The sequence below is a fragment of the Nyctibius grandis genome, chromosome Z (assembly GCF_013368605.1).
Source record: "Nyctibius grandis isolate bNycGra1 chromosome Z, bNycGra1.pri, whole genome shotgun sequence".
NCBI classification, from domain to species: domain Eukaryota; kingdom Metazoa; phylum Chordata; class Aves; order Nyctibiiformes; family Nyctibiidae; genus Nyctibius; species Nyctibius grandis.
In genome coordinates this window covers 67,794,460-67,916,355 of record NC_090695.1, presented here as the reverse complement: position 1 = coordinate 67,916,355, position 121,896 = coordinate 67,794,460, and the positions used below count along the sequence as shown (strand labels likewise).

Sequence of the window (121,896 nt, the reverse complement as noted above, 5' to 3'; positions counted from 1 at the left end):
TAAAACCATATCTTTGGAGCAAGTGAAAGTTTACTTGCTTGTCAAACAGGCTCTGCTTGGGGGGTGCAAATTCTGCATTTTCTAATGCAGGTAAGGTATGGGTGATTAGAAGTATTTGAGTTGGTCAATATTTTTTGCTCTTGTGTTTGGATTTTTTTTAAAAAGACTACACTTAACCACTATCAACTCTCATGCAAAAAAGAAGTGTTCCTGAAAATTTAGTTTTTACTTTTGAGAAACCTTCACCTTCATGGTAAGTATCAAAGTGTATAGTATTTAATACAATGCCTGTTTCCAAAAATGAGTACTATATGATCATAGAGGAAGGAAACATTAACTAGAGCCCCATCCATGTTTTTTACTGTTACTAGGTATCAGTATCCCAACAATTCAAATACAATTACTATTGTTTTCCAAGTGAGTCCTCTGAAATGTAGAGCCAGAAGTTCTCTATTTTTGAAATTAGAGTATATGTTCTACGGATTTGTGCTTTAATTAAAGGTTTTCAGGCAACTGAGATTCTTGCATTATTTTTCAGAGCACATATGAGTCAGTGTGGTACAGATACGATGGTTTTGTGCTGAATTCTTTTAGAATGCTGGAAATAAAAGTGAGAAAAACTGATTGTTATTTTTAATTTTACACAATTCATGTTTACAATTCTCACTATTCAGTATTTTGTATAAAATCAAATACAATATGCAGCATTTTCAAATGAGACACAAATGCATACTGAACTACTTAATATTACAAGATAATATGAAGCTTTATCTTAAAAATACCTTCAGCAAAATAAACTCCCATTCTGTCAATCCAAGTTAAAAAAATATGATTAGAAATATACAATTTAAAAATCATCAGGATGAACAGTACTGATTAGTCAAGAACTTTTAGATCTTGATAGTCTGTACATGAGTTTATGCAAGACAAACAGTCTGCAAACCATTAATATAAAAACAGTGCAACAAACTGGTGAACATCACATTTTTCTTTTTTTTTCCCCATTTTAATGCATGAGTCTCTACAAATCTTATTTTTCTGTTTTAAATCAGCAGCACTTCCTCTGTTGTCATACTGGGGGGCAAGAAGACAAGGTCTGGGTTAACATCTGAGTTAAGCTGCTGATGCTGTAATGGAAGCTAGCAATTTGACCCAAGATGCTACAGCTTTTGAGTATGTTGCATATTTTTGAGTAAGAGATCAAGAGAGAATCCATCTGTCATGTATTTGAAAGAGGGGAAAGAATTTCTAAGGAAAAACTCCTGACTGATGACAGCAGAAATAACTTTCTTCAGTTGCTCTGTGGTGCAACAGTGATGCAGCTGCTGCTGCACATTCCATTTTGGCACACAATAGTTTACAATTCAAACAATATTTAGAAACCAGGGAGTCCCTCACCCATGCCCACTCTTCATTCTTGTACTTAAGACAGCTTTGGTATGGTATAATAAAAATGCTAGACAAAGTGCTAAAAATTCAGAACAACAAACTAAGCAATACAATTAGATGGGACACAATGAGGTAATGAGTTAATTCTCTGTATAAGGCTGTTCAGAGTGTTCAACTGTAAAATCCCTTTGACATTTATGTGTTTCTCACTAAGATGCTGGATGGTGAAAGGGGTATCATGAAACACATTCAAGCCAAACATGCAGTTTTGGTATCGCTAGAGTTGCTATTGTGTATGTTTGTGCACTTGTTTTATGCAAATTTAATTCTGATGAACCTGAAAGTGCTAATGGCTCTACTGGTTACTTTAAAAAAGGCAAATTCCAATTTGAAATTTGGAAGGAGTTTCAAATAGACTGATTGTTTTTAGGTTAAAAACAAAGCTGCTAAGAGAGGAAGCTCGGCTGAGAGAAGGGCAAAGCCAAACACAGTAAATATTACTAAACCTTTCTTGTTTTGACTCTCACCCTCTTGGCTTCATTAGTTTCATCCCTTCTGCCTTCTTCCAAGATAAGAATTTTCTTCAAAAATAAACACAGATTAATATTTGCACAATATACCTACTATTGTGCTTACCTGTACTTCAGCTTTTGGGCAAGTGTCTTACTTAAAAAAAAAAAGAGAAGAAATTTTAATCACTGTATCAGGGTGAATTCTGTCCCTCTCTTTTAGGTGCTTTTCATCTAGAAGAAAATGATGGTGAGGGTGAAGGTTAAGACAAGAGCAAAAAATATTTGGAGTCTAAGCCTCAATGGTCCTTTATTTTGCAACATACAAGCCTCTTTGTTTTCTCTGTATTCCTTACTGCAAATTTTGCCTATCCAAACTCACGGATGCTACCTGTAAGCTTACTTACACTTCACATCCTGCTTCCCCTCCAACTCATGATGCTCTTGCCACCAAGTGTTTTCAAGCCAATATGTGGTCATTCATATTAGCACTGAAAAATCACCAGCCAAACAGAAAGCTTAATTTTAATTTAAAGGATGTAGATTGAAACTAGTCACTGAACTTGCCTGTTTACATTCATGAAAAGAAAATTCTTCCCCTTGCAGAGGTAATCAGTGTCTTTAAAAACTTCAGTTATTCCATTGCTTACATTTCAGATTTCTCCATTTCTTCTGCTTTCTACTGTAAAGAGTCACTAAATCAACAGATAAGTGTATCACATTTAAGGCTATGTGGTAACAGTCCTCATCTGAGGGATATGCAGCTATAAACTTCAGTTGGCAGACAAGGGTACATCACTGCAAAGCCAGCTTTGAGATTTCATAATGTGAAAAGTGGTAGGGAAAAAACGCTGCCGGTGTTTGAAGACAGTCTTGTAGTGGATGAAAGTTTCAGTCTCAGATTACTCTAAAAATTACACTGCTTTTTAACAGAGGTAAGCTGTAGTGTCTCAAAGCTAAAAAACAGTGACATCCACATGTTATCAAGTGTACCAATAAAACTCAGGAAAAATTCTTACCTTTTAGATATGGTAATCTAAAGTTTCACCTAGAAAGACTTGAAGGTAAGAAAAGAAACAGTAATGACACTTTAATATGACAGCACTGCTTTAAATGGTAAGCTGGTTTTCCTCCCCCTTAAAATCATACCAGATTTAAAGGAATTACAACTAGTGAAAAGAGCCATCGGTTGTGAACAACTAAAAATCTATTACTATTAAAAACAAGTTAATTGCTTATAGTTAGTTTTTTCAAAATAAGCCACACAAGCTTTGAAAATAAAGCACTCTTTGGTGGACAATAGTTACTTTGTGTACTCAATACTGTGGCTTCATAAAAAACTTCATACAAAATAAGAAAGAATAGCCAATTAACACAGAAGAGTACCAATACTGTAAGAAAAAAGCTTTTGTGGTTTATATTCACTCTCAAGTGGAGAACCAAGCCCAGTGTGAATGGACAACACAGATTTATATATGTAAAAGCTCCCACCATCTGTTCATTGCTGGTGGTCAGCAGCTAAGTGATTGCCATCACAATTTATACACATGCATCATACATACTAGCAAGCCCTCTTTATAATAGAGAGCTGAAGTATTTACACCTGAGTCTAAATGTACACAGATTTTGTTGGTTTTGTTTGAGGAAGCGTTAATACATTAGGAAAGTGTCTACTGAGCATGTTGACAGTTCATTTTATTCTACAAGTATGGAAGAGATTCTTCTGTTTCACTTTTGCTGAAAAAATGGAGCCAAGGTAATTTTCCTTGAATTGCATAAAGTCCCCTCTAGTCGCATCCCCTTCATTCCTGAATATCCTCTTAAACACTCGTTGCTTATTTGAAATTTAACGTAATACTGTTCTAGTCCTTGGGACGGATTGGCCGCTAAAATAAAACATATTTGAGGAAAAAAGTTAAATATGTACTCAATATGTATTTCAAGCAAACATTTCTGGCAAGGTAAAATGAGCAAACAATACTTCAAAGAAAGAAACAGAAGATAAAAATATTGGTTGTAAAGAAAGCATGGACTGGTCTGATCACAGACAATATGAAGAAAGGTTCCGTTCCATACAGAAACACAACAGAGGATTCAGAGTACCACAATTTCATTAAGCACATTTGCTGTAAAGCATTCCTTTTCTTTCTCTCCCTCTGAAGCATCAGACTGTAGGAAAAGTAGAAAGAATAGTAAAGAAACATTAATTTTTTTAAAGCTAGATTTAGATTACATATGGACAAGCTCTGAAATGCTGCAGGTAGTTCTCAGTGTTTTAACAAGGGTGCAGAAGGCTGCTTTACAATTCCCAGCAAAGCAAATGCATATGAGATTTTAAAAGCATATTAATCTTTGTTAGTTTTTGTGATATATCTCTCTGGTTAAAAGAAGTAAAGGAATCTATATGATTCATTTCTCATACATTTTCCCCCATACTCCCACTGATTTTTTCATAGTAATTTAACGTGCATTTCCTTAAGCACCTCTACCTACTAAAATTCCTTCACCACTCAAGATTTCATATCTACTCAACTATTTACTATATACAGAATCCTAATTCTGTTATGTGTGGTAACATGGAAAAGATGGTTTCATTTGCGTCTTACTATGATTCAGTTGGTTTGGATCCGATGTATGCACCTTGTTAAAATACAAACACAAACTTCTCCGTAATTGGCAGGTTTACAAGGAAGACGTCTTAACTGGAGAAACAAGGGCATCCACAGAAAAAGACTGTGGATAACACTCTAGTAATGCGATTTCTTGCAGTTCAACAGTGTTATTTAATCACAAGATATAATGTGCTACATCCACCAGTACTGGTCTTCTGTAGATGGCAGCTGGCATCTAGAGATGTTCCACAAAGGAAATGCAGTGACTGTTAGGAATAGGACTGAAATTCCCTAAATTATCTTTGCAAAGCCAGAATAGAGTGTTTTAGTTGTAAATGGCTGTTTTGGCTGAAAAATCATTCTGGGGGCATTCTATGATAGTGTCTCCAACAGTTTGAAGGATGAAATGGTAAATGAATTACTCCGCTCTGCAGATTATACTGCGTTGGGATGGGTCACAAATGTGATTTATCTACAGCAAGAATTAACTAAAATGACCTAGAGCATGAACAAATAAGATTAATGTAAAAAATACTGCAAGATGTTTCCACTGGAACATATCAGACAAGAAAATGAACGCATAAAAGTACACAGTAATGTTGGAAGTTCAGAGAAGGCAACAAGCTCTTGACAAAGACAGATGTTGGTTAGGGCATGATCTCAATTTTGTAATAATAATTATTCTCCTTTACCCTGCAATCCATTTGATCTGGAATAGGTCAATCAATTTGAGCACTATGAGGTAATGCAAACTGCACAGACTTCAAGAAATTAAAATCAACTTAAAAGAGATTAAAAACCAAAGGGATGCTTAAAAAAATGAGTGAGGTTTTGCCAAATGCTACCAGAAAAATAAAAAGACACCTACAAGATTAACAACAAGGTACTACATTCTAAAGTCCATGAAATTTTACAGTCCTACTGAAATACCCTTTAGAGGGACCAGCACCCAATCAGCCCCTCAGATGACAAGATAATTAAGAATTCCAGAACTGTGACATAACTATTTAGAACAAATTTGATTCTTGGATCCAAACATAAAGTGAAGGAAATTCTTTGACCTCAAAAGTTACAAGAAAAGAAACTGTATATGGAATGAAATATTTGGAGTAGAAGTTTTAGAAAATCCCTTAAAAAATGAAGTAGTTTATGAAGTTTGAGATCAACCTGATCCTTGGTCCTCAGAGTCGTGTATCTGGCAACACACCTAAAGGATTTCTTTAAAAATAACTGAAATCTTCTATGAACTCTATTTTAGGGATGTCGTTTCCTCCTAAGGATAGGTATTCTCATCTCACACAACACAAAGGTCAACTTGAAGGTGTGTGTTTTCCAGGAACTGAAAATCTCTGTTCAATTACCCACGTGGATGTACACAGCTACCAAGAGTTGCAAGGAACTTAAAACTGGGAGAAGCACGAAGAATAAAAACAGCAGGAAGAATCCCATCAATCTGTTTGGACCAAAACTGACATGGTGAAAAAGATGCACAATGGAGGAAAAAAACAACCAATCAAACAGGAAAACCCTGATAAATAGTTCAAATTTTTAGTAAAACATGCATTTCAGGAAAAAGATATTATTTTTAACATATTTTTAAACGAATCAACATGTAATTCATATAGCCACTGCTAAAAATTCTCTGACTAGAATTTACTGCAGTCTACTATTAAAGACTATTTTCATTGCCTGGTAGAGTGAATTTTTCATAACTCTTGATACCTTCAAGGTAGGATGAGAAAGGGGAGAGAAAAGGTCTGTGAGGAAAAAACTGCACAAGAACTTGGAATTTTCAGCAATTTTTATAAACCAAGCTATGTAATTTTTATGTTATTTGCCACCTTTTACTCTTCCCAACAAAAGTAAGTCTCCTCAGCACCTGACAGATCCATTCAAAAGTTTTTCACTATAAGCACAAGACAAATTATTTTCAATTGTAACCACTGGAAATTGCTTTGAAATTGTTTTAAGCTACACTGGCAGGCTCATCTTTGAATGACCTGGAGAGCTGCTGTAGAGGGGCATGAACACATGCACACACAAAGAAACATAGCAGTAGTGTGGCCATATGCTTCTGGGCCGAAAGGCACTTTTGGTCTTGCATGAATCCATCAGAATTTAAAATTTCATTAAGCTTTACCAAACAGGTTCAGGTCACACTCTCAGTACAAAATCTCATACCAGTATACACATGCATTTTATACACTTCACCTCTCCACTGCTACTGCATTTCAGTTGTCCATCAAATTCCTCTTAGTTTTCACTTCATATACTAATAATTGACTTAATGATATGAACAACTTTTCCACCTCTTACTCCAGGCAGAGGTTAGGTAAAGAAAGGCTTTTTTTGGTTCCTGAAATCCCTCACCTTCAGTAATTCTGACTGACATTAGGAATTACATAAATAAATAAAAATAATATTATTTATTATATAAATAAAATTCTCAAAGTTGAAAGACTGAGCAACATAAAAAAAATGACATAAGATTTAAGGTTCCAGATATTCTCAGTACATGACATAAACCATAAAATTGTTTCTCATTTCCCATTGCTAGGAGGAGGAGTTGAACTGTGGCAAAAGCTCCTGTCAGCAATGGATATGCCAGCTCAAAGTATTTGCCTAGAGAACAGTTACTGGATCCATAAAGAGGTTAAATCTCACCTTTTTAAACTGTTTTTTCTTGCAGCAGACCTGGTAGTTCTTTTAGTAATGTCTGTACTGTCAGAAATGCTAGGTTCAGAGGTTTTATTTTTCTGAACACTGGACTGCAGAATTACTCTGAAAAGAGTAGGAAAAAAGAAAGATTATAAAACCTGAAAGTTTCTAGAAAAACACTGAAAAGAGGATATTTCCGTTGCAGCAGAGCTAACAAGTATCAGCTGGCTTTTCACAAATCATTCTGAAAAGCAAATTGTTCTGTCTGAAAGACATCCTTCTCTTTGTAACATCCTTGTTATAATTATGGTAGTACAAGTTGTTTCATTAGGAGCATAGCAGTTTGTTTTGTTGGTTTGTTTTTTGTTTGGTTTTTTTTTTTCGCTTTCAAGGAATGGATTAAATTAGTGGTTTTGAATTCCCTGTTAGGTTTTTGGAAGACAAAAAGCTAAGAAATTGTATTTTAAATTACTGCAAAAAAAACAAAAAGAGGAGAAAATCTGAAGTATGCAACAAAAACATACATTATTTTCCAGACTGACACAGAAAAGAAATCAGAAAAAAACCCAAGTAATTCAATTTGTGAAGATCAAAGTCTAAATCTCCGGCAATTAACCAAGAGAAAGACCCTTCAAATACAGTAGACTAGGAAAATCATTGCATATGTTGGCATTTTGTGCTTACAGGGAATTACTACACCATACTCAAAACTCAGCTTTACATGCTGGTTGTGCTCAACTGCTTCTCTGGAAGACTCTAGAACAATAAGCTCAACATGAGCAGGCAGTGTGAACTTGCAGCCCAGAAGGCCAACTGTATCCTGGGCTGCATCAAAAGAAGTGTGGCCAGCAGGTCAAGGGAGGTGATTCTCCCCGCTCTACTCTGCTCTTGTGATACCCCACCTGGAGTACTGCATCCAGCTCTTGGGACCCCAACATAAGAAGGACATGGAGCTGTTGGAACGAGTCCAGAGGAGGGCCACAAAGATGATCAGAGGGCTGGAGCACACCTCTCCTGTGAAGACAGGCTGAGAGAGTTGGGGCTGTTCAGCCTGGAGAAGAGAAGGCTCTGGGGAGACTTTCTAGCAGCCTTCCAGTACCTGAAGGGGGCCTACAGGAAAGCAGGAGAAGGGCTTTTTACAAGGGCATGTAGTGATAGGATGAGGGGGAATGGTTTAAAACTGAAAGAGAGCAGATTTAAATTAGATACTAGGAAGAAATTCTTTCGTGTGAGGGTAGTGAGACACTGGCACAGGTTTCCCAGAGAAGTTGTGGCTGCCCCTCCCTGGCAGTGTTTAAGGCCAGGTTGGATGAGGCTTTGAGCAACCTCGTCTAGTGGAAAGGTGTCCCTGCCTGTGACAGGGGGGTTGGAACTAGATGATCTTTAAGGTTCCTTCCAACCCAAATCATTCCATGATTCTATGATTCTATTAATATATTGACTATTTCCTAAACAGGCAGATAAATCCTGGTGTTGCTTACATCTGTAACAAAAGAACTCCAGACTGTTAAATGCAAACAACTATTTTTAGCCACCAGCCAACTGGTTCACAGGGAGACCATGTCTTGTGTATTCCTAAATACTTGTAGTGAATTTATGATACTACAGAGACAAAAAGTGACAACTGTCAATGGAGTCCACAGATATCTGTTTAGTGCAACATTTTATACATCTATTCCCTAGTCATACCATCTGTGGAAGTTTCCAACTATAACACTATGCATCAGTTTAGAGATTCAGAGCTAAGAGTAACTTAGCTATTACTGTTTATTCCCCTGCTGTTATTGGACTCTAATTTTCAGTGGCTTCACTGAGTTCATCTGTATCAGCAGATTATATTAGACCAGAAATCAAAAACTTCATTATTATATAAACTGCAGTCTAGTTGATTAATACCCTGAAGAAACCATTTTCAAGGAATCCTAGATATGAACATAAAACGTAGCTTATGGAGCAAAAGTGGACAGACATGCATGGGAGAAAATACGAGTATTTTCATACTCACATAACATATTCACCAAAAACAGAAATGGAAAAAAAAACCCCTTGCTTTCACTGTTTTATACAGGTTTAAGACCAGAATTAGAATATGCATTGGAGAGAACACAGTTTAATCTAAAATAAATTCTTTACAGCAATAAAACAGATCAGCAGCCTTATTTACCACATACTTCTAGACTGTTTAGCAAATACATGACTACAGAACCACAAAGCTCAAGAATTTTAAATTTCTACTTGAACAAATCTCTCTTAATATTTCAGACTTCGAAGATCTTGTCACTTGATTTGCAAAAGTCCAAACCAAACCATCTTCCATTCCTCTGAGATAAGAGACAAGATTGTAATGGCAAGTACTATCAAAATGCAAAGCAAATTCTACTGTAAATACAATACATTCAAAGTCGGAGGAATCGGTTATTTGAGAGGTTCAAAACAAAAACCAGATACCTTCAACATCATATCATACTTCTGTAGAGAACACAAATTCTTCTAACAAAAATCTGTCTTACTTGCATGCTCAAGGTGAAAAGGTTCAAAACCCAGGAAGTTCACTTTATAATTTCTATTGTGCTTGTAAACCAGTTCTAACAAGTTCTAATACTAAAACTTAAAATTCTCTTTTCAGTGCCACAGTTGTCATACAATATGAACAAATTTGGGCTACTGCACTTTCAACTAAGCTTTAAAAATTACACCAGTGGTGAAAAAAAGACTTTCATTGTACCTTTTATTTGTGCCACTAGCAACTTCCAGGACTGAATGGACAGAAACAGAGCTGGCTTAACTGTATAACACGTAGTCACTAAAATATAAGCATGACCAAATCATGGAACATGCTGATTTATTAGTGCTCATGCAGACAGAAATATGGAAAAATCGTGTTTTCTCCTTAAATATATACTGTCTCTCTGTATAAAATGCATGTAATGTACATATAAAAGAAAGCAAGAATTATTGCAACATGATCTAACGGCTATAATCTTTCTCTTACAGGTGTCCATTCTTTCTGGATACCAGAAGTTCAGAAAACAGGTCAGTATACATGGCTTAAACCCATATATTTATATAATATGAACTGAAACACTATGAAGTGTTAAAGATATCATCTTGCACAAAGATTTAAATATTTGTCTTTTCAACATATCATAGGTAAATCATTACTTCCCACAGAATTTCATTTTATCTGTTCAAAACAAAGAAAGAGAAGAAGAGAGTTTCTACATGGTAATGTTTTTATAAAAACAGTCAACATATATAACTGCACCTTAAAAGCAAACCAACCACAACATTATCCTCTTAAGGTTTCTGTATCTACCAAAGGGTAGGGAGCGAAGGAGCTGGCTTACGGGATCAGCTCAGAGCCAGCTGTGAGCATGGTAGAACCTTTAACAACATCTGCTCTTCAGTAGATATGTCATTTTTACATCTCAGCAATACACAACTTCACACGGCTCCCCAAGAGTAAAGATTAGTGGAAATCCCTGTGAACTGAACATTTGCTGAATGATCAGACATGTTTAAATCTGACTAAAATTGTGGACTTCTAAGGCTGATAGCACCTCAAGGAAGACAGACGAGGTCCCATTTACACCATCGTCTGACATGGTGTTACAACTAAACACCCAGAGCTGCCTTTGGGCCCAACAACTGTCAGCTTAGGAGCAGTAACAGTGCTACCAGAGCTTTTATTAGAATGCTACTGCATACATGTTTAAGGTAAGAGAAGAAACTACCTTTAATGCATGGAATTTTGATTTAACACAATTAGACTAGCAGCCTCACTTGACAGTGGGTTTGATAGGTTTTATAATGGACATGACATGAGGCCACAGTAGAGGAAGTCCTCCCAAAATCTCAGCACAAAACCAATCCTAAACTATATTAGAGAAGGGTAAGATCCTCAGGACACCTACCTCACTGCTTTGTAACTGTTCATGTAAAATAGCATGTCATGCTGTACATGACAACAACCAACTTCCAGAAACATCAGCAGAAAGTGCATCTGATCTACACAAAGTTTTTCTAACTCAATGAAATATGATTTTTTAAAAAAAAAAAAAGAAAAAGCAGAACATTTCCTAAACACAGGCTACAGGATGCTGTAATAGCCACGCTACTAAAATAGGTAACACATATATTGTAAGAATTTTTCATCTCCAGTTAATCTGTAATGGAAGCATCACTTGGTAGTTCTGAACCTAATACACTCCCCAAACACCACACCATTTTATACACTACTTTCTTATTCAAGCTAATATATTGGCCTTTAAACAAAACCAAACCTGCTTAAATGGAACACTGTTTGGGTCAGTAGCATCAGCTTTTAAATAGCTCACAACTTTTTTTCACTATTTAACTCCGAGTGGGGTGGGGGGACAGGTACACCACCAGGACACAAAAGCCCAAACCCCACAACCGAAGACAAAATCCACAAAACTTGAAATGCCAGCAAGGTAATACATCTTGGTAATATATCTTGGAGAGAAATCAATCCACACAACAAGCTTTTTTAAAAGAAAAATGATTACAGTATCCTAGGGAGGGATGAAGGGAAGAGAGATTACACAGAAGCATGTCTTCTCTGACCTGTGATGGGCATTTTACTCTTGCCAAGGCTACCTGTTTTATGAGGTCTGTCAAATGCAATATTGCTTTCTCCTTCATGACCTCATGGCTTTTAGGAAAATAGGCCTGAGACCTCTACCACTGTTCCAAGTCATCGATAGGCAACAAGTGATGGGTACTCTTCAGTCTACAGTGCTCCAGCCAACAGGAATGCCAGGCTAGCCTGGAGAGATTCACGATCCTGACTGATCTTAAAACACAAAGGACACTAGCTGCATAATGGAGAGAACGTTAATCTAGCTTTTAAGAAAAGCTTAAGCATTTTCTCCTCCCAGATATAAACCAACATTGTATGATTGTCAATCCTGGATATGAGGCAGCCAGCACCAGTAACCCAGTTGCTTGCATTGTGACACATTTACCAACATGAAACAGTCTTTTCTTTTTCCCTCTAGCAAGGGAGTTTTTAGACAGAACACAGAAACCGTAAGAGAAAGAAAGGATGATAGTTGAGTGAAACTGATCTTACAGTACAGGAAAACAAAGGACAGATTGTTTCAGTTTAGCTTTTTAGTCTGTGTTTAGAAATCTGAGGTCTGACTTCTGAAAAAACACTGAGACAAGAAATACTGCTACATTCAGCGTAAAACTTTGAAAACAAGCCTCTCACTTAAGTATGTTCTTTGGCAAAGTTAGGTACCAATGGAAAAAAAAACCAGCTAAAGAGATCTTTAGGGGTTTTTTTTCTCCAAAAGAATAGATTAAGATGACTTCAGCTAAGGCTAACAGGATAACTAGGTTGTCCACAGTCTCCCAGTTCTCATTCTTTAGTTATTAGGTCATTTACTGTAGCTGAAGGAGTCCCAGGCCTTTTAAACGTGTGGACAAAAAGTTGCAAGGCCAACGGTAAGAAGGATGGAAACTCTTAACCTTAATGTTTTGCCAGGAGAGAATGCCTCTTCTTACTTAGTACTCTGGCGTAAAACACTTTTTCTGACCTATTCTTTCTCTGAGAGCACCAAAGTTTCAAGCATTCACCCAAAGTAACCATTTCGCTTTGAGGGTGGTGGTGGTGGCACAGCTCCAGGGAGACACAGTAGCAAGCAAAAAGTTCCTGTTTGGGTTTCCTGGCAGTATGGTGTGCTGCCAAAGTTTTGTTTGGCCAAAAGATGGATGTTGTCATTTGATGAAAACATTGTACCTTTTAAGTGGAAGAAAGGCACAGCAATCATTGCAACCACTCTCACAAAAGCAGAGTGGAGAAAGAGTGAAAACTGTACTCAATGAACTAATATGTTTTTAATGCTTTACTCAGCTCCTGAATCCAAGTAACACAAAGAAGTGATTTACCTAGTCTCATAAAGCTCTAAAAAAAAATAATTGAGAACAAAAGAAGATGAAACTAGATTGGCTGGGTAAACAAGTGAGTCTTTACCTAATACTGCAACCTGCCTCATCTTCTGTTATGTTAAAAAGGAAAAAAGAAGTCCCATTTTACTGCCTCTTATGGCATATAATACTATAATCTCTTAGTAAAATCAAAGACCTGTGGATGTTTCTAACATATTCTAATTCTTGGCATTTCACGTGAGTAAAGCCATCCTGTAGGAAACTAAGCTCCTTTGAAAGTTCACGAATTTCAAAGTAAAACTGGAGTTAACATCTTCATTTGCAATATGCAAAAGACAGGATTGTATTTTAAAGCAGTACTTTTTACTTTTTACAAATATAGTTTTGCTTATTTGCAGGAGCATGCAGAGAAGAAAGGCTTCAAAATTATAAATTATCTAATTATAAAAGCTTTGCACCTTTTTGTATTGCAAGCCAGCCATAAAAATCACTCAGTTATTCCAAATAATACATACAAAAATACAACAAAGCCAGAGCAGTGAAATTGACTCTTGCAACAAAGCCAGTAAGAAACATGATATGAAAACATGCATTTATGAGACATACTAGACAGAAAGCGTGAGCTATTGTAGAGAAATGGAATGGGACACTTACACAGTGGCTCTCTCTCAGGGGGTCCTGATGGTTACTATGTTCTTAAACCATCTAGACAGAATAGCAGGCTGGGCAGAAGGGAGCCACATACAATCCACCAGATGACAATGCTACACAGTGTAGACACCAGCATAGCTAGGAGCCATCTAAAAAAGGGGTTGGAGGGGGAGGAAAAGATGAACAAAAATTCAAAAGCAAAAGCTATTGGTGCATTTTAGCTTGTTTCAAGTTCTACAACAGCACAGTGCTCTATAACCTTTGCGAAGCATCTTTTACTTTCTATGATTGTAACAATCCATGCAACCATAAACTGCCAAATGTAGTATCCACATGTTGCTGGAATCAAAGCAAATTTTCTGAAATCCTCACTAAAGTCATCTATTCTAAAGAAAGTCTGTATCACTCTTCTGAAAATAAGTGCATGCTGGAGCAGTACAACTCTGACCACTTGCTGCCATCTCTTACACAGTTTGATCAGGCTGTATTCATACATCCTACTTCAAAATCACATGTTTTAATACCAAAATATCAGATCAGAGACAGATCAGTTTGTAGGAACAAACAATTTATGTGAACACCAAGATGATGGGGTATATTACCTTCCTGTGTTCAAAGTAGCAAAAGCTAATTCATAATCCTTTGCCAAAGGTGCAGAATACTGCTAATTAGAACATATACAAAGTATCCATTCATCAAAGCATATAGAGTTTATACAACCAACTTCAATAAACATTAACAAACATTATACGCAAATCCCTTGCAACTTAAAATGTAAGCAATGCCTCTAGCTCTCAAAGGCACTAACTGTTCCAGCCTCTGGTGCTTTTGTTTTGCCTTTTTTTTTTCCCCTTCTCTGTGAAATAAAACTACATAGAGGATTTAGAAGCTTTTTTTTGTTTGCTTAGGTAAAATTAATCAATTTCACTGCAAGATTAATTATTTTTAACAGTCTGAACTAAAAGGGAAAAAGACTGGCACCTCTTCTAGTAGGGAAGACTTCTGACTCAGGTAGGGTGCCTAAATATTCCTAGTGATATTTTGGTTTGATAATAGTAACACGAAGAATGTAAGAAGTCATACCTTCATTTTTCACTACATTATTTCAGTACAAGATGCAAACCATACAAATAAGTCAGGGGAACAGAAGGAGGGAAATTCCAACTCCCTGTGCCACAATGCACACTAGAAAAAACAACTATAAGCTCTAGATCAATTATTTTAACTCTACAGAAGTACAAGCTAACTCGTTTTAATTAGAGCAGCCACGTTGCAGAATGCTTCATGAATGGCATAATATATTAATAGTTGATAGGCTTTCCGCATATTAAGACAATGGCTCTGAATAGATTATCATACAGCCTACAATCATTCTATGGAACATACGATAAATAACACAACCTTTATTACATGACTTAAAAGTACCTTTCATGAAAAAATATTACAAAGTGGAAACTAAGGCACTATGTGTCTTAGAAACTAATGTGCAAGGTAGCTGTTTTTTACTGTGCTATTTGAAGTAACTGAGGTGATGTGTTTTGGGGTTTTTTTAATGTCGGTTGGGTACAGGCTTTGTTCTGAATCTGTTGTTTCTTATATGATTGCCTGTGTAAATGTGATCATGAACAAAAGAGAATATTTTAAAACAGAAGCCCAATTCATACATAGCAATGTGTGAGGGTTTCCAAAGACACATTCCTTTACCTTCAGCACATTCTTACTACATACCTCCCACTTTTTCTAGAAGTCTGATGACACTGTTTGGTCTTGAAAAAAAAAACGAAAAAGGAAAAAAAAAAGGCCAGCAGCTAGCAGCATCATCCCCTACAGAAAGACAGCACAACAAAAGCCAAGTTGCCTTTGGTCTGTGACTCTGATGCTGTGTTATTTGGAAAAATCTGACAGCCAGGGGTCACCATTCCTTTCCTTAGCAATCAAATGAGATCCAGATACACCTTGTAAGTCTTGCATTCTCTCGTAGTTTATGTAAGGGCAGACAGAAGGTTTTTCTACCTACAGTTGCCACAAGCTACAACAGATGTAAAGGTGACTACGGACTTCCTTTTACAGGTGGTGTTCCGTAGCTGTCTAAAACAAAGAGACTACCATACCAGCTTCCCTGACAGAAATGCACTCTTTTGAATTTATTTACTGAAATAGTGCTACTCCCTGCCTTCCAGATCTACCAGCCATTATCCCAAAGCCCACAAGATTTAGTGGAAGTTCCTCTTCAAGGAAGAGGAGATGAAAGGAAGCTAAAGATTATTCTTTAAACTCTTCTCCTTAGGTAGCTGACTTTACTTCAAAAAACAGCGCGTAACTTAATTCAGCCGATCAAACACCACCACATGGAGCCATATTCTTCCATTTTTATACTACCACAGGGAAGACAAGGGAATGTTTGTGATAAAACTAAAAGCATTCAGAAATACTATGAGAGCTTGTAAAGCACAGACTACTGGAATCAAAAACAATGCAGAAAACTAGAAACTGAGTAATGCAGTTCTTCAACCAAGTTCTCCTGCCTCTTTAGTGCTCACCAAGCCTTCAAAGAAACAGTGAAATCTCATGCTTGTTTTAAAAGAGTAAAAGCAGCCTTGGCAACAAACTTTTGGGGGCAAAGGGAAGTATGCATAAAGAAGAGGATAAAAGTATTTCTGGCATTTATACGTTCAGAAACTGACTTACGTTAGCGGAGATGCAGCTGGAGCTTTTGCCTGCCTTCTACTTTTCAGAGCACGAAGCTTATCACCTTGTGTTACGCAGTTTGTTTCATCTTCATCACTGTACTGGATAAGCGAAGGCGGAGAAGGGATAGAACAAGATTAAAATATAGACACTTAGACTAAGAATTAACTTCATCTTAGAAGTTAGAATTTTCCCAACAGGAAAGTTTGCCAGCATAAAATCAAGGGAAATTCACTTGCATAACCACAATTCTGTTCTTTCCAGTTTGTTTGCTGCTTTTAAACCTGTAAACTGTTAAGTGGTGTTATGAATTACATGCATCAGAATGTTGTCTACCTTTAAAACAGTGGAAACATCAAATCTTTGCTTAGGTACAGCACAATCTTCACTCAAGTATTTCCCTCCTTCACTTGCCTTTTTAAGACAGCAGTACCGTTTTTTTTAAAAGGCAGCATCAAAAGGCATTATAGAAGTTGCAATTACTTAGAAACTAAAAAGAGCAAAAAACCTTTCATCCCTTCCCTTTAAACAAACACAGTGAAGTAAGAGACAACCCAAAGCAAAATCACAATGGTTTTGATTGTATATCATGAGTACTTTCTTTGTTCTACAATATTTACCTAATTACTAAATTATGATAAGGATGCTCCTAGTTCACCTGTGTACTGCCCTTCATTTTTCATACTTGCTGTCCCCCCATATCCCTTGACACAAAAAGGGCAAACAGAAAAAGAATCTCATTAACATAGTTTTACTGTACCCACAGGTCTGTTCAGAACCTGAGAGATTCTCAACAGCAGTTACAACTTTTACAAGACCACAATATTCGGATGGTTACCAGTTCAATGTCCTTTCGGATAGTTCTCCTGTTTCTCATGTCATTAATTGAAATATCATCTACTCCTGACAGAATTCTTGTTACAGCAATTTTACGGTTTCCTTTCAACTTTGCACGGAAAATATCTCCTTCTGTCCAAAGTTCTGCCTGTTTGCTATCATAACATGGAAAAAAAAAGCCCAAAGCACAACAAATTAACACCAAAGATTATTAAGTGTACAATAAAAGAAGAAAAAAAAGACATCTAGATCTATTTTTTAAATCATTTATAGTCAATCTACTTACTCCATAAGGAAGTGTTGTTGTGGTCCAATCACTGAACCAGGTCTATTTATTCTAATCCAGGCAATAGTTTCAGCAGCTGTCATCCGATAATGCTTCATAATATAACAGGCAATAAGTGTGCCAGTTCGTCCAAGACCAGCTGTGTAAGAAAAAGAATGGCTTCTTTTATATACCCATCTTCATCTGGAATCTGCTGCAGCTACACACATTGTTACTTGGACAAATAGTTACTTGCCTAGTTTATTAAACAAACCTGTTACTGGTCAAACTTGGTAAGTGCAACTCACCTTTTGAATGTTTTTCCCATATAGAAGGTTACTAACATATTGTTCGTATGTTGTTTGAGTGAGGTAATCTTCCAAAGCCAGCGACTTTACAAACATACGTAAGTCTATCTATCTTTATTTACCTATCTTATAAAAATGTATATGGGAACAGGAATGTTTTTATGCATGGGATAAAAGAGCTGGCTTTTTTCCAAAATTCTCAAAGCACCTTCTTGCAAATTGATTATACATTGCACTGAAACCAGTTGATCTTCCAATCCCTCCTCTAACTAATCTCTTACTTTAGTTGCCAAGGAAAAAGAGTTATGGTCAATGGCTCGATGTCCAAGTGGACACCAGTGATGAGTGGCGTTCCTCAGGGGTCGGTATTGGGACTGGTCCCATTTAACATCTTTGTCAGCGACATGGGACAGTGGGATTGAGTGCGCCCTCAGCAAGTTTGCTGACACCACCAAGCTGCGCAGTGTGGTTGACACGCTGGAGGGAAGGGATGCGATCCAGAGGGACCTTCACAGACTTGAGAAGTGGGCCCGTGAGAACCGCATGAAGGTCAATAAGGCCAAGTGCAAGGTCCTGCATGTGGGTCGGGGCAATCCCAAGCACAAATACAGGCTGATTGGAGAATGGATTGAGTGCAGCCCTGAGGAGAAGGACTTGGCAGTGATGGTTGACGAGAAGCTCAACATGAGCCGCAGTGTGCGCTTGCAGCCCAGAAGGCCAGCTGTATCCTGGGCTGCATCAAAAGCAGCGTGGCCAGCAGGTCGAGGGAGGTGATTCTGCCCCTTTGCTCTGCTCTCGTGAGACCCCACCTGGAGTACTGCATCCAGCTCTGGGGCCCCCAACATAAGAAGGACATGGAGCTGTTGGAGCGAGTCCAGAGGAGGAGGGCCACGAAGATGATCAGAGGGCTGGAGCACCTCTCCTATGAAAACAGGCAAGTAGTGACAGGACGAGGGGGAACGGTTTTAAACTGAAAGAGGGTAGATTTAGATTAGGTATTAGGAAGAAATTCTTTACTGTGAGGGTAGTGAGACACTCGAACAGGTTGCCCAGAAAAGTTGTGGCTGCCCCCTCCCTGGCAGTGTTCAAGGCCAGATTGGACGAGGCTTTGAGCAACCTGGTCCAGTGGAAAGGTGTCCCTGCCTGTGGCAGGGGGGTTGGAACTAGGTGATCTTTAAGGTCCCTTCCAACCCAAACCATTCTATGATTCTATGAAAAGACAAATTTTGCAACAAGCAAGTCTGCGTACTAGCCAACACAGGCAAAAAGTACTCCAGAATGAGGAACATTCTTTGCCCTCAAAACAGCTCTATTTACCTTGGGAAACATGAGAAGGAAAGGAGGACAGCTCCAGCTAAGTGTCTCCTCTCCTCTATCACCTGCTGTAAATGTCAAACCACACATCACCTTCTCTCATTTAACAAGCAACTGATCAACACCAGTGCAAAATCTTCAGTATAGCCCAACAGCCAAGACAACCACACATCACTTTCCATGCCTTGCCCAGCTTTAAGAACTGGCTATAGCATTCTACTCTTTCTCAAGAGTAAGAGCAGGCTGAGGAACATAAGGTAGCCAAGACAGCATTCGTATAATGAATATCAAAGAACATCTTAATTTCAATGAAAACAAAGCACTTGTATCACTGATGTTCAATAATCAGGCATAATTGATTAAACAATATGCCCAAATTTATCAACTTAGTGGAGAGTAAGAGTATGCACTTGCCTCCCAACAGTCAAGATGATGTTTTTACTAATTCTCCCACTTCACAGTACAATCCTGTTAAACATGCAGCAAATGGATGGCAGATCGAGCAAGAAAAATGCAGTCTGCAGGTCCCAAGCAAATGGTTTAAGAAAAGGCCTTTCTCCTTCAATCACAGCATTATCAGGTACTCTAGTGAGGCAAAGCTTGTGGAGAACAAATGTCTGATAGAGTATTAAAGGTGGTGTGGAAAGGGAAACATAGTTCCTCTAGGAACACAGAAAACTGCATCTTTATACCAGCTGCATTGGGCATGCTCTGAATATCTTTTCCTTAGCAAGTCTAACTGGAGGAACAGATATTCAGAGCATGCCCAGTGTAACTAGGATAAAGGGTTTCTGAGGCATGAACATTTCTGTGGTTCTGGAAGAACACTCATACTTTATGAGGAATCTCCTCAAAAAGCTGCATTGATATTTTCAAAAGTTCATGACTTGGTATATTTAAATGTGTATTTTCAGAAAGACCTATAAACCTTGCCAGGACTTCAAATTCCTCCTCAAAAGCATCCTGTGAAAGTACTAACACTTTCTAGCAGAAAGAGCTGTTAATATTGGCAAGCTCACTTTCCCCAACCTCATTCTTGGAAACAGCTGGGAAGATTTTTCTGGAACTTAAAAAAAATTAGAAGATGAAGTGCAGAACAGAAGCACAGAAAGAATTTGTATGAAAAAGTTGCAGTTTGGCAGAGATGTTAATAACTAGATATAATGGAATTCTAGTGCAAAATACCTCAGGAACTGTAACTATAAGCATCACTTGTAATATAAATTGTTTTTACACTATACCTTTGCAATGAACAGCTATAACACCTTCAGCATTTTCACAAATATTTAGAAATGTTTTAACTATAGTATCACTAGGTGTGCTTCCATCAACAAAGAAGAGGTCAAAATGCTCAAATCCAGCATCTGTAAATCGTTTGGCATCATACAGTTTTTTGTTGAGGCGTATTATAGTGGTGACCTTATGTTTCCTGAAGTATGGGAAATAAGCCTCTGGAGCATGATGGGGGTAGCCTATTCAAAAAAAGAAGGGGAAAAAAAAAGCAGAGAGTAAGACTCAAATTACAGAAATAAACAGACTCAAAAACAAGAGATGAAAACACTTTCAAAATAGAACTCATGTTCAACATAAAGAAACAGACTAACTGAAAATGGAATTTTAACATAATCACCTAGGTCAGATACAATTAAACCAAGCATTAAAATTTTACTGCCAGGGTTCTTATAAAAGAAAAAGAGCCAAGGAAAAAACACACTGTTTGAGGAACAATTTTTAAAGCTTGTTCTTACTGATAACAATCAACTAAGAAAGCAGTGGGCTTGTGTCCCCCACCTCCTTTTTTAAGCATACCATTTTCAATTTTACTTCTTGAATGAGGTCCACTGAAGGCAATGAATTTGTTTGGTATTATCCAGTTAAAATCTCCATTTTCTGCTCTCTGTCAAGAGAAAATGCTTGGTTTATCATTATCCCTGTATTTTCAGGCTTTTCCTTATTGTTTCAATATACATGCTAGATAGAAGTGATGTACAATTTTTGCCAAAGGAAGTTATGTTATTTGCCTGCTTTCTGTTCCATTGTGAGGATGCCAGATGCTCTCAACCTCACTTTTCTTGCCTGTGTTCTCCTCTTTCTAAATTAGAGTTTTAGAACAACACAAGTGATGCCGTTCAGATAAAGGGCAACTTCCACTTTTTAAATTTTTATAGGTTTCTAAACTATGACCTTGGCCTTATCTCTGTTCACAATTTAAATAATGATTTTTTAGATTCTAAGAACACTTAATTTTCTCTTTACAGATAACTGGCAGCTTTGCATTTCTGAGACTGCATAAAGTCAAGAGTTGCACTCTTTCATCGTCACATTCGTTTCCCATGCCCCAAAGTGAATTTTATAGGCTTGGAGTTTCCCAGCCCTGTTTCCTTCTTTACCTCAAAGGGTGTTATTATACCTTTGCCATGTGTTCATAGATACATACTTTAATCGTTCTCCAGAATTCAGTTAGACTTGGACTTGTATGCCCTCAAGTTTCTCAAGACTGCTCAAGCATATGCATGACCTCTAAAAGGTGGCCAAATTCCCACTCCCTGATCATCTTCCAGGGCTTTAGTAATAATGGAAAAATGTATTTATTTCCATTTTGTTTTCTGCTTTCTCCCCCACGTTTGAGACTGACTATGCTTAAATCTGAATTTTAATATTCTCTTTCTGACCACACACCTTTATTTAACAATTAAAGTTTAAAGAGACAAAACAGAAATGGAACCTAATACTATAAAAAAATAGCACATATTATAAACAATCATCTTAGCATTAATAAGAGCAAACAAATCAGAAGATTGATACTGAACACTTACTTCATAATGCTCATATTCATTCACATCAAATGTATTGAAATCAACGAAACCGTATTGCAAAGCCTAAAATTCAGAATACAGCTTTTAATAAAGACAACACCTTTTCAATGAGGACAGTTTACCACTCTTTTAGGTTACGGTTACTGAAAGCCCCTTAATACCTGTTCTACTCTTTCAGAGAGATTTCTTCATATATTTGAAAAAATACAGATCAACTCAGTCTTGGTTCAAAACAGATTTGTAAATTTTAATATAACTGAAGTTAGACAAGCAAATCTACTCTTTTCTGTTTTCATCGAATCACTACAAAATTCCACAGTATAGAAGCATTCAGTCCTTTTATTACTGCTACGAGTACAAAATAAAAAAAGAGAAAAATAACTGGCAAAAAATTTCTATTGAAATTGTAAGTACATTCTAAAGTCTGCATTCAAGGACTGCAAATATTTTTGTGCATGAATGCTATTTGCTCTCATTACGATGCTAACATCTACATTAATTTTAAATTGCTTGCAGACACACAGTCCTAAGCAGACATTAGTGTGGCCCATGATGTCCCATTATTGCCCACAATGTTTATATTTAATATTGTATAAAAAGTGTAAACATTTGAGTGACTGGCAGTTTACCCACTTTTTGAGTTGGGAAGCACAAACACAGATAATCCCGTATCTCCAGATATTTAAAATACTACATTCTAATCTCCTTTTTCACTGCATAATATTCTCTAGTTTTCCTTGCTGTTCACTGGCACTAAGAAGAGCAATTCACCACTCTTGGCATACAAGCAGTCGATGCCAAAACATCGCAAAAGCTGAAAATCTGCAAGAAGCTGGCTTAATCAGTAAAAACACCAGTATCTGGCAGAGATACCCATAATACGAAAGACAGTAGTAGGGTGGAGAGCTGCAGAATTCCCCATTTCACTACTCAGACAAAAAAGAATGCATATAAATTCCCCTGTCCTTCAATGCCAGCTACTTCACCACTGTATTGCTATAAAACACTAGATTATTGATAATTTGTAATTAAAAAAAAAGCACTTGCCTCCTAACATTTGTTCTATTTGTATTACTAAGCAAAACTTGAAGCCATTAGCATATGCTGCAAATGCCTAAGAAGTACCACTAACCAATTCAAAGCCACTTTCGAAGGCTATATTCATCCTAAAATGCAACACCAGGAGGACATATACTAAACCTATCACACAACTCTTACGGATTAGAGGAGTGAATGACTGTCCTGAAAGATTACATAAATAAAGCCCAAAACTCCCTCTTTAAAATCCTCACTAGCTGATTATGTAAGATATTGGTGGACTTCGATGGATGCTGTATCTAGAAGTTTTGTTACAATGCATAATAGATAATAAGACAGGCAACAATCAGAAAATCTGCTACTGCACAGCTCTAACTGGATCCTAGCTTCCTAAGCATTCTCTTTCTGCTGGGTAATATTTAGCTGAACTTTTGCAATATGAAAAATACTGTTTTACTGACCTTGTTTATTGCATGAAAACAGTCCAGTAACGTCAGATGAAAACTGCAAGTACCGAAGGAAGCATCCCTATAACATATGATGACCAAAACAGTAAAATTATCCCATTTTAATCCAAGTTAAAGCAATTGAAGATATTTCTCTAAAACACCTTTAAAAAATTGCTCCAGGATAATTACTATCACAATGAAATAATTACGTCAAATGATTACTTCATTTCCCCCACTTTGCATCTTAAAATAATAACTAAACATAAAATAAATGATGTTAACAGATGATCCAAGAGTAAGATTACTCCAGTTATAGTTTTGGTAAAGCTGATGTGTTCAACTTCTGACATGAACATTGAAACTGGGATGTTTCAGTGTTCAGGTCAACAAAGAACAGACAACACAAACACCTTGTGGCAAAAACTAATGCCTAAATTAGTATCATATTCTAACATACACTCTTAGAACATTTTCTTCTGAAGTACAGTTTCAAAAGTGTCGAATTGTAGTACACTGCAATTTTTTTCTTCAAACTCCACTTGAAAGAAAAAAAGATGCTACACACATGCATTCTATGTATTTGTAAACAGCATCTTCTTAATAAAACTGTCAAGATACACATTTGTGTAGATACATTAAAAGACTTTCCTTAAGATGCATAAAACAGTTTATGCTTAAACATGAGGAAAAACTAGTGTTCATTAAAACCCTTTCTTTCAACTACAATTTTCAAAAGTCTGTTGATCCAAGAACGGCGTGTTCTCAGTACATGACCATTATTAGATTCCATAAGCACTGCAGAATAAGCATTCTACAGGAATACTATAGTCAAGACAAAAAATAATTTTAAACTGAATCTACACCGAAGAATATTATGTCTTGGCAGAACACCTTGTTTTGAGACCATGAGGCCCTCACCAGCAGAAAATCATTAATGTTTCAAAAAGGTAAAAAATATATCATGTTCAAATGTCAAATGAGAGGAGGAAGAACTTCTCAAGAACCTGGATGGCTGCCTCTACAATTTGTTTGTATCCTTTTCCTCCCTAATGAATCAGTGTGAAAGGTGGAGAACAAAAATCAGCAGGAGAAGGAAATAATAGAACCTCATTCGGGTAAAAGAGAGGACAGGTAAAGGTGGCATTGTAGCAGGTATGTTAGGCCACCTGACCAGGAAGAACAAGTGTATCAGGCTCTCTACAGAGAGATCGAAGCAGCCTCACATTTGCAGGCTCTGGTCCTCATGGGGAACTTCAACCACTCTGATATGTGTTGCAGGGACAACACAGCAGGACATACGCAATCCAGGAGGTTCCCGCAGTGAACTGGTGACAACCTTCTCCTCCAAGTGATACAGAAGCCAATAAGGAACAGTGCTCTGCTGGACCTCATACTCACCAACAAGGAGGTGCTCACTGAGGATGTGAAAGTCAAAGGCAGCCTTGGCTGTAGCGACTATGAGATGGTGGAGTTCAGGATCCCAAGGGCAGGGAGTAGGGTGAAAAGCAAGCTGACAACCCTGGACTTCAGGAGAGCAGACTTTGGCCTTTTCAAAGATCTGCTTGGAAGAGTCTCATGGGATAAGGCCCTGGGGGGAAAGAGGGGCCCAGGAAAGCTGGTTAATATTCAAAGATCATCCCTCTTCAAGCTTAAGAGCCATTCATCCCAATGAATATGAAGCAGGCAAAAATGCCAGTAGGCCTGCATGGATAAACAAGGAACTCCTGGCCAAACTCAAACACAAAAAGGAAGCATACAGAGGGTGGAAGCAAGGACAGTTAACCTGGGAGGAATATAGAGACATTGTCTGAGCAGCCAGGGATGAAGCTAAGAAAGTTAAAGCCCAAATGGAATTGAATATGGCCAGGGATGTCAAAGAAAACATGAAGGGCTTCTCTAAGTACACAGGTGACTGACAAAAGGAAGACTAGGGAAGATGTGGGCCCATTGCTCAATGAGATAGCGGACCTGGTTACACAGGACATGGAAAAGGCTGAGGTTCTGAATGCCTTCTTTGCCTCCGTCTTTACTAGCAAGACTAGCCTTCAGGAATACCACGTCCCAGAAACCAGGAGGAAAGGCTGGAGTAAGGAAGATGTGCTCTTGGTGGAAGACGACCAGGGAATACTTCTGCAAACTGGACATATATCTAGGTCCATGGGCCCTGATGGGATGCACACACGGGTGCTGAGGGAGCTGGTTGATGTCATTGCAAGGCCACCCTCAATAATCTCTGGTCAATCATGGCAGCTGGGAGAAATGCCTGAAGACTGGAAGAAAGCAAATGTCACCCTCAACTTCAAGTAAGGGCAAGAAGGAATCCCCAGGCAACTACAGGTCAGTCAGCATCATCTCAATCCTCAGAGAGGTGATGGAGCAGCTAATCCTGGAAACCATTTCCAGGCATATTAAGGACAAGAACATCATAAGGAGTAGTCAGCATGGATTCACCAAGGCAATGTCATGCTTGACCAATTTGATAAACTTCTACAACAGAATAACTGGCCTGGTAGATGAGGGGGGAGCACTGGATATTGTCTACGTGAATTTCAGTAAGGCCTTTCATATTGTCTCCATAAGATCCTCATAAACAAGCTAGTGTAAGCTGGTCGAGAAGACAGGTGGATTGAAAACTGGCTGAACGGCCAGGCCCAAAAGGTAGTAGTCAGTGGCACAAAGTCTAGGTGGAGGCCAGGAACTAGCAGTGTACTCAGGGGGTCAATATTGCGTTTGATCCTGTTGAACATCTTCATTAATGGTCTAGATGAAGGGGCAGAGAGTTCCCTCAGCAAGTTTGCTGATGACACAAAACTGGTTTTGCCAGTCGGCAACAGCAGCAGCAGCGGCAGCAGCGGCAGCGACTGAGGTTAGTGTGGGGCGAGATCGGGCTGTAACGGGCGAGCGGTTTCCGTGCTCTGGGCCCCCCCGAGCAGCAGCCCGAGACCTGCCTGGACCCGGAAGTTCCCAGCAACGAATCAGGAGAGGAGGGGGCATAGCACCACTCCCTGTGATCGGGTGATAAAGAGCCTCCTGGAGGGCAGGGACTAGTCCCTGGCCAGAGGGGAGAGGGGGAGTCAGCAGTGACTGGGTGTGTCCCAGGGCGGGGGAGGCCACAGCTGTTTGCAGCTCATTGGGGAGAGCGCTGACTCCCTCCCAGTGCACAAGGAGAGGAAGGTGCCAAGGAGCTGTGAACCTTCTGCTGTCAGTCGGCAGCAGCGGCGGCAGCGATAGCGACTGAGGTGAGTGTGGGCGAGGGTGAGATCGGGCTGTACCGTGTGGGTTCCGTACTCAGGGCCACCCGAGCAGCAGCCCCTCGAGTCCCGTCCCAAGAGAGGAGGGGGCGTAGCCGGAGGCACTGTGGGAGATTTGAAGGGCCCCCTGGGGAGTGAGAGCGACCCGGAGTGTGGTGAACAGGAGCACGCAAACAGGGGCGTGGCAGTGTGCACAGCAGTTCACGCAGGCAGGGCCAGCAGGGTAGGCGGGCAGGCAGGTATGGTTTCCACTCGGCGGGGCCCTAAGTCCCTTGCGGGTGCCAGAAAAGACATGGCAACCCAAACGGACCTGCCGCGGAAGCACGCGGAGGTGCAGGTGTCAGGCTGCAGGGAGTGCCAGAGCCTGGCCCTGGCACTCGAGGGTAACAGAGACCTGACCTGTGTGAGGTGCGAACAGGTCGACGACCTGATCTCCTTGGTGGCCCTGCTCAAGGAGGAGGTGGAAAGGTTAAGGAGTACAAGAGTATCCCAGGAAGAGGATGGCGGGCAGTGCTGTTCCCTGCCTGTCCTGGGGAAAACAGACGGGCCTAATGCTCCCCAGGTAGTGGAGGATCCTCTTCCTCCTCCACATGGAGCAGGAGGAGACCTAGGGGATGGGGGGGAATAGAGGCAGGTCCCTGCTCGGGGTGGCAGGTGAATCTCATCCCGACCTTCCTCCCCTCCCTGCGTCCCCCTGCAGAATAGGTATGAGGCGCTGGAGCCTGAGCATCTTCCTGAGTGTCAGGAAGATACAAATCTAGGTGAAAGACCTTCTACGGGGCTACGTAAACAGAAGCAACCAAGTAAGAGGGTTGCAACCAGCTCCAAAAAGGAGAAAAGAAAAGTAATTGTTATAGGCAACTCCCTGCTAAGGGGAACGGAGGGCCCCATATGCAGGCCAGACCCGACTCACAGGGAAGTCTGCTGCCTCCCTGGGGCACGGGTAAGGGATGTTGCCAGGAGGATTCCTCAACTGGTGAGGCCCTCTGACTACTACCCACTATTAGTATTCCAGGTGGGTAGGGATGAGATTGAAGAGAGAAGTCCCAGGGCAATCAAAAGGGACTTCAGGGCCCTGGGGCGTTTGGTAAAGGGGGTAGGTGCGCAGGTGATATACTCTTCAATTCCTTTGGTATTTGGTGAAAATAGGGAAAAGACTATGAAAGAACAACAGATTAATATGTGGCTAAGAGACTGGTGCCGGAGGTGGGATTTTGGGTTTGTTGACCACGGGGCGGCTTTCATGACACTGGGCCTGCTTATGCCGGATGGAGTACAGCTGAGTCAGAAGGGGAAAAGGGTTATGGCCCAGAAGTTGGCAGGGCTGATCAAGAGGTCTTTAAACTAGGTTCGATGGGGGAGGGGGATAAGACCAGGGCAACTGCAAATGAACCTAGGGGTGACGGGCCTGCATCGGGGGCAAGGCCACTAGCCCAGCTGAAGTGCGTTTACACCAATGCACGCAGTATGGGCAACAAACAGGAAGAGCTAGAAGCCACTGTACAGCAGGAAGGTTATGATGTGGTTGCCATCACAGAAATGTGGTGGGATGACTCTCATGACTGGAGTGCAACTATGGATGGCTATAAGCTCTTTAAGAGGGACAGGCGAAGCAGGAGAGGCGGTCGGGTAGCGCTGTATGTTAGGGAGTGCTTGGACTGTGTTGAAATTGAGGAAGATGGTGAGGATGACAAGGTTGAATGTTTATGGGTGAAGATCAGGGGGAAGGTCGGCAGGGCAGACATTACGGTGGGAGTCTGTTATAGACCACCCAACCAGGATGAGCAGGCAGACGAGGCGTTTTACAAGCGGCTGTCAGACGCCGCCCAGTCGCTGGCCCTTGTACTCATGGGTGACTTCAACTTGCCGGATGTCTGCTGGAAATACAACATGGCAGAGAGGAAGCAATCTAGGAGGTTCCTCGAATGTGTGGAGGACAACTTCCTCATGCAAGTGGTAAATGAGCCCACTAGAGGAGGGGCCCTGCTTGACCTGTTGTTTGTGAACAGAGAAGGACTAGTGGGAGATGTGAGGGTTGGTGGCCGTCTTCGGAGTAGCGACCATGAAATGTTAGAGTTTTCGATAGTGGGGGAAGTAAGGAGGGGCAAGAGTAGAACTTCTGCCTTAGATTTCCGGCGGGCAGACTTTAGCCTGTTTAAGAGGTTGGTGGACCGAGTCCCTTGGGAGTCGGTCCTGGAGGGCAAAGGAGTCCAGGAAGGCTGGACATGCTTCAAAAGGGAATTGCTAAATATTCAGGAGCAGGCTGTCCCAGTCTGTAGGAAGGCAAGCCGTCGGGGAAAAAGACCGGCCTGGTTAAACAGGGAACTTAGACTAGAACTTAAGGAAAAAAAGAGAGCCTACTTGCTCTGGAAGAAGGGTCGGGTAACTTGGGAGGTCTATAGGGACGTTGCCAGGTCGTGTAGGGAGAAGATTAGAAGGGCCAAAGCTCAATTAGAGCTTGATTTTGCTGCTACGATCAAAGATAACAAAAAAAGTTTCTACAAATACATTAACAGCAAAAGGAGGGTCAAGGAGAGCCTCCACCACTTGCTGAATGAGGAGGGTAGTGTAGTGTCAGGGGATGAGGAAAAGGCAGAGATGCTCAATGCCTTCTTTGCCTTGGTCTTTAATGTCAAGACTGGTTGTCCTCAGGAGACTTGGCCCTCAGAGCCTGAAGTTTGGGACGGGGGGCTGTGTGAACCCCCCGTAATCCAGGAGGAGACAGTTAGTGACCTGCTGTGCCAACTGGACACCCATAAGGCTATGGGCCCGGATGGGATTCACCCCAGAGTAATGAAGGAACTGGCAAATGAACTTGCCAAACCACTCTCGATTATCTACCGTCAGTCCTGGTTAACTGGAGAAGTTCCAGCTGACTGGAAATTAGCAAATGTAACGCCCATCTACAAGAAGGGTCGGAAGGATGATCCAGGGAACTATAGGCCTGTCAGCCTGACCTCGGTGCCAGGCAAGGTGATGGAACAGATCATCCTGAGTGCCATTACATGGCACATGCAGGACAATCAGGGCATCGGGGCCAGCCAACATGGATTCATGAAAGGCAGGTCCTGCTTGACCAACCTGATCTCCTTCTATGACAAAGTGACTCGCTTAGTAGATGAGGGCAGGGCTGTGGATGTAGTCTATCTAGACTTCAGTAAAGCATTCGACACTGTCTCCCACAGCATCCTCCTAGACAAACTGGCTGCCTGGGGCTTGGACGGGTGGTCTCTTCAATGGGTTAAAAACTGGCTGGATGGCCGAGCCCAGAGAGTGGTGGTGAATGGGGCAAAGTCCAACTGGCGGCCGGTCACTAGCGGTGTTCCCCAGGGCTCAGTTCTGGGGCCGGTGCTGTTCAAGATCTTTATAGATGATCTAGACGTAGGGATTGAGTGCACCCTCAGTAAATTTGCAGATGACACCAAGCTGGGTGGGAGTGTTGATCTGCTGGAGGGTAGGAAGGCCCTACAGAGGGATCTGGACAGGTTAGATAGATGGGCCGAGACCAAGGGCATGAGGTTCAACAAGAACAAGTGCCGGGTCTTATGCTTCGGCCACAACAACCCCATGCAGCGCTACAGGCTGGGGGAAGAGTGGTTAGAAAGCATCCCAGTGAAAGAGACCTGGGGGTGCTGATCGACAGCCGGCTAAACATGAGCCAGCAGTGTGCCCAGGTGGCCAAGAAGGCCAATGGCATCCCGGCCTCTATTAGGAATAGTGTAGCCAGCAGGTCTAGGGAAGTGATTGTCCCTCTGTACTCGGCACTGGTGAGGCCGCACCTTGAATATGTGTCCAGTTCTGGGCCCCACACTTCAAGAAAGATGTTGAGGTGTTGGAGAGAGTCCAGAGGAGGGCAATCAAGGTGGTGAAGGGTCTGGAGGATATGACCTATGAGGAATGGCTGAGGGAGCTGGGGTTGTTTAGCCTGGAGAAGAGGAGGCTCAGAGGTGACCTTATTGCAGTCTACAACTACCTGAAGGGAGGTTGTAGTGGAGTGGGAGTCAGCCTCTTCTCCCAGGCAACTAGCGATAGGACAAGAGGACATAGCCTCAAGCTTCGCCAGGGGGGGCTCAGGTTGGACATTAGGAAGAATTTCTTCACAGAAAGGGTCATTAGACATTGGAATGGGCTGCCCAGGGAGGTGGTGGAGTCACCATCTCTGGATGTGTTTAAGAAAAGACTGGACATGGCACTTAGTGCCATGGTCTAGTTGACATGGTGTTGTCAGGGCAATGGTTGGACTCGATGATCCCAGAGGTCTCTTCCAACCTGATTGATTCTGTGATTCTATGTGAAGAGTGGCTGATATGACAGAGGGTCGTGCTGCCATGCAGAGGGACCTTGACAGGCTGGAGAAACAGGCTGACAGGAGCCTCATGAAGTTCAACAAGGAGAAATGCAAATTTCTGCACCTGGGGAGGAACAATTCCAGGCACCAGTACAGGCTGGGAGCTGCCCAGCTGGAAAACAGCTTTGCAGAAAAGGACCTGGGGCTCCTGGTGGACATCAGGTTGAACATGAGTCAGCATTGTGCCCTGCGACAAAGAAGGCTAATGGTATCCTGGACCACATTAGGCAAAGTATCGCCAGCAGGTCAAGGGCGGTGATCCTTCCCCTGTCCTCAGCACTAGTGAGGCCACACGTGGAGTACTGTGCCCAGTTCTAGGCTCCCCAGTGCAGAAGAGATATGGACATACTGTAGAGAGTCCAGCAAAGGGCTGCAAAGATGATTAAGGGACTGGAGCATCTCATATAGAAGGAAAGGCTGAGGGAGGTGGGACAGTTTAGTCTGGAGAAGAGAAGGCTCAGGTGGGAACTTATCAATGTATATAAATACATGAAGGGAAGATGAAAAGAAGACAGAGACAGGCTCTTTTTAGTGTTGCCCAGTGACAGGACCAGAGACAATGGGCACAAACTGAAACACAGGATGTTGCCTCTGAACATCAGGAACTATTTTTTCACTCTGAGTGTGACTGAGCACTGGAACAGACTGCCCTGAGAGCCTGTGGAGTCTCCATCCTTGGAGACATCCAAAAGCCATCTGCACGTGGACCTGGGCAACAGGCTCTAGGTGGACCTGCTTGAGCAGGGATGTCGGACCAGATGACCTCAAGGGGTCCCTTCCAACTTCACAGTGATTCTGTAAGTGAAAAAAACAAATTCCTTGCATCCTGCTAACAGAAGTTTTTGTGTTGATAATAACCCTAAGTAGCAACTACCTGAATGACTTTATTATTCTATGGGCAGGTACTGTTGAAGTGATAATCTGGGAATTTGCGCAGGGTATATGACCTGGTGAAAAGCTACTATCTCCGTCACCCACATACACCTTTATGATATTTAGAAACAAACCTTATAGTCTTCCTAAAGAGGACTTCTGTTCTTCTGGGAATATAAAAATGGACTTTAAAAGTGAGAAATAGGATGATGGAAGTATGCAAATAGAGGTGTTACTACACCATTATACTGTGGTGGTGACAGGGAGGGAAGTAATAGAAATTCAATTCATCAAAAGCCCATCTATTGGCAAGAGAGGTAGAAAAGACAAACAAGCAAGGACTGAATTAATCACCCCATAACAACATATTTGGACAGTAAACTTGCCTCCTAAAAAGTTTTCTGGCCATTCTTTTCTGCATATTGTGGCAGCCAATGGATGTTAGTTTAATCCAACTTTTAGAAACTCTTATTTGCAAGAAATTAAGAAGTTGTTCTTCTGCATGACAGATCAACTTCATTTGCTATATTAAGCAGCACAGCATATACCACAAAGAGAAATCTGTGGTCTGAAACAGCTGAGATTATATTCCCTCAGGGTCAAACAACCATGAACCAATGGCTTTACACATTTCCTCACTGATAAAAATAAATACTTTAAACTTACACTAAATCATATGAGGTTAGCTAGCATTCTTTATGCACAGAAGAGTATCTGCGGGTTGCTGCATACATTCGACCAGTGGGAAAAATGGAGTGCTAGAAGTATTGCAAGTCATTTGTGATGAATGACAGATATTTTGATACGTTTAACTATCAACTACTGGCACAAAACCAGACTGCTAAGTGAGAAGCAATGTAGATCAAAAAGTTCAACATGAGTGCATACAAACCAGCGTGGTGGCTCCTTCACCTTCTGTCAGTATGCTTCAGTACCAGCTGCTAACACCCCTGTTCAGCAGTCTGCACTGAAAGCTCAGGCAATGCATGTGTCACATGTTAAAACTTCAGCAAAAAAAGCGCCCCAAATTAGTCCTGCTCAATGCTACATTCTTCTTCAGAATATCAAGGTACAGAAAGTTCTAACAACTTGTTATTTACCTGAAAGGAAGATATGAAACATTTCCAGCCAATATAAGCCTGTACACTTCTTCTGGGGATTCTTTCAGGTATATTATCTATTTTTGTGGAAAAAGACAGAAAATAAAATAAAAATAGTATTTTGACGTTGATATTAATAATGTCAAGTCACTTGTTTACTACAGAAGGCATAATTAATTATCACAGAGCTCAAATGTTCTGGGAAAGAGCGGCATCAAGAACAAATGTATGCAAGTTTGCAATGATAAAACTAACATAAACAATATAAAATACTGGCCAGCCTAGGGGAATATATATTTTTAAACAAAATGTATAGGTTTGTGCAGGAGTTGTTCAGCTATAGGCTACAGTGAAAAAGCTCCTGTCCCTCGGGATTCTTCCATGTTTCTACTGCAACTCTGCTGGACCAGTTTGTAGAATTATTTTTTTTTAATTAAGCTTTTAAGATGTAAATCAAAACACAAAAACCTACAGAGAAATCTGCAAAACTATGAATCATCTGGTCTACAAAACAGTGTGTACCCTCAGCAGACAAGATTAAAATAGTAATTTGTGTATGTTTTGATTTTCCTACAACAGTACATTTGCATTATTCCAAATCCTGTACTTCCTCCTTTGCACTGGTGAGGCAGTATCCAGTAACTAAATCCAGATGTCATAAAGGGAAAAAAAACCCTGTAGCTTCAGAAGCAAAATCTTAAGAACAGAATAAAGTAACATACTTGAAGCACTATGTGTCAAACTTTCTACTATCAAAAACACTCAGAAAAGAATTCATGAAGGACCAACTCACCACAAATACCACACGGGTCTACCATCACGACATGCCCGATCCCTCTTGGACAGCCTCTAACACTAAGGCCTCCTTAACAAATACCATAAAACTCCTCTTTTATGCAAATAATGTCTTCCAATACCGTCAAACACCATCCCCAGCATGGCCACCAGATAACAACTGTTAATAACAAGCTGTCATTAACAGGTCAACATTCAGTAATTTCAGGTTGATACTTTTTCTTTAAAACTGCATTAACTAAGCTTTAACACATTACAGAAAGTTATTTTTTTAATTAATGTTCAGTAAAATTATTTACATCTCTTATATTAATGATCTTTTTCCTTAGAGGTTTTTTGAAAGTAAGAATCCTAATGAGCATTAATTAAACATCCCCCAAAAATCCAGGTGTGGCATTTTTGCTTACTGTTGCTTTTGACATTTTTTTCTTTTAAAAGCTGGCATTGCCTTTCAAATTTCTTTGATGCTGCTGCAAAGCGAGTTTGAACAAATGGCTTAACATACCTTCAACATTCTCTCTACACACACACATGCACTCTTATGAGGCGAGAATGGGAGGTGGAACAGGTATCACTAAAAAAAACCCAGCCAAACCCAGCTTGAAACACATCCTAAACAGACGGCTAAATCATACATGGCAACAGGTGACCACTTTCATTTTTCCTCTGATTCAATTACCGTGTTAAGTATTTTCTGAGCGTTCTTCCTGGGCAATTAGCGAAACCAAAGAAAAAAACATCTGTCCTGTTTAAGTATTTTAGTTAAGTAATGAAAACTGCATGTTTTGTGTGTGTGTGTGTGCGCTTTCGCTGCGAAGGGTTAAGTGACTTTTGCATTTATATTTGCAAATATACACCTGGAATAGAAAAGAGACTTTAAAAGCCCCCAAAATATCATTGAATTGGCTCCTCAGATGCCAGAGTTCATTTTCTATTCTGCAGGCATATTCATTGCCTGAACTGGATATAAAGGTTATCTTCCAAGAAATTTCAAGTTGTGTGCTTTGATACAGTCACACTTTGCATCTTGCAGCACAGTGAACACATATTGCTAGCAACCATATGAACCTAGCACTGCTTGCTTATGAGAAAAAGAGCCCTGCCCCGGAAAAACTTACAAACCGGAGACATGAAATGGCATTAGCAAACAGAAGGTAATTAAACAGCAGAAACACAGTTTGTAGCCAGAAATGAGTCACCTGGAAAAAGCTTGGGATTCAGTACTGCAAGGCTGGGTAATATACAGAGTACTACTTGTACAACAGGTAAATACAAATGCGGCTAATACTAGCTAACCCTGTAAGTGCATGTAGCTCAGAAAGGCCAAGGATTTCTCCCATATCTCAGCTGAGCTTTTACCAGCTTCTTAAAAACAACAAGCTTCAATGCAGAAGCATTTGTTTGCAAGTGTACGAGCTGCAAGAGGCAAGTTTTTTCCATATGTTAAGTGTTGTATTAAAATAAGTCTAAATAATGTTACAGTATACTGAAACACCTTAGTTCCTAAGCACAGATCCACCTTCTGAAATTACATTTCCAGTGAAGTTGCTAGAAACACCATTTTAACATACATGCATGTGTGTCTGGACTTCGCTATATATGAACATTCGCTATATACAAGGACACCTAAAAAAGCCAACCTGATTTTGACACAAAAATCCAATGTCCACCATCGTTTAGCACATACAAAAAGCACACTGCAAGAAGAGGGCATTTTTCAATATGGACAAACTACTAAGCGATAATACACAGTACTTTCTGTACAACTGAAGCAATATACAGTCTATTCACCAAAGAAGGAAGCTCTTCGAGTTGGATTTCTCAGAATTTTCTGAAATAGAGATCATGCTATGCTTCAGCTACGACACTACTACACAGACAAGATATAACATGAACAGTTGGAAAGACAGCAGTTGATGAAATGGTCAGATGGTGTTCTCAGTGAAAAGTGGCTTACAAAAATAATTAGGTTAGTATGAGGATATCTGGACAGGCGCAATGGTGTGGAGTGCTTCAAAAGGGAAGAATGGCATTCAGCCTCTACATAGAACGGGTAAGACCATAAACAGATACTTACTTCACAAGGAAAGCATCCTGGCAGTAACACAACACAAGAAGCTGTGACAGTCAAAACAGAGACAGGATCAGCTTCTGTCACAGCTTAAGACCGTAAGAGAGCACCCAGCTGGAAATCTTGGATGCAAGCAAGGCTGGACATAGGTGACCCTGGGTTCAGGTTGTGGGTGAACCAAATTCCAGATGTGGAAACTGGTAAGACTGAAGGAGTGAGGGAAGGAGCAGCAAAGCCCAGGGAAGCAACCGACGCCAAGGCAGCAGAGGCCACATCTGCATTAGGAAGTAGTGTGCCCCAGCAGAAACGCATCTGTAGATTGAGAGCCAGCACTGAAGATCTGACATCTGCACTATACACTTCCAGCAGCTTTTAACCTTAAGAACTAGTCCTAGTCTGGTCTTGTGGACTGAACACCCATTTCCTGTTGTGATTGCTCCTAGACTGCTACACGAAGTGAACCAAAACTCAGTGAGCAGGGTTTAAGGAAAGATTCACTTCAAAAGCACACTCCTGACACAAACCAAAACTGTAATATAGGGGTATATATATATAAAACTATATATATAACTGTACATAATACTGTTTCTGACCAGGAGGAGGCCACTAAAGCCTGAAAGATGATCAATTTCATTGGAATGATGTGGGTGAACAAAGGACTAAAGAAAGCCAGTAAATTAGAACAAGAAAGTAAAAGTGATCAGAGAGACCTGTAGCAGACAGAAGTGCTGAAAGACAGACAGATGTTCTAAGGCAGTAAGCAGAACTGAAGTTTTAGAAAAGAAGACAACGGAAATGTTGATCTGATGAACAGCAAAACAAAGACATATTTGTAAATTCATGAGGTATGTATTGGGGGAAGGAGGGGAAATGGGAAAAGACGTATCCGCCAGGAATCAAAATATACAACAGCTGAAACCAGTTTGTCCAGATGCTGATTATAATTTATGTTTCTGCTGTGCTTTCTAAGATGACAGAAACTTTCACAAATAAAGTTGTTTTCTTAAGTTTAAAAAGTTTAAAAGACGAGTAGATGTGGCACTTAGGGACATGGTTTAGTGGTGGACTTGAGAGTGTTAGGTTTACAGTTGGACTCGATGATACTAAACGTCTTTTTCAACCTAAATCATTCTACGATTCTAAGTTAATGCCAGTAAAGAAACCAAGAACTACTATTAAAAAAATGAAAAATACTAAAATAAATTTCAAGCAATGATATCAACTATTATTTAGTAGAAGCAGGCATTTTCTGGGATAGTTTTTGTCCATTCTTGTATATACAATGGAGAAAAGTCTGTTAGAATTTTATACTGATTTCCCAAGGGGCTCCTTTCCTGTAGGTCAAGCAAATATTAAAAAAAAGCAGCTTTTTAAAAAAACTTAGAAAATTCAGCAGACCTGAAATAAATCATCCACAAGTACAGTTTCATTGGTTTTAGAATATTCCTACAATCATATGCAAGTGCAGATGGGTGCACATACACATCTACATACACACACACACACACACACACAAATACACACAGAAAAACTCTTAAAATCCTTTACAAATCTTTTACTTAAGTACATTCGAGGAAAATTGTTACTATAAGGAACTGCCCTCTTTCAAGCCAAAATAACATACTGTTTTATCACATTGTGTAATCACTTGTGTACCAACAATTTAGAAATTTGCTTTCTTTATGCATACAAAAAAAATCCTGCTGAACTTCAAAATACAGCCAGAAATTTGCGATTAGCAGTTGAACCATTAACATTGCCCTGATCATCCTTTTCATTTAGGACATCTGTTTCTAATTAAGGGACTGCAGGCAGCTCTGTGAATGGTCAAGAACCATCCAAGCGCTGAGTACTGGGAAAGGTGCACTCAAGCACTGCTCCTGCCAACATCACTGTGTAGTCCAACAGCTGCTATAATGTTCACTAAATGAAACAGAAGGGCTTGCAGGACTACGCAACCCAGTTTTTATTTATGAGCATTTGAAATCAACCATAGAATGAGAGTTCTTTTAGCAAGCCATGTTATTTTTTGATTCATGTTAGTGTTTTCAAACCAGCCTATTTTTTAAACAAAGGTTTCCTAGATTAGCATTACAACCATGAAAATGGTATTCACAATAGGATGAAAAGTATTCCTGGTAGAAAGGGAAAGGAGGCTCTGGTTGAAAAAAGCATCTTAATCTTCAACACATGGGATTGCCAAGTGAAACAGTAATGCTGCACACAAGACAAAACATGTTCGATAATAATAATCTATGACATAACTTGTTGCTTTTTCAGGAAAACTAAATCAGATATTTAAATAGGCTGTACTGTTAGAAACTATACAACTCAAGTCTGTAAATAGCACTTTAAATTCACGTCTATGATGTGCTTAGTGTAATCAAGTTTATACAGCTGCTTATCCTTAACTGCAAAATCTACTTAAGGTTGCTACCTAAATCACACATTTTACCAACCATACTGACCTAAAAGCAAGAAAATAATGAGATGATTCATTTTAAACTGCTTACAAGCAAATTTCACATGATACAACCATGTTCCAAAAATGTCACTCACCCAAAATAGCCTGAACTGCTATAAACTGCAAATAATCATAACCCACCCATTCTGAACAAATACAAGTAACTACTGTGTGTGACCAGACTCAAACACAAGCTCACACACATGTGTAATTTTACTATTACTTAAAAGTATTAAATATTTTATTTCATTAAAACCTCCATTGGATATACTAGTCAGTTAATACATTACATTTTCTAGCAATATTCCTTAGAAGAAAAGGTTTAATACAGCTGAATTAAAATAGAAATATATTAGAATAAAAAGCTTCCTGTATGGATTTGTGGTGTACTTAAGAAATGCACGTGGCCAGCAGTCCTTTCATCAGCAGAAACACAGTCATTAAATGGATAAAAGTGGCAGAGAGGGAATAACCGCCTGTCTCTGGCAACTCTCCTTGTTCACCATAAACAAAAGCAAGAAACCTTCAATTACCTTTTAAACAGCAGAGGAGAGGTACAGAAAACTCTATTAGCTGGGAATTGACTGGGCTGGCCACACCAGTACTTCAAGACAGCTAAGAAAGCAAGCTAGTACTACAGCGAGGGATCCTCAAAGAGCAACCCTTCTTCTCCTATGGAGACAAGCAGTCTGGTAAGAGTGTTGTGAGGAAGAACCTAGAACAAACAGCAGGAAAAGCTGCCGTCATGAAGGCTAATCACGATGTCCCAAATACAACTGAGAGAAGGTAGCTTTTTAGAGGACACGAGCATGGAGAAAGCCAAAAAGACTCAACACAACTTTTGCTTAAATGAAAGGCCGGTACTTTGTCCAACCCATCTCTGCCACTCGCTTGTCAAGCACAAGCACCTCTCATAAAAACATAGCTGAGGGTAAACACGGTTTACCCACCTGTAATTTGAGTGCTGCCACAGTTACCCACTTACCACCACTCAGCCTGGACCACTAAACAAACAGGTTTGCCTCCTTTCCCACAGCTTAGCCAGAGATAATTCTGCAAATGCCACGGTAAGAACAGAGCAGTTCAGCATCACACAGATGGGTGCTAATTGCTTCTGAAACCTCCAGCTTCTACTAAGCATTAGGCCCACAGCTAGGAAAGACACTAACAAATTGAAAAGGCAAAAAAACAGTGCTACGGATCAGAATGGATGAAGGAAACGCTGCTTACCCTGAAGAAAGAAGATGAGAAAATAGACAAAGTACAGAGATGAGTCCTGGAGAAGATGACCTGAATTACAGCAGTTCATGGGGCGGTACCCTCGGAGGGTCACCCTCCAAGTACATAATTAGTGCCAGGCCTGAGAAAAAAAACACTGTTACTAAGTTAATGCAGCCAAGGGGAGAGGGGGGAACTTGGGAATTGGGTGGACAGGGCACAGAGGGTACATTCTCTTTCTTAATATGGAAGGAATAATGATGGAAGAAGCAGACTTTCCTCACCCACAGCCAAGTCCTGGTGAAAATCAAGAGAAGCCACGGTAGAGATCAACTCAGAAGATCACTGCTGCTTTGGTAGAGTGGAAAGGCCTGAACAGTGCAGACAGCTTCCAAGGAAAAGTAGTTTTTCTTTAAAAGGTGAAGAACAAAGGCTTTTTTCCCCCCCTCCCTTCTTTCCCCTCACCCACTCCACCCATATAAAGTGTAAACATTCAACCCCAACACACCCAATTCTGGCTGTCCTTTGTGTGGCTGAACATGCCACATTTATGCTAATCTACACACAAGTGTATTATTCCCATTATGCAGTATATCATCTGTAAAAATGAAACAAAATACAGGATAAAAATAGATGGAAGATGAACAATAAAGGGACTAAGATCTAAATTGTTAAGATTTACTCTGAAAATTCATATTTTATTCTAAAACTACATGTATAACAATGTATTCGAAAACTTTGTTCTTCACTTCTAAGGCCATGTTACACTGAAGAGCCCTGTAGCTTGAGTTAGGCTGTGCTGTCACATCAAAGTACACCTGGAAGGAAACAGCAGATGTGGGAGAGGGGAGAAAGAAGGGTGTAGCCTGGAGAGCTCAGAAACTATCTCCACTGAAGAGGAAAGAGAGACAAGTTAGATGAAGGAGAGGGGTGGAACATTAAAACACACCAACTGTGAAGAAAAGAATAGGAACAGACTTTGCTTGTAAACCACAATACTAACAGCTGCCCTTACACTTCACCACAGTTAATGAAGACTTTCATAATTGCCTCAGTAGTCAAAATGACATATCCCCACATGATATATATACACATACATATACATTTAAAGAAAAGATGTCAAATGATAAATCATGCTAATACATCTCAATTCCTTCAAACAGAAGTTAAATAATATTCTGTTTAAGAATACAAATTTAAGGTAAACAAGCTATTAAAATAGCTTCCAGGCTGGTAAGCTGCTAGCATAAAAACATTGAATGTTTATGAGGGCATACAAGTTCTAGAGGAGAACTAGTTATATACAGTTCGTTATAGTTTAATGTAGTTATGTGTTAAAATGTGACTGTCTTTAAAAAAAACAAAAGAGAACAAAACCAGAAAGCACACACACTTATTGTGTCTGTGCTATTCCTGAAAACCTCACAGCCTGTTATTCCTAACAAGTAACTTAAAGCACCTGCATTTACAGAGCATCTTGCACCCAAAACTATGCTGAACTTATCAAAAGTCTTACAACACCCACAGACAAACACTATTTTCATTAGTAACTCTGCAAAGGCTACTTTCACTTTCTACTGCCTTGCTTTTCCCAGCTGAACTCCTCCAACCTGATGCACTGCCACACAGTCCCTCAACCTAAGGTAAACTACTGAAATGGGAACGCATCATAAACTAAAAAAACCAAAATCAAACAAGAAAACACATTCAACCCACAGAAAACAAAATACAGTAGCAACCTACCTCTTACACTGTAAGGGATCTGAAATTAAATGATAGTTCAAGCAGCAAAGAGCATTACCAACAGGACATGGTCTGATTAAAATCACAGAAAAGCTTCTTAAAGTTTTGACCAACAGCTGTATGGATCCTTCTTCATCAAAACACAAAGCATTCTGAACTGAAGAAGTGGGTGGATGATTAAGCCTACATATATTTAAAATAAAGGTGGCCTCAATGTATTTCCTTTCAATCAGGAAATATGCTTATAGACATATATTTATCATGCATTCTAAACAGATCCTATACCACTGCTCACCCCATAGAGAACAATACAATTCTCCCTGCAGAAAGCAGAAATGGGGGATGTGCGTGTCTGAACACTTCAGCAGTGAGTGCTGTAATTAAGCCTGCCTCTTCATGAAAGATCATCAAAGGGCACCAGGCAAAAAAGTAAGCCCCAGGGACACAGTCTTTCTTCTGTGATCTTCCTTCACTGGAATTCCTCCCACATCAGTCTGGGAAGAATCTGGAACTGTACCCTACTTTATAGAAAAAGCAGTACCAAAGGCGAAGTCTGTTGCACTGGAAAGAAAATCAGCCTTTAGCTAGAGCTACCTCACCATTTAGGACTTGCAATTATGCAAGACAGAAAACCCCCCCATTCAAGGAGGAGACTGATACTCACATAGTGCTTCACTTTGCCATGGGTCTTTAAGGGAAACTGCCAAAATATTCAACCTGTACAATGCAATAACCTAAGCATAAGTCTCTGAACTCTGAAAATTACCAATGGTTTCGACTAGCCTCTTTCTGCCTTATGCCAGCTGTCTGCAACTAGCCCTCTCACATGCATTGGCTAGTCAGTGATGAACTTGTGTCATACTTCAGCTGTATCTGTGTTAGCATCCCTTCTGTACTCTGCAACTCCCTCCTCTCACTGTGGTTCTCTGAAGCAAAAACTGTGTACTCCTCTGTCCAACAGCCTCCATTTTTAATTACCCTGCTTTGGACTGTCATAGTCTGCACATATTAATCTTAGCGCTTTATTCAAGTCTGTCCAAGCATGCCCTTCCAACTGCATATTGTTAATGCAACATGGCAGGACTACTGGATGACCAGAAATAAGATTTATGTTAGGTTTTTTGCATACTTTTACACAGTCAACCACAGTATTTTCATATCAGATTGTTTTACCATTAGTTAATTTTCCACACCGTGGATTCTACTCAAAATGTCAGGTGCTGTGGTGGACAATACTACTACAAATAGTCAGAACAAAAGCTTAGGGAAAAGCAAAACCCACCTCCTTCCAAATAATCCCTAATAACTGAAGCCGGTCCCTTCTCATTTTCTGGGCCTGCATTATCATCAAGTCACTAGAAAAAAGCAGTTTTCCTAAAAGCTGCAGCTATTTTGTCAACATAATGCCTTAACTGCAAACAAGTTTAGTAACTCATGTTGCCAGTATCCATGTGGTTTAAGAATGCAAAGGTCAACAGCAACATTCCTAAGCATCTGTGTTTCAAATACCAAGAGTGACACATTTCAAAATCTCGTTCTTAATTTGTAACAAGTACTGTAGAAAATAGACAACAGAGAAACCCTGGGGAGCAGGAAATGGACCTCCTGCATGATGTAGAGAGGCAGCAAGGAAACTGCCAGCATCATCACAGCAAGTACTGTACAGCCTTGCAGCTAATAAATAGGAATGACCTAAGGCTACATGAACTCTGACCCCTCAAATCTCCAACATCAAAGAACGCATAGGTTCTCAGTTGATTTTATTACTCAGTAAACAAGAGAGATGGTTACAATCAAGGTGCGTTACAAGTCAGAGCAGGATATGAATATGGCACATCACATCTTTCATTCTGAAGCATTCAGCATTTTACTCCTTGTCTACACTTTTGTGTACCAAACGCTGATTCTTTAGATGCAGTTGTGATGTAAAGCCAGTCATCTTCCCCTCTGCAGCCAGGGACCTGGCTCAGTACATTTTCAGGCACCTCATACATTCCCAGGCTTTATATCAGCTCTAAGCCAACTACATGATCTCACTCCTTACCCTAGGTTAACTGAAGAGATAACCCTACATTAGAAAAGAAGCAGCTGGGAAAGAAAGGTATATTTAAACGTGCATGCAATGCAAAATTATATACTGTACTTCGTGCAAGATATTTCTCTATTTTAAAAAAGAAAAAAAGAGAGTATGTGTGGGTGGGGGAAAGGAAAAACATCAAGAAGCAGTCATTTTCTCTAAATGAAAATTTTCATAAAGAGTTTTTTTTCAGAGGTGCTCTTATTTCTTAGGAACACAGATTGCAGTAGAGAGGAAAAAAATCAAAACCATACAACTTCATTCACACACTTGCTAGACTTTAAAAACTGTCTTAGTCTGTGGCTCCTTACTATAAAATACATTAGTAGGAAGATTATTCAAGAGAAAAGAATTGTTTTTATCTTGCTGTTTTAAAAATCAAGTCTGAAAAAAATGAACACATTTAGCAAGCTGATGTAATGTAAAAATTTAAATACTTACTGCGTAGGAGCCTATGAGGAATGCCGCATTTGCTTGTTTTTTCTGATCAAAGCCAGTATAATGAATTATTTTCTTCCTTATCAATGAAAATGACTGTATCAAGAAATAAACAAGATTATGATTTTGCATTTTAGACTTTCCATGCCTTCTTTTATAAAATTAGAGGAATGCAAGGGTCTGTTCACCTACTTTCAGCCACCTGTGTTCAGAATACCAAGTATACTGTAGACTAGTCCCTCAAAAGCTTTGGAAGACTCTATTGCATCCCTACCTAGATTGTTCCAGTATTTTTCCCACTATCCAGCCTAAATAACTTTTTTATACAAATTACAGCAATCTTTCTTTTTCTCCTTGAATGCATTTACTATTTCTGACTTCGAGCCCTATGTAACAGATATGAGTTTATGAGAAGGACATACAAAGTGGCATTCTCAAAAACATCACAGCCATGTTAAAGTCGCAATAGTTTTGAAGAAAAAATTTAGACTTTTTTATTCTTAAAGAAAACCTGACTCTAGATAGCAACTAGTAGTTGTTTCTAAGGATCAGAATCACTGGAAAATATATGCTTAGATTAACATATTTTGAAAGTATTTCTAAACTTTATCATAAATAACATTTTAAAATTTCATCTCGGCTTCGCATGTAGTTTCTCCAGTTATCTTAGAAAGGGGGTGGAATGGCATTGCCAATAGAAAGGACACTTACATCTGTGGTGGCAGCAAAATCTGTCCCCTAACTGGCCCTTGAAACGAATTTTGATGCACTTGAAACTGTACACTTGGATCGACTGCTAAACTATCATAAAATGCCACTATTTAAACAGCAATGCTGCTTGCTCAGATACTATTCAATGCACTCAAGACAAATAAATGCCAGATCATTAGCAGTAGTATATTCTCAGCACTCCTAACGCTCCTCTCCAATACCAAACCAAAGATATTCAAAGGGATTATAATAGAGACTTGTGTTGCTTCAGAGCATCTCGTAAACAAAAATCAGAGAATCTTGTCTCCGGCAAACCTGTTCATAGTGCCACAGGCACAAAGCAAGTTTGAATTATGCAAACTAACACCAGTGACAGACATCAAGGAATGAAAAAAAAAAATCTCTGTTAAACTATAATGTTCTGCATACTTCCCAGTTTTCACAGTTCAGTGGCAGTTTCAAGATCTAAGCAGTTTCGAAGAGGCAAACTGTGATTCACATTAATGCTAATAAGCTTTTTTATCTGCCGAACAGGTTTTATACTCCCAACATCTGTTAGAGGTCAACTAACTTGAAGTCATTCATGTTAATTAACATAGGAACTCTCTGTTTTAAAGACAGTATGCTCTATCAAGAGCCCAATCCCAAAAATTACTGAACACCCCTCAAAGAAGATAATCTGCAGTAGAAGCATGGCAGTCTCCTTCACGACAATGCCATAAATGCTATCAAAGATCAAATGTTGCTTCTTACCAAAGAGACGTCAGGACCAGAAGAGAAGCCCAAGTCAAACAAAACCCATCTCAAATAAAAATGTGTTGCACTGCACCCCCATGCTCAATCAATGCTGGCAGATTGCCAAGAAGACTGAATTCCAAGAGGGGACTTTTCATTTAAAGAAGTGTCTACTCACTTAGCAACAGATCTTTAACGAGCTTAACATTAGTTACTGCCACAGTGGTGCATCTTCTGCATCTTAAAAGTAAGTGGTTGCTCCCTCCTGATCCTCCTCCTCTCCAAATTCACCTTGATAAAATTTAGCATTTATATTCAAAATTCAGCTGGATTAGGAACCCAGGAAAGCACCTGAACAAAAAAAGCCTTTTCGCCCATTTGGTTTTGTTGTTTAAAAAGTCAAGGATATTGAATAAAAAAACAAGTGTTACCTTTAATTTCTTATTTAGCTTGCAGCAGTATCTGTAGACCATTGCCAGATTTAGTGGTCCAAAGTCTGCAAAGAAGCTGGTAGGAGAAAGGAGAAAAAATGTACATGACCTCTGTAAAAGCCTTTTTTTTTCAATCATCAGATGCACAAAGCAAGGAGTAATAATATATGTATGTGCATCATTCTAAAAAGAAGAATGCCTTCTTACATACGTACTAATTTGGTGGAGGAAACGGTTTTGTCATCTTTAAACAGAGACTAAAAACTTTTTTCTTTGTTTCCCACACACCACCACTGAAAAACAAACTGGAATACTCAAGGTTTGAAAAATTCTCACTACTGGATCACTCTGTGACACTAGTTTAGAAATTCTATTTTAAGAGCAACCCAAAAGCTTTACTTTAAAAGGTGGCAATTAATATTGCTAGAGAAAAGTGAACAGAGAGAATAAAGATTGATTAGTACTTTCAGAAACTGTAAGCACACCCTTGGTCAAAAATATTTAAAGAATCAGCAACATTCCAGATTACATACAAAGGCATACACTGTTCACTGCACGGGAAATAATATATCCATTGTCAGCTCATAAAGGCTTGAACTGATTTTGCCAGTTTTTTCTCTTGTTCTAGAAAGTTTAGACATTCCACTTAATACTTGAGCAACCAAACACATCCCCTTCAGCTCAGCAGTCCAGCATGCACTTCTGAATATATATTGTTGTATCATGTTCCTGTGTCTTCTAACAAGAATGGGTATAATGAAAGCTTCTGCTTTCAAAAGATTTTTAAGAAATCCTCATGGGATGCCAAGAAACCATTCTAAGACACATAAATCATCATGGCAGATAAGTCTGAGAGGACCAAACTCGTGTAATTAGTTCTATAATGGGAATGGTATGTTTCCCTCAGCTACATTTAAAAACTGTGTCAATTAGACTGGTTGCTCATTGCTGTCGTTCTAATTTATTTCTGTAAAAAACAGGAAAAAGTAAGTCTGTACTTACTTCTCATATACAAATTCATCATCTATGCAGAAATAATGGGTATTTGCAGCTCCACTCTTTGGTTTTTGGCAGAGAATTGCAAAATAAAGGCGATCTGAAATGCAAAATGTGAAGCTTTTATAAATATCACACTTTCCTGCTGAAAATCTGAAGCATCACCTGTCAACAGAACAACTTTAAATGGTTTAAAATGAACCAAATTTTCTTTTACGTATTACCGAATGAGATTATTATTATTATTTTTCCAGTGTTAAGCAACAAGGCACACAAAGATTGAGGCTTTTTGCTCAGCAGCGTTCCTGTAATCTGCAGCTTTTTAGTGTTCTTTCCCAAACACAAGTGTTCCCAGGAAAGCTGCCTATTTGACGACTTTGCAGTATAGCAGGAGCCCGACTTGCAACCACGCACACAGGACAGACCCACCTCCTTCTGGCAACAGATCCCACCTGTTGCACTCCAAACACCAACACACGCACTCCCCCTCGACTAAGCTACAAATCCCTCAGCACCTCATAGCACCTACGTTAAACTAAACGGTGCAGCGCGATCGCGCCGAAACACAAGCACTTCCCATCTTTCCGTAAAACGATGATTTCGTCAGTCGTGGCATGCAATTAAAGCTCGCAGGCGACAGACGCGGGAGCGATGCGAGGGGGCGAGGCGGCAGCGAACTGCGCCCGCGGGAGCACCAGCGGAGCTGCCACCTGGACACCCCACCCGCATACCCATCCCCACCCCAGCTACCCCTTCAAAGCCTGCCTGCACATTGTGCTTGCCCTGGCTTCCTTTGTTAAACTGAGGAGAAAAAAATGACAGCGGTATTCATGTAGAAATAAATTTTTTTTATGGCCGGGGGAGCTGTGGCTCCAATGAACTTTAAACACCGACAGTGCTGCTGCTGTAAATTGCTGTGTTTGCGGTAACTGGTCAATAAAAATTGAGGCCTTGCAGCACCACAGAAATACCTTTCTTCCTCCTGCTGAAAAAAATATCATTATAAAATACATGGATTAAAATCCAAACCTAAAAGGAAAGATTTTATTTTTTGCAACCTAGTCGCCTGGAACAGATATATTACTTAAATATTGAAACAGATCACCTGCACATAAATGTATAAAAGCATAATTTCTGATAAAGAAAAACTGTATCTCCTTTTCCAGAGAGCAGGAAAAGAAATAACTTTATGCTTCAAAATAAAATCCTCCATGACTAGCACTTAGAAATCATTACTTGTATCTTGATAACACACGGTAAAGTATGGCATGAAAGGAGTCCCCACATCTCTATTTCAACGCTCACAGGCTCAGTGCTCACCTAGGTACAGCAATGTCTCGGAGGGTGGAGGCAGACACCACCACCAAAAAGTGTACATTTGCTAAATGCACATTTCAGTAGCACAGCAGCCTGATGTGAATAGTTTGGCTTAAATATTTACAGGTCAGGTGCAACCAGTGGGGTGGCTGCAACTCCTGAGCAAGTCAGGCACCTACTTCCTTTCTCTCTCAGCAGAAGCAAGGCACCAAACTTGCTTATTCAATTTCTAATAGTCCCATCTTGTAGGCACAGCAGCTGCAGTGATAGCTGGGAAGTGCATTAGTTGCTTAGGAACTTCTGTACCTCCCAGCATTTACCAAAGCATCTCCTGAAAACAAGACAAAGGATAAAATTTAGAGTAATGCTGTGCATTTTTAAGTAGTGACTAAACTGGCCCACAAAGGGAAATGCCTGTGTAGAAACAAGTGCACTGACACCCCGACTGGATGCAAAATACACTATGGGGAAAACTGCCTCACAGAAAGGCAGTCCTGGGAAAGTGTTGAGGCCAATACTTCGGGGGTGGAAGGAGCCCCAGCTTCCCACAATTCCCCTGCATCTGTCCCCACCACTGTGTTACTCCCTGTGCTGTGTCAAGGTACATTTGTGTGTATCAGAAACTTTCACAGGTATCCTAGCACAATATTAAAAAAAAAAAGGCAAAAAAGAAAAAGAAAAAAAAGCTGCTTTACTGGTTTAGTTCCCTCTGCCCTGAGACTGAGAGCTAACACTGGGTGGGGATGGGTAGAGGACTGAGGGCAAAGGAGAAAGCAAAAAGGAGAACAGAGAGGATATGATATCTAGGGATTGTGTTTAAACTGGCATTGCTAGATTAAACACGTCACACTACAGCCCCAAGCTATAATTTCACACCACTTCTAAACTGATTTAATGGCTAGCTGCTACCAGGTTCCTTACAAGGAAAAGTCTTCTTTGGAGTCACTTCAATGAACCAGACCACTGGGGGTTAACAGTGGGAATACACTTGACAGCATATTTCCCTCGATGGCATCTGTCCTTTAGATCCAGTCTAATTATTGACTTAGACTGAGCTCTCGGTGTACACAAACAACATCGGCATCGAAGTCTGGGCAGAATGGCTGTAGTACTCAAACTGACATGCTACCTTTTTGCACACCAGCTTCTTCACATAAACTTTACATCACTTCTGAAAATATAAAAGCACTACACAAAGAGTAATCCAAAATCCTCAAATACAAAAGGAGGATCAAAATGAAAAGAAATATATTTGCACAGGTCAAAGACCTAAAATAATTCAGCGTTTTGCTCCTAAACAGGATTTGGAATACTAGAATCACTTGCTTCCACAGCGCTCCTACTTTTCCTGAAAATCTTCTGCAGCTTTTGTAAACATATTCAACAAAAATAAGAATTCCTATCTTGAGTGAACAGTGTGTACACGGCCTTTTGAATTACTGTTGGCGTTCTATTCTGCACTGGTATCTCTGGATCATGTTAATTGTTGCTATTCTTAAAACACCTGAAAGAAACTCGAGTTTAATGAATTTACAGAACTACCTCACAATAAGAGCAGTGTGTGCCAAATGCCAACATCCTGACAAGCACGTCTGTTCCCGTGCTCTGCTAACAATTGCTCCCTATTATGTAAACAGCAGGCTCCATCTTTTTAACATTTTTCCTATAAGGAGATTCTATAAATGAGCTACACAGAGAAGTCCTTTCCCAGAAGTGTATTTATCTTTCTACTGTCTTACTAGTCCGATATCAGATGCTGTATTACTCATCATGTCTGTTTTTACCTGGTTTTTTTGCAACCACTTTCCCAGTTCTGTTTACAGTAGCCAAGGATTAGTGCGCTGATTTTTGAATAGGAGTACTACACGCTGAGAAAGGAGAATTCCCTCATTAAGGACCTGATTGCAGGATGAGGGCTTATACATAAAATACACCAGAGCACTGATGAATTGATGTCACCAGGACTCCACAAGGTTTGGACTGCAGGAGCAAGGCTTCCATTTTATTATTTTTAGGCTTCCTTTGCTAATTTTAGCTTTTTAGTATTTCATTTACATATACTGTGCTTGAGCACTTCCCGATTCCTGCAAATTTCTGATAAAAGGTCATCCTAAAACTATCAAACTAGAGCAGACCTTTCTAATTGTTTCTCAGAAGAAGAAAGAGTAGGGCTCCCTGCCTTACAGGCTGCATCTGCACTGCAATTACGAGATGCGACTGCAGTATGTTAGATATACTTCAACTACACTTAATTTTGTTAGCCTCATATAACAAAACAGTTAAAATACAGAAACATGGACGTCACTGTAGGCAATTAATTTGAGTAAGCATCCAATATACAACAAAATGAGCCTGCATACCCCTAACCGAGGACTATGTTACCATAGCTTTGCTACTGCTGGTACATGAACTAGTGAGATTAAAGCTAGCACAAGCATGTCTACACAAGCTATAATAATCATGAATTTGATTGCAGTGTGCATACGTGAGTAAACGCATTTTGCTTGTTTTTCAGATCTACAGTGTTCTGTGGAAATAGACATATAGAAAACTGAGAGCTACCACTTCAAAATCATGTTAATGTGAATATAGAGATGACAAAATAATCTCCTTTCCTTTACTCTCAATAAGCCTGGTGCTTCTCAGGATCTGCTGCACAGGCCTTGGAGGAAGAAATTTCAGTAATTCAAGAAACAACTAAATACCAAATAGGCACTCGCTGCAGGACATGTCTGCATATGATCAGCAATGATTATTTCATAAAAAGAGAAATTCTACAGTACTATTGTTAAACAGATGCCATAGATGAGAAATTCAGAGGAGGCTGACAGTACAACAAAAAACGACGTTAGTCTGGTTTGAATTATCAGGAATGTAACCAGAGAGTTATTTACTATTGTAAGAGGAGTGTATTTCTAAGTTCAGAGTCGGTACATAATATTTTGTTGTGTTTGATTTAAAAGACTCCAAAATATCAGGAAGACACATGAGAAAACATAAAAGACAAACTCTGTTGCAATGTCAAGACGAAAAGCAAAATTGTATGAGATTTTCTTTTAGTCATTCTATTCTTGAAAAGATTCATTCTGTCATCACTATGATATTTCAAATTTAAGTTACGATAGAGCTGGCAATTAGAGCAACAGCCTGGCCTCTAAAAGAAAAGGAAAGCACACTAAAAAGCTAAAGGAACTTTTATTTAACAGAAAACTATGAAAAAAATTATTCTCAGGGCCATGTCATGACTGATCAACAACACTGTGTTACTGTATTCAAATGGAGTCCTTGCAGCCTGCTGCTCTTCTGGTACACAAGACTACTTTACATATGTTCATGCACTTTCAGTGCTGGATTAGATACTAGAAGTCTTAAACTCGTATTTAAAATCTTAACTTTGAGAAAGACCGGTAAGTCTTTCTCAAGGTCATATTTGATAAAAGAGTAAATACAACTTTTGTACTGAGAGAGTTGTATAATGAAAACTAATCGAAAGTGTTGATAGTTAAAATGTTGGAAAGCTGAATGATACTTGGTAGAAGTGTCCTTAGCATTCAAAAAAAAAATTTTCTACATAACACACAAGCTTTATAATGACAAGCCAGCAATACTGGAAAAACAAAAGACAACTCCATGGTTTGAAAAAAACTCAGCATAAAACCAAAAAAAGAACCCACTTATCAATGAATATATTAAACTGAATTCTATTTCATAAAAACTTCAAGTGACAGTGTAAGTAAAATGATTCTCAATAAAGAAAAAAAGGCATCTACCGTACATCTTAGAGCAACCTTTAAGATGTTGCTTCCTCACTGTAAACAAACTGTATATACATTCAGCAGGATAACAAACAAATGTCAAGAAATGCCCCACAGTGTTATAACACTTAAAATTTAATTCCACGTATAGTTATTGTAGCTATGTCATTTTAGAATTAACTACTGAAAAGAGGTGAGAGAGAAACACACACCTTTTGCCTGAGGTTTATGCATTGTAATTCCACATCTTCTTTAAAACATTATTTATAAAATCAGAGCAATGATAAAGAAAAGCAGCCAAGGAAAGGAAATCAACAGCTTTCAAGCATCTCATACAGAATTGTTACGTTGTCCGTAGATCACATAAATTACTTCTTTCAGAGATCAGAAGGATATGGGAATATGCTTCTAATAAACAGAAGAAATGCATTCAGTTCCAGCAAATTGAATTCATACCAGCAAGCCTCACACATTAGCTGACAAAGAGAAAATGGTAAGGCTTACCACGCAGCTTAACAGACCAAAACAAACAATTTTTTACAAGAACAGCTTTCCTGAACTAGTCCTAATAGTGAATAAAAATATTTAGCTGACTCTGATTAAAAATTATTCTGACATCTGGCTGATGTATACAATTCACTAGGAAATAAAGAAATGTAATAATTGCTGTAAGCATTCTGAGTATCAAATCCATGCAAATAATGGATTACAAACTTCGCTGTTTATGAATGTAACATCATGCAAGAAAAGATCCATAAATCTTTACAGCTACTCGGGTTTGTTTGCTGCCTCTCTCTTCTAGCAAAGATGAAAATGAGGGTAGCCTGCAATGATCTTAATGAGTTTGGCACTGTTTGTGTAAGCAGATAAGCTAACGCAGATCTCTCAGCCTTTACAGAGGCTAAAATATTTACCAGTATGTCCATTTGCAAGAATAAGGCCTTATGCTTTAATCTATCTCCAGTCCAGAACTATTAATTCATTTCTCAGAACTGCATTATGAGAAGGCAGAACTGACAGTTCAAAACTTGAAATAACTTTTAAAACAGCTGAATAAAAAGGTAAGCCTGTGGGCTTATTCTTTTAAGGTTTCTCTTTAGAAAAATACATATGACATACCAGCATAATAACAATTAGACCATAACTGTTCCAGTTATCAGAAGCTTGTAAACAGCAGCCACTGTGTGCAGTAAGAAGATCAAGAAAAAAAGAAATATTGTTAAATATAATAATCTACTGCATTTTAATCAAGTTTGTTACACTGTATACTGATGTGTACGGTGAACTCCCACTGAAAAAACACAAGTTAAAGTCTAGGTGCTCTACTGTATATTTAAATGGGTGAATATTTCTTTGGAGGAAAAAACAGTAATTCAAGGGGCCTACTGATGCCAGATGTGTATCATCAGATCCAAGCAACTGCTGTGTGAGAATGGTTAGACAGACCCATTTGCTGGAGATCTGAGCTGGACAGGGCTGCATGGTATTCTAGGCAGTGAAATTACTTCAACATCAAAAAGTCATCACCTGCCAAATGAGAGGTTTCTAAATTTAACCTTAAAACTATACCATCATCATTTCCTACATAAATCGTTGCAGTTATAGAAAAATACACATACAGAGTTATTGTAGCATTACAGTTCTGCATGTATGTACACTATTATGTTTCCCTGCGTAAATTAGGCCTAAAATGCTGTATTTTAGTCTGGAGTATTTAGGATTTTATTCCCTGACAGTACTAGAGCTTTTTAAAAAGAGGAATCTGGTATGCTTTGGGAGTTTACATTCTTCCTACATCGCTATGCCCCATTTTCGAAACAAAATCTTATGGTTTTCTAAACATATTGTTAGCTAGGAAACACACTAGTTAATTTAAGGAATCCTGTTTCTTGGCACAGGTAAGACTGGTGCCTCTTGTCCACGTTTGCTCTTTGTATTTTTGCTTGCTCTGCCTACAATTTCCCATGTCCTCCACAAAAAAGTGGTGAGGTTTATTTCTTGTTTTTTAAGAGAAGTTGTACATACTACCACTCTCAGATTCTGACACAGGGCATAAAAAGTAATTTTTTTTTCTTCTAGGCAAACTAAACTCAAGCATGTCTTTTAGCTGGGGAACTCAAACCTAAATCCAGAATTATTTCAGCTGTGACCCAATATGCTTCTCCACAGAGGCAGGTTCCTGTGCCAAAGCAAAGCACGGCTCAAATCACAGGGCCACAGAAAGGACGGAGAGCACTGAGCAAACCTGCCTGCAGAAGCCATGGGCACTCGGGTGTCAAGAAGAGGTGTGATGCTTGTCCATTATTTCACCCTAAGCAAGCACAACATTAGGAGAAAGATGTATATCCCCGATGCAGAGAGAAACGCGTTATTTTTCTTTCCTCCCAGCATAATGTTTCACTGGTTCAAATACATTTTCCCTTTACTCTCTTAAAAGCAGAAACAGAGAGCACAAGGCAATCGCTCGGTACAGACAGAGTTATTAAAAACCCACGGTATTTATTCTGGAAGAACGGTGGACTAGCGATGCATTTTTGAGTAACACTTCGCTGCGTGAAACGCCAGAGAGACAAGAACTGACCCATCGCACGGATGGCACAGGCGGCCGCCGCCGGCCGAGAGCCCCCGGGTCCCGGCGGGGACCGCGGCGACCCAGCGCTGAGGAGAAGTTTTCCTTCCCCGCCGCCGCGCTCCCACCCGGGGGCCGCCGCGGCGCCCACCGCCGGGGCGGCGGGGCGGGACGGGACGGGATGGGGACGTTACACGACGGGACGCGACACGACACGACGGGACACCCGCGCGCCCCAGGGGCCCCCGCCCCGTCCCGTTGCCAGCAGCCCGGCCCCGCCTCTGGCCTCAACTCTCCCGCCGCGCCGCCACCCCGGCACGCCCCCCTCACCGGCGATCCTCACGCAAGTCTCCGGCCCGACCGGGGGCGGCAGCCGCCGCTCCGCCTCGCCCACCGCCGCCCGCGACGCCGCGCCCCGAGTTCTCTTCAGAGCCGGCGGCGCCGGAGCTGCGCGGCGCCGGGCCTCGGCCCAGCTCTTCCGCTTCATGGCGGAGGCGGCCGCGCCGTTACGGTGGGTGCGAGGCGGTCCGCCTCATCCCCGCTGCGCCGCTCCCCGCGGGGCTCGGGCCGCCGGAGGGGAGGGACCCCGCGACGACGGCGGCGGCGGCTGACGCGTCTCCCCGGACACCGGCCCCTCCCACCGCCCCATACACCTACGGCCCCCCCTGCCCCGAGCCGGCGGCAGCTCCCGGCACTCCCGCCGCCTCTGATTGGGTCAGCGCGGTGTGGCGTCACCACCGCGGAGCGGTGGGAACGGTGATGTCATACTGGCCGCTGTAACAGGTGGGCAGGGGGCAGGCGGCCGGGCGCGGCCCGCCCATCGCCGCCGCTTCACGGCTGCTGGCGGGGCTCTCGGCACCTCGCCCCTGCCTCGCGCGCCGCGGTGCGGGCTGCTGACGTGGCGCCGGGCTTCTCCCGGGGATGGGGGGGTGGCGGTGACGGCGTGACCGAAACGCAGCTCTTGGGGGTGCGAGAGCCCCGGCTGCGGGGCGGGTGGGCTCCCACGGGCGGGCCGGCAACGCCTGCGCTGTCATGAAGCCGCTGCCCTTGGAAATCGGTTCAGTTGTGTTTCTTGGGAGGCCGGAGTCTTCCAGGTGCCCCTCGCGACACACGCCGCAAGAGGGTCCCAAGGGGACGTGACATTGTGTAAGGCCAACTGAAACCGGACCAGTATGCGCAGCCGCCTTCCAGTCTGAGCGTTAAATGGATTTCTCTGGAAAGTTTGAGCAGCTGGGTTTGAGTTTGCTTCTCAGCACAGTGATACTTAAAAATGCACAGTCATTTTAAGTAGGTGTTGAAATAAATCAAGCTGCTAGTTAAAACAACTTAAGAAAACTTCTCCCTCCCCATCTCTGTCTAATTGGCCATGACAAAAGCTGTTGCTGAAGTATTCTACTGTCTGGTGAGTAGGAGGTCAGTGATCATCTCCCACAGGTTTCCACCTTTCACTGCATAACTTCTTTAGAATACTTTTTCTGAATAACACTAGAGACCTAATATTCTGCTGACACTTCAGAAGACATTTCTCCCATGGATGACTGTGGTCATTGTTGTTCCAATTCATTATGTACTTGGGAATCATTGTCTTGCAGGGCGCCAGTGAACTCGGTGAAGCTGGATGCAACAGTCCATCTCCATGCAACAAATGCAGGGCCAATGCCCTAATTAGGATTGTTCTTCTACTGAATCCTCCTCTCTGCCTTCGTTTTTTTGTCTGCATCTTGCAAATCTTTCCGAAGAAGTGGTTTTGCTGGGATGACACAGAGGTTGTGGTATGGTTCCTGTCACTATTGTCATGGTGAGGGTGGATGACTTCAAGCTACAGAGTTGTCAAACTACAACTTAATTCAGTCCAATCCCTTTTAAAAGTCCACAATTCTTTTAGCTATGGTTAGTTGTATTTAATGTATTTAAAATGCAGGAACAGACCTATTCCTATTGTATTATTTTAATTCTACTGAAAGCAAAACAAGCAGAAAAACAGCTAGCCAAACACTTCCTTTAAAATCAAAAGCAGCAAGAACACGAAAGTGAAATGATTGCAAAACAAAAGTGAAACTAGAGCCAGTGTCCTTGGGAGTGATGATCAGGTGAATGAAGCAGAGTGGGAGCACTACAAATAAACTGAATATTATCATTTTTTCTCTTTGAAAAGAATTTGTTTTCTATGTTTCTTGTCTTTATTTTACAAACATAAGATCAGTTTTCTAGCTTGCTTTCTGCTGTGGGTTAAGTAACATAACCTGCATTCCAGAGTTTCCGACGTACTCAAAAATACTGGTGAGCTGGGGAAGCCCTGGAGGGAGGGAGCAGCTCCTTATTTATGAATGTAGGGGCAGTGGTCATGAAAAGCAGACTTCACTACCCTGTGAGCCCCAGCTGCCAGTCCCAGTCCGTTATGCCAAGTTCTGAGGAAGCCTCTGGCCAGCCCTGGAATCACACGGGTTCAGAGTCTGCACATGACTACTCTCAGCCCTGTGCCGAGTGCTGTTTAGTCCAAGCAGGGAACTGAACGCAGCATTTTTACATTAATAATATCCTCCTTCTAAACACACTGTATCAAAAGGTGTACGTAATTAATAAGGTGCTAAGGCATAGTACATTTAATGGAATTGTGTTGCTCAGTATCATTATGTTTCTTAAGCAAGCCTTTTGGGTTTTTTTGTCAGGAAACACTGCATTTAATTTTACATGCTCTTAATGGTGTAGAGCTCTCTGGAGCTTGCTCTGGGTCTGCCAGTGACCATAATGGATTCAGGGACAAACCTCTTCACAGAATGCCATTTTAAAATTGCATTAGTGTTAAGGCTTAAAAGGGGAGAGAATTTGCAGGTGAGATATGTATGAATAGTAGCATTTTACAGTGAAGGCCAAAGATCAGAAACTGCAGAGGAGGATACGCTCCTCCATAAATCTCGGACAATCTTATTTTAAAATTGCTCAAAAGAAGTGGCTCATGCATGAAAGAGGGCACATCTACTTTAATGAAATCAATAGATTCTGAACATAAACATTTATAGAAAAATGGATAATATGAAATCTGACAGAACTGCAAACCAAAATGCTGTTGTCCTTAGCTCAGTTTTCTAGGACAGAAGTAACTAAGGACATTTTTTCAGAGACCTCTTACTCTGAAAGTACACACATACAAGGGAGAATATTCTGCTGCAAATCTTCACGGGAAGATTTGACAAGTAATTGACTGTGGCCTACTCCAAAACTGACCATCTGATTAGAAATACGTTTAAGACAGACCCCTCCCCGGTCTTACAGACCCACCTTTCCATATGACGCAAAAGAATTGCAGACAATGGATGACATATTTAAAATATTTATTTAAAACTATAAAATGTATTCCATAATGTCTGCCAGTGCCAGATACAAAAGTAGGCATAGGCTTAAGTCCAAGTGTTCAAAACTGTGATTTTTCAAGGTATATTTTAATACAAGGTTGTCACACGGTGCTAGAAGCTTTAACACATTGCTGACAAGTATTGGATTGAAAGCTAGTGTGATCTGCTGAAGGCAAGAACCCCAAGTTCTTCCTGAGCAAAACCAGATTATTTAGTTCAGTGCATCCTGAACAAAGATTTTTAAATATATTAGCAAGATGATGAGAAAATAATAAGATACAGGATTTTTTGCAATAAGCCTCAGTTGTGTTTTAGTTTTTGTTATCGTATACACAATGAAAATAAATAGCACTTCTGTGCCCATCTTCAGTGCCAGGTAATGTATTCTGTGCTCTGTTTTTTTAGATAGGGTTTCAGATGTCCCATAAAGACACAACAGTACCGATGCTTGCGGGAATTCGCTGCAGAATTGTTCTTGTAGAGCGCAAATTAAAAAATTTATATACTGTATTGGTGTCATATGTCAATAATCTGGGGTTTGTTTGTGAAATTTACTGTTTTAACTCCTGCCAGCTGCAAAACTGTGTTAATGGGAACATGATCCAGCCTGTTTTTATCAAGGTGCAAAAAATGAACTTCATTACCTGGAATGGAATGAGAAAAAACATGTAAATGGTTGAATAAAATATTTATTTATTCAAAGACATAAATGAATCAAAGAAGCATTCTGATTTCCTGCTCGTTCTTGTACGAATGTGTACTAGCTCTATAGGTTGCACAATATACTATATTTTAAACAATTACAGATTTTATTTTAAATTAAGTTATAGAAGCAAGGAACATTGAGGCATCTAACTGAATTAAATCTGCTGTAGCATGATGTTTCCTAATGATCTGATGAGATTACTTTGTCGTGCTGTAGCCCCCCTTTCATGCATTATTCCTCTACTAAAACCACATTAAATGCCTAGAATCAAATGTGAAAGTGGAATGTAGGTGAACACCATGATGTCAAAAAAAACCCTCCAGACTTTGAGGCAGTTGTTCCATCAGCACTCCTATCGATTTCTGCAGGACTGTGATGGGCTTTGTGCCATCTCTGTGGGAGACAGGGCTACCCAGTGACACTTCCACAGGTTCCTTCAGCCGGCAAAATCACACAGTTCAACACAAGGCTGCCTCCTTGGGACCCACAGGGACAGCACCCGAGATGGAAGTGTTAAAGCAAACAGCTACAGGAGGAGACTAACTTTCACAGAAAACCAAGAAGCTCACCTGGGCCTAAAATCAAAGCTCCTCCCTGCTGAGTGGGGTCTCCTTGAAAATCAAAAGCTGGGCCTGTCATTGCTCTCCACATACTCCTAATGCTTCCCAGGAGTGTGTTTGATTTCACATGAGGGCTCCGCACTAAACAAAATGGCAAAATACTTGTTATCTAGAAATGCAGAAGTGTGTAAGGAGAACAACAAAATCGAACAGCTGCTGTGAATAGGTTAGAGTTTCCTGATTGCAAATGTTTTGACAAAATATAGCCTACAAGAGATGGTCTGGTGGGCAACTCCCTTCCTATTTACATTGTGATCATACTGTTTTATCAGAGCGTTCTTGTTTTGTTCTGTGTAAGTCCAAACAAGGTGAGAAAATTATTCTTACCTGATACGTTATTACCTTCACCTCTTCTCATGCCAAACGCTTTATAAATTTCCCTTTGTGGATCTACATACATTTCATGTGTATACCCAGTTAAACTGCAAAAGGGCTGCAAAATATATGCATAGAAAAAAAGTAGTATTTTTAAGGTTAAGACAGTAATTAGTTAAGATCTATGGACAGTGGAAAAAATACTGACAACCTAACACCCAGACGCCCCAAACCCTGATTTGGAAACCTGTGGATTTGTCATATTAAAGGCCAAACATTTTTAGCCCCGAAGCTTTTACTAAAACAAAGCTTCCAGAGAAACCAAGAAAAGATGTTTTCTTAGTAAGCCCCAGGGGTTTTTAAACTGAAAGTTTTAGTTATTTGCTTTATTCATGTACCACTATTAGAATTGCTTCATGAAAAAGAATACCATCATCTTTTTCTGTGGTTGCAAATGCTCATCTTTTCACTCAGAGTGAAATCCCTCAATGCAGACCATTAAGACACAATAGAAGATACAATGTATTTAATGACTATTTTATTTACCTTGATATGATGATAAGATGACTGTCCAATAACTACAAGCCTCACATTTGCTTCCTAGAACAGAACACGGTATTGAAAACGTGAAGAGGAACTCGCTGTTTCTGCATGGCTGCAAAGCATTAGCAGAATCTGGTGTCCTGAGTTAATGATCACAGTGCACCGAGTTAAAATTATTTGAAATTAACATCAGTTGCATGTTTAGAGCCTGCACCTTTGCCTACCACCCACAGTTAGCAGCTACATTAATTTATTAAGTGAAAGATTATTTTTAAAGATAACTTCTAAGTTACAGATGTGTAAAATTTAATTTTTCTGTAGCATTAGTAGCGTCACCTTTTCAATTGATTGCAACCTACTATGATTTTGGAAATTCAAAATTTCCACTCAGTTGCACCTACATCTAAAGAAGTAGCATGCAAATATTGGTGCACATTCATCTGTGATTTACATATACCGATGCTCATGAGTAGATATAACTTGAATCTGCATGTACTGCTGTCTTTTGCAGGTGCAACGTTAGGCCTGAGTCTAAAATAGAGGCCAAAATTTAAGTTCATTTAGATACCAGTAAAACAGTTAGTAACATATAATGTTGTTTTAATATTAGGGTATAATACTTGCCTTTCCCATATAGAATCATTTTGCTTGTTATGAAAAGAAGCCCTCCTAAAACCAGAATAATCACGCTAAGAAAAGCATGGATGGTTTTGATTCTCTGTATACATTTAATTGAGCAGCCAAATCAAGAAAATGTCATTCTGAGTAATACTGATCAGGCAGTTTAGAAAAATCTGTCCTGAGAAGGGGAGCCGCCAAAGAAATTGCCCCTTTTCATCCCCAAGTTCCTAGTCCATCTAAGGCCTGCTGTCAGCAAGGAGCTGCGTCTCTGTGATTGGCTATTGGGAATAAAAAAATGACAGAATTTCAATCAGCAGCCTAGAAGAGACAGGTTGACCTTCCCCATTTAGCAGGGGATCATTGTCTTTCTCTGGCATCTCCTATCACCGAACAAATACCTGTCCATAGCAACCCCTGCCCACTCCATTTGTCCTTTCTGTCACTATGTCACTCCTGTTTGTGCAGCTGCCTGGAGAACAGGTCACACAACTGATGCAGCTTACAAATAACCATAGAAAAAGATTTAATCCAGATCAATTTTCTGATTTTGTTCCATACACAACCATCAGCCAGCTGTACCAGCATAATGGAAAGGGTAGTAGTTAGTGGTCAAGAGAAGACAGCTGCCCAGGGCACTACTCATACCAAAAGACATGGCTGTCACGATGTTGTCTTAACTGTTCAGAGCACAGCAGAAAAAACAGCACCAACCTAACAGGGCAGGGAGAAATAATGCTGCTGCAACAGAGCATATAGTGCAATAAATCCTCTCCTGTGTCTCCTAGGCAGATACATTATGGCTATTGTAGCAAACAATGAAAGCGCTAACTTTCTTCTGAGCCTTTTTTTGTTTCCTAGAAAGTTTAAGCTGCACGCAAGCCTGCAGCAGGACATAACAGATCTGCTCGGCTACAGGAACCCCATGTACACATTAAGGGCAGAGTACTTACTTGTAAAAACGATTTAGGGACTTTTGCCAGGTCTTCTACATACTCCTTACAAGTGTAACATAAAAAATGCTGCAACATAGCCAGTTGGACATGTCAGAAACAGACGTAATTGCATAGCAATGAAGCATCAGATTCTGACTTCGGGCACGAACAGTTTTGGAGGTCATGAGGAACTGGGAATGGGAAAGATTTAAGTTCTTTGCAGTCACCAAATTTGGATTAGGATCCTGATTTAATCCCAGCCTGAACAAGCACACTGGGCTTGAGGCCTTGCTAATATTTTTATCTCTGGATATTTTAGGAATGTGAGGGCTGGCTTGCCAGCTGGGAAATCAGGGAACACAATACTTGTTTCCCTAAACACACGCCTGAAGAATTATTTCCTTTCACGTAAACACTGTGTCGTTTCACCAAAGAGCGGGCGTTCTTAGAAGCAGAACTGATCTGCGTTACGTCTTCTTTTCTCTCCGCTCCAGCCCAGCTGGTGCAGGTTCCCCACTCCCCCGCCCCGGGCACAGCCGAGGGGAGACTCCCCCCAGGAGCCTGCCTGGGGTCCCGCCGGCCTGCCAACCCTCCCGGGCAGCCGCTCCCTCCTCACCCGCACGAACACCACGATCGCTTTTTGCTCCCCGTACAGGGCCCTGAAGGGGATGCTCCTCCCGTCCGCGTCCACCACCAGGCAGCGGGCGGCCTCCCGCAGCTCCCCCGCCTCCGGCCATTGCTCGCAGCCCCGCGCCCTGCCGACCTGCTGCCTGACGGGGGGCGCCGGCGGCCCGGCCATGGCCCGCTCCGGCTCCGCCTCCTCTGCCCGGCCAGGGAAGGGGCAGGAAGAGAAAGGCGGAGCTGGAGAGGAAAGCTCGGGGGTTGTGTGGCTGCGAGGGAGCGCCGGGGCCGGCTGGGAGGGCAGCGGCTCTTTGCCGCTCCGGGAAGAGAGGCAGGGCCGGCAGCGCAGTGCCCCGCGCCCTCGGCCGAGCGGGAGCGGGGGAGTTCAGGGCCGTGGGGTAACAAGGCGAGAAGCCCGCGGCCGAAATCGCTGATCGCCGGTGGCAGCCGGAATGCGATTTGTGCCTGGAAAACGGAACGAAATCAAACCCAGCCTCCCAGAAACCGTGTGCAAACAGAAGCAGTGGCATTATTGCAGAGTCTCAAGGTCAGGGTTTGCTTTGCAGGGCACCACAGCATTTCAGAGGACTGCGAGAGAGCCAGAAAATTCTGTTTTCGAGGCACTGTAGAGCTGTTGTATTAGAAAAAACAGACCCAGTTTCCTCGTCGAAGTAAAAGCAGAATTTCAAGGGACTTTGGCAGGTGAATAGCAAAGGATGCTGAGCAGTGCAAACACCCGTGTGAGTGTATCGAGTGCACACAGAAATGAGTGAATGGAGCAGATCTTCTTAAGAATAACACTAGACAGTTGAAGAGTATCTTGGTCTCTTGGATTGTTGTGTTAGCTGAAAGCTTATGAGGAGGAGAGCACTTTCCTTTTCTTAATGGACAAAGAAGTACCAGAGGGAACAGGGCTGAGGTGATCTCCTGAAGTTATTCTCCTTTATAAAGCTCTTGGTGATATTAGTTCCAGAGTGTCTCCTGGCAGACTGTCCCGGTGTCTATAATGTTAATGTTATTCAAACTTATATCCCCTGTACTTTGGGTTAAGACCATTGCTTTTATATTACCAGGAGTGAGCACATAGAACAGATTAATCCCCTTACTGCATCGACTTTTCAACTATACACAGACTATTGCTATGTTGCCCTCGATCTTCTGTTTTCTAAACTAAATAACTACCCCCCCTTCTTTTTTATAGTTCTTTCTTCTCATAGGTCATGTTTTCTAGAATTTTTAGAATGCGGAGTGTGCAGTTTCCTCTGGACTTTCTAGATGGTGTCTGTCATTCCTGAACTTCAGTGCTTAAAGCTAGACACAGTATTTTAGAGAAGTGTTAGGTTTTCTTCATGTCTTGGGTCTGCATACCGACTTAAACATGCTGGCATTGTGGTTGTGCTTTTTGCAACAGCACAGTTCTATTGCCTCCCGTTCAGCCTGAGAGCCACTATCCCTCCCAGCTGCTCTGCTCCAGACCTTCCCTGGAAGGGAGTGCATTACCTCTTACAATACTCAGTGAAACAAATTCTAACGTCACAATGTCTGAAAAGTCAAATTAGGTCTGTATAAGACATTTACCCAGGATGATACAACATAGTTGGCCCTCCAGTTGGGATATCTCCCAGCTCTGTTTCAAAACTCTTGCCAAAAAAGACCTTCAGGGCATGTAAGTTGCTTTGTACTATGTCAACAGCAAAGACAAGTCAGCTCTGCATTATAAATAACAACATAAGGGAAAGTGATCCTTGGCTGATAGCTCTTTACAAGTTTCCGACACATACACACAGGTGAAATTGTTCAGCCACTAGTATAGCCCTGTTGTTTCAGTAATGAAAGTTTATTTCATGATATGGATCCAGCTTGTGGCTTTGCCAGGGTAACTGTGATCATCATAATAATACCTTGCTGAGCTAGAAAATCAGTGTTTGAATGTTAGCAAAGCAGTTCTTGTGTATTTGCCTATAGCTGTATACTTCAAGGACTAATCTTGCAGTCCAGTATGCCCTCACAATGACTTTGATTTAAAAGGCAAAGAGCTCGAATTGGTAAAGAATTTCTGAAAATTGTGAAACTTACATTCTGTTAGATAAGAATTTGGGCAGTATTAATTCCCCGTTGTTGTTGTCATCAGTCTTCTTTGTTCCCTTAACAATTACTTATATATTATGCTGTCAGACAGATTTCTTCAACTAGCAGCCTGTGAACCAAACGTGGGCTGTGCAGCACTGCTCTGCGGCCCCTCAGCAGTGTTGATGGGAATGGCCTGCCTGCCTGGACTACTGCAGGACATAGCAAAGCAGGGAGAACTGGCCACTTTTGACATGCTTTGCTGTTCGTCTTGAGGCTGAAGTGAGCAGCCTGGGCACAGAACCTTGCTGTGCTATGGCTGCAGTAAAACTGCCGGGTAGAGTTGGGCAGGGCCCAGGGGCACAGCTCAGCACTTGGTCATCAGTACAGCTTGGACCACAGCCCTTGCCATTGCAGATGGAAATCAGAGCCTGCAGAAGAGGCAGTTGTACCACTACAGGGGATCTGCTGCCACGGCCTCTTAACAGGAGCACAGGTAGGGATGAGCCTGCTGATGAAAACTGTTAGGCAGAGTGGTGTCACTAACTCCAAGGACACTGTCCTGGCTCAGTCTGCACATGCAGCTGACCTTGTGCCTAGAGTCCGGAGAGCTCATTCTCACTTGATTTGAAATGAAATCTCTGAGGAGCCCAGCCTGTCTGGGAGAGACGGTAAACATTCCTGCTAAGCCAGTCAAGACTGCCTGCAGACCTTGCTCTTTTATGCTCTTTGGCCTCCTTAAACTAGCTGAAGAGACATAAATCCTTAACACCTGGTTTCAGCACTATACAATTGAGGAATAGCAACTTTCTTCCGACGATATTTGCCAAAGCATTGTCTAAAGCCTCTCAAACAGCATGGTTCTAATTTTTGATGGAGATTCTTAAGTGTTGCTAAAATACAAGTATAAATTGCTGTCACCCCTGGTTTTTCACAGAAAGAACAGAGGCGCAGGCAGTTGAACACTGACATATCCTTTGAATGAGGTATCACTCAAAATTAGGAGTCACTTTTGAAAGCTGAAGTTCAAAGCCTTTCATTTATGTATGCTTAACAAAAAAAAGCACATGTAAGTTCCACCAATGGAAGGAAAGACTCTATCTGCTGATATTCTGGGCAGTACTGACTGTCCCAGAATGCAGTCTACTAAAACCATGAAATTCTTCGATGTGAGCTGTGGTTAGGGGAACCTCCCCTCCTTTCCCTTCTCTTCTTTATAGCTCTTAAATATAAAGATGTTGGTAACTTAAAAACCATAGTCATCAGTGATGTCTTTTTCAGTGTCCTGAATTAGTACATTGACGTTATTAATCACGATGTAACATTCAAGATGCAAGTCACTTTCTTCCCTGCAGTGCAATTTACAGTTGTAAAGAGAAACTTAGCTAATATTTAATTAACCAAGGGTTGGGTTACTTTGTACTGTGGGTAGGAAATTCGGATTCCTACCGTTTCAAGAGGAAGAAAAATAATTACAGGCAGATGTGGAATAATTTATTTGTTCTGTATTGCATAGTGAAACAAAATACTAGCTGTAATTATGCAACCTGACTTCCTTCATTTACAACAGCTGAACAAAATATCTGACAAGAGAGGAGTGGCCTATATCAGTAGCATAAACACTGTCTAGAGTATGTGGTGTGTGTTTGTAAAGCAACATGTTATTAGCAATTTACTGCAAGATGTAGTGTTCATTTAACACAAGTATATTTGTTGTTCTTGTTTATCTAGCTATTATTTAGCTAGAGATAACATGGTTATTACTTCTCAGCTAAAAATAAATTAGCCTTTACAATTCCAGAGTAAAAACGTCATGCCAAGTGCTAGCTAAAAGTTAGTTGTTTTTAAACTGTTGATGTAATTAAAAAGCAGTAGAATGTGTACCATCCTGCAGATAAGAGGCTTTTCCCTTTGCGGCTGCCATTCATTGTTACCTTAGTGTCATAATATACTGGGGGTACACTGTACTTCTTGGCATAGGGTCATGGGACTGACTCTTCTGATTAGCAAGGGGAATCATTTGCAGCCTTGAAAGTCACATTGCAAATGCTGGCTTCATCTCAATTTTTTCTACCGGGTGTGTGCTGTTTATCTCCTGATGTGGTTTCTCTTTAGTTTTAGTGTCTATTTTTTTGCTGAGGGAGGAGACACTACAGTTTCAAAACTTGGCAGTGTTTCGCATTTAGTTTTTTCACTCCTTTTAAAAATTATTCAAGATTATTTACAAGACTAAGGGCTTTGTATGTCTGGTTGCAGCGTCAGTATGTATTACATACTGATTAACTGTTGTTTCACAACACAAATAATGTAAATGTAATTAAAAATCTACTCTAATAGATTAGTGCTCATAGTGACATATGGAGATAAAAATTTTCTACTGTTGTGTTTGGTATATTTAGTTCTGCAATACAAACTCTACAGACAGACCAGTAACTACAAACTTTACTACACAACAAAGTGTAACAATATTGAAGTGAAATGCCTACACTTTGGTTAATATAGCCTTGAGGCATATAGAGAGCCTTTAATGCATTTAGTAACAAAGAGCTCTCTGTATTTCATCTGTTCCTGTTTTGCAGCTACCTAATCTGTGTGCTGCAAATGAAAAACAGAAATTACCATCTATATGTCAACAACAGTAAATTACATGTGAAGACACTGTTTAGTTGCACTTAAGCGCCACTGGTTTGAATCTTTCTTTAAAGAACTAAGAGGCAGCAAGTCTCTCACCTGAAGAAATCACTACTTAAATAGATGAGGCACAGTCAAAAAGCAAATAAAAGATGTGCTGCAATCCAAACTGGCCAAACAGACTTGTTTTATATCTTGTTAGCAACATGGCTCTTAGAAAGTAAGCTAATTATCTTTAGTGTTTACAGTGTAAACTAGATCAGAGGATTAAGAGATGAAGAATGTGAAGAAAAGCGGAGGTGATCTCATGGGGTGTTCATGCCAAATTAAGCCTTGTTATTTAAGACTCTTGCAGTGGTGTCTTACAAGGTAAACAAAAACTTTCTTGAAATCTTTAGATACTGTTCCTTTTTTTTACTTCCAGTAGAACAATCTAAAACTTTTTCTTTTTTTTTTTTCCCCACAGCATTCTACTGTTTTTTGCCTATGCAGAAAAAAGCATAATATAAGAAGGTTGTAGTTCCCAGCTGCTGTTTCTATTTTCTGTGTTCATAGAGAGCTGGGTGTGTACTTAGCAGTGGATTCAGTTCAAATGGCTCTTTTACATATGGCAATGCTGACATTTAGCTACAGTTAGGAATTCCCTTCTTGAGGCCAGTGGATGGTATAATATATTTGGTGGAGGCTAATAACTTGACCTAATTTTAGCACACACTTGAAACATTTTATTTCCTGGTATATAATTAAAAGTAGCATCACTTTAACATCAGACATATCTCTTGTGCCTGTTAGCTAGAGGGATCAATTAGGAACACAGGCCAGTTCCCAAATAAAGGTGGATTTGATTTTTTTTGCAAGCACTTAAGCTTGACTGACTGCTCATATCCTGAGGACTAGAAATCCATGGCCCGTGTCCACGCTCTTCCCTTTCAAAACGGCTAAAATGTGTTGCCTAATTATTTCTTATTACTGTGTGTCTGACTGAGATGATGTACGTGCCAAACTTGGACGAAGTAAGCCACAGGTTTCATTTAGTAATGCCTTCCTGAAGAAATTACTTAAATAAGAAAAAGGAGTCCAAAGGTAAAGTGTCATCATGTGAATCCTCTGTCAGGAACTTCAGAGATCACTGCTTTCCAGCTGGCTCTCCTAAGAGGGCCTTCAAATTCCTCTCCAGTGGAAATAATGTGTTTGGTTTGTTAATGATGAGAACTTCCACCACAGCCAGTAAAATTCATGCCAGAGCTGAGGCGGAGGGCCCAGCCTTGAAAGACTTTTGGGTCTGTAGTTTGTGTGGATGTCGGCGTGAATCCCAGACTCAGTGCTTTAAGAGTTGATCCTTGGCTTAAGGCTCAAGAATCTGGCCCCTGCTGTATCTTCCAATGATTAAACAAGCAAGCTGTTTTTCTTCCTGCTGTTCCCATCAAAATTATGTTATTTCCTTCAACAAAGATGTCAATCATCTGCTTCAGAAGGTTTTTACTTCTTAATGAAGCTATTTATTCTTTCCTTATTTTTCAATTGCTATTTTCAATTCTCCTTATACATACAGTTCTAATGCAGTCATTTGTTTATGCACAAAGCTAGCAGTAAAAGTGAAGAATGGGATAAAAGAGAGGAATACAAATACGTTAAATGGTAAAGGAATGAAAAATGGCTGATTACATTCTCCTCAAAACACTAGTAATTTTTTTTCATTTTTCTCATTGTTCCTATATAAAATGTTTGCAACAATTTTAACTTAGTTTCCTTGATACTGATTTTCATGCATCAACAATTTGTTAAGAGTAGCTTCTGCCATTTCTTCATAGTACATGAGTCAGATTATTTTTTTCAGACTGAATTGACTTGCTCTCATGCTCTCTCCAGAAAGAGTGATCAACATCCACTGTTCAAAAATTCTCATTAGGGACTTTAACATTCAAGCTGTGGCCCTGCTATGGTTTCTCAGGTCCTGACATAGAACTCTAGTGACTTCGATATAGGTTTGATCACACAAGTAAATTAGCCAGGTATCATAACTGTTAATCTGTAAACCGTATTTGTTTCTATGCTGCTGCTACCATTAATTCTACAAGGAGAAATTCTTTAAAGAAGAAATAGTTGTTGTTTGAAAACATCAGATGAGTGAAGAAATCTGGCTGACAGTCCAAGTGGGATCAGCACAGTGCCTGCAATACACATGCTAGCAGGAATCACTTCTTGCTTATCTAATTTGCGTGTCCCTTTCTGAGTGGTTATAACCACTGTTGATTCTCTGAAACTGAAAGCACAGAAGACAGAAAAAAAAATGAATCAGAATTGTTTGGGTGAACTTTGTGGATCCCATCCTACTTCCTTCCTACTGCTTGGTAGGCTGCTAATAGCTAAGGCAGATGAGCCTAAGCAAGGATGACGTATGTATGTATGTATGTATTTATTTAAACAAATGTATGAAACGGCTTGTGATCAGCTTAGTCTGTTGGCATATTTATTCTACACTAAAAATGTCTTCTTCAGGAAGTGTGATCCACTTGAGAGATTCATGTGTAATTATTCTTTTTCTCCATAATTCATTTTTCACATGGGCGGGGTGTGTGTGTAGCTACTTTGGAATGCTGCTTCTGCGGCCTGTGCCTCTGTGTCCTTTTGGCAGTGACTTTTGAATAAAAGCTTTAATTAGATATTTTTTAAAATCGTACTTTTAATTATTTTTCCTCGTGTATCTGTGTAGCTATATTCTAATTAGATCATTGTAATTCAGACTCTGTTTCCAACAATGTAATAAGGAGCTTGTTCACACTTGAAAGTTAATTCTGATTAAAGTAGATGTAAATTTAGTTTCTGTAGCTGTTGCTGAGTAACTCCACTTGTGGATGTGCTTATTTGAACTCTGCTTATCTAAAATAACTTTCAAGTAATGAGACTAAATCAGAATAAGGGATAATTCTGCAGGAGAAGGCTCGTAAAAACATGAAGTTGTTCAGCATATCTATACCTCATATTGTGGACAAGCTGTGAGAAGTCTCTTAGTGTGGTACTGTTTTAGCTTTCTATGGGAATTTCAGGCAATAAAAATTTCTGAAGTCTCTTTGTTGTTATTTCTGATGTCACTTAGATAAGAGAGCTTTTATTTCATTTGAAATTGAACTAAGAGGACTCCTTGCTTTTAAGAAAATTGATGGTAATCTTCTAGAGTAAGTTATTTACTGGATTCCTGTTCCAGAAAAAAAGCATGAAGAACAGGGAGTCAACAGCTGGCTTGCTGGGCCAAATGATGGATAGACAAATCTTTGCATGATGGATAGACAAATCTTTGCATGAAGAGGGTAATACTGTTTGTCTGTAGTTTATGCAAATTTAAGTATTATAATCCAAAAAAAAAGAGGTCGCAGTTCTAAAGAGTTAGAGTCCCAGAAAGAGTTTTCCCACGTAAAAGGGGGAAGCTGTCTGTTGTGGGCATAAAAATTCCATTTTCCTGGGTGCACCTTCTCCTTCTGCACATAGTTGAGGCATTCATGGGAACTAGATAGTGGTTTGCTTCTAAGTGTAGTGTGCCACAGAATTTGGTCCTGCATTTTGGCAGGATATACTAGAACTTGCACTGAAAGGCTTGTAAAAGATGGAGGGAATTGGGAAGTAGTATGTCCTGACTGCAGAAGTCTCTGTTATTAGCTCCCCTGACTATTTGAATGACAAGTGTCAATCTGAAATCACAAACTTTCACTAAAAAGTGAAACAGAAGCTTGAAAATAGTACTCATGTACCTAAAAATTCACATTCAGCTTAAAAAGGTCCGCAAATGTGCCACCCTTGAAAGGATATAGGGGAACCTGCTTTGGCAGGGGGTTGGACTAGATGATCTCCAGAGGTCCCTTCCAACCCCAACTGTTCTGTGATTCTGTGATTCTGTGATTCTGTGATTCTGGGTCAAGAGCTACCTTTATTTGAAGTTGGCAATATTGAAATTACCACTGGCCACCTCTTTCTAATGCTTCCTGTAAATATTGCAATGTTTAGCCTGTCCCCCTTCAAATTAACTGCGTATGGCCTGTACTTGAAGGTGGGAATGTGCTTGTACTACTCTTCTCAAGTCCGAGTAAAATAAAAGCACTTTTCCCGTTGAAGCTGCCGCATGACCTTGTGTTTTCCTCTCCAAGCACTTATCGACATGCGGGCTTCTAAAAGTATGCACAAATACTGCGGAGCAGTTTAAGACAAGAGGCAAAGGAGTGTGCAGTATCTAAACAAAAATACAGTGGAAATTTAGGTTGGCAATGCAATTGTGAATATGTGATTAATTCGGAACTCCAGGGATAACCTTGTTCACAGTGCAATGGAGATCTCTGAGGACTGTGAATACTTCATATATACGTTTAATACTGCATCTTAAAGACAGTGCTTCCAACAGTTCAGCCTGACATTGTGCTGACATATTATTTAATACCGTCTCAGTGGTAAGGATACTACCTATGGATACTTAATGCCTGCTATCTACCTAGAAACAGGTGCTATTTGGCAGTTGTTTGTTACCTTCAGAAGAAGAAACCACACAGCATACATTTTATGTAACTTACATTTAGCAGTCTTTGAGATTTAATAGTCTTTTCAGAGGATTAGCATATACAGCAGCACGTAGAGGAAACAAGAATTTGTGGAAATCTAATGCCAGGAATGAGACAAATCCATCATCTCTAGGCGTGCAGGAAGAGCTGGCAGGGGATCCACCTCTCATGTACCTCTGCACAGGGCAGCTAATGGATTCCTCCCTGCAGGGCACCCTTGCAGCCTCTGGCTACAGAAAACCTGACATTTATAACCAATAACAGCTGGGTACAGTCTCTCAGCATAGCATGCTGCACCCCTGCAAGAGAAACTCTTACTAAGTGGGCTCCCAAAATGCCCCAAACTAGTTCAGAGTCTACCTAAATAGCAAACTCCGTTTTGCTGTATTTTGGCATGTTTATCCTGTGGTTGTGTGTTCTTACTTGGTATCTATGAAACACTTAAAACTGAAATAGAAATCAATTGCACTTCTTGTTTGTTAGTAGCAAAGTCTCTTTTGAAAACGGCTTCTCCTCAAGGATGTCAGAGTGTCCACTGGACATAACCGTTGAAAACAGAGGAGCGAAAAATCAAAGCAAATGGAATTGAAAGTGAGGCTGTTCAGAAATTAAAGGTGTTAAAGATTTGTCACAACACTGACTTTCTTTGAAGGTATCTGCCTTCAATTACCAAAGATGAGTCTTGCAAATCTCTTGAGTTAGCATGAAGGCTGAGCAGATGCTTTCTTTCATGTCTAGCTAGGCAAAAATTGTTATACTTTATCACAAGAAACTACTGACAACAATCCATCCCTGTGGTCGTCACCTCAGCAAAGAATGCTGTGATGATTCATATCCAATTCTTGTAGGCACCAGCTTTACCTGGTGTAAATGCTGCAGTTAATTTTCTTTGTATAAAAAATACACTACCAGCAGGTTGCTATAGTTCCCAGTTTCCTCCACAATCTCTTATGTGACTTCTAGTATCCGTTCAAGAGCCCTTAATCTATTTTTCTTCATTTGCAGCTTGATGCAAAAGCTATGCTCTCAGGAGCCATGTAGTTAGAAAGCTCTGGACAGATGAGGAAGGTTCTTGCAGGACGTCACGTGACTGCGGAGGGAGCTGATGGATGAAATAAAAATGAATTTAAAGTGCAATTTGCAATGCTTACCTGCTAAAAAATTTTTTTCTGTGTTACTGCAGACAGAATTATATTAATAGAAAGGTCAGGAATGAAAGAAATCAGCAAGCAAATGAGAATTTGGACATATTTGGCTTACAGGTCCACAGGGACACACAGAGAGCAGGGTCCACTCTGCGTGGAAGCATTTGTTGAATGTCCTAAAGACTTTGAAAGTGTGTAGGGATTGTGGTGATGACTGCCTTACAGGAAGCAGAAATAAACATAATTGTACTCATTTTAATTGTTAATTAGCCATAGAAATTTAAAAGGAAAATGAGATTTTTTTTCCTTAACACTGATCACAGTCAGTAGGAGCAGATTTTTTATGCTGAGAGAGTCTGAAGACATCTGGATCCCAATAATCATTAACTTTGAGAAACAATTGGTCTCAACAAAATGACAGTCACGCTGATGCATTTGTTTTTCTGTTCTTCTTGACTGGTACGTTTTGTTTTCTGACTTGCTTCTGTAATAGCAGGGGAGGGTCAAGTCTGTTCCATGTCAGGCTTAGTTTTAACTCCTGTTGAGGCTCTTTTATTGTTCGTGAGTTCCTTTTAAAATATATTTTATAAGTATTTAGTAGTCTCTACAGAATGTGGGTATGGTTTCTCTTATATGGGATCTTTTAAAATACTTAATCTGACTTCTGAATTGAACACTATTTTGAATATGAATAAATGAAAATTCATTTGAAAGCTAAAGGGACTGTAGTGAAATAAAAAAAAAAAAGTTTAATTGACATTGTGTGGCATTCTTATGAAAGACCATCTTAGGACCTGTAAGCTAACCAAGGGTGGACTGAGAAGGATAGTTTTTATAAGCACCTTTGAGTACAATTTCCTTTTAACAGCCTTTTGAATACGGAGGAACATGTTCAAGAGATCAGCAGAATGCACCTTTACAGATTAACCACTTGGTGTCACGAAAGCATAGCCCAGCATTGCTCAGATGTTGTAATGCTAATCAGGCTGACTGTGGCTAACATCACCTATGCTTATTTTTAAGATCTGGCTTCAGCAAAAGGCTGGCTCTTCTGTTTCTTTAATCTTAATTTTCTTTTCTCTTTTCCAGTCTTTAGGTTTTAATGATTAATTTCCCCCTCCCTTGCCCTTTAGCTGCATATTTTGGTTTACTAAAATGTTGGCAAGACCAAATCCTGCAGGAATGTGTTTGGCAGGAGTTGTGTGCAACAAACACAAGCTTTTCCTGCGATATTTTCTATGCTCAGAATTTGCCCCTAGAATGACAGCTTGAAATAGTGACTCTTTAATTGAAGCTCTCTGACCTTAAAATGATTTATAGAGGGGAGTAAAGTAGGTTATGGATCTACTAAAAAATTATCAAAACTCCCCACTGTCCTAATTACGGAAAAGGAGACTATAAACCAAGTGAAGAACATAAAGGACAGCTAGATAACAGCTTGATGTTCCTTTTAAGGATTTAAATGAGTTTACCTTTTTTCCCCCCGCCTGTATTACTTGTTTCTAACCTTTGCGCGACCATTCAGCAAGATACTGAGCAGTCTGTCTCCATCCCTCCCACCTTATGAACATTTTGCAAAGCCATAGCAGCAACAGTTTTGCTATCTCTGTCCTGGGAAAAGCACAGTTCATTTTAAAACCACTTTCCCCACCACTATGTGGCTTTGAGCATGGAAGGGTGAAGAAGAAAGTAAGGAACAGGTCTGATCAGCCAAGTGCAGAATGTAATACAGAAATGTGGAGTAGTATAAACATTTCTAGACAAGAACTTCCTCTGGAGAAATATAGTGTGTTGTATTTCATGTACCTCTGGAGAAATATAGTGTGTTGTATTTCATGTACCTCAAATTAAAACAGAGTCAAATCTGATATCATGGTGTCCAGGTGTTTTAGAGTATCTAAAATCTAGGCCTGTCTCCAAGTTTAACAACTTGAGTTCATCTTTGAAAGTGTTACAGCTTCTTAGAGGTCCTGGCTTCTCTTTTAGACACAGAAGAACTTACTCTGAAACCAAGTAGTTTAACCTGGATACTCAGTTGTTGTCTACTTGCTTAGTTAATTGTAGTTCAGGTGCTCATGTTTTTATGCCAGCATATTTGTCAGAGAATCCACGGTTCACTTCAGTTTTATGCAAGTTCCTCCTGCAACAAAAATGAAATTTAGATTGTGACTGCCTCTTCAAGGAAGCATTCCTCAGAAGATATGTTTGTCTAATAATGAGTTAAATTTAGATTGGGATTTACTGAAGTGATGATTTGGGGAAGACACCCTCTGAGAGCACAGAGACACAAAACCAGAACAGAGTAGATCCTATTAGCTGTAGTTTACTGTAGCCTAGGATGAATACTATCTGAATGCTGGTTCTTTCAAGCCACAAGCAACCCTGTCAGAAAAACAATTTAAAAAGACGCTAACCCACTTCTGAGTTAATAAGGAGAAGCTGCAGTGAACTCCAGAAAGTGAAGTCCTCTGACTCTACTGCTGACTGATGCATTAGTGGTGGTATTTTTCAGAAAATGGAAGGAAAAAATAAGATATGCTAATGAGAATTGTATGTTGTGTATACAGTCTTCCTAGTTATGCAGGTAATTGGCTGTCATATCACCTGCTTGCTATCTCCTAGCTAAACATATGCATTTAAGCATTCTGATACTTTAGTCCTGTAATTCTTTGAAATCAAATGCAAATATATTTAGAACGCAAGTATGAGGTTACAAAGCATTGTGGCTTGCAGGGAATTTCCATATACCACACTTTTAATGAAGCTTCCTTCCTATCCATTTCCTTTACTATTCAATTGATCACCTCAGCCTTTAACATGGTAGTCTGGTACTTGGCAGCTTTTCCTTTTTCCTAAATCAAAATTGGCCTATGGGTATCTTAACCATTTGGATGTGGAAATCTCATTTTCTGTCTTCCAAGGCTATAAAAAATAGTGCAATTTGGAAAAAATGTCTGGTCTCCTTGAAATAAAGAAGAAAGAAAAGGAATGTGTAAAGCTAAAGAATAATCTTACACTTATTATATGCCATATCCCTGTCACTGCCCTGACTCTTTACACATACGCTCTGAATGAGTTTAAATAGTCATTAGCATTCCACGTAGTGTGGTGTGTAATAGGGACTGCAGTGCTGATTCTAGGTGAGTGGCTACATGAACTTCAGGGGGTTGTTTAATATTCATTGTACACACTTTGAAAAAAAAGACAAAACATGTTTTTCAAACTTCACTGCACATCTTTGCATCGTTGCATGTGTATTGTGGGCCCTGGTGGCTGAACAAGCTGGGCCAAATCTGCCCTCAGTAGCACTGTTAAAAATCTGGATGAATTCCATTCTTTTAAAAACAGAGTTACCCTATTTACACCACTGTAGCAGAAGGCAGATCAGGCCCACTGTTTGTTTCTGGCTGCTGGGATCAGCTGATGGTCTGTGCTTAATGATATAACAGGCCTATAGGGGTATCTATATAGCAGTCTCAATTCAATTTGCTGATGTTAAACAAACACACTGCACTGCGACTCTTCTTAGGAAGAAATAAAAAAAGAAAAAGAAATGAATACCAGCCGCCTCTGATTTCAAAAAGGATATTCTGGTAGAGCCTGCTGGTCCCTAATCTTCCATGTTCTTCTATGTGTGCCTACTGCCCCAAGAGCTTCTCTTGTCCCCAGGGTCAAAGCCCTATATCCTCTTGGATTTTCTTGTCTGTAATGCTGGGTTTCTAGGTAAAAGCTTTGCATGGTAGTGTACCAGTGTACTTAAAATACTTCATCTTATAAACTGCAAGATCATCTCTTGCAGTGTGCATTCTGCTGTACTTCCTTGCTGAGTGCTAGAACCAAGCCTGGTTCTCACATGGTGGAACACACCACTACCTACAGAGGAGGTGTACATCAGGTAGTCTGATAAATAGATTTTGGGTTTTATTTATCCTGAGTTATGTGGTTCTGGTTGTTTTTTTCTAATTTGCTTAGTTTATGTTACACAGCATTGATGTGATTCTTCCTGTAGCTACAGAATTTTCAGGGTTAACTTTATATTGAGCTGTATTTGAAGGAAACGGAGATGCACAGGAATGTTACTGGGATAAGTGATTTTTATTTGTTCCCATATGTCTGTTGTCAGTAGAAATAATGCTAATAAAGCATGTATGAGCTAAGATTCTTTACTTCATGGTCCTTGATATTTAGAAACAGAACATTTCTGAACTGACTGTAAATATGGAGAAAACTTTTATGCCAGGTATCATCGATAACTAGCTCACTGTATAAGTATAATGTATGATGGTTATAAGAGGTGCTTTGTGCATATGGCAAAGATGTATTCTTTTTAGATACAGCTTTTGGAATTAGGGGAATATATTGAATCATGTTTACACAGTGCCTGGAAAAATAATCTATTTTTCTAACCTCTGCTACCACAGTTTATAAGAATCGGCATTTAGAACACTTCATTCTGAATCACTGACATTATGTGGCAGTATATTTGTTCTTTCAATGATGCTGGTAACAAATTTGCTCAGTTCATAATGTAGGGTGTTTTTTTTTCCTAGCTGCCAACCCAAACTGGTATCTGAATTCTGAGCATTTTTTCCTAAATTCATTGGCCCCATTGTGCTTGGTAGCAATGATAATCTTAATGAACATATTTGAGAAAAAATGTTTGTATGACTCCCTCCTTGGCACAAAGGTTAAGGAAAAAACCTGTAATAAAAATTTGAATGGAAAACCTTAAATTGATAAGGGTATATGATCCAAGATGTAATTGATATGTGTAGAATTGCAATTAGTGGGTGTAGTTTAGACTAGGAGTTTGATGAAATTTAGATGCATTTGGTATATTTTCCACAAGTACGCGTCTCTACTACCATACACTCCTGGCATTTCCGTTTGTGGTTCCGATCCTTCTTACTTACGTGAAAGCAACTGAATAAACACTCAGTAAGCACTATTGACTGTCTGTGGTACTATATGTGACCTGCAAGCTCTTCTTCACAGCCATTGCTCAAGTACGCTTTCATGTCAGCCCAAATCTGTGGTCCTGCTTCTGCTTACTAAACAGTGATACTCATGTTGTCGTTTTTACCAGCATACTGCTGTACACACCTCTGACATCCCTTCCTGTCACTTCTGACAACATCACCTTGCAGCAAAGAATGACTGCTTTTATCCTTTTCACTGGTGGTAGTCTACAAAAAAGACCACAACCACCAATTAATCTGTTTAGTATGCTAGACTGGACAGTGCATACACTCTGTGTTGCATTGATTAAAAGTGGGTGTCTTTATCTTTACCTAACCTTGAAGGTGTCACTGAGTTACCTTGAAGCCATCTTTTGTGTTGCAATAGATTTACCTTTGCTCCTTTCTTCTCACACTGCAGCCGCATTTACTTGCTCAGCCAGATGACCATGTTATTTGCCTAGAAACCCATTCGCCTCATTTCCATGCGGTAATGATTTTCATTCTCCCTCTCACATTAGACATCTTGACCACACAGTGACTGCCCATCAGCTGCATTCTTGTTGAGATTCAGCTTTCATCAGCTCTTCAGCAAAGTGTTGATTTAGGTGAAGTATTATGAAACCTGTGTGAGGATAGCCTTTGTCAAAAAAAGTGCAGAAGAAAGTGCAATCTCTTGTACTGTTGCTGTCTTTGGTATGGCTGTAGTTTGCCAGCTGTCCCAGTTGATAAATTTGAGGAGTAATAATGCGAGAGAGGGGACTGGACTTTGTTACTTCATGGTGAAAAGGCTAACACGAGTTGACTCAGGAGAAAAAAAGATTGGGAGATTGTAGTTTGGAGGTTGTTTATTACCGTATCAGGAAGACAAATACTTCCTTCATCTGTGAGTCAGCTCTGTAGGAAAAAAATAATTAAAGAAACTAAAATTGAAGTGCAATAGCTGGAAATTACTCTGAATGATGAGAATAAACAGAGACCAAGCAAACAAAAACCCACAAAAGGAGTAAGAAACAGAAGGGCTACATCTTTTATTTCTTTGGTTTTATGGTGATATGACTCATCCCTTTGTGGTTTTCTTTATTTGGTATTCATTAATCACTCCACAAATAACTCCCTGACTCATCTAAGCTTGGAGTTAAACATGTCAATTTTTGAAAGAAGTTTCATGCTTTGGAAAGTCGCCAAGCTGACAAAATTGTACAATGTCTGTGTCTACGAATTGCTAGGTCTTAAGTAGGAGAGCGTCAGATTTTCCCCCACTGGCCCACTCTCCTTCAAACCTGCCCTGAAGGATACACCTCTCTCAGCAAAATAAACATTCAGTCACTCTGCTTGTTGAGTGTGGTCTTAAATGTGAAGTAGAGCACTTTAGCAGTCATGTAGTTCTCATAAAATGGAACAGACAAGTGTATTTATTTGTTTTACTTCTGATTTGAAGCAGTACTTTAAGGGTGAAAGGTTTTTTGTCTTACTTCCCAACTAAGATATCCCAACAGAGATTCAGCTGACCTGAACTGTGACATTATTTCTGGCTGTGCAACCTGCGTTTAAGACTCTGCTGCTTATGTATCTCAGAAACCTTTTTTTTTTTCTGTTAAATATCAATACCAGCTGCGAACGGAGTTGCTCTCGAGTACAGAAAGCCTTGAGGTCCTCGGAGCCTGCTCTGTCGGGGAGGGCTCCACTAGATGGCAATGTGTATCCAGAGTCTGTTTCCATCTGCTTTAGTGGGAGATCTTCCAAGTGCATCAGCAGATTTTGCTGAAGGACTAAAATGCTAAAAAGTTCCATATGACAAAAACCTGATTTAATTAAATAATCTTGATTATTTTGTTTAAATTAAAACCATCGTGCGTTGCTTTAATATTGCCAGATTAATGTGCAAAAAAATGATTGTTTTGTAAAATGTATGTTTTATTTCCCTGCCCCATACCATATCATAAAATATATCTTTGTTCATGCTGTTTTATTTTATTGAGACAGATGACTCTGTATAGAAAATATAAGTAATTATGTCCATTCATAATTCAAATAATACCCTTTTTTAGTGAAGGAAACATTGCAAGTTAATTGTGCCTGTCTTTGTGTCACTTTCTCTGCTTGGCTCTAGCTTAGTTGAAGATTGCTATTGAGAGCATCCTGACTCACCCACGTAAATTGTAAACCACCAGTCAGTCCCCTACAGATTACGGAGGTGTTTGTGGGGCACAGAGATGAGTGGAGGTGGGGGGTTGTCTCTTGTCAAAAGAGATAGGCAGGAAATACTTTCCCAGTGATGAAAGGCAGGAATAACTCCCTTTTCAGCCTGAGTAGAAGATATTCCTCACTCCTTTATTACTGTTGGGCTCTGGTGCCTTCCTTCTTTACATGAAGTAATGGATAACTAGAAGCAGTTGGTCCCAGTGGCTGGATGCAGTAACACACGGGGAGAAGAAGGACTCAGTGCACAAGAGGCTGCATTTCGCCACAGAAGCAAAGTGGAATCAGGGTGATACTGAGGGAGACTATTTTAGCAGATTTTTAACAGTTCATCACACACGCACACAAAATGAAGCTGATTTGTGAGACAATGAAGGAAGAGGGAGCAGGGCTGTGGGAGAGAGAGAAAAACAGTTCCTCCAGGAACTACAGTGCTATTAAGACCTGCTTCCCAGGGGACGTCTGTGCCTTATGGGGTCTAATAGGTATGACCTCCAATCTAATCTTTGCTGGCAATTGGACTATTCAGAGACTGCTGAGAAACACCAAGTTTCTCTTTCAAGGGGTATCTCAGGTGACTAATAACGTCAGAATGCATGCTTTAGCCTCTCCATCTTTGGGGCACTAATGCGGTCTCTCTCCTTTTGTTGCCTGCTTGCTTGCAAGCAACTTCCTTTGAGATCCCTTTGTCTTATTTGGCTGAAATTGAACGTAAGGGTCAAATATTGTCAAAGGGAAAGAGACTGGCAGAAACAGGCTGAGATATGGGCATATAGTAAGAGTACGTAAAAGCAAGTTTTCATCCCTTGTGATGATGGGGGGAAGAACAGAGTAAAAAAATTCAATTTCTGTTCCTGCCTTAAACTGTTGAGGACACACAAGGTCAGTACTGAGGAAATGAGACTGAACTGTATCTCCTGCCACATGAGATGACATGTATTCTAACAAAGACGTAAATATTTTAGGTGATGGATATTAATCTGAATTGGATTCCTCAGGGTGAATGGAAATGGACTTTATTTTATATGCTGGTGGGCTGCTTGTCTCTCCTTTAACCCTCCTTCTAGCCTCCTGAATTGACACGAGCCTGCTAATTTTCACCAGTAGAGCATCTGAACAGTTCTTAGCAGACACAGTCACCAATTTTCCTATAATAAAGGCAGCTCTGTAGAAGTTCACATTACGGAGGGAATTCAAAAGACTTGCTTCTGTGTAACTAAATCTGTGAGCTGTAAGCATGCATCTTTAAAGACTTCTTTCTGGCATGTTGTTGACTTTGTTTTGGTTAATTTAGTAAGGTAAGAACTTATTTGCACAATAGGAATTTTGCAATATATTTGAACACCTCAATTTTCAATTTGTTAAAAGCACTGAGTGTTTTCACAACAGTGTTTCAAAAATATGTCTTTTGATAATATAAATGTATAAGGTAACATATAGACTTGTTGAGCTATCTGAGCCACCTATGGAAAATGCCTGTTTATTCATGCTTCTGTCTGACTGGTGGCATAACTGATTTCCATATTGATATGAGACTGGCAATGTGGTTCCCATTTTTTGACAATACCTAGGTGATGCAAACCTAAAGTGACCCTTCTTGATTCTTGCTGTATAAACAGAATTGAAATTTTGACTTCAGTGAAGTTAAACCAAAATTCTCACCTACCTCAATAGCGGCCAGGATTTCAGCCATACCATGTAAGAAACTTGTTCTGAAGGACTTCACACTAACTAGACAAAAGAAAGCATGAGAGAAAGCTTTGAGTTTTTTGGTTTTTTTTTCAGTCTGGAGGTGGGTAACAGAGATACAAGGAAGTTAAGTGTGAATTTTTGAAATGCATATAGCTGACATGGAGAGCTACCTGGAAGCTATCAGAAATGCCTACGTGTAATGCCAAACTAAACAGAATTCTCAGCAGTCCCCCTGTAATTCCTATACATCTTTAATAACTCTAGTCCTGTGTGAATTTCTTGATGACACCTTGGTGGATGTTGACATTGAACCACTTTCCACAGCCATGACTTGACACGACCACTGAGTTTTTCTTTCCCATGCGGTGAGATTGTGCAATGAAATATCTTAGTCACGATAGATGCCTCATTCAAAATAAGGCTTTGTGACCTTGGTTATTGTGTACTTGAAAAGTTCTGAACTGCATGTCAGTCCTGCAGGGAGGTAATGGCAACTGCTACAAAAGCAGTATGCAAATGAAAATCATGCCCTGAAACTGTTTTGGGAGAAACAAAACCCAGCATGACCCAAGCAAGCAGAAAAATCCCCTCCGATCTGCCACCTGATGCCCTATGACTAGTTCTGCAGTTCAGTCACCGGTGCAAACCAGACACCTGGAGCACACTGAACATTCCTGCCTTGCATGATGCAAAACTGTAGATGAGCTCTTTGCAAAAACATCAACTCAAAACTGAAACGCTTTTTTAAAATTGGAGATGTGGTAGATGGCGGCATCAGCAACGTATGTCACACAGCATGTGAATAAATCAAGTCCTGTCGATGGCTAATGAAAGGCTTTTCGATATGCTTAACACTAAATTACTTTTGATTAAAAAGCTTGCTGGAGAGACAAATGTAAACTACAGCTAGGTGCGCTCACATTAGACAGTTATGTGCTGAATCTAATTTGGAACGGATAAGTGCTAACACATTTCATTTCCTGCATACTCAGTGAGACAATGTTCACATTTTTTTAAACAGTAGTTTTGAGTGAGTCTTTCAAAGTGCTTGAGTCAGCAACACAGCAAGAGTGTTTGGAAAGATGATCATGCAAATGGAACTTCAAGTGATTTAATATGCTCACCATTGCAGGTAGATAGCATGATGTATGGCATACTTAGAATGATGGAACAAGCTGTGTACATCAGTGGCGTATTTCAAGCTGTTAGTATTCTTAGCAAATAATGTTTAATAAGGGTTTATTTTTAGTCTGGAAAACTTACCAGGAAGTGTAATGAATAGCAAAATTATGGAAGCATCAAATAAATTAGAGTGGATATCTGGATGTAATGGCAGAGCGGACAGAGAAAATAAGCTGGCTGAGCTGCACCCTAACTGGTTTTGAGCTCCTTATGCGAAATTGTGTCAGAACTGTGATTTCTTATGAGTATTCCTCAGACTGGAATCTGGCAATCTAAGAGGAATAGCACGCGTAGTACTAATCATCACAGGAAGGAAAGTACGTGACTGTGTGGGAAAGGGTGCAACACCAAGTTTGGAGTCAGTCAAAGCAGAGAAGCAAGTACCTCACTAATATCTGAGGTAATGGAAGTACTGGGGATCGGGTAACTTTTTACCATACAAGGGTGTTTCCAAACGTAAAAGGCCTTGAGGTGAAGGAAAGAAACTTTGTGAACTGATAAAATATTTTTAAAAAGGTAGAGTCTGTAATGATTTTTAAAAATGTAGCCAATTCCGTTTGTGATTCTTTTTGCCCAAAGGTAATTATATTGCATTCTAAACAAAACAATAGGCATGTAGTTCTGTCCTAGCATCATCCTTTTAAAACTCCCAGAAAACAATGAGTACGCTCACTCTTTATTCAGCAGCACTCCCAGAATAGTTATTGCCCTGTGTAGCAACCAGTATATACAGAGATTTTCACAAAAGGAATGTATGCCTTTTTGGAAGAGGATGTAGTCTTTGCAGCTCTGGAAGTCTGAATAGGTAGACACTATTTTTTGCACTTTTAGTGGCACTTAAAATGGTTTTGAAATGTACTGATATAGTGTTTCAATACAAAGATATAGTTTGAAGATAACTGATATTCTTATTTCTCTTCTGACTGGATTTTGGCCACAATTTCTATGATGGCAGCAGTCTGCTGTCTGGTTTGGTGTGTGGCCCATGGCAGGAAAAGGAGACGTGAGGCCTCTGGACTATAATGAGGCAGGGTAGCAGCTGGGTGGACACAGTTCTGTGCTGAACTAAGCTGGTATAGTAATACATTTGAACAACTCCGAAACAGTTGTTTTAGTGTGCTTTTTTTCCTGAAATTTCTGCTTCAAAGAAATAATTATTCTTGATAGTAATTTGCCTTTTAGTCTAATCTGATTGCAAGCAAACAAAAAACTGTTGATTTCCAGTAGGATAGAAATTATAGAAAAGTCTACATTGAAAGGGACCCTGGAGACCACCTCGTCGAACTTTCTGTTGAAAATGGGGTCCTGGGTTAGACTATCCAGGGCCCTGTCAAACTGAGCCTTCAGTATCTCCAGCAAAGGAGATTCCACCCCTTCAGTGTTTAGTTGTCACAGGATTGTAGAACAGTTAAGGTAGGAAGGGGCCTCTGGAGGTCATCTAGTCCAACCCCCCTTTTCAAACGGGTATCCTGGGACTGTGTCCTCAGAGTGAAGTATTTTTTTCCTATATCCAGATGGAATTTCCCCTGATGCAACTTGTGTCTGTTGCATCTTCTGTCACTGTGCATCCTTGTGCAGAGTACCTTCACCTCCTCTGCATCTGCCCTTTAGCTATTGGAAGACTGTCATTAGGTGTCCCCTGAACCCTCCCTTCTCTAGGCTGAACAAACCCTATTTCTTCAACATTTCCTTGTATACCAGATTAGTCAATCCTGTAGTCAACTTGGTGGATCTTTGTTGGAACCTCTCCAGTTCTTCAGTGTCCTTCTTAAGCTGCCAAAAAGGATGAATTATTCCAGGTGTGGCCTGACAGGTGCCAGGAGGAATAATCACAGACCTCAAGCTGTTGGGTTACCTCTGGCTGATGTAGCCCAGGACTGTTGGCCTCATTGCTGCTAGGGCACACTGCTCGCTCAGGCTGAGCTTGCTGTCCCACAGACACCTTCCTAGCAAGGCAGTTAGGTGTCCCCAGCCAGGCAGATAGGTCTGTCACCGGGCTCATCTGTCTGTCTGACCTGCTGACTCTTCTTACTCAGGATACCTTCCCAGGCTCCCCTCCACCACTCTTTACTGCCTGTGTGTGGATCTCATGTGAGAAAAATCTAAAACACAAGTTAAACAGTTAAATTTTTCTAGTCCAAGGGAAGTAAAAATATAGTGCTCCTGGTAAAGTCTTAGAAAAAGGATAGGCATGTCATGTCATGATGTAGTAAGCTTCCTGTGAGAGAAAAGATACCCTGAGCCAAAATTGTACTTGAGCCTGACCATTAATGAGGAGTCAGCCTGAATACTTAACCATCCCATCTCTGGGGAAGGGATGTTCTTTTTCTATTCAGTGAATTATTTAATTAATGACAGATATGTGCATTTTATCTACCATTTACCTAACTGCTTAGATTTTTTCTTTTTAAGTACAGAAGAAGGGAGTCAAATACAAAAGAGGTACAATGGAGGGTACAAAAGAGGTACAATCTGCTCTCCAGTCCAAGTGTCAGCCTCTGTGTTGATCCCATTTTACCATATCTGGCTGAAATATCCCAGTCCTTCATGCCAAAATCAATTATATCATAACTCTTCCTCAGCCAGACCAATGGTACTTCTGAACAGACTACTACTAAATCATTAGCTCAGAACAGTGTTTTTTCTCTAAGTTTTAGAAACTGTCAACAGTTTAACTGCATTAAGGGTATTATACTTATTGTGTTTTTAACTGGGAATAGTTTCTAATGTTCATGTAAACTATCCAGCCTACTGAGACAAATGTCTGTTTTTCATGATTCGTCACCATTACTGGACCTATGGAAAAATGTGTATTCTTTTTGTGCTGAACCCAACTTGGGGTTAAAAAGTACTATTTTTTAAATTCCCGTAATCAATCACGGACATATAGCTATTAATCTTCCTTTAGTAAATCTTAGATTAATCCATACACATAGGCTTTAAGCTGCCCTCTATATTTTCTGCAACCCAGAGGAGAACACCTTGTTACTGGGATAAAGAAAATAGAAGTGGAAGAAACCATAGTCTGTACTCCGTTTGCAAAAACCTTTGCAAATCTGAACTCCATGCCTAATAGAAATGCAAAGCAAAAGTTAACATTTGAAAGGAAAAAGTAAATGTAATATGTATTGCATGAACGTATTATAGTTATATAAATTATCTGAAATCAAACGCTTTAGAAAAAGACATGGCTTGAGTTTATAGCAAAGGCTGAGGTTTGTCAGATCAACCTCTGATCTGTAGCTGGGTATAAATGCTGAGATAGTTGGGTAGTGTTTAAGAGAGAAGTCAAGATAACTTCCAGTGATGTATTATTGGGCACCTCAATAAATAAGTGGTGGGATTCAGCTGAATGTTTCTCAGAAAGGGCAATGTACTGTGGCTTTAGGATATTATCCCTCCACAGCACTTCACTTTCCCACTTCTTGCAGCCATGGAATTGGGTATGCAAGCCCCCTGCACAGCACACAGCTCTCACCAGTCATTTCTTCATCTTCTGCAGTACTGCTTGCTCGGCTCGTCACTTGGGTTGCAGCAGTCAGTGGATTACAGGGGCGTATATACCCTCATTTGAAATCTTTTCACACACTGTTACACCAGGGGTGATACCCCTTCCTGGCATCTTTGCCACAGCTCTGCTTATGGGTCTTAACAACATAGGATAGGTGCAGAAAGATACTCTGGGAGACCGGGAATGTGGAGCCTTGTAAGTGAACTGAGTCAAGTCTAACACAAGAGGAAGAGCTGAGATATAGATAACAGTCTAGTTCCTATAGCAACAAAGGGGAGAATGTATTGAATCTGACAGTGTCCTTTTCAGCATTTGACATAATATGTGTATTTTCTAAAATAACAATATAATTTACAGTAGCAAAAAAAAGGTAAATGTGTAAACTGTGTATGCTGCTTTCTGGTATATGCATATTTATTTCACAAAGCTACAATGGGAAAAAACTGCAAAATATCAAGCCTGGTAACAAAAAAACCCTGCATAAATAGATATACATGAGCTTTTACATCGATGAACTAATGACTCACTAACACAAATGCTTTCATGTAAGCTCTTCAGTTACCTGGCAATACGTGGAATAGAATCTGATCAGTAAGAATAGTCCTGTCTTTAAAATCACCTCCCAGTTTCTGCTTTATTTGTAAACACCTACTGTTAGGTGCCTTTGTGACACAGCTCCCACAGAGTGCATAAAGAACTGCATTATCAATTAATTTGCCTGGCTTCATTTCCCAGCTGTGCATCAGTGTCATGCTATGCATTAAAATAGCTGTCTTCATAAATTTTCCAGTAGGAAATAAAACCAGAATGATACTTTTTGAAGCCTAACTGAGAACTGATAATATAGATGTATAATGTTTTCACCACTGCAAAGAGAGAACTCTCATTTCATACTGATAAAAATCCCTCCTGTCGAAAATTAAGAATAGGTTTCCTGGTAATTTTTTCCTAAGAGGCTTTAAAATTTCTTTTTCTCAGGCCTTCAGTGTTCTCAACTGCAATGCATGTGTTAGTATTATTGTTTAATTATTTTCTACTCTTGGATACTATTTCAAAGAAAGTTAACTCTTTGTTATCATGTAGTATTTTCTTCAACTTTCATAAAATGTTTTAAGCATGTTTTAAGCTTCCCTCATGACACTGTTTAATTCTGTGTTCCCCTTCTTTTTAAAAAGATGCCTCCCAGGTTTGAATCTTCACTTTAGACAACAGAGTTGTCATTACTCAAAAAACTACTATCCTGCATGGATCATTCATGAAGGCATTAAACATTGATCTGTCTAATGGGTTAAGTCTATATGAAGGAAGAGCTGGGAGGAGGTGCTGTAATGCTAATGCAAAATAGCTAGATGTGACTGGCTGAGGAGTGCCGCAGGTACTCCTTCAGGATAGTGTCTCACAATGGTTGCCCTGTGTGTTTCCTATCCCTGGCTTGAGAGACTGACTTCTCCAAAGTAAAAGCTCATGTATGTCAACACTCATTTAATCTTTGGCTGGCTTGCTCATACTGCCGACAGAAGGGCGAGTTCGAGCCATCTGCAGTGGTCGCGTTCTGGTGGACAACTCTGCTGTAGGATCTAGGCTGAGATGGCCAACTCATTTCACATAGATTACCCAACAGCCTTCAGATATAGCAGTGTTCGTTGTTACTGACCTGGGCTGGATTCAAACTGGCAGTTAACGCATGAAAGGCTCCATATGCCACTATCTCCCCTGAGCCATTAGGTGACATATGGTTTCATTCTGAGAAAAATGCTAAGCTGATCTGAAATTATGTATGCAAAGGTTAAAGGTGTCTTTTACTGTACCTCATGGGAGATTTTTACAGATACTTGTGTCACAGGGGAGAAATCCGTAGTGTGGAAATTATAAATTCCCTCATTCATTTAGTATGCTTATTCATGCTAAATTGAGTGGTCAGTGGTATCCTAAAATGACTGAAGAAGTCTACAGGCCTTACAGGGGTTTTTTTGTTCTTATTTTTGTTTTTTTTTTGTGGATTTTTTTTTTTGTTGTTGTTGTGGAGAGTGAGAGTAAAGATGGTTGCATACTTATTTGTTCTATTTTCATCCAGCTATGTTAATTGCTTATGAAAAATATGTCTATTAATTTAATTTCCATCCACATTTGCCATGTCACCTGTCCAGAGTTCTTGTATAGCCTGGCCAGCAGGATCCTAAATCTGCCTTTGCTGTTTTTAGCTGATAGGTGCAGCTGAACTCCTGTTTTTGTGCTACTCCAAAATACGTTCAAAAAAGCTTTTGAGCTAATTTTAGGAGGTGATTGGAATAAGCTACCCACAATTGCAGATCATGTTAAAATTGTAATTTATTTCAGGCTATGGATAAAATTTAAAATATTCAATTTTCTTTTCCCATTTAAGTGAGTCCTGGTATCTAAACAACAACAGAGAGATTAGCTTCACCTAATTTACATTTCATGCAGTCCAGCAGAAAAAGAATCACAGACTACATTTCCTTCCTCCACTAAATTTTTAAGAAACCTACTAAAATTGAACTTTAAGTATGTGACTATTTAGAATAACAAGGTGACCTCATAGCTAGGTCTTGACTGACAGTCTGAAAGTCACTTGACTGCCAGTCCGAAAGACCCTGAGTGGGCGAACAGGCCCAGTTTCTTTTTCCACTGCTACTAGAGTTGCCCAAAAGTTTCAATTGGAAGGAAAAAGAAGACTAGGAGGAGCCCAGGACCTAGACTTACAAAAATTTGATCACAAATATGTCTTCCAAGACTTTTGCCAACACCAGGGAATTACTGCTATACTTACCCCTACTAGTTCTCACCTAAAATGCTTATGGCATAGTCATTTTAAGTTGGAAAGACAGCACGAAACCTGAAGCAGACCTGTTGATTTCACTGAGAATTTTGTTATAAGTGTTTTTATTCTCCTCACATTTCCTTCCTTTTAGTATGCAATATAAGTGCAGATACTACAGTTGGCATAGGAGACACATCATTATTCTCAGACATGGGTCTACAACTGTTGCACCAAAGAAATGTTACTCTGATTTCCCTGAACTTTTGTTGTAAATATGCTTGCTAAGGGAGGGAAATTATATGTGAGAGCATGCCTCAAGAGGAGGCAGAGAATGATTGAAGTTTCAAGAGAAAGCCATAGGCGAAAAGGTCTTTTATAAACCACAGAGAAGCCTGGAGCATGCTCTGTGGGATCTGAAGGAAGAGATAAAACCAAGGAATAAAAAAGTGTGCACTGATAGAATGATGTAAGCTACCAGAATAAAGAAGTGGTTGTGAAGAATGAAAATATATATCAGACACCTACTAGAAATAAAGGTGTGACAGACTAGGAATTGATTTAGAAAGGGATCCTGTCACTAACTGTCTAAATCAGTTTATAAGCAACACGAATGGAAAAGGTGTTTTTAGCCTTTACTACAAATAAGAAAAAATAGCATGTATTTTAGTAATTCAATGCCATATGTTATTTTTGTAAACGTATTATAAAATACTACTTAGACAAAGAATTGGAGTTGGGAATTTTAGACCACTGAGGATGACGGAGTGGATTGTAATGGCTGGCTGCTAAAATAATTCTGAGGACTGAATATGTGTAATAGAGTATGTGTATTATCCCATACTCAGTATAGTTTTCTTCACTTTGTTCCTATGCCATGTCAGTCTTCTTTTTCTTTTTCTACTCTATGCTATCAGGTATAATTAACTGCAGTTTGTTTTTTTTTCCCTAGAGCCATCTATAAAAGCTCTCACTCTATGTGTTTGTGTAGCTTTCTCAAGCACAACCATGAAAAGAGCTGTCAAAAAAAGCTGGGCAGGGGTCAGTGCTAATTAACAGAAGGACTCAGAAGAGGAATAGTCTGATTCTGAGGTCAAGCTTGGGATGTCTGGGCAGAAAAGAGCTAGGCAACACAGTTGCTTCTTTTAGTGTGAGAGCTTGTAAAGCTACAGGGGAGGAAGCTGCAATAATAAAGACGAGGAGATGAAGCAGATGTGTGAGGATTTCAGTAGTGATACTCTTCAGGCCGTAGCACTCCCAACCTGCTACTTGCTGGGTGGTAAAGAAGGAGAGAGGGCAGACAGCTCAATGATCAAGTTCAAGGTTCAAAACTGGGTCATATTTTTCAGTTGCTTAAAATTTTTACAGTCTCGTTCGCTTTCAAGTGTAAATCAGCACACTTTCACTTAATAGAGGCTAGAAGGCCTGAAGGTATAGCTGAGGAGGGAGTGAGGAAAAACCCATAAATTTATCTGTTCATGGGAGACAAAGAAGGAGATCACTAGCCCTTGTTCTCGTGGGGGGACTTCAACTTACCAGATGTCTGCTGGAAATACAATATAGCAGGTATAGGAAGCAGTCTAGGAGGTGCCCCACTGAACCTATTATTTGTGAACAGAGAAGGACTCATGGGTGATGCGATGGTTGGAGACCATCTTGGGCATCGTGATTACGAAATGATAGAATTTTCAGTTCTTGGAGAAGTAAGGAGCAGGGTCAGCAGAACTGCTACCCTGGACTTCTGGAGAGCACACTTCTGGGGAGCACACTTCTGGGGAGCACACTTCTGGACTTCTGCTACCCTGTGCTTCTGGAAAGCATGCTTTGACCTGTTTAGGAGCCTGGTTGACAGAGTCCCTTGGGGGACAGCCCTGAAAGGCAAAGGCATCCAGGAAGGCTAGACACTCTTCAAGAAAGAAATCTTAAAGGCGCAGGAGCAGGCCGTCCCCATGTGCTGAAAGACAAGCCAGGGGGGAAGAAGACCGGTGTAGAGGGGTTTTTGGAGGAGAATGGTCATGTAATGAGCCAGAAGTATGAGAGTATGGAGTGAGGGCCTAGCTGCGTGACAAGATTCATGTAGCTAGAGTCAACAAGCCAACCTTGGAGAGAAGAGATGAGGAAAAACAGCAGCTGAGCAAACAAGAATTGAGGGAGTAGCCGGTGGGAGCCGAACACAGAGGAGAAGAAACAAGAACTGATGGAGCCAATTAAGAAAAGACCAGTGGCAGAGCAGCGACCAATCAACACATCAAAGAAGAGTATGTTTAGTAATATTAACCAGTAGCAATGCACATGCTTACAGCCAGGGAAAGTACAAAATGTATAAAAGGGGCAGCTTATGCTTAATAAAGCGTCTTCACTTTGATTCACATTGGATTGTGTGGAGGCATGTTCCTTCTCCTCAGACCGACCTGGCTGAACAGAGAGCTTTGGCTAGAACTCAGGAAAAAAAGGAGAGTTTATGACTTTTGGAAGAAGGGGCAGGTGACTCAGGAGGACTACAAGGATGTTGTGAGGCTATGCAAGGAGAAAATCAGAAGGGCCAAAGCCCAAGTAGGACTTAATCTGGCTACAGCTGTAAAAGACAATAAAAAATGTTTCTATAAATACATTAGCAACAAGAGGAGGGCCAAGGCGAATCTCCATCCTTTATTGGATACAGGGGGAAATATAATAACAAAGGCTGAGGAAAAGGCTAAGGTACTTAATGCCTTCTTTTCCTCAGTCTTTAGTAGTAAGATCAGTTGTTCTCTGGGTACCCAGTCTGCTGAGCTGGAAGACAGGGACAGGGAGCAGAATGAAGCCCCATAATCCATGGGGAAATGGTTAGCCACCTGCTACACCACTTAGACACACACGAGTCTATGGGACCAGATGGGATCCACTCAAGGGTACTGAGGGAGCTGGCGGAAGTGCTCACCAAGCACTTTCCATCATTTATCAATCAGCAGTCCTGGCTAACCAGGGAGATCCCAGTTGGCTGGAAATTAGCAAATGTGACGCCCATCTACAAGAAGGCTGGAAGGAGGATCTGGGGAACTTACAGGCCTGTCAGTCTGACCTCAGTGCCAGGGAAGATTATGGCGCAGACTACCTTGAGTGCCATCATGTGGCACATACAGGACAACCAGGCGATCAGGCCCAGTCAGCATTGGTTTATGAAAAGCAGGTCCTGCTTGACTAACCTAAAATACAGCTAAACCGTGTGAGCCTAAAGATTACATATGTCTCTGCAGAGTGCAAACCAGGATCTGATATAAAATTTATGCCAACAGTGGATATAGAGCTTAGTAATGTGACTCAGGTTTTAGGCAAGTGGTTATTCTAGTGGATCTGCTCTGATTTTTGCTATTTTATACTCCAAGGCTATAACTCTATACCACTTCCCTGTGTTTTACCCCTTAGAGAGGCTAATTTTTTTTTAAGTTACACGCTGATCTAAATTTTAACATAATTATGAATGGAATATGAGGTGTATGCATCACACCAACATCTTATGTGTTTATGAATTATTTGTTCAGGGCTCTAAACTGAGTAAATAACAGGGGAGGAGGAGAAAGAAATTTGTGGAATTGTTGGTTTATAAAATGTTGTGAAATGCACTGTGGTAATTTGATTTAGTATTCTCCAGTCATCTCCCAAGACTACTACAGTCTTGCCCAGACAGTCTGGAGTGGCTGGCATGGAGGCAGCTCTCCTGCCTGGGGTGCACTGGTGTTTTATTCAATGAAGGAGCCATTCTTCTGGCCCTCAGAAGAGCTGCTGCCAGTGGGAGAAAAAGGGAAAGAATAGATTTTAAAGAGAGACCAGATTACAGGAGAGCACAAGAAGGAACTATGAGGCTGGGTTTACTTAAATTCACAGTAATGGTAAGATATTCTGAGTAGATTGGTGTGCGTACTCCTAAAGCTGAGCTGACTCCAGCTCCTTGCCATTCTTTGGCTGATGAATAAAGCTGGGATGAAATCCTGGCAACGCTGAACGCAATGGCAGAGCTCCATTAAGTTGAAAGGGGATGAGATTTTACCCTGTGGCACTTATCCTCCATCCATCTCAGCCATCACTTGTGAAACAGAGAATAGCAAAGATATGGGAAAAACCACAACTTGTTCTGAATGCTCTTTAAATCTAGTTCAGACAAGAAAACAAAGTGCGTGCTCTTCGCTTTACATGAAGCAATTTGGTGACTCAGTGCAATCACTCTGTGTGCCAAGCAGAGGAAGGGCATACAATTCAAAAGACTGGAGCATCTCATTCCAGAAGAGCTTGATCTGCCAAGCAGCAGCATTATGACTGAGACCTTGTTATGCTGCTGGTATTATATATATTTCCCATGGATCTTTAGTTTTATTCAGAATAGTCAATCTGCCACAGTGAAACTTTGGAAGTGAAAAATAATGCCTTGGTGATTTCTTAGTTTATGGGTGCTATTTTAGACGTTCAGCGTGTCGTTCTGGGTAACAGTTCATCCTTCCATCTCTCCAAAAGAGGCAAATTTGAAGGTAAAATATGTCTTTGAGTTATCATACAGCATAGTAACAAACCTCTAGCTCCATTTCTTAAGGGATAGTTTGCCATGGTTAATGGAGGTGGCAATCAAATTTCCTGAAGGGCAAAAGTGTTTTTTAGCTAAACTTGCTGAAAGCTGGCAATCCAAAACCAGCGGTAATATTAATTAAGAAGTTTTGATATTGTGTAGATTTAGTTTCATGTTTGCAATAAAGGGCATAGGGTTTGTCTTCACTGCAGGTTTACCTGGAACACACCCTATATTAAATGTATTATTTTTAATTTTGATGGGATGAGTGAGCATCAATATGCAAAACCAATACATAAACATGCATTGCCTCATTGTGAAGAGCTGTTTATAAGCACATAATAAGAAACTTTTTGGGACATTAACTGCATTGTAGAAAATCTACCATTTTGACAGCTGCTCAGATTTCTCCTTTACCATGCCCTTCAAATAATTTTTGGTCAGAGCACCTCGCTGTCTTTTTGTGTTGTCTATATTTGTGTTGATCAATCTGTCACACCAAGTTAAACAACACTACAGCTGGACTGTGCAATATACTTTATTTTTAGGTTTGTGGAAAAGGTTTGTGCCGTATGTGAGATCTATGGAGGAAAGGCATCATTACGGAGGAATCCTAATTGTAAAATGAACCACATAATTTCCTCCATCCCCAAATTAGCAGTATAAGGTAAGAGATTGGATTTCAAAAGCTGTGGCACTCTTCCTTCTGTTCCAGTTTACTTGTCCTTGGTTCATCTGCAGAAAAAACAAGCATGTTAAAAGGCAGTATAAAGCAGATAACTTCCATGTACAAACAAACATCTCTCAGCCTCACAAAGGTTTGAAAAGCCCAGCTATTTATTATCTTACATTCTTGCTCGTTGCCTGGTTTCAGATATCAAAGCAATATGATCGTACTTGTCAGGCAGAGGAGTGAATTTCTTGTTGTGCCTTCCTGGCAAAGGGTTCAATATTTTAGCTCCTCCTTTGCCTCGTTTGTTCATTCTTCTTGCCATCCTACAAGGGCTAAGATTTGTCTCCTTTGATAATTTACTTGTTTTAATAAATCTGAAAAGCGGTTGATGGGGCTGTGTGGACTAACCCTGACTTTTCCTCAGTGCTGATCAAAGTGGTTTGCATGGGCTGGCTCTCTGTGACCGCTTCAGCTTGGGGTTTAGGACTCCACAGATCAGCTGTGGTGGATTTAGCTGCAGGAGTTTTGGATGTTACCATCCCCACCTGCCCATTTCTCCTTATCAGCTGCAGGCACTGCATTTCCTAGTCAGGATGACAGAATGAAATTGCATCTGTACTTCAGTTGTCCCAGGTCAAGGATTTGTGTTTCAGTGCAAAACCTTCACTCTTGGCTTAACCTCGTTCACCAAATTGTACCTGCATGCTTAGATGGGCTGGGAGCCTGGGAACCTGGGAGACAGAAAACTGGGACCAACAATTAGGTGCTGCAGTACTAAATATGCCAAAACTTCTCTGTGGGAGCTCTATAAAACACCAAAAATTGGAACTTCTGCCTTGTGTTGCACCAACAGATCAGTTTTCAAGTCACAGAGCAGCAGCTATTTGGGAGAGGAAAAAAAATGAATTTAGTGTTTTAGTTTTCACTTCTTAAAAAAAAGAATCACTTCTGTCCAGGAATTCTGACTCTTCTTCTCTCTCTCCTTTTGCTTTGAAGTCAACAAAAAACATTAAGATTTAGCTTTTAGCTTGGCTATGAATAAATCTGTGAAATCATAACAAGGGAAAATCTATATGTATAATTGCTAAAATATTTTACATATGCTTATGCTGTATTTAATATTGATATTTTGTACATTATGTTTAATGTATTGAATAGACAAATAATGTTTTTGTTAATTATTGCTCAGCATTTCACTTTGTTCAAATGTATTTCTATTTTTTATGACAGTCTATGCTTACACAAAGTTAATCTTTAACAGGAAGCATATCTTGCATTTGGTCGTATTGCAGATCTAAGCTATGTGAATGTGCTATAGAAAGAAGGGTTGTGTTTTTTGACAGATTTTTTTAAATACGCAGTTCTCACAAATACCATTTAACGTGAAATTTTAGGATCTTTTTAGGACTTCCTCAAAAAAAGCAACACTGCATATGCTCTTGGAGTTCTGTATTATGATACCACAAAACCTTTCTTCAGGGAGTAGGTAAAATAATGTCAGTATATTACTTGGCAGCTGGGGAAAGATGCTAATTAAAGCATGAATTTGGTTACCTGAGCTTATTAGCTTATCCCTAACTAAAAAGGCAAAAGCCCCCTGAGTTTTGGGAACTGAACTATATTGTGTTAAACTCTTTTCCCTGTGAGAATTGCTGAGCTGCATCTTTTAATGATGCTTCCTCGCTTTGGAGGCAAAGAAATGTTAAGTGTTTTCAATACCCTCCTTCCCAGTTTCTCTTTTAGATCTGTCTGAATAACTTTCTGCTTTTACTTTTCCCTTGATGCAAATTTTATTGACATCTCAATTCCTTGTAAATTGGATCTCAAGCTATCTCTTGTATTTTATCTAGATGAAACATAAAGCTACTGAAAATGACTGTTCCTCCTTGTCTCTCTCTTCATGCACTCTCAGTAACTCCATAGACAGTGAATTATTATTTTACTCATTTCTGTTGCACCTTTTCTCTGCTAGAGGACTAAGATATTTATGTCTTGTGGTGTGACTTGAAGGTCATTAACATTGGACTCTGAGAAACTGCCAATGAAGAGAGAATTTTTAAAAGTCAGGAATCCTCACCAGTTGTTCTAATATGATGAAGGAGGCACACTTAATCGATTGAGATTCATTATGAATTTGCTGGATTTCCTCTGCTGCTAGATGTAGTCAGAACTAGTCGGAGAGTTTTGAATTCCCCGAAAGTAAGGGCTTCCCAGTCAACCCTCAAGATGTTGCCAGGACTACAGCCACAAAAAGCCAGCCAAAAGATGACTGCTCACCCTCAGGTCACATGAATCATTGAATGAAAAAAGCAGGCGGCCAACATACTGTGGCTGTATGTTCACACTTACCACCATAAAGCTGGAAGTAGGAAGCTATATTCTGCATGGTTTAATGGGGAATATGAATTCATGTTCAGGAATTCAACTCCTAGGAATTCATCACCTGGGAAGCTTCCAGGGTGTCTGGAAACATCCTGCACAATTCTCGAGGCTAAAGGCAGCCTAGGTGAACCTTCTGGAAGTAGCCCTAGATATTGAAGACTGTTGATTCCAAATGATTTTTTGCACATTAATTTATGACATGAGCAATGAAATTACTTGGTGTGGGTGCAGCATATTTAATGCCTGTGGTGAGGTGTGGCATTAGGCAATCTGAATGTGAAGATACACCACATATGTCTTCCCCACTGCAGCTCCACTCCCAATTTCACTTACATGATGTTTCATTGTGCTCACCCAAGGGGACTTGTCCTGGGCAAACCATGTGTCGCTAACCTAGCAGAAGTCTCACCCAGGAAAACTCTGTCTAGGTTTCTGCTGCACAAGAGGATTGAATTATTGTCATACAGAGCCCTGCAGCTGCAGCATGGAAGAGGCAGCGCGGAGGCACAGGCCAGGCAGGGGGGGACATAGCCTTTCTGGTAGCAGTGAATTATTACAGTGGCTCGATTGCTTTGTGTGACTTTTCAAGCTCAAGAAGGTGAAGGCAGCACAAGCTTCTTTTCAATAAAAGTAGCCCTATAGAGCAATCTGCTTCTGGGGTAGGACAGAATCATAGAATCATTTGGATTGGAAAAGGCCCTTAAGAAATAGTCTTTTGTCATCATTTGTTTGCAATGTAATAATTTGACTATTTTAACTTATAATCAGCACTGACAGCTCTTAAGATTGTATGTCAGATATCAGGGTGTTTCACGCTCTTTTAGTAAAATCCTACAGAGCTTGAAAGACTGAAGACAGACAGTCATATTTTAAGGTTGTTTAGGGACTTGAGATGCAAGAGGTGCCTGAAGCCTGTGAAGTTGTAGGAAAAGGCCCAAAAGCTTGAAACTCCAGTACAATAAGATTGATTTAGTGATTGATCTCTTGATTTTTTAAAGAAGTATTATGAATTTCAGGAAGAGAGTCCATGAAATTTGAATTCCAAGGACTGGCAGTACCACATAATGGGGTGTGAGTGTTTTCTGTGCAGTTCAGGTTAAAAATTAGCATGACTTTAACGAGAACTGCATCATAAATTCTGAGAAATGTTAACACAGGGAAAAAGAGTGCCTGAGAATGCAGACTTCAAAGAATGCATTCAAAATTTTCACTTGCCTAGAGTAATATACAAAAACAGCTTAAAAGCTTTCTTTTCTGGATCTTCTGTTTGGCTCCAGAGCATCTGTTAGCCTACTTAGTACAGTGCCTTGGCACTGCTACATTGAATTTAATTTACATATTCTGTTTCTCTCTTGCTTATACATTCCTCCTCTTGACATAGAGCTGCATGGGAACACTGAAGAGAAACTTTCCCTCGTGTGCTGACTGGGTTTTTTTCTGTGGCTGCCCTGATGCTGCAGCTGGTTGCATTTGGACTGACATGAGAGCAGCCATCAGTTCTCAAGCAGCTTCTGCCACATGCAATTTCAGGGTGACGGGAAAGAGAAAGTCAGGGTGTATCTAGATTCTTGTCCTCGGTGCCCCTTCCTGCATTGCTACTCATAGACCTAGAGGGCTGTTGCTGCTACTCCCAATAACTGAAAAGGCAGTTTTAGGTAGCTGGGTGAAGCTGTGAAAAGTGGAGTGAAAGAAGATTGGGCAATAGCTTTGGCTCTTAGCCCTGCTAGCAGGGTGGCAGTTGTGAGGGTGGCTGCCCTGGGTGGCCATCCCTCTCGCATGGCCTTCTTGCACATTTCTATATGTCTCTTTGACATGTGGAGAAGATGGTGGAGCCTCCCCTCAGTAATACAGGTACACATCCTGCAGGAAAAGGCAAAGCTTGATTCCAGACTGAGGGAGAAGAATTCAGTTCTGGCAAGTTCAGCTTGCCAGTACTATCATGGGGACTTGAATGTCCCTTCTTTGTCCTTGCTCCTCTGACAGACCCCAACCCCCCAAAAAAAGAACCCAAAACAACAGAAAACCAAACCAAAAGAACAAAAATCTTTTGCCCTGAAAGCAGCTTTATTTTATGTTTAGAGCTTCCTAGAACCTGTGTGCCTGAGGCTGCTGGAAGGATGTGGTGGATCAGTCTTTTACATTCCCTAGCATGATTTTCCTCTCTGATGTATTCCTTCTATGTCTGGCAAACAGCCAGGTGAAATTGTGCAGAACATCAAATATTAAGAAACCAGGAGACAGAGCACTGTGTCTGTGTTGCATTCAGACTGGAGATGGGGCATTACAAACTGACATTTTCCTAAATGTGACATTGGTATTGCTGAAGCATTTAGGGTACTGTGTCTGCATGTACTTTTCTTTAAAACAGAAGAACTTATTTTTAACTCTAGTTCCAGTCCTCCATGTGGCAGGCTTTCATTTTTTCAGTTATAACTGATCAAATGATGCTGCTAGAAAACCTATGTTTCACACAGGTAAAATTCATATACATGTGTTTATCTCGGTTTACTTTTTAATTGACATGTTAATCTGGAGTAATTTGAAGCATCAGAAGGCATAACTGATTGCTTTTATTTCTATTTGTTTTCAGTGGTTTAAAATTAATTTTCTGAGACAAGTCTTTAAAGTGCTAGTTTCTTGTTAGAAAATATATGTGTGAAAGTCAGGAATTGCTTTGTAGCTTAGGAGATACAGCTTGCAGATCAGGAATACATAGTAATTACATGCCAGATCAGAGCAAAACTCAAGCAGCCTGTCACATTGACTAGAATTCATGCTACAAGGCCACATTTTTCCCAATTCAAATTTTGCTTTTGTCTCTTGACAACATAAATAAAGCTTCTAGGGAAGCTAGGTCTAGGGAAGTGATCGTCCCTCTGTACTCGGCACTGGTGAGGCCGCACCTTGAGTACTGTGTTTAGTTCTGGGCCGGGCACTTCAACAAAGATGTTGAGGTGTTGGAGCGAGTCCAGAGGAGGGTGACCAAGCTGGTGGAGGGTCTGGAGGGTCTGACCTATGAGGAATGGCTGAGGGAGCTGGGGTTGTTTAGCCTGGAGAAGAGTAGGCTCAGAGGTGACCTTATTGCAATCTACAACTACCTGAAGGGAGGTTGTAGTGAAGTGGGAGTTGGCCTCTTCTCCCGGGCAACTAGTGATAGGACAAGAGGACACAGCCTCAAGCTTCGCCGAGGGAGGTTCAGGTTGGACATTAGGAAGAATTTCTTTTCAGAAAGGGTTATTAGACATTGGAGTGGGCTGCCCAGGGAGGTGGTGGAGTCACCATCTCTGGATGTGTTTAAGAAAAGACTGGACATGGCACTTAGTGCCCTGTTCTAGTCGACAGGGTGGTGTCAGGGCAATGGTTGGACTCGATGATCCCTGAGGTCTCTTCCAACCTGGTTGACTCTGTGATTCTGTGATTCTCTGTTCAAAAATCCTGCAGTCTAGCTGTGAATTGTTGTTGCCTACTTGCCAACAGAAACACCAGACTTTCTTAAGGTGCATTGAGGACCGTCAGCCAGGAGAATTTGCGCTTGGATGGGAGCCTTTACAGCAGAGTGCCAGAGATTCCAGGTAAGAGGGTGCCTGCAAGAGAAGATGGCATTAATGGAGCTAGGCAGCGTACCTGCTTCAATTTTCTGGCTTTTGTTGAAAACAATGGGTCAAATCTAGCAGTATTTGGGCTAGTCAGTATTATACTTTTCAAAATTAGCTTGCTGGGAGAGATGCTAGCCTTGTCATTGGGGCTGGCTGTTTTCCCTGATGGTTCCGGGGTATGTAATGGCAGCATCCAAGTTAAACTGTAAGTATAGCAGCTAATGAGCTAATGAGCAGAGGTGCTCAATGCCTTCTTTGCCTCGGTCTTTAATGTCAAGACCAGTTGTCCTCAGGAGACTCGGCCCCCAGAGCCTGAAGTTAGCGACGGGGGGCTGTGTGAAGCCCCTGTAATCCAGGAGGAGACGGTTAGTGACCTGCTGTGCCAGTTGGACACCCACAAGGCTATGGGCCCCGATGGGATTCACCCCAGAGTAATGAAGGAACTGGCAAATGAACTTGCCAAACCACTCTCGATTATCTACCAGCAGTCCTGGTTAACTGGAGAAGTTCCAGCTGACTGGAAATTAGCAAATGTAACGCCCATCTACAAGAAGGTTCGGAAGGATGATCCAGGGAACTATAGGCCTGTCAGCCTGACCTCGGTGCCAGGCAAGGTGATGGAACAGATCATCCTGAGTGCCATTACATGGCACATGCAGGACAGTCGGGGCATCTGGGCCAGCCAACACGGATTCCTGAAAGGCAGGTCCTGCTTGACCAACCTGATCTCCTTCTATGACCAAGTGACCCGCTTCGTGGATGAGGGCAGGGCTGTGGATGTAGACTATCTAGACTTCAGTAAAGCATTTGACACTGTCTCCCACAGCATCCTCCTAGACAAACTGGCTGCCTGGGGCTTGGATGGGTGGACTCTTCGATGGGTTAAAAACTGGCTGGATGGCCAAGCCCAGAGAGTGGTGGTGAATGGGGCAAAGTCCAACTGGCGGCCGGTCACTAGCGGTGTTCCCCAGGGCTCAGTTCTGGGGCCGGTGCTGTTCAATATCTTTATAGATGATCTAGATGTAGGGATTGAGTGCATCCTCAGTAAATTTGCAGATGACACCAAGCTGGGTGGCAGTGTCGATCTGCTGGAGGGTAGGAAGGCCCTACAGAGGGATCTGGACAGGTTAGATAGATGGGCCGAGACCAAGGGCATGAGGTTCAACAAGAACAAGTGCCGGGTCTTACACTTCGGCCACAACAACCCCATGCAGCTCTACAGGCTGGGGGAAGAGTGGTTAGAAAGCGGCCTGGTGGAAAGAGACCTGGGGGTGCTGATTGACAGCCGGCTAAACATGAGCCAGCAGTGTGCCCAGGTAGCCAAGAAGGCCAATGGCATCCTGGCCTCTATTAGGAATAGTGTAGCCAGCCGGTCTAGCGAAGTGATCGTCCCTCTGTACTTGGCACTGGTGAGGCTGCACCTTGAGTACTGTGTTCAGTTCTGGGCCGGGCACTTCAAAAAAGATGTTGAGGTGTTGGAGCGAGTCCAGAGGAAGGCGACCAAGCTTGTGAAGGGTCTGGAGGGTCTGACCTACGAGGAACGGCTGAGGGAACTGGGGTTGTTTAGCCTGGAGAAGAGTAGGCTCAGAGGTGACCTTATTGCAATCTACAACTACCTGAAGGGAGGTTGTAGTGAAGTGGGAGTTGGCCTCTTCTTCCAGGCAACTAGCGATAGGACAAGAGGACATAGCCTCAAGCTTCACCAGGGGAGGTTCAGGTTGGACATTAGGAAGAATTTCTTTACAGAAAGGGTTATTAGACATTGGAATGGGCTGCCCAGGGAGGTGGTGGAGTCACCATCTCTGGATGTGTTTAAGAAAAGACTGGACATGGCACTTAGTGCCCTGTTCTAGTCGACAGGGTGGTGTCAGGGCAATGGTTGGACTCGATGATCCCAGAGGTCTCTTCCAGCCTGGTTGATTCTGTGATTCCGTGAGTCTGTAATGTAGTTGAAGGTATACTTATATTCTGCATCCTTAATCTGTGTAGTGGTATATTAACTGAGTGCTGCTAAAATTCCTGCAGTAAAGCTGTAAGATACACCTGTATCTCCTTTGAGATCTTCAGAGGTGCTTTGGAATAAAAATAATGTTTTCGTTTTGATATAAAGAGGATATCCTTTAATGCATCCACCAATTAGAACAATAAAACATCCCATGAAACACTAGTATTTTGTCAGAACACAGTGAAGTGTTACATATTAATTACTTTCATGTATTGCTCCTAATTATCTGTAATGGCCAAAGGTAACCAAACCGAAAATAAATAAAGCATATGCAGAAACTCTCTTGACCAAACACATGTTACAGAATTTTGGTATGGCTCCAGAGGGGCTTATTATGGGTTGGATGTACTGAAATTTGCCTGTGGTTTAGGCATAAAACTTTTCAAACATGGCTGCACTCTGTTAGTTTGTTGACAGACTCATTCCACGCAATTGTCAGCCCTCTAGTACACATTATAGAGGGGTCATTAGTTCTGGGAAAATGGAGTATTTGTCATCACTGCAGCAGAAGTGTGTGCATATCATAAATGGACCCTGAAGGGGTTTAGTTCCAGGTTATTAAGTGTTCATTTGAGATGGTGGATAATAACTGCTATTTCTGATATTTTAGATTAGACTGCCCTTACTGCTTGTAGGGCTTATTTTCAGTGACTGTTAGTCTTGTTATTACAAATACATATTTAATGATAGAGGCAGTATCAACAAAATCAGTAAACTCATATACCAGAATCACAGAATCAACTAGGTTGGAAGAGACCTCTGGGACCATCAAGTCCAACCTTTGACCTAACACCACTGTGTCAACTAGGCCATGGCACTAAGTGCAACATCTAGTCTTTTCTTAAACACCTCTAGGGATGGTGATTCCACCACCTCCCTGGGTAGCCCATTCTAATGCCTAATAAGCCTTTCTGTGAAGAAACTTTTCCTAATGTCTAACCTGAACCTCCCCTAGTGCAGCTTGAGGTTATGCCCTCTAGTCCTGTCGCTAGTTGTCGAGGAGAAGAGGCCGATCCCCACCCTGCTACAACCTCCTCTCAGGTAGTTGTAGAGAGTGATAAGGTCTCCTCTCAGCCTCCTTTTCTTCAGTCTAAACATTCCCAGTTCCCCAAGCTGCTCCTTATAGGACATACCGTCTAGACCCTTCACCAGCTTTGTTGCCCTCCTCTGGACTCGCTCCAGCACCTCAGTGTCTTTCTTGAAGTGCCCGGCCCAGAACTGGACACAGTACTCGAGGCGTGGCCTCACCAGTGCCCAGTACAGGGGGACAATTACTTTGCTAGTCCTGCTGGCCACACTATTCCTGATGCAAGCCAAGATGCTGTTGGCCTTCTTGACCTTCTGGGCACACTGCTGGTTCGTGTTCAGCTGTCTGTCCACCAATACCCCCAGGTCCTTTTCCACCGTGCCGCTTTCCAGCCACTCTTCCCCCAGCCTGTTGTGCTGCATGGGGTTGTTCTGGCCAAAGCGTAGGACCTGGCACTTGGCCTTGTTGAACTTCGTACCATTGGTCTCGGCCCATCTATCTGACCTGTCCAGATCCCTCTGCAGAGACTTCCTACCCTCCAGCAGATCAACAATCCCACCCAACTTGGTGTCGTCCGCAAATTTACTGAGTGTGCACTCCATACCCTCATCCAGATCATCAATAAAGATATTAAACAGGACTGGGCCCAGTATTGAGCCCTGGGAGACACCACTAGTGACCAGATGCCAACTGGATGCAGTACTGTTCACCACCACTCTGGGCCTGACCATCCAGCCAGTTCTTAGCCCAGCAAAGAGTGCACCTGTCCAAGCCGTGGGCTGCCAGCTTATCCAGGAGAATGCCGTGGGAGACAGTATCAAAGGCTTTGCTGAAGTCCAAGTATACTACATCCACAGCCTTCCCCTCATCCACTAGGTGGGTCATCTGGTCATAAAAAGAGATCAGGTTGGTCAGGCAGGACCTGCCTTTCCTAAACCCGTGCTGACTGGGCCTGATCCCCTGATTGTCCTGTATGTGCTGTGTAATCGCACTCAAGACGATCTGTTCCATGACCTTGCCGGGCACCGAGGTCAGACTGACAAGCCTGTAGTTCCCGGGATCCTCCTTCCAGCCCTTTTTATGGATGGACGTCACATTGGCCAGCCTCCGGTCATCTGGGACCTCCCCAGTTAGCCAGGACTGATAATAAATAATGGAGAGCGGCGTAGCAAGCTCTTCCGCCACCTCCCTCAGTACCCTTGGGTGGATACCGTCTGGTCCCATAGACTTGTGAGGGTCCAAGCGGCACAGCAAGTCGCTAACTACTTCCTCCTGAATTACAGGGGGTCTATTCTGTTCCCCGTCCCTGTCTACTGGCTCAGGGGGCAAGTTGCCCTGAGGATAACTGGTCTTACTGTGAGAGACTGAGGCAAAAAAGGTATTAAACACCTCAGCCTTTTCCTCATCACTGGTCCCAATGTTCCCCTCTGCCTCCAATAAGGAATGGAGATACTCCCTTGATCTCCTTTTGTTGTTTATGTATTTATAAAAACACTTTTTATTGTCTTTTACTGTAGTGGCTAGATTGAGTTCTAGTTGAGCTTTTGCCTTTCTAATTTTCCTTCTACATGACCTAACAACATCCTTGTACTCTTCCTGAGTTGCTTGCCCCTTTTTCCAAAGATCATAAACCTTCTTTTTTCCCTTAAGTTCCTGTGAAAGCTCCCTGTTCAACCAAGCCGGAATTCTTCCCCCATGGCTCGTCTTTTGGCTCATGGGGATGGCCTGCTCCTGTGCCTTTAAGATTTGTTTCTTAAGGTATGTCCAGCTTTCCTGGACCCCTTTGTTATCAAGAACTATTTTCCATGGGACTCTCTGAACCAGTGTCCTAAATAGGCCAAAGTCCACCCTCTGGAAGTCCAAGGTGGAGGTTTTTTTGACCCCCTTCCTTCTTTCCCCAAGAATTGAAAACTCTATAATTTCGTGGTGGCTGTGCCCAAGACGGCCTCCAACCACCACATCTCCCACCAGACCTTCTCTGTTTGTTTACAGAATCCCAGAGCACATTTTGGACTCTGGGATCATCGAGTCCAAAAGCTGCGAAGTATCGATTCATTAGTGAGCGCTTGATCATTAACTATGCTCTAACAAGAACTTCGCTGCAATGATATCCAATAATTAATGAGACAGCATTGTTATTCACAGCTTTTTACATGTAAAAATGAACAGTTGTGTGGATTTGTTCACTTCTTAGAATACATATAAAAGCACCCATAAAAATCTTACAGAATAAATTTCTGTAACGGAAATTGCAGTGGAATCAACATCACCTGAAAAAACTAAAATTAAGATATCAGGGCAAACACAGGTATTTTTTCAAATAGTTGGTCTGAAATAACACTGTTGGCCACTCCATTAATGTTGTGTTTTCCTTGCCTAATGAGACTCGTAGCCTACACTGAAACCTCAAACTCTAAAAATAGTGATGCAATTGTTAACTAGAATAGCACATTAGAGGGAGAAAACTAACATTAACTATAGCAAAATCTCTTTGAAAACATAATTTTCTGCTGCTTATTTGCAAATAGACAATACAGACTAAGCTTTTTATATCAGTATTTTGCAGATGTGATTTCTCTGTATTAGAGACTAAATCTAATAGAATCAAGAAATTTTCACCATTAAGGCTCTTTTTTGAACTGTTCGCTGTGGTTAAACATTCAAAATATATTGGGAAATTACAGTTCTGGTTAAATGGCACCAAAGTTCATGTTGGATATGCAGTACAATCATAGTGGAAACCAAACACAAAGGGGCTATTCTTTAAGGAGTTGGTCAAAATAGCTAAAGTAAATATTATCTTTCAGATTTGCTACAGCATCTTTTTTCCCCCCCTTTGATTTTTGTCAGGTGATTTTTTTGTTACTGCAGTTGTTTGAAATTATAACTCTCCCTGATGATGTTGCTGGTTGCTATGGAAATAGTGACCCTGACTGTGAACCTCTGAAGTCATACCATTATGTGTAGACCCATTGACACTGAAAACAGGCACTGAGTAGCAGGTAAAGATTAGGCCAGTAGTCTCTCACATTTCAATAGTGACTAGTAGAAAATTATTATTTCATTTAAGGAATTGCATTTGGGACAAGTACACTTAATTATGGGAGTAGCACATAGCAACCTCTGTTAAGTTTGTCTTCCCTGGTAATAAACCACTTTTTCAGGCTATTTGTCAGACTGTCATTTTTGGGTCTAGAATTTTCCCTGCTTTGTGTCAAACTTAGCTTGAAAGATGTTGAAAACTCTGGCCACTAAATAACACACAAATAAATACACATAGCTGAAATAGATGGGAAATAGGAGAAATAATAATTAGATTTTTATATTGTCAGTCCCGACTACTGAATTTTGGTGTGCAATTTTGGCTCAAATGCATAACACCATGGGTAACTCCTGTCTTTCTCTGTAAGAAATAAATACTGTAGTAATGCTTAATTCATGAAGCAAAGTGTCCTCAGGAAGTACAAGTATTTTTTATGTACAAGTTACATGTGATTTACTATTCCTCATTGGCACTATGCCAGTGAAGCCCTAGTCAAGTGCTGTTTAATACGCAAGGTAGAGAACAGCATCCCTCAGGACACAGTCAGTTTGTAATTAGGAGGAACATTTGGGCTAGGAAATTGGTAATTATCCCCATATTCCTATCATTTAACTGTAGAACTGAACCACACATACCTGTTTTATGGTTCCAGAAGCCAGATCTATGCTAAGTTTTATCGTAGTGTGGGTAAACTGTGTTCCAACATATGCAGCTCCAGTAGGTCAGTTGACCAAGTTGTGCGTAGTTATGCATGCTAGCATGTCTGCATGGCTGTATAATTAAATTATAATTCCTGAGCTCAGTCATTGTATCTGCTAAGGTCCACCTTTAGATCTACATGAAAGGTATTAATGTGCTTTGATCCCATCTCTGTTGTTTTCGTTGGCTTATACTCATGTACATTAGCAAGTGATTCAGCACAATACCAGCAGCTCAGAAGATCAAAGTGGCTGCTGGTCAGGTCCCTACATTAGACTAAGCATGGTTCAGGGGTTTATGTCAGACTCACTCTAATTTGGTTAGTTGGACCAGATATCTTCACTATGCAGGTGTCTCAAAACAGTCTGAAGAGCTAATGCTTGTCTCAGATGCTTAGAGGCTAGGGTCCTTTGGTGTGCAGTTGGAGCACGGCCTCTGGTCTGGTTTAGTTTCCTGTGAAAGAAGTCTGGTTTGCATGCCTTAAATTTGCTCTGTGATCCAAACCAGTGTGTGGTAAGTGCAGACAGTCAAGGGTTTCACTTAAAAAAAAGGCTCTCCTGCTCTGAATTTAAGTGCTAATTCAAGTGTAGCAGCTGACAGGTGTTAAACATCTCCTATCTGTAACTGATTGTGTGAGTGCTTCTGGATGGTGTCCGAATAAAGTCAGACTGCAGCTCAATGTGGTTTATATTCACCCTTTTGACTGCCTTGATTTGAATAAGCTGTACTTCAACAACTGGCCACAGCTCAGAGACAGTTTAAGAAAGCAATCCTTGCTGTTTCTCAAGCATTAGTCACTGGTTCTGGGATCAGACGCAGCACTTGAGAATAACCATGTGAACGAATGTAGTATGTGCTCACACTATCTATCTTCCATGCACAATTTGGGCATGCTAAGTGGGTGTTCTGGAGCTGACATCAGTATGCCAGCTTAAGTGCATTACCTCATAGATATGATCCACACCTATTGCATCATATATCATATGGTTAAAGTCCCATGACCAAAAACATTATATGCGGATGTACGACATGAAAATGTCTTGCTAGGGCAGGCTCAGGGTGATACTGATTATGCAGAGTAACTGATATTCAATTCCAATTCTTTTTCTATTAGGCAACTTGAATAAACTCCAAGGAAAAAAAATATCTGTGTAATTAGTTTTTCTTCTCAACTAGCTTGTCCAACTTTCTTAATATAGCTACTGCAATCTAAATTTTCATTTGAATCTTCTTTTTTTTCTTTTTCATTAGAAAGGGGGAGGAACTAGGTAAAGGAAGGAAAAAAAATCCTATGTTCAGTTGAAGGGCCTTACTCTCCCAACAGCTTATACTCAGTGGATATCCTGGATATCAGTGGGGGCTGTGTATATGAATGAGACATGTTTTTAAAATAACAATTCAACTTGAACTGACTTTTGTTTCATCCCTTTTTTTAATGAAAGCCAGGTTTGACATTTTCAGGCATGTCTGAAGTGCCTAAATTCAGGCTTGGATTTCACCAATTCAGTAACTAAAGCAAAAGTACAAAATGCTATCCATCACCTTACTGTCTCCCTTCAGCTTTGCAATTTGCAAGCAGCATATCTGGCTACATTCTGCTGCTAGACCTCATTATTTCTAGTACTTGATTTCTTTCTCAGTCTAGTTGTATGTGCAGTAGCAGTGAAAAATGAACACCCACATTTCGTAACGGAAAGCATCTGGTGTTCAGTATCATGGAGGTGCCAGAATACTGCTGTACTGTAAAATATGTGTTAGAATAGGTAAGCATGACTAATACATATGGACTTGAATGGGAGGATTTTAGTCTTTCACACTTGGAATATACACACCCTGCACTGCAGTGGATGTATCAGAAACCCATTCATGACTGAAATGGGTTCCATGTACTTGCGAAGATAAACAAGGCCCCCAATACTCCTCCAGCATGTAGTCAATATGATGCTGCCTGCTTGTAGTGGAGGTGATTTCACACATCCCTCAACCTCCTCAGAGATCCTGATGGAAAAGCTACTGCTCGGGGACCTAAGGTGGTTCTCTTGTACTCTCTGTGGAGTGATGAAAATTGCTGCACGTGGATTGCATCTACTTGTGTGGCCTTTTTCCTGTGTCTTACGTAACTTCATGAACAGTCAGATATACTGTCATAAAAGTGTTCCTAATAATTAAAAATGTTAACATTAAATGTAAAAGAACAATAAATGCTTATTGGGCCAGCTTTTCTTGGATCTTCTTCTCTTGTCACGCTGCCATGGAGTAGGGGTAAGCTGCACTGATGTGAGTGGCATTACAACACCATAAAGCAGTGGTTAAATTAGCAAATCTAGTAGATCTGGTTTTCAGAAGTGGAGAATCTGGCATTTCTGCATTTCCGTAGGCCCTGACTATGTCCGTTAGCTACCACTACAGAACAGTGTTCTTATATGTAAGTGGCAGCAGGTTCAGGTCCTGTTTGATCTTCTTCACCAGAGATAATGTTTCAGTTGGGTGGCAGCAAAAGAACTTTCTAGACAACAGTGGGAAATAAATGAACACAGAAGAAAGAGACTGGTCTGCAAAGGCAAAAGCAGCTACAACTTTATTATTTTCAGCATTGCTTTTCTAATAGAAAAAAAACACTGGAAGAAACAATTGCTTTTTGGGTTGGGTTATATGAGGAGAAGTTGATTCTACATTCCCTTCGGTTTTCAATAACCAAAGAACATTTTATAAGTTTTTAATTGTTTTAATCCTTTTTGGAATAACAACATTTTTGTGATAACATGCTTTTTCCTGTAGGAGAATATCACTGTGTAAAGGTAGGAACATTCCATAAAATTGTGTGTTTTAATGAAATGTTTTAAAAGGATAAAAAAGCAGTTCTGTGAGGTCAGAGTGGTTTAATTTTTGTTTTGTTTTGAAATTTGTCAAATATATTCCTATCTACTTCTCCAAGTGTAAACAAAAATGCAAGGTAAAATTCCATCTGGCTCAATATTTTTGGAGAAAGATAGTTGTTTAGACTTATGACTCTTCTCTTGCATATCAAAGAAATTAATTGAAAAGATAACAAGTAAATGTTTTCATGCAAAATATATGGTATTTAGATACACAAACATATAGGTAAACAGAACACACTATTATTACCCTGTATTTAGTTATTCCTGCCTGCATTTGACCTGACCTAGAAGAAGATGAAATGCAGCAAATATTTGGATTAGTGCACACCAGGTATGGCAAGTGATGCCTTGCAAAGCATTTGTGTGCTGTTATGATGAACTGATTCACTGCCTTCTATTTCAAACTCTCATACTCACTTGCTCTGACATTTCTCAGACTGATTCATCATAATCTCAGTAGTCTTTTTCTTACCTACCCCAAAAAGTCAAAATCCTTTCCTCTGTTCATTTAATGATTAAGATCTGTAAGTTTTCTTATATGTTGATCAGAAAAGCTCATTCTTTTTTTTCCTGAGTCCATTAAATAATATATTTCTCCTTCTGTCCAGCTCATCAGACTAATCCTTAACTCCCTTCAGTATGGCTCATCAAGACAGGCAGAACAGCTTATACCTGCATTAAGCCAGAGTCTGTGAGCTCTGTAAGTGGAAATATGCAGTTTTACATGCAGCTATCTGAATGTATTATTCCTAATAAACAAGTTATCCTCTTTCCTAGAAATATGTTGTTGTCACTTGGAAATGCAGAGTTATGTAAGAAAGTCCTGCTGCATCGCAGTAATAATATATCATGGAGAACTAAATGGGTCTGATTCTCATCTATCCCTTTGCGTTTTTTTTGAGATTATGTACTGTGGCCTTATTCTTGCACTGAATTTCAGTAGGACTTTGTTAGTAGCTCTAGTAAGTAGTCTGGAAAAGGGCCAGATTTTGACCTTTTGCTCGTTCAGCAGTGTAACTGCTGGTTTATAGGTGCATGCAGAAAGTCAGACTCAGGCCCAATGCTTTCTGTGTTTTCACAGTAGCTTTAAGCAACGGTTTTGTCTGGCGAGGGAAGAGCCTCAATGGACAGCAGTGTTGCCTGTTCTTTCTGTGTTTTCGTGTGCGCCTGGACCTGCCTTGCTCGGCCTTCCAGCCGCAGAGTCCATTCGTGGCGGAGTCTGCAAAGAGAGGACGAGCAGTTAGCAAATACTGAGCCAAATCCTTCAAATGTATCCAGGGCTTTTCAGCAGGGTGGAAGCCTTCCTCTCTTTCATCACCATAGCACTTGTCTCGTATTTATTTACCATCTACACGTCTCTCTAGCTTGCTAGATTAGGAATGCAGGGCAGAAAGAGATAGTGCTGATGGTATCAGTGGTTGACATTGCTGGATTCCTAATGAGTCAAACAACTGCTGAAATACTGTCAGTGTGAAGAGCTCTGTTTTTTGGTCTGGGGTATTCTCGAAGCCACCCAGAAATACTGTCTATCCAGTAAGGTCATTCAATATGTAAATTAAAAAATACAATTACAGCCCCCAACCCTTCAAGTTTACTGTAAAATGCTGTGGAAAAGAGCAAACAGAACTTTAAATATGTCTATTTGGGTTTACTCTGAAGAAAAAAAAAAAGAAAAAAGGAACCATTTTGTACCTAAAATCTCTGCAGACCTTGTATGTGTTTAATAAAAGGAGTTGATGTCACATGCAAGAGAAGCCACATAGCTTCAAGACACAAATATAGTACAGACAGAAGAGAAAATCACCAGGGACCACTGCAAGATATTGTTGGCTGGGTCATTTTCCAAAGGAAATGGTGTTATGAAACACATGACCCAGCAATGCTATAGGATTAGATATCATATGGTAATGCCAAATGCATCATGGAGTATGTGGGTTTTTATATTACATTTGGTGTGTTAAAAAGAGCAGCAGCCGATGATTTCACCTGAGAATAACTTAGCAGGAGCTGTTTCACATGGTTGCTTGTGTTAGTTTGGCTTCTGAGTTTGATTTCAGATTGTGTTTTAAACTTTTCTCATTTGGTCTACTCTGTCTTGGCTTCACTATTCTCTTGTGTGTATAGTTAAGCCTCAAAAAATCAGTGCAATTAGGTAGTAAAAATTTGCCATTCAAAGCACAGGTGTTCCTTGTCAACTAGTGTCCTAGGTGTCACAGAGGGAGCACTTGCCTACACTTAGAGCCATCTAATTCTCCCATGGGCCACTTACGTGATGTAGTAGACCTATAGATTTTGTAATGACAGTGTCTATTACCTCCTGAAAGTATCTTTTTTTTCAAATTAGAGAACACTTTGTGAACAATCTGGGCTTGGTCAAGTGACCTGGAAGGAGCTTGTTTGGGTCTATTATTTCAGTTGTGACCAGTCAAGATATATTGAATATGTAAGTTAAGACATATTAAAAGTTCTTTTTTTGCATTTTTTTTTCTATTCAGAGAAGACCTTATAAAAGCTTTTAACATTTTTAACTTTGTGAAGTTAAAAATGTTATCTACACCCCTAATTGTAATTGGTTTGTGATGTCTTCTTGTGGTAGATTTTTCGTGAAGCTAGAGTGACAAAGATTTCGAGTGCGGCTGAATACTTGCCTGGGTTTTATTATACATGATTTCTCTCCAGCAACTTGATGATTTGGGTTTGGGAATATTACTGACTAGCTGGAGTAGGATACTGGGAGCAGGACTGTCTACATTTGACTCTGTTGGGACACAAGGCCTGCCCAGATCTTGATTTGCTTATCTTTAAAATTATGATAGTAGCTTCCTCTTCGGGCACTCGGGTCAGAGTACCTGGAATTTTTTTTAAAGAAACAGTCCTTCACCAGCACATTCCCGTTAGTTGGAATAAAATTATTTTATGTGAACGTCCCAGTTTTGAGGAAAGTTTATGCAGGAAAACCTTTGTCAACTTCAGGAGGAAAGCCCGTCAGAAAAACACAAGAGGCGCAGGTATTTCTTATCCTCTTTCCCTGTCTGTTATTAGCCAGGAAATTCACTTAGTGTGTGGGAGACCCTGGTTCAAGCTCCTGAGGTGCAACATGTTGGGCAAGTATTTGAAGCAGTCTACCACACTTGTGTGGAGTGTCTATACCACAGTCACCGTTCTTTCTAGGCAGTGCTAGTTGTTTTATCCTTTTTTTTTTTAAAAAAAACCCAAAACATTTGAATAGCCTTATTTTTTATCTGTTGTATACCAGCAATGCTTATGAAATGTGTTTAATGGGACAGGAGAATCTTATTGTACCGTTTCTATCTTTGGGCTTATATGATGCAAAGGGTTGTTAAACATGATAAAGATGCTATGGATTTGTTTATGCTGCACATTAAATGGGTGGTTTGCCTGTCCCTTTAACGTAATTCTATTTTATTTACTGTGTAACTGTACCAGTTCCAGGTAAAAATCCTGGTATTTTCTGTCTGTCATAAGCCATAGAGCCAAAGTACTTTATTTTTATGTGGCTATGCTCCAAGGCCTTTGAAGAATGCTCATGAGGTTCAGGGGTGAGGGGTGTCTGAGTTTCCATGCAGAAGAGCCATGGAAATATGAGACAAGCAGCTGTGAGAGGAAAAGTGCCAAAGATCCAGAACACAATCTGTGCTATGAATAAAGCAGTACAATAACAGGTTACCTTATTTTAAAGCATGTGATGACATGCCTTGCTGTCTTGTGCAAAAGCAAAAATACCACTTACTTGTTCAGGGCGCTTTTGCTTAATCTAGACTCTTCACCTTCTCGTTGCTTTGTTTGCTCTTGAATAACCTTTTCCCAGAAGTTCTTCAGCCCTTCTGCATCATGACCACCCATCTTGTGGCGTCTGAAGTTGGTATGCTTGCTCATCTTCTGAAAACCAATGTCGAGGTCAGAGCAGTCAGGAGCCTAACCTGAGGCACATACTGTGCAATTTCTTTCTCATTAAGTGCTATTAAAATAAAGTATGTCACCTGAAAAGAATAGGTAACTGATGAAGGTAACTCTGCCTTGAAGCAAAACATAAGACATTGAAACAGGCCTTGAGTGATAGTTAAAGGGTATACCTATATTTTTTTTACTGAGTAATGACTAGGCATGGCACAGTTTACTGAAATATTGTGGAGCCCTCAGTATGTGTGAGATTTTAAGTGGTTTTGGAAGAACTTGGGAAAAATACTTCAAAATATAGCGCCATCAGCACTAAAGCTCAGATGAGATGTTGTGAAGGCCTTTCCCTTTTTCTGCCTCCTGTAGTTTTACATTGCTCTTGAATGATTAGTTTTACTACTCCAAATGATATCAAGTACAAAATATGCAGGGGAATTATGAATCTAAATTTGAAGCACACGGAATGCAAAGCTCTGGGCAGCCTTGTTCTTTGAATTATCAAAATTCAGTCTTAAATACTGTTAAATGTAAGGCTTGTGAAAATATAGAGATGAGTTCCAATAAATGAGGAATAGGACAGAAATGAGGTGAATTTCTCCTTCCTAAATGCATAGTATTCAAACATGGAGGGTTTTAAAATTCACAACATGTCTGAGGCGCTTGCTGATATTACCAAATATGCATTGATTATCAGATCTTAATGGTACTTTGAAAAGTTAAGTTCTTCTGTTTATTCCCAAAGAAATAATCAGAAAAATCGCATTATATACTATGTTTGTTGCTGGCCAAATATTGCTTTGCTATGATGTTAAATAAGGTAACAACAACCTGTTATACCTCTACCCCAAATGTGAAGCAGGATTTCCTGCATCAGTCTCCTCCACTAAGCCCCTCCAGCAAATGGGAGGATGCAAGAAAGAAAAAAAAAACAAATCCATGCTCCTGAGTTTTCTGTGACTAGATCAGCACATAATTTGAATGAAATCCCTTTGCTTCCTTGTGTTCATCTATATTCTGCTGTCACTAGTTACTTTTGTCAACTGTCCACTCTCTAATGCTGATGAATTAATGCCTCATAGACCCTGATATATACTCGTGAGTCTGCTTCATACACAGCGTCACACTTGATGAGCTATCCTTGATAAATACTATGAAGACTATGCAAATGTAGGCCAGTGTGAGGAAACCTTTGATTCATGCAATGCTGTGAGCGGAAGATCAGAGGAAAAGAAAAGGACAGTCAGACGCAACACAATGAAGGCAGACTTGTGTAAGGTCTTCTTATAAAATACCGTATTTTAAACTCCTTAAGTTTTAAAAGGGTACATAAGTAAGATCTTGGCGTCTTCCTAGATTGAATATTTTAGATTTGGCATGATTTTCACAAGCCTCTTTTTTAGAAAGATCAATATTAACAATGATTTTGCCAAACTCCATGCTAAATCTGACTGGACTGAAAAACTTGCTTAAGAAAAAGAAAAATCTCTGCCACTCCCACATGCAGTATTTTTCCACAGAGAAGTCCAGTTGCTTAAAGACCCACACAGTGCAACTGGAGCAGTAAGTGTGAACTGGTTAGTCCATGCAATATAATCTCCTATGTGACAGAGTATCAGACATGCTTGAGTGGTTAGGATATTGGTCCTTTTCACAGCAAGGTCAGCAAGAGCTGCAGTAGCACGAAAACAATCAGTTATTTTCCTCTGAGGCAAATAGCAGTTTTCTGGTGTTTCCCTTGCTGTGGACTGGGAATGGTGTAGAAGTAGCTCAGTCGGATACAGCAGGAGTTACTACACTGATGTGGGTACAGCAGTTCTGCTACCACCTTTTGCTAAAAGTGCTTTTTTTATCAATGACGTGGTCTAAATGGGAATATAGGTAATCTTTTAATGATCTTTTGTCTCACTCTGAGGGGCTAAAATAATAGTATTATTTAAGGCTTCATCTTGGAAAAAGGTATGCATGTCACGGACTCACTGGAACTTGCCCTATCTGTATCTTAATTCTATGAGCTTTTAGAATAAATGCTCTGGTAATAGCTTGTTACAGTGAGTGATGGAATATGATTATTTCATCATTCCTAAATGAGCAGGTCACCTGGGTCTTTGCACTATTTAGAGGCTCTTCTATCAGTAGCAGCTGCCCACTTGACACTCTTCAGATAATTATCCCATTGCCTCTGAAGCCAAGTGCAAGCTGCTGACAAACTGTCTGAATAGATTTGCCCTCCAAACCCTATTATACTTTGCCTCATGTAAGAGTCTGCCATAACACATTAACATTTCATTGGAGATTAAGCTTTTATGATTATTAAACTTGTAGTAGATGTTCTTCAGGTGGTACAAAGAGGGCCTTCAGTCTTTACCTGAGGTCTAAATTGGTTAGATTTTTTGGGGGTGCATAAGGGTTTTCGCTGCCTTAAATCTGGGCTGCTCCACTCAGAGGAATAAGCTGTGGTCAGACACGTACCCAAAAGTTGGAGGTACTTCTGCAAATGTTAGTCTGGTACGTCTATGGGATTTTTGCAAGCCATTTGACTTGATAATAGTTCCTAGGAATGTCAGTGACAGTGAATATCTCACGTGGTATTGCCGTAGTCCTTGCTAAGACAGATTCTTGATGTAAGACTTTTGTAGATGATGCTGTCTGGCATTGTTAGCCAGCATCTCTTGTGCTATGATGTGTGAAAGCATCCTTTCTTTAAGCCTGGCATTACAACATCCATTCTTTTTCTTTAATTGAAAAATTCTCTTTAGGATCTTGATTTGGACTTCTGAGTAATTCTCTAGTTTTGTTTTATTTGTAGCAAACAAATTCTTTATTATTGCTCTAGAAAACATCTTTTTTAATTGTTGTTGATGAGTGATTTTCTGCTTTCTTTTTAGAAGTCCTGATTACAAAAATTCGAGTTACACTGGCAATCAGACTTAATTCTGGCAAACTTGTTATTTCCTTCAGTCAGATACCTCAGGGTTCAGAAACTGTCAGGATAGTCAGATTTTATCTCTAAGTAAAAATGACACTTTCTTAGAGTCAATCCACCAATTTTGTCTGGGTGGAAAGTGAGCAAGGAAAAGAGGTTCTTTATCATCTTTGTTTTCATTTTGGGTAGCCATGTATTATTCCAGAGAAATGACAGAAAAGTTGAGGAGGTGTCTTTCTGGCTACTAATGGCAGGTTGTTTTAATGTGTTTTTCCACTCATGTGAAAGTAAAATAAAAAATAACAACGTTTCCATAGGTTCAAAATGATTCATTCAGAAGGCTTGAATCAGTGTAAGTATCATTTATAGACTGAAACTTTATGTTATGTACCTTTCTGCAGTACATTTCCTATGAAGGACTACTTAAATGTGCATAACACTGGTGCAAGGCAGAGTTCCTTATTAAATCTTCAACTAAGATGGTTGAGGAGGGACTATTTCTGTATGGGTTGTGCAGTCTTACCTGCCCATTTGAAGTATAGTTGGCTGCTTTTTTTTGGGAGCCAAGCTGATAAAACAACATTTAAATAAAGGTAAATCTAGATCTTGGCTAAAGTGGCTTATGTATTTGGTAGCTCTGAAACTCAACTGTCAGAAATATGTGTATCTGTGTACAAAAGAGTTTTTTACAGCATTTGCCATTTATGGGGATTAATTTATGTGCTAACTAATTATTAATTTATAGAGAATGTCCACAAGAAGAATTAATAGTTCATGAAATTAACAGCACTGTAAAAGAAAAATCTCATACATTTATAATCAAACCATAAATCACATGGCCATACAGCAATCTGTAAGACAGCTAATCACTCATGAAACACAGATAGCATCTACATAAAATACATTGGTTTAAACTCTTTGAGCTGCTGTCCCAGAGCTTGTTTAAAGGAGATTCCAAGTGTGAATGATGAGTAGTTTTTCCTCAACAGATCTCTCCAGTGCAAGGGAGAAGAAATTTTACTTCTAGCTGGAAGTTATTATATGTACAACTTTTATTAACAGCCATAAAATTAATATAGAAGCAGCCAGTGGTACAACCTTTGTCTTTTAATCTGAACTGCAGGCTGAATGTGCTTTGGAAAGGTGTTAAATTAGCATGTTTCCAAACACTCTGGTCTTAGCCCTTTCCTGGTCTTCACATTTTGAATTATTGTAATCTCAGACAACCTCCACCGAGGTAAAAAAAAAGAGTTTGAACAAATCTCTAATGCAAGGAATTTCCCTTCTACACACTTTGTAATTACATTTCTACTTTGTACTCTTGCCAAAGAAAGTTTTGGAGTCAGAAATGGCTCTTGATATTTTGAACAAAAGTGCTATTTTTAGTAACTTTTATCTAAAATAAACAAGCAAAAGAAGAAAATCTTGTCTGAAACTTCAGGAAGCATTTTTTACTCTTTTTCAGTCTTTCTGTTTAATACATGTCTTGAGTGAGCCATTGTCTTCAACATTCAGTATTTTATATAGAGAGACAATACTTGTGCATACAATTGAGATTCCCTGAAAATCTTTTGCTTTTTAGTGAGAAGTATTTTAATGCATTCAGTAAAACTGTTAACTGAACATATTTTGAGAAAAATGGAGAAGCAATTTTTAATCTAAATGGTGCATAATTTAAAAAATCTGTTGGTTTGGCTAATAAAAATAAACCAACCTTATGGTTTTCTTCTTATTGGAAAATATTTTAACTAGCAAGATAAAATAACATTCGAACATTCCTAAATTTTATTTCCAAAATATTTGCTGAAAAAAATAAATCTTTAACAATGATTGGTTTTTTTATAACTTTAAAAATGTTTCCTTTCTAAAAGGTGGAGATAGGGCTAATTTTAACATTTTCAGTGATTTGAGGATTCAGCCAATTTTAATGTTGAAGATGAACATGTTTTTGAAAGAATTTCCAGAGTCACTTCAGAGTTTTTTGAAGACCATTGTAAACAATGGAAAGATTATCTTTGACTTTAACTGGACTCAGTCCCTTGGGTCATACCATGACCATGAGCTATTTTATCTTTATCAGGCCACTAATTAGTCTCCTATTCCTTTTGCCCTTCACTGGGGTTTGTTTACCAAAACATAGAATATTTTCCAGCATTATAGAATTATTACAGTACAGTATATGAGTTCAAAGCCTGTTTGTGATGCTTTTTTTTTTTAAAAAAAAAGCTTTGTGTTCTAAAAAGTTTTAAATTATGCTTATAGAATGCATCATTAGGATGAATATCCCCTTACATGTTCATTTTAGGGTGGTTTTCCTTTCAGCTGAAGTATGTGTAATACAGAAGTTCTAGTAATACCAAAAAAAGACATAGGAACAAATAACAGGTTAATAATTGAAGTTAAGATTAAAGTAAAACAAAATAGAGGTAGGGTACCTGTGATATTTTATAAATCAGACAGGATCAGATTATCTTCCAATAAAGTATACCATAATATATAGAATTCAAGATCATGAAGGGAAGAAGAAGAAAAAGTTATTGAAATTAACACAATTTAACAAAAAGTAAAATAAATGGATATGCATGTATGTCTAGGCACGTTTAATAATCAAGATAGGAAGAGAAAAATCTTATTTTGGCCAAAATACAAGAATATAAATGCTTACTTTGATTGTATAGTAGCTTCCTCTTCTGTCAAAGTATGGATTTCTTGAGTGATTACTGAATAGTGTCAGTTTTACCTCTGGTGTCCCCTTTTCAAGAGGACTCCATCTGCCAGGAATAACTGATGAAATCTTTTCATCCGTCATTCATTTTTATTTGGGAGTGATGACATCTGCTATTATGAATTAGTTTAATGGCAGGGGGGAAAAAAACCCAAACCCACAGTCTCATTTTCTGAAGTCTGCAACACACCAAGTGGAATGACCAGACAGTTACAGGGCACAAACTCTGAATGCCACACTTGATCTGTGCTATAATTTTTGGCAGGTGCTACTGATGTCATAACTTGGCTCTGGAGAAACAGTTATTCTTTGACAAGTGCGGATCACTGGAACATATCTTCCATATGACTTGCAACTGTCTCCTCAGTACTGTCTCCTCCAAGAAAATTGATAGATCTGAAGAGAACATGTTGAATAACACAGCTTGTCTCAGGATTGTGCTACTGAGTGACTGACAGATAAATAGATTCCTTTTTCACCCCTTTTGAAGTGTTGGTCTGTAAGAACACCTGGTAGGCTACATGACAGGATTCCAGCTAAGCTGTTAATATGTTGAATAGGGCAGGAATCTGAACTCAGCCAGCTGCAAGCTGGAATCATAGCATATATAATTTATTACAGAATTTAGCACTTCCACTTTTTGGACAGATTCTTCTTCCTGGTATCACTGGGTGCACAGAAAAACACAGGGAAGTAAGGTGCTACTTACTCTGACAAAGGGAGAGAAGACTGAGAGGGACCTCCTGCTCTCAGCTATTATTGGCAACCAGACTGCATAACCCCTCTGATAATTTGGCAAGTTCCATCTTGAAATGAGTTATGTTTTTTACTCCAGGTATTTCCCGTCGAAAGGTTGCTTCAGAACTTTTCTGCACGAAGTACTGTAAGTTTTCTTCCAATTTACAACCTGAATTTACCAAGAGAAAAATTACCCTTCCCATGGCTTACATGGTATGTAAGGCAGAAATCGCCTTCCCTCTCCTACCTTGTTTTGAAGATAAATCAGTTGAAGAATTTGAACTCTTCTCATTCTCTTGATAGGTCACATGGCCTTCCTCTGCAGTCTCATGGAACACAGGCAATAAGAACTGTATGTCATATTCCATCTGAGTACTAGTATCTTATACACTTCCTTATTTTGTTTGGATATAACCATCTGGATCTAGAATCTCATATATCTTTTCCAGAGATGTATCATGCTCATAAACACTCTCTAATCGATTAATGTACCCACCTAGTTCTCCTCTTATTTTTTCCAACTGATAAGCTCCAGCTTTTAATTAGATCCTGAGTTCATGACCTGCCTTTTGTGCACTTTCTCTATTTCAGTCCTTCAGGCCATCTGCTTCTTCTGTCTTTGGAATTAGTCCCCTGTGCTGATGACAACCTTTGCGTCCTGCAGAAAATTTCTTTAACTCATTGCTTCATTTTGTGCCAAATGTCACCACTCAAAACAGTAGTATGACTACTTCTAAGACAGCTCTGGAGGAATTCCTTTTTTAACCTTATTGCAAGGAGGGAGCTTTTGCTAAAAGATGTTATCTGATTTTATCCACTCCTTATCCACTTTAATGTTTTGTATGAGACTCTTTTTTTTTTTTTTTTTTTTTTTTTTACAGCTTGTTTAGTATTTTTCCTGTGGCACTATGTTAAATATTTTACTGGAGTTCACAGTTTATCTGGCCCACATGTATCTGCTCACATTTATCTTGGTTGAAGAGAAGTGCTGAAGCAATGTGCCATGGTTGACCTTTGGCAAATGCAGTTTGTATATATTTCGTTTGCCTTCAGGTCTTTGTCGAATCCTCTGAAGTTCGTCTGAAAGCCTTGAGTGGTGTGAAGTCAAACCAATATCTCTATTTGAAATGTGACAGAATATGTCTCCACCTATAACACAGTAGGTTGTGTTCCAGTTCTCTGTCAATGTCTGAAGTTTGGATGAGATTCATATGTGGAGGTAATATCTTTTCTTAGACCAGCTAATATAAGCTGGGAAAAATGCACAAGGTCTGAAATAGAAGCAGCAAACTTCACGGCTATCAGTTAGGAGCAATTGTTCTAAGTTTAAATAGATAAATCTCAGTGAGACCATCAGAGAGAAAAGTTGGTTCCTCTGTAGGAAAGAGGAGAAGATAGTAAAGGAGAGGTAATAAAGTTCACCTTATCTCTTACCATAAAGAGAAACAAGTTATTGCTTGCTGGATGTGGTTAGTAGATGGGCAGAAAGGAAGAGAGAGGGAGATTGTAATGTGTCATTAAGTATCCCAATTGAGTCCATAGTTAGTTTAGATGAACAGCAAAATTAATTTTTCCACTAATCATTCAATAAGGCACTCAGTACCACTACTGTTAGTGGAAGGTAGCCATGAAATGTCACATGAGGTTGGTAATTCACCATTCCAGGACAGAGTGCTCTGTCTGATAGCTGATCCTGGACCCCAGGCAAATGCCCAAGTTGCTGATGATGGTGTCAGACTCTTACAGTTTCTCTTCTTGGAGCTGCTCCACTTTACGTAAATAATGCAATACTCTGGGCTTGGGAGACAGAGTCAACAGCATGCGTGTTTAATCTCTTGTATGACTCAGAGTGGGGTTTTGCACTTTCCCACATATTTGATAGATTGCCTCTCATTTTGGCTACTAGCTATTCTAAGGCATGTTTTTTCACAGCAAGGGAGTTATTTGGAATTTCTTTTGAAAAATCTTGTTTTCATTTTGGCCCTCACAT

General features: G+C 40.3%; 3 protein-coding genes across 8 annotated transcripts; all 3 read right to left on the bottom strand.

Annotated features, from left to right (window-relative positions):
• Positions 1-709: 709 nt before the first annotated feature.
• On the bottom strand, positions 710-54,941 carry CDC14B (cell division cycle 14B). Of its 5 annotated transcripts, none has more exons than XM_068422377.1 (14): positions 54,673-54,941; positions 46,708-46,801; positions 45,706-45,781; positions 43,832-43,924; positions 33,023-33,099; positions 23,463-23,529; positions 21,964-22,026; positions 20,957-21,044; positions 20,389-20,619; positions 17,547-17,685; positions 17,262-17,415; positions 16,424-16,524; positions 13,739-13,884; positions 710-4,067 (listed from the first exon to the last, which is right to left on the bottom strand). In XM_068422377.1, exons 1-13 carry the CDS (start codon positions 54,827-54,829, stop codon positions 13,773-13,775), a joined length of 1,452 nt encoding a protein of 483 aa, XP_068278478.1. In that variant the 5' UTR covers positions 54,830-54,941; the 3' UTR covers positions 710-4,067; positions 13,739-13,772. The 5 variants fall into 5 exon arrangements, with proteins under 5 accessions (XP_068278478.1, XP_068278479.1, XP_068278477.1 ...); XM_068422378.1 differs by having other exon boundaries at positions 710-3,784; XM_068422376.1 differs by lacking the exon at positions 13,739-13,884 and adding an exon at positions 7,175-7,291 and having other exon boundaries at positions 710-3,784.
• Positions 54,942-57,657: 2,716 nt separating this feature from the next.
• Positions 57,658-62,257, bottom strand: PRXL2C (peroxiredoxin like 2C). 2 transcript variants are annotated; one of them, XM_068423074.1, is made up of 6 exons: positions 62,049-62,257; positions 61,451-61,519; positions 59,883-59,936; positions 59,349-59,454; positions 58,971-59,102; positions 57,658-58,339 (listed from the first exon to the last, which is right to left on the bottom strand). In XM_068423074.1, the coding sequence occupies exons 1-6, from the start codon at positions 62,229-62,231 to the stop codon at positions 58,212-58,214; spliced, it is 672 nt and encodes a 223-aa protein (XP_068279175.1). In that variant the 5' UTR covers positions 62,232-62,257; the 3' UTR covers positions 57,658-58,211. The 2 variants fall into 2 exon arrangements, with proteins under 2 accessions (XP_068279175.1, XP_068279176.1); XM_068423075.1 differs by lacking the exon at positions 61,451-61,519.
• A 48,431-nt stretch (positions 62,258-110,688) lies between these two features.
• Positions 110,689-119,149, bottom strand: LOC137676946 (protein FAM240B-like). Its single transcript, XM_068424110.1, has 3 exons — positions 119,109-119,149; positions 113,354-113,502; positions 110,689-110,821 (listed from the first exon to the last, which is right to left on the bottom strand). Exons 2-3 carry the CDS (start codon positions 113,497-113,499, stop codon positions 110,689-110,691), a joined length of 279 nt encoding a protein of 92 aa, XP_068280211.1. The 5' UTR covers positions 113,500-113,502; positions 119,109-119,149.
• Positions 119,150-121,896: the final 2,747 nt, after the last annotated feature.

Excerpts from the sequence above, each read along its gene's own strand:
- LOC137676946 (XM_068424110.1), bottom strand. The coding sequence starts at position 113,499 with ATGAGCAAGCATACCAACTTCAGACGCCACAAGATGGGTGGTCATGAT. Across the intron at positions 110,822-113,353 it reads AGCAAAAGCGCCCTGAACAA|ACTCCGCCACGAATGGACTC; the intron begins GTAAGTGGTATT and ends CTCTCTTTGCAG.
- CDC14B (XM_068422376.1), bottom strand. The coding sequence starts at position 54,829 with ATGAAGCGGAAGAGCTGGGCCGAGGCCCGGCGCCGCGCAGCTCCGGCG. Across the intron at positions 45,782-46,707 it reads GATGAATTTGTATATGAGAA|CTTCTTTGCAGACTTTGGAC; the intron begins GTAAGTACAGAC and ends TTCTCCTACCAG. Across the intron at positions 43,925-45,705 it reads AGCTAAATAAGAAATTAAAG|TCATTTTCATTGATAAGGAA; the intron begins GTAACACTTGTT and ends TTCTTGATACAG.
- PRXL2C (XM_068423074.1), bottom strand. The coding sequence starts at position 62,231 with ATGGCCGGGCCGCCGGCGCCCCCCGTCAGGCAGCAGGTCGGCAGGGCG. Across the intron at positions 59,937-61,450 it reads TCCCTAAATCGTTTTTACAA|GAAGCAAATGTGAGGCTTGT; the intron begins GTAAGTACTCTG and ends GTTCTGTTCTAG. Across the intron at positions 59,103-59,348 it reads TGAAGGTAATAACGTATCAG|TGCGGAGCCCTCATGTGAAA; the intron begins GTAAGAATAATT and ends CATTTTGTTTAG.